Source organism: Arachis hypogaea, chromosome 3, assembly GCF_003086295.3.
Source record: "Arachis hypogaea cultivar Tifrunner chromosome 3, arahy.Tifrunner.gnm2.J5K5, whole genome shotgun sequence".
Lineage (NCBI taxonomy): Eukaryota > Viridiplantae > Streptophyta > Magnoliopsida > Fabales > Fabaceae > Arachis > Arachis hypogaea.
In genome coordinates this window covers 2,996,545-3,135,978 of record NC_092038.1, presented here as the reverse complement: position 1 = coordinate 3,135,978, position 139,434 = coordinate 2,996,545, and the positions used below count along the sequence as shown (strand labels likewise).

General features: G+C 31.3%; 18 protein-coding genes and 2 long non-coding RNA genes across 26 annotated transcripts; 10 read left to right on the top strand and 10 right to left on the bottom strand.

The window, feature by feature from the left end:
* Positions 1–7,757: 7,757 nt before the first annotated feature.
* LOC112769038 (ankyrin repeat-containing protein BDA1-like) lies at positions 7,758–9,362 on the top strand. Its single transcript, XM_072224897.1, has 2 exons — positions 7,758–8,497; positions 8,530–9,362. The coding sequence occupies exons 1-2, from the start codon at positions 7,804–7,806 to the stop codon at positions 9,108–9,110; spliced, it is 1,275 nt and encodes a 424-aa protein (XP_072080998.1). The 5' UTR covers positions 7,758–7,803; the 3' UTR covers positions 9,111–9,362.
* A 3,372-nt stretch (positions 9,363–12,734) lies between these two features.
* LOC112788203 (ankyrin repeat-containing protein BDA1-like) lies at positions 12,735–14,619 on the top strand. 2 transcript variants are annotated; one of them, XM_072229242.1, is made up of 3 exons: positions 12,741–13,441; positions 13,611–14,059; positions 14,159–14,619. In XM_072229242.1, exons 1-3 carry the CDS (start codon positions 12,806–12,808, stop codon positions 14,394–14,396), a joined length of 1,323 nt encoding a protein of 440 aa, XP_072085343.1. In that variant the 5' UTR covers positions 12,741–12,805; the 3' UTR covers positions 14,397–14,619. The 2 variants fall into 2 exon arrangements, with proteins under 2 accessions (XP_025686206.1, XP_072085343.1); XM_025830421.3 differs by having other exon boundaries at positions 12,735–13,441; positions 13,611–14,619.
* Positions 14,620–19,158: 4,539 nt separating this feature from the next.
* Positions 19,159–20,063, bottom strand: LOC112788187 (uncharacterized). Its single transcript, XM_025830420.3, has one exon. It carries the CDS (start codon positions 19,821–19,823, stop codon positions 19,470–19,472), a length of 354 nt encoding a protein of 117 aa, XP_025686205.1. The 5' UTR covers positions 19,824–20,063; the 3' UTR covers positions 19,159–19,469.
* Positions 20,064–24,268: 4,205 nt separating this feature from the next.
* Positions 24,269–24,871, bottom strand: LOC140181352 (secreted RxLR effector protein 161-like). Its single transcript, XM_072224895.1, has 2 exons — positions 24,811–24,871; positions 24,269–24,693 (listed from the first exon to the last, which is right to left on the bottom strand). The coding sequence occupies exons 1-2, from the start codon at positions 24,869–24,871 to the stop codon at positions 24,269–24,271; spliced, it is 486 nt and encodes a 161-aa protein (XP_072080996.1).
* A 15,363-nt stretch (positions 24,872–40,234) lies between these two features.
* Positions 40,235–42,445, top strand: LOC112788171 (uncharacterized). Its single transcript, XM_025830419.3, has 4 exons — positions 40,235–40,634; positions 40,734–40,959; positions 41,211–41,338; positions 41,985–42,445. Exons 1-4 carry the CDS (start codon positions 40,584–40,586, stop codon positions 41,994–41,996), a joined length of 417 nt encoding a protein of 138 aa, XP_025686204.1. The 5' UTR covers positions 40,235–40,583; the 3' UTR covers positions 41,997–42,445.
* Positions 42,446–43,197: 752 nt separating this feature from the next.
* LOC112788160 (uncharacterized) lies at positions 43,198–44,204 on the bottom strand. Its single transcript, XR_003195541.3, has 2 exons — positions 44,002–44,204; positions 43,198–43,844 (listed from the first exon to the last, which is right to left on the bottom strand). It is a non-coding gene; the product is annotated as an uncharacterized lncRNA (long non-coding RNA).
* A 4,665-nt stretch (positions 44,205–48,869) lies between these two features.
* On the top strand, positions 48,870–51,733 carry LOC112788144 (ATP-dependent zinc metalloprotease FTSH 8, mitochondrial). Its single transcript, XM_025830418.3, has 5 exons — positions 48,870–49,460; positions 49,537–49,759; positions 49,941–50,015; positions 50,239–50,369; positions 51,181–51,733. Exons 1-5 carry the CDS (start codon positions 49,410–49,412, stop codon positions 51,556–51,558), a joined length of 858 nt encoding a protein of 285 aa, XP_025686203.1. The 5' UTR covers positions 48,870–49,409; the 3' UTR covers positions 51,559–51,733.
* A 1,180-nt stretch (positions 51,734–52,913) lies between these two features.
* On the top strand, positions 52,914–58,050 carry LOC112788098 (ATP-dependent zinc metalloprotease FTSH 3, mitochondrial). Of its 2 annotated transcripts, none has more exons than XM_025830415.2 (8): positions 52,914–53,575; positions 53,677–53,902; positions 54,091–54,162; positions 54,384–54,523; positions 55,271–55,744; positions 55,923–56,690; positions 56,996–57,223; positions 57,455–58,050. In XM_025830415.2, the coding sequence occupies exons 1-8, from the start codon at positions 53,525–53,527 to the stop codon at positions 57,935–57,937; spliced, it is 2,442 nt and encodes an 813-aa protein (XP_025686200.1). In that variant the 5' UTR covers positions 52,914–53,524; the 3' UTR covers positions 57,938–58,050. The 2 variants fall into 2 exon arrangements, with proteins under 2 accessions (XP_025686200.1, XP_025686198.1); XM_025830413.3 differs by having other exon boundaries at positions 53,073–53,575; positions 54,088–54,162.
* Positions 58,051–59,139: 1,089 nt separating this feature from the next.
* On the top strand, positions 59,140–64,179 carry LOC112769288 (uncharacterized protein C24B11.05). The gene is made up of 8 exons (XM_025813758.3): positions 59,140–59,336; positions 59,423–59,488; positions 59,573–59,673; positions 59,758–59,795; positions 59,914–60,004; positions 60,861–61,187; positions 61,746–61,811; positions 63,843–64,179. Exons 1-8 carry the CDS (start codon positions 59,267–59,269, stop codon positions 63,939–63,941), a joined length of 858 nt encoding a protein of 285 aa, XP_025669543.1. The 5' UTR covers positions 59,140–59,266; the 3' UTR covers positions 63,942–64,179.
* Positions 64,180–66,656: 2,477 nt separating this feature from the next.
* LOC112788066 (uncharacterized protein C24B11.05) lies at positions 66,657–69,028 on the top strand. Its single transcript, XM_025830411.3, has 9 exons — positions 66,657–66,814; positions 67,231–67,319; positions 67,424–67,489; positions 67,588–67,685; positions 67,794–67,831; positions 67,934–68,021; positions 68,115–68,414; positions 68,506–68,571; positions 68,777–69,028. The coding sequence occupies exons 2-9, from the start codon at positions 67,259–67,261 to the stop codon at positions 68,924–68,926; spliced, it is 867 nt and encodes a 288-aa protein (XP_025686196.1). The 5' UTR covers positions 66,657–66,814; positions 67,231–67,258; the 3' UTR covers positions 68,927–69,028.
* A 7-nt stretch (positions 69,029–69,035) lies between these two features.
* LOC112788082 (uncharacterized) lies at positions 69,036–72,042 on the bottom strand. The gene is made up of 9 exons (XM_025830412.3): positions 71,710–72,042; positions 71,410–71,538; positions 70,926–70,950; positions 70,787–70,816; positions 70,563–70,684; positions 70,246–70,376; positions 69,916–70,145; positions 69,505–69,728; positions 69,036–69,419 (listed from the first exon to the last, which is right to left on the bottom strand). The coding sequence occupies exons 1-9, from the start codon at positions 71,725–71,727 to the stop codon at positions 69,315–69,317; spliced, it is 1,014 nt and encodes a 337-aa protein (XP_025686197.2). The 5' UTR covers positions 71,728–72,042; the 3' UTR covers positions 69,036–69,314.
* Positions 72,043–72,845: 803 nt separating this feature from the next.
* Positions 72,846–74,654, top strand: LOC112788050 (uncharacterized). 2 transcript variants are annotated; one of them, XR_003195441.3, is made up of 3 exons: positions 72,846–73,156; positions 73,739–73,854; positions 74,366–74,654. It is a non-coding gene; the product is annotated as an uncharacterized lncRNA (long non-coding RNA). The 2 variants fall into 2 exon arrangements; XR_011879454.1 differs by lacking the exon at positions 74,366–74,654 and having other exon boundaries at positions 72,898–73,156; positions 73,695–74,204.
* Positions 74,655–76,637: 1,983 nt separating this feature from the next.
* On the bottom strand, positions 76,638–79,312 carry LOC112788034 (scarecrow-like protein 30). The gene is made up of 2 exons (XM_025830410.3): positions 79,136–79,312; positions 76,638–79,016 (listed from the first exon to the last, which is right to left on the bottom strand). Exon 2 carries the CDS (start codon positions 78,993–78,995, stop codon positions 76,914–76,916), a length of 2,082 nt encoding a protein of 693 aa, XP_025686195.1. The 5' UTR covers positions 78,996–79,016; positions 79,136–79,312; the 3' UTR covers positions 76,638–76,913.
* Positions 79,313–89,166: 9,854 nt separating this feature from the next.
* LOC112788013 (scarecrow-like protein 34) lies at positions 89,167–92,587 on the bottom strand. Of its 2 annotated transcripts, XR_003195398.3 has the most exons (3): positions 92,269–92,587; positions 89,749–92,135; positions 89,167–89,423 (listed from the first exon to the last, which is right to left on the bottom strand). XR_003195398.3 is itself a non-coding variant. In XM_025830409.3 (2 exons), exon 2 carries the CDS (start codon positions 92,057–92,059, stop codon positions 89,804–89,806), a length of 2,256 nt encoding a protein of 751 aa, XP_025686194.1. In that variant the 5' UTR covers positions 92,060–92,135; positions 92,269–92,528; the 3' UTR covers positions 89,433–89,803. The 2 variants fall into 2 exon arrangements, 1 of the variants encoding a protein (XP_025686194.1); XM_025830409.3 differs by lacking the exon at positions 89,167–89,423 and having other exon boundaries at positions 89,433–92,135; positions 92,269–92,528.
* A 1,226-nt stretch (positions 92,588–93,813) lies between these two features.
* Positions 93,814–97,184, bottom strand: LOC112787997 (scarecrow-like protein 14). The gene is made up of 2 exons (XM_025830407.3): positions 96,881–97,184; positions 93,814–96,407 (listed from the first exon to the last, which is right to left on the bottom strand). The coding sequence occupies exon 2, from the start codon at positions 96,400–96,402 to the stop codon at positions 94,066–94,068; it is 2,337 nt and encodes a 778-aa protein (XP_025686192.1). The 5' UTR covers positions 96,403–96,407; positions 96,881–97,184; the 3' UTR covers positions 93,814–94,065.
* Positions 97,185–98,653: 1,469 nt separating this feature from the next.
* LOC112787971 (telomere repeat-binding protein 5) lies at positions 98,654–103,368 on the bottom strand. The gene is made up of 10 exons (XM_025830405.2): positions 103,184–103,368; positions 102,159–102,283; positions 101,232–102,072; positions 100,957–101,121; positions 100,758–100,811; positions 100,579–100,658; positions 100,278–100,492; positions 99,820–100,146; positions 99,526–99,589; positions 98,654–99,079 (listed from the first exon to the last, which is right to left on the bottom strand). Exons 2-10 carry the CDS (start codon positions 102,237–102,239, stop codon positions 98,876–98,878), a joined length of 2,031 nt encoding a protein of 676 aa, XP_025686190.1. The 5' UTR covers positions 102,240–102,283; positions 103,184–103,368; the 3' UTR covers positions 98,654–98,875.
* Positions 103,369–107,236: 3,868 nt separating this feature from the next.
* On the bottom strand, positions 107,237–111,232 carry LOC112787881 (oxysterol-binding protein-related protein 3C). Its single transcript, XM_025830400.3, has 10 exons — positions 110,660–111,232; positions 110,000–110,093; positions 109,712–109,828; positions 109,555–109,627; positions 109,192–109,310; positions 108,868–108,989; positions 108,600–108,776; positions 108,219–108,363; positions 107,873–108,051; positions 107,237–107,665 (listed from the first exon to the last, which is right to left on the bottom strand). The coding sequence occupies exons 1-10, from the start codon at positions 110,755–110,757 to the stop codon at positions 107,419–107,421; spliced, it is 1,371 nt and encodes a 456-aa protein (XP_025686185.1). The 5' UTR covers positions 110,758–111,232; the 3' UTR covers positions 107,237–107,418.
* Positions 111,233–111,442: 210 nt separating this feature from the next.
* LOC112787955 (uncharacterized) lies at positions 111,443–113,850 on the top strand. Its single transcript, XM_025830404.2, has 4 exons — positions 111,443–111,691; positions 112,019–112,122; positions 113,230–113,359; positions 113,481–113,850. The coding sequence occupies exons 1-4, from the start codon at positions 111,581–111,583 to the stop codon at positions 113,517–113,519; spliced, it is 384 nt and encodes a 127-aa protein (XP_025686189.1). The 5' UTR covers positions 111,443–111,580; the 3' UTR covers positions 113,520–113,850.
* A 902-nt stretch (positions 113,851–114,752) lies between these two features.
* Positions 114,753–117,401, bottom strand: LOC112787913 (uncharacterized). 3 transcript variants are annotated; one of them, XR_003195334.3, is made up of 7 exons: positions 117,039–117,384; positions 116,795–116,857; positions 116,627–116,713; positions 116,044–116,275; positions 115,723–115,796; positions 115,518–115,635; positions 114,753–115,401 (listed from the first exon to the last, which is right to left on the bottom strand). XR_003195334.3 is itself a non-coding variant. In XM_025830403.3 (7 exons), exons 1-7 carry the CDS (start codon positions 117,258–117,260, stop codon positions 115,321–115,323), a joined length of 831 nt encoding a protein of 276 aa, XP_025686188.1. In that variant the 5' UTR covers positions 117,261–117,401; the 3' UTR covers positions 114,878–115,320. The 3 variants fall into 3 exon arrangements, 2 of the variants coding, with proteins under 2 accessions (XP_025686188.1, XP_025686187.1); XM_025830403.3 differs by having other exon boundaries at positions 114,878–115,401; positions 115,518–115,616; positions 117,066–117,401; XM_025830402.3 differs by having other exon boundaries at positions 114,878–115,401; positions 115,518–115,616; positions 117,039–117,375.
* A 1,038-nt stretch (positions 117,402–118,439) lies between these two features.
* On the top strand, positions 118,440–121,864 carry LOC112787897 (RHOMBOID-like protein 1). The gene is made up of 6 exons (XM_025830401.2): positions 118,440–118,903; positions 119,416–119,579; positions 119,939–120,102; positions 120,243–120,502; positions 120,952–121,078; positions 121,330–121,864. Exons 1-6 carry the CDS (start codon positions 118,590–118,592, stop codon positions 121,450–121,452), a joined length of 1,152 nt encoding a protein of 383 aa, XP_025686186.1. The 5' UTR covers positions 118,440–118,589; the 3' UTR covers positions 121,453–121,864.
* Positions 121,865–139,434: the final 17,570 nt, after the last annotated feature.

The window sequence follows — 139,434 nt, the reverse complement described above, 5'->3', positions numbered from 1 at the left end:
TCCTTGGTGAACCTGAAAACCAGTTTAAGTTTTTGGGATAATGTGTAGTACTCGAATAGTTATTCTAGATAGTATGAAGATGTTTATTTTATAACTTATATAGCCTATTGTAAACATTGTACAAATAAGTCATTATCTCTCTAGTGGGACTCATAACTAAAATCAACTAAACTGATCTTATAAAATATAATAAAAATCAGTTAAAAAAAAGTATCTAAAAAAATTAACTTTAATCAAAAAATTAATTTGTTCACTTAATATTTATTTTATTTATATGCGACTTTAAGTCCGTTGAGCCCATCGGTCTTTCTTTATGTATATGTTATTGTCCTTTTGTTACTATATGTTTTGTTGGCTTATAGTCTATATCGGAATATGTAAACAAAACTGTTTTTAAATTTTAAATCATAAGTCTTCTTTATCGGAATATGTAAACAAATATTTGTAGATGAAAAAGTATAGGTAAATAATAAAAATATTAAATAATATAAATAATAGAGATATTGGATATTTATTTTATTAGGTGTCTAAAAAATGATTTAGATGATTAATTTAAAAGTGTAGTATGTTTTTATTTGATTGGTGGTTGTTCAAGAAAATCATTCTTTATCTAACTTTTTCCAACTTTTTAAAATACTAGTGTTAAACCCGTGCGATGCACGGGCTTATATTTAAATTTGATAAATTAAATTAAAAATAATATTTTATAATCATATATTTTTTAAATTTAGTATAACACTATCATCATCGTTATATAATAAACGTGTTAAATATGTTATTTTATCTTTATTCAAAGTAAAATATGAATAGAAGAGTTCGAAGTTTATAATATTCTTGAACCATAAGGAGGGAGATAAAAAAAAGAACATATATAACTATAATAATAGCATGTTAATTTTACCCTAAATTTTATATCAAAAAGCTAATAAAAATTTATCAACAACCTAATATCTTACTAACTTCATTAGAAAATCATTGGATGTTGTGCTCCTTGTTACACATTTCATTTCAAATTTGAAAAAAGAGTTATAGATAAATTAGTTATATCTATAGTAAAGATTTGTATAAAAGTGTAAATCATAACATGCTATTAAAATGAAAATAATATTATTCTTACCTAAATATTATTAAAAACCTCTTTGAACACGACATTTGTTGTTGATGACTTTGGATTGCCGTCTTCGTTTAGAATTAAAACCCTGAGACCACTGCGACTCTTAACTCTTGACAAAGCAACATAAAGTTGTCCATAGATGAACATTGATTTTGGCAAATAAAGCCGTACATGTGATAATGATTGATCCTGACTCATGTTAATGGTCATTGTAAAGCATACTGTTAATGAAAATTGTCTCCGTTTGAACTTAAATGGCAATCTTGAATCTGAAGGGATCAAGTTCATTCTTGGAATGTACACTTTATCTCCAATATTTCTACCGCTCACTACCGTCGCTCCAATTACGTTGCTGCCAAGTTTGTTAACTATTAATCTTGTCCCGTTACATAAACCTGAAGTCTGGTCTATGTTTCGCAGTAGCATTACAGCGACTCCTGGCTTCAAAGTCAACTTGTGATTGAGTAGTCCCGAACATTTGATGTCATTTAGAAACTCTGATGTGAACCACTCTTGTTTTACATCTTCATTCTCATCAGCTTGACATGTTGTGTCAGAGCTCAAATACTCCTTTTCCATCCCTGAAAAGATTGTCAAGACAAAATCGTTTACCTTCTCGACACTCTTAAGTGTGGGTGCAAGAATTGCTCTACTCTGAAAATATATGTAATCTGACATGTTTTGCAACAAATTTGGATATGCAAAGTCTACCAAATGAGAGAGAGGATCATCAGTAGTTGTAATCAATAGATCATCTGAAATTTTAACTTCTGATTCATCACCAACAACAGAGATAATATTTCCATTTCCAACATCAAGTATCTAATTAGCAAATATCTTCATTTCACCTTCATCTTGATCCAAAGAAGACATTAGAAGCCTCATATTCGTATGCAGTTTCAGAACCTTACAAAATGACCAAAACTGGGATGAGTTAATAGCGGATGCTAATATATCGTGTCTACTTCCTTTCGGAATCACCGGAAGTATCTGTCTGAAATCACTTCCTAGAACAACAATCTTACCACCAAATGGTTTATGTGTCTTATGTTGATCGGTAATTGACATAAGATTCCTGAGCGTCCGATCAAGTGCTTCAAAACGGCAGTTGTACCTTTCCTCGCATACAACATATTGAGAACTCAAAATTGGATCCTGTTTTGGACTTCTCTGATCTCTCCTCATACCATATCATGGCGTCGCAATGCCGACAAAAAATTCTGGGTCATCAATATCTATCACATCTAATAATCACCAAGATAATAAATTGTTTTAGTTATATCTGCAACAAATAATTTATATAAAAATATACCTTTCTTTCACCATGTTAAGTATAAAAATAATATTTATAAAAGATTACCAAAGAATGCAATTTATAGATTAAAAAGATGTGATCATATAATACAATTTCATTGTGCCAACCTCAAGATTTAAGTTTTACAATAAATCAATGTTCAAATACAAAAATTATAATATATAACCATATCTTAGTTTGAATTTTAAAACTTGAACACTAAACGATAATTTTTTGTTTATAAAAAGCATAACAATAGTAAATAATAAAGTGCTGATATTGCTACCTCTTAAATTACCTGTATTCTCAGCAACATCGAATATGGCTGGGTATTAAATTTGCACAGAATCATCTAAAATAGTCGTATTTTCAATAATATTCTCAACTTCTTGAAAACTTTTTGAAAGATTTGTAGTCAATTCCTTCAAAAATGTTTCTCTTTGTATCAGGTGTCTTTTTTTCAACTATGCACACTTCTTCTAATTCTTTTTTTAGTATCTAAATTTGAATTAAATGTACTTGCTCCTGTAATCATTAGAGATAATACATCAAGTATTTTATATTATAAAAAAAGAAAAATGAATATATGTTAAATGTTTGAATCAGCTGAATTATGAATATATATTATGAAGGTAGTATTAAAGATAAAAAAAGTAAAATTTTAGCTTTGTGATAATTACAATCTATCATGTTTATCTTACCATGTCTCTTTTGAAGTAGCATAGTCTTCCTGTAACCCAACACCACATTGATCAAGGTCTCCAATTACTAATCTACACTCTGTAGATAAAAAAAATAATGTTCCAATATTAGTGATATTAGTAATTCGGATATCACACATGAAGCATATGATAGTTCATGTCATCAGACAAGTCAACAACATCTTCAACAAACATCAAATAATATCTACCAGTTACTATGTTAATATGTTTTTATTATTTAAAGACCAAACATTTAACTTTTTAATTGGTCTATTAAAAATAATCATTGGTATATGCTAAATAATTATTATAATTGAATAAATAGTAGGAAAATCAAAATATATAAAGTGCATGTACATTCCCATAAGCAAGTTCTAAAAAAAATCATCCAAAAATAAATCTGTATTAATGCTATTTGTAATGTTCGACAACACCGATTGAAAATGCACACCATTAGAACTATCACTCGAATTTCCTGTAATTTTTCATAAACAAATTTAGTAACATACTACGAAGACAATGTAAATTAATAATTTATTACTTGTCAATAGCTAAATAATATATAGAAAATATTGTATTTTATGGGCTTTCATTCGGCCAAAATACTCATGACATGTTAGTTATTTTGTATACCCAATAAAAACTAAATATATAGAACTGACATACTTAAAAATACCAAATAAAAAATATATTATTCTAACCTAAAAACAAAAATGATAAAATAATTAATTTATTTTTTTATATGAAATCTACCTTGAATTGTGCTTTGCTTTGTATTTTCTTTGTCTTTTAATATCAATCTTCTCTTCAATATAATCTTACTTCTCTTTGGACTTCTTGTATCTTTCAATATATACCTAAAAATATCAAATAAATAATTTTTTTAACTAATTAAAAATATATATACATTATACATAATACATTTTTATTATCAAATTTTTTATATTATTAAAAAAAATAAAGCAGTACACATATGACAGCGTCTGTTTTTGGTATACATGTCCATCAAAATATAGACACAGAAATACATGTATGTTGTTTGTTTACTAAGACAAAAATATGAAAGACATAGTCGTACACAAACACCCATTAAAAACATGTATTTTGTGTCTCTCTAAAATGCGAAAACACTAATTTTTAACTTGAGACACTAATTTTTTTACAATTTTTTCTCATCTCTAACTTACCAAATAGAATATGAAATTAATGCCTTCTTATGTCTATGTAAAATTGCACAGATTTTATTTTCGATGGCTGCTTTAATTTCTTTTTTATTCTCGTTTATTTAGTTACGTAAACATATTTTACAAAAAATAATATATATTTTTTTATAAAAGTATCTTTTTTCAAATAAATATAACTTTAATCTCACGATCAATAAATTCAACTTATAGTTAAAGAGATTGAAAATGAACAACTTATAAGTAAAAGGAGAGAAAAAGATAAAAGTACCTCTATTGTTATAATCTAAAAAATAACAATGTAAACGAAGTAAATAGAAAAAAATTATAAATGTGACAAATAAAAAAAAATTAAATTTAAAAATCAAAACGGCTAAGAAGCCACTTAATTAGGAATTAGTATTAGAGTTTTAAATTTCAAATTTTTAAATAGAATTTTTTAATTAGCTAGTGTAAATTTAAATTTTTTAAATAAACTTTTTTTAATTAAACGTTTGTTATTCATTAAGAATATAGGAATTTGTTAATTTAAAAATAATTTTTATTAGTTTCGTCATAAATAGTATCAATCCTATTATTTATCGATAAAAATAAATAAAATTAAATACAATCTAAAAATTAATAACCTTATAAATTACGTAAATTTAGAAAAAATACTTAAAAAGAGAAAAAAAGATGAAAGTATTTCTACTGTGGAGAGACAATCTAGAAAGATAATAATAACAATTTATAAATGTGGCAAGTAAAACAATTTATAGCTAGTATAAATTTTAAATTTTTAAATAAAATTTTCTAATCAAACGTCCGTTGTCCATTAGGAATATAGAAATTTGTTAATTTAAAAATAATTTTTTTAGTTTCATCATAAACAATATTAACTTTATTATACTTTTTCTAAAATTTAAACGATATTACATTTTTTTAAATAGTATAAATAATTTCACATCTTAATAAGACTGATAATTCTATTTATTTTATTATAATCCTTTGTAATTAGTATAGTAACTTATAAATTATATAAATTTTTAAAAAATATTCTCAAACCCAATTGCTTACGTAAAAATTCAAAAAAAAAAGTATATTTGAATTTAAATTTAAAATTATAAACATAATATTTTAATTAAAAATTATAATTAGATTTTTTTTAAATAAGTACACATTAAAAATTAATAACTAACTTAATTGTATCAACAATAATTCAAAGAAAAAATTTATAACTTTATGACATTAAATATTAAATTAAAAATTATCAGAATATCAACGGGGTGAGAATCAAATTAAAAATAAAATCACAAAGTAATAACCAAATAACTTCAATTTATATTTAAAAAAATTCTAAATTCCAAACATAAAAATCGAAAAGAACCAAAAGAAAAATAATAACTCAAGAAAAGACAATGTTTCCACCAAAACAAACATATGTTTGGCATTATTCTATTAGATAGACTCTAAAAGAGATTCCAAAACATGTGCATCCAAAATCTCAAGTTTCTTTCTCAATCTTGATCTTCTTGCAAGTTGAGGTATCTCCTTCCACCTTCGAATCTTTCGACTCCGAGGATAGTCACTTAGTTGGTGTAATAGCACTTTCCAACAATTCAGATTCATCATTGGCCGCAACTTCAATGGAGAATTCAAGCAACAAATTCTGTACAAAAAACCACGTTAAATTAAAGACTTAGTACCTTTTACTTTCTCCTCTTCAATGATTGAGGATGTCTTTGAAATTAGAAACAAAACACCGGTGTAGTCAACATCCTAAAATTATAATTAATTATTATTTATAAATTAGATACTACTAATGACCAAGAAAGCAAAAAATAAATTAATTTTTAATAGACGTACACTTATATATACTCACAATTTGAATAGGGTGAGCCTCTTTGAATTTATTTATGAGATCCACATTATTAGTCATCTTCTTAACTGTATAAGAAGGTGAAAAATATGAAATATCATATATTTGAACTTCAATGATGAAGAGAAAGATCTTATCAATTAGGTTGAGTAAAAGTGTAGGTGTATCTGATAGATCTCCTTTCTACAGGATATTACATAATATATTAATAATAAATAATATAAAAAGTACCAATAAAAATATTTTCACTAATGCTTTTAGAAATAAATATTGGTTAGATCTTACCAATAGGAGTGGATCAAGTATCTCTACACAGCTCTCTTCCAAAACTTGTTTTGCCTCATTGTCAAAGACTACATAACATGCACAGTCAGAATCATCAATGACACCAAGCTTTATTCGATACCTGCTTAAAAAAGAAAATAACATAAGAAAAAGTTAAATATAGACTTATTTAATATCTAATCCAATGTACATAGACTTTAATTTAAATAAATAAATAAATAACCTTGGAGTCATGGATAAAAGGATATTAGTAGAAAACCCGCGTCTTCATCGAGTCAAACCATCTCAATTGAGTATGGCAATGGAGAATTTCCGTAACTTGATAGTGTCCATAACCATATCACTCGTATACGTACACACAAATTGTCGATTGTAAGATTGATGTTAGCAATTTTGTGAATATCAGCTATTGGAATAAGTAGGGAGATTTTGGATATATGTAAAGAAAGGGATTGATGTACTTTAAATTGTGGTACTTTACATCTCTCATAACTTATCCTTTTATAGTTGCATCATAACTAAATTTTTTAAAATTTGGTTGACTTTAATTTAAAATTTAAAAAACAACAAACTAAGTTAAACAACCCAAATTTAAAATTTAAAAATTACAACTTAAATAAATAATAATTTAAAAATTCTAAACTAACGTAAATATTTATTTATTGTAATATTAGTATGTAACAACCGAAGAATAATTAACGTAAATTTTTTTAAAACTCTAAATTTCTTTAAAAGAATTTATGTAGCTACAATTTAAAAAAAATCAACAAAATTTTAAAAAATTATGCTAAAAAGAATTAACAGATTTTTAAAAAATAGTGTTAAAATAAAAAAAAGAACAATCTAAATAAAATTTAAAAAATAACAACTTAAATAAAATAATTTAAAATTTAAAAAATAACAACATAAGTAAAATAATCCAAACAAATAAAACAATTTAAAATTTTAAAAATAACAACCTAAGTAAAACAACCCAAACTTAAAATTTGAAAATAACAACCTGAGCAAATAATAATTTATAATTTATAAATATAAATCTAAAAATTTCTAGTAACGACACGTAAACAAATAAACTCCCAGACTTAACGTATGAGCGCCACGTCAGCAAATGAGCTCCCCATTTGTATTCCTATAAAGATAAAGATATAAAGATAAAGATTTTTAAAGATAAAAAAACAACTCCAAACTTCAAAATAAAAGAAGATAAGCTTAATTAGTACATAATTGACGGATCCAGCGTCGGTATATTAAATGTTTAAACTTGCGTTGGTAATTTGGTATATTAAGTAGTAGCGATGAAGATCATTTGGTGCGGCATCAACTTTTTAGGCTTGATTAGTAGCAAAAAAGCTTATTAGCATACAGAAAGCATGGCAAATAATGTAAGCCCGTTGGAGGAAGCTGCTCTTTCGGGAGATATAGACCGTCTCTACGCTCTAATTCAGGGGGATCCAGATATCTTGAATGATGCTGATGCGAAACCATTTGTTAGCACACCTTTGCATATTGCTGCATCCGTGGATCTCAGGACGAATCCTGAGATCATGGTGTTGATGCCCTCATTTGCTTTGAAGCTCAACCAGCAAGGGTTCAGCCCCGTCCACCTTGCTATCCAAAATGGGCATAGCAAACTGGCTCGTCGCCTTGTAGACATGAACAAAGAGCTTGCCAGAGTGAAAGGAAGGGAGGGCACCACCCCTCTTCATCTTGTAAGTCAAATAGGAGATTGTGAGCTCTTAACTTTCTTTCTGTCAGCTTGTCCAGATTCCATTGAAGATGTGAACGCCAGAGATGAGACTGCTCTTCACGTTGCAGTGAGATATCAGCAGTTTGATGCTCTCAGGGTGCTAGTTGGGTGGTTCAATGGAAATACCCGCAAGGGTGCTGAAAGCCTAGAAAGATCCATCTTAAACTGGAGAGATGTGGCTGGCAACACCATTTTGCACCTTTCTGTTATTAATCACGACTTACAGGTATATATATACGCTGCCTCGCTCATGTCCATACATGTTTATCTCTTCAATATATATGCTACACACATGCATACAGGCTCTTTGATTTGCTGCTACAAAATCTTGAAATGATAGATTTAAATGTGAAGAATTCGGAGAAGAAGACAGCACTAGACGAAGCCACTGGTGGTAGTGAAGATATGAAGAGCAAATTATTAAAGGCTGGAGCAAGACTTGGCCCATCACTTGAAGATGATCCCACTCAGACACCTGCATATCGACTACTAACCAAGATGAGGCGTATCAGAGGGAACATATCAGACAACCAACGAGATGCTTATTTGGTAGTGGCTGCTCTGATTCTAACCGCAGTCTATCAATCGGTCCTGAGTCCACCTGGTGGACTTTATCAGGCCGACGCCAGTAATCTGAATGCTACTTCATCACTCAATTCTGCTGCTGGGAAATCGGTCTTGTCCACCGTTAACTGCAACTTCTTACGTTGGCATCAGCTATTTCTATTCTTTGGTAATTATAAGCCCCCCACGGCTGGTCAAATGACGCTTCTAATTGTCTTCCTCTACTCTGGAGTTATCATTTCATTCCTGTTTAATGGTAGCCGTTTCGATGCATACTTTGCCACAACACTATCAACAGTAATCCAGAACATGATGCGCCTGCCTAAAAGGTTTACGAGGAGAAACAATAATGCAAGTAACATATAGTTATGTCGAATACATCTTGCACATAACGTGCATTTCTATTTAATATTCTAGTTTTGAGCTGGCAACTACTTAAGTTCAGAGTTGGTTCTGGTGGTGGTTTTCATTCAACAACTCCTGTATCAGTTAGTAAGGTTATTTACGCCTACCGTGCATCTAAGTTACACTATCACTTCATTCTACTCATCAGTTTTTCATAGTGTCGTCCATTTGCTGTATTTGTCTTGTAATGTTATGAATAAGGAGATTTTATGATGATCAAGTCAGATAAATGTTCCTATATTATCACTCTCAAAGAATAAATTTCTTATTAAAGCCCCCTGGAATTAAGAATCTGATAATGTGAATCAAGAACTAACTTAACATCAAATAATTGAATTTAGACAAGTTGACGGCACTACTAATTACAGGTATGGAGAAGAAACTACTGAAGGTCGGAGCAAATCACGGTTCATCTATTGAAGTTAGACCACCGACCCTCGCAGATGAGCTAAGATCATGTAAACACGGCAACGCTTATTTATTGCTTACCATCAGCATCTTCGTTTACTTTGACCTTGCATGTTTATTGGTTGTTATGTCTCAATTCAGGCTTTATTTTCATGCTTTTGTTCTATCTCGTTTAATATAACTGTTTGTAATGCAATAAATAATATAGATATGATAAAGTATGAGGAGCTAATGGAATATTTATACAATGTGTATAATGGAGGTTTATGGAATATTAGAGATATAATCATTAGTGTTACTTTTTTCCATCACTTGAAGTTTTTGGGATGAGTGGTATCATGACATGGTATTACTCAATAGTCCATTGGACACATTGTACAAATTGTACAATGTGTCCCTAGCGGACGATACATATATACTAATTGCTAGTCCTTTAATTAGCTATCACTATTAATTAGGGTAATTCGTGATGATTAACATCTTCTAAGGTTCTGCAATAAACAATTTGTTCAGACACGCATACACCCCCTTTCCTTAGCGACGACCTCAAGGGTGCTGCATGCTTGCAGTACTCCATCGTTAATGGCAAGGATGAGGCAGGAAACACCATTCTCCACCGCGAAGCTTATTTAGTAGTTGCAGCTCTGATTCTAACCGCAATCTATCAGTCGGCGCTTAGCCCCCCGGGTGGCCTGAAATCAGGGATAAGAATTCTACAACTAGTACTGAAGCAGGGGAATCAGTCTTGTCAAGCATTGATTTCTTTGCCTTTGCATTCCTTAACAAGACTGCCCTTTTATTGACCATTCTTACAATTCTTATTCTAATACCCACTGGCTGGGTTGGTTTTCAACTCATCGGTCCGACTTTTTTCATCGCCTTTCAGCTATCTCTTTTCTATGCATTTGATATCGCCCGACCCTGGAACACAACTTGTGGATAAGATTATTTCTTACCTTTTCATCCTTGTTTTCATCTGGGTGGTCATTGAGGTGCTCAATAACTCTCTGGCATGGAAAATTCTCAAGAAACAGATTTATGCCGCCTTAAGGTTGAACCTACTCAAACTCAAGTTCAAGAGTTGTTGATATTATGCATACCTGGCCTATCATCATGATAAATATTGTTATTCTTAATTGGTGCGGTCTGTGGTGACTGTGTGAGTTGCATGACTATGGTGGCTAATTTGCAACATACAATCCAGAAACTGACCAAAGGTTTGACCCATCTGATCACGGTAAACGCACTAATGAACGTGGGGGTAAAAGTATTGGATCAGCAAACCATAGTAATTAACAGTTGCAGCCTTCAGGAGTGAATGATGGGAGAGAAATTTGTGAAGTTAGGAAAACCAAAGACAGAACCCTTCGATAAAATTGGTGGAAAATTTTGAGAAATTCCCAAACCCAAAAGTAGCAAGTGTCGAGCACTCATGCTAGGAACACCTCGTCTCCGACTGTACTTGTTGCCTTAGTATCGGAAGGCGGTCGCCTGCAGTTACAGGCGGATACTTGTTGACCCAGGTCGTTTCGAAGAGAAGCAGGGGAGGTCACCGCCACCGTTGAAGGTGTGAGTTCCTCAGCGGAGCAGTGGAGCTCTCCCTCGGCGCTGACGGTGGCGAATACTATGCCCTTTCAATTACCGTATCTCCTTTCAGCCTAATGTTGGTATGGGAAAGTATAGGGAGCTAATGACCTAAATATAGAATATACACAATGGAAGTTTAAAAAGTATTAGAGATATGACCATTAGTGTTACATTGTTCTGTTAGATTATATTTTTGGGATGAGTGGATTCATGACATGGTAATAGTATTAAAGTTCTAGATCCGAAAGGTTAAGGATTTGATCCTTGGTAAACTTTAAAATTAACTTAACTTATCACTTTCGTATACTTAGAGTAAAGGATGATTTTTTATTTTTAATTTTTTTTATATTTTCTTTTAATTCTACTTATAAAATAAATAATAAGAGATTATATTTTATTCTTTAAGATAAAATTTAAAATTTAAAAGATCTAAATTCTACGTTCTCATAATTTCTACTAAAGAATTTAATGTGAACAATTATAATTTCAGTGACTTACCTTCAATTTGGTGATGTATTTTGTGATCCGATCAGAAATCTATATATAGATTAAGTTGGGTAAATGACTGTATGAGGTTTGTTTTTTCTGCTATTAATTAATAATATTGGAGAAGTAATAAAAAAATTAGTTTAAACCATTTAACTTTTTTATTTAATTTTTATTAAAATAATTATAAAATTTAAAATATAATAAATATATAATTACAAATATTATATGTATAAAATTATAAATATATTATATATTATAAATATTGCGAGTTCAAAACTCAGAACTCAAATCAGTGTTTATATAAAATTTTAAGTTCCTTGATCTCATTATTTTTTTTGAATAATATTACGCATTTAAATTTTTTTTATTAATTAAATCTAACTAAATTAATTTAACTTAACTAAACTTAGTTCATTAAAGACCAAAATGTGAAGCATTACTTTTCTTTTTTGTATGCATATGTGTTATTGTCCCTTTGTTACTGTATATTCTGATTACTTCGTATTTCTCTAGTTGTTTTTAAATTTTAACACGTGATAAGTTATTCACTTATTCTATTAGAATAAATTTTTAAAGTGGTCTCTCATATTTATTAATTTAGTTTTTTAAATTTAAAATTTATTATACTAATTTTTTAAATTTAGTTCAAAACACTATATTAGTTTCTAAATTCTTTTTAATAGTCAACAAATAAAATATTGAGCTGACTCTAATTTACCACATTGAACACAAGGCTAAACAACATTATTTTATGTTAAGGCATTTAAACAAGATAAAAACAAAAAAATAAAAAAAAAGTTCATATGATATATAACTATGTTATATCAGAGTTAGCTCAACATTTTGTTCTCGATTTAACATTAAAAAATGTCTAGAAACCAATATTGATACCTTAATATCGGAAATTAGTATATTAAATTTTTAATCTGAAAAATAAAAGTCGCGGATCTCATAGAACATTATAGAAATTTAGTCAAGTGGAATATTAAATATTTATATTTATATTTATAGGTTAGGTACTAGCTTGCTTAGTACGTAATTGACGGATCCAGCGTTGGTATATTAAATGTTTAAACTTGCGTACACAGTAGTGACCACCAAGATCATTTGGTGCCCCATCACCATTTTAGGCTTGATTACTATCAGAAGCACCTTAATAACATAGAGAAAGCATGTCAAATAATGTAAGCCCGTTGGAGGAAGCTGCTCTATCGGGAGATACAGACCGTCTCTATGCTCTAATTGAGGAGGATCCTGATATGTTGAATGCCGTGGATGCGAAACCATTTGTTAACACACCTTTGCATATTGCTGCATCTGTGGATCTGAGGACGAATCCTGATGAGGAGCTCAAGTATCTCTACTTTGCTACTGAGATCATGATGTTGAAGCCTTCATTTGCTTTGAAGCTCAACCCGCAAGGGTTCAGCCCCATCCACCTTGCTGTAAAAAATGGGCATAGCAAACAGGCTCGTCGCCTTGTAGACATGAAGAAAGAGCTTGTGAGAGTGAAAGGAAGGGAAGGCAATACTCCTCTTCATTTTGCAAGTCAACTAGGAGAGTGTGACCTCTTAGCTTACTTTCTGTCAGCTTGTCCAGATTCCATTCTAGATGTGAACACAAGAGATGAGACTGCGCTTCACATTGCAGTGAGAAATCAACAGTTTGACGCCCTCGGGGTGCTGATTGGGTGGCTCAAGGGGAATACCCGCAAGGGTGCTGCAAGCCTGGAAAGATCCATCTTGAACCGGAGAGATGTGGCAGGCAACACCATTTTGCACCTTTCTGTTATCAATCATGACATACAGGTATATACGTTGGCTCGCTCATGTATGATTATTGAAGAGTATTTTAGTCAAATGAACTAAAATATATATGGAGAGGAGAGTCTACATCTTAGAAATAGAAAGAAATTGAGTGACATTTAGATCATTTTCTCTTGATTTTAATTTGTTGGATACACATGCACGCATGCAGGCTCTTAATTTGCTGATAAATAATCCGTACATGATATGTTTAAATGCAAAGAATTTGGAGAAGAAGACAGTATTAGACGAAGCTGCTGGTAATGCAGATATGGTGAGCAAATTATCAAAGTCTGGTGCAAGACCTGGATCATCACTTGAAGATGATCCCAACTGGGGACCTGCATATCGACTAATATCCAACAGCAGACATGAAAATTGGTATGCAACTCTAACCAGCATAAGACGTATCAGATGGAACATATCAGACAACCAACGCGATGCTTATTTGGTAGCGGCTGCTCTATTTCTAACCGCAATTTATCAATCGGCGCTGAGTCCCCCTGGTGGACTTTATCAGGCCGACGGCAGTAATCTGAACGCTACTTCATCACTCAATTCTGCTGCTGGGAAATCGGTCTTGTCGACCGATAAATTTGCTTTCCTTACAGTCATTAACATGTTAGCCCTTGCCTTCGCAATTATGTCATTTCTTTTTATAATACCAACGGGCATGATCGGCGCCTTGCTGATTGCTCCAACTTTTTACTTTGGCATCAGCTATGTCTATTCTGTGGAACTTATAACTCCCCCACGTGAAACAACCCGGCACCTGAGTGCTGGTCAAGTGACGCTTCTATTTGTCATCATCGTCTCTGGACTTCTCATTACAGCGGGGATGACTAATCTCCGTGTCCGTGCAGTAGCAGGCCTTTCTCCATTCACAGCAATCAACAAATACATCTTGCGCCCGATCCTTCAAATGTTTAGGAGGAGTAACAATGCAAGTAACATATAGTGACACTAGTTATTACTGCTCAAACAGGGAAATGGTTGTCAATTCCAATCAAGAGGAAGGTAATCAAGCTGCTATGAAAGAATTAAAAATACCAGATCTGATGCAACAAGTAGAATGCTTCATGTTAATCAACAAATATGTATCAGATCATTAAAAGGAATTTTCAAAAGATTTCTACATCCAAAATTTCAAAATCAATATTAGTTGATTATTGACTGGTTTTTATTGTTTTCTCGTATTTATACTTTCAGTATGGTTTGTTATATTTGAGAATAAATTTAAAAAATATAACAGGGTAGAGGCGGCTAAAATTTTTTATTATGGATGAAAAGTGTGTCCAATTCAATTCTATTAGCTTTGTATGTGTTTTTGTTTTGTTATAGGAATTAGTAATTAGATTTATTGATTATTTTGCAAAGGAATTTTTAAAGAAAAATTCTTACTTGAACTAACATGTAAATTATCCTTTATAATATATCATTTTATAATTGAATATTATTTTAACTATAATTAGACTATTTTATAATTAAAAAATTATTTAAAAGGGATAAATATATAATTTGATAAAATATTAAAAATTGAATTCTTTTTTTTTTTCAAATCAATCCGCCAGAAAATGTACCTTAACACTTTCTAATGGCTATCGCTTCTCCCTATTCCTTATTCGTCATCACTCACCCCAATTCTCCACCAAAAAGAAAGCCCAAAACTACTGCTTCCCACAAGTATGTTAGTTAGTTAAATTTTGTAATTGAAATTCTCAGATATCTTAACTCCAAATAAACTATAAATTCATTAATTTTCTGCACCATTTTCGACACTCCTTACACTGCATCCGCACAATGCTAGTGCAAGAATTGGAGCGAGATGTCCTTGTCCAAAATGTTCTAAAGCAAAAGGATGCTGTCCATGCCTCTTTCCAAAGATAAAGGTAGCATGGCATTGAGGCATGTAAGTGTCTCTTCTGTAAGGTCGTTTATTAAGGGGGTGGACAATGAAAATATCTTGCAAATGATGTTGCGAAACCCAATCCTCTCAAGCCAGAGTCACATCTTTATTTTAGAAAATTATTTAATTATAAAATAGTCCTATTTTAGTTAAGATGTTAACTCTTATTAAATTAAATTAATTCAAGTTAAACGTATATTCAATTAAAATGTGGCATGTCCATAGAGAATAATTTACATATTATTTAAAAAAAGATCGGATAAAATTTACCATTTTTAAATTTTTGTTAATATTTGTTTGTTGTGATTTTTTTTTTCTTTAAAATTCACACATTTACTTAGACGTTTTTCAACAAATTAAAAAGTTTAATTTTTACATTTTAAATTAATTTATATTTAAAAATAATATTCTTACAATTCATGATCATAAAATAATTTGTGGGTAGGTGCTATGTATATGCATCATAATATTATACAATTATTTGACTAGTATTATTTGGCTGGTATCATTTAGGAAGACTTTTTCATAAACTAAATGTAGCCAACTTATAAACTAAAATTATATAATGATACATTTAAAACATTAATTATATATTTTAACAGAGGAGGGAACTTACATTTACAGTCAACATCTGCTAACTTGTTTATTACTAATTAGTTTCTCTTACTGTATTGTTCTAATAAGAAAAGCAAAATGTATTATAGTAGCTACGCAGAAGCTTAACGTACATAGAAAGTGAATAATCTCACACTATTAGATGAAATCTCACACCATTAAAAATATCATTAATGACTATTTAATGATTACAAATCACAAAAATTGCTGGCCTTAACACTCCTCTACATAGTAATATATTTGCAAGTAATAAGCATGGCAAATATAAGTAGGTCATTGGAGGAAGCTGCTGTAGACGGTATCTACGCAGTAATTAAGATGGATCCATATTCCATACATTTTGGAGCATGTTGAGGCCATACCATTTATTCACACTCATTTGCACATAGCCGCATCTTCCGTGAGCCTCAAGAATCATCCCCATCTACACTTGAAATATCTCCATTTTATCACCGTGATCGTGAGATCGAAACCTTCATTACCCCTCTGCATTTTGTAAGCCAAACCGGTGATTCCAAGCAGTTCGACGCTTTTCAAGTATTCATTGGCTGGCTCATAAGGCATGTTAGAATGGATGCTTGGACCTTTCAACAATCCATCTTAAACTCCAAGGATGAGGAAGGCAACACCATTCTACACCTTTCAGCTCTCAGTAATAACATCCAGGATAATCAAACTTAAAATATACGAATAATCAAATTTATTTACAAATATTATAAATAATGCACCGACGATAATTAGCGTATATAATTTGGATTGGAGCCAGTTATGTATGTTTAACAAGGTGCATATGTTACGGTGCTTTGTCCTTTGGCATGTCCATTAATGCCATATACAAAAAAAGGAATTTCTGCACCTCTAAATCGGGGGTAACTTCAGCATCGTTTCATATAATTATATGGTTATTATTTTATTTCCCCATTTTCATAAAGCATCTATCTTCTTCTTGCTAGATTGGAAAAATGCTAATAAAGAATAAAGTCTACAAACAAATCTAACAATATTATTAGTTGATTTCTGGAAGGAAAGGCTCTTGATTCATTGGCAAAAATTGAAATGTTACATACTTTGAATGCCAAGAACTCGGAGGGCTTAACAGCATTGGACAAAGCTGGTAGTAGAGAGATTGAGAGAAAATTATTGATAGCTGGAGCGAAACGTGGAACTACACATCAAATTATTGCATTCATAATCATGGCTCTTGTAATGAATTATGGCCTTGTGGTCCTTCAACTTCAGATCATCCAAGTTTTATATATACGAGGATTATAAGTCCATGCATAAAATAAACTATTTTACATAAAAAATAATGGTTAAAATATGAACACCTAATATGTTAAGCAGTATAGTCCCTTGTTATTAGATGTATTTGGCAACTAGTAGTATATAGTAACACAAATTGGGAGTGGGTGGTTTGATGGGCCATGATACATAGTTGAGGATGGTGGGGGCAAAGAGGGACTCTCTCGATCTGTTCTGGCTGAGGGCCACTCTAGGGGGCCGGGCCCTTAATCATCCTCCCTGACCGCAGCCAGTCTTATCGATTTCCCCATTCTCTTCGGTGAGTGGTGGAACGTCAAGCTCTTCAGACATGCGCTGGCCCTAATGTCTCTCATGCCTGCTCTGTTAACGGACTTCCCGGGCCCCCTCTCAAACTCTCCAGGTTTTTAAACTCCGGTTATTACCAATAAATTATTTAGATCTAAATAATCTCCTTCAAACAAATGCAAACAAACTCGTTCCTATAATGGAGTCGTATATAATAATTAGATCCACGTTTTACACTGACATTCACATCATATCAACAGTACACTACAGAAGAAAGAAGCTTCCACTTTTAAAGCCTAATCTTCCATTGCCAATTTCAGCAACATGTTCCGCACTTTCAATTCCCCAGAGTACCCTTGTAACAATAAATCAGAAAATGGATTTGTGCATTACCGTTAATCACACACAACTTACATGACTTCCTAACTGCCTAACAGAATTTCCCACCAATTCTAACCGCTCAAGCAACTAGGAAAGGAAATAAATTGCCTTATGTTTGAAATTAATTAAATAAATAAGGTGTGTATTATTTCTGAGCGTGCCGTATAGTTTGATCTGTTCTTTCTGTCTAGCTAGTGTCTATATATATATACAACCAACATGAAGCACGCTTGTGTTGGTTAATTGGTACCACACACGGGGAAACACTGTTGATGTTGACGGTTACATTATTGTTCATTTCATTTTCACAAGTTCTGTTCTTGACTGGTCTCATGTTAACAGAGAAAAATCACATTTTATAATTCATAAGAGTGTTTGTTTGGTTTGTAACTTTGTATTTTCAAATTCAGGTATTCAAAATGCAAAGACTAATGCGTGTAACCACTGTACAGCATTTTACACACACACATGCAGAGATAGATATATTTAATTCAAATATTTGTCACTTCATGATATGGAATACCCCACATCAAGCAACTTAAAATAATAGTGTACCTTATACCTACCTACCTAATACGTAAAATGCATTACATTATTGTTAGCTGTTTTTTTAATTGCTGGATTAATCTTGTAAAACAAAGCCTGATTAATGGTTCAAATACCCACTATTAATGATTCAAAAAGATTCTAACTTTACATGGTGCACCTTGCTCCTCGGCATCTGTCTAATTCCGAAAAGGTTAGCAAATTTTCCATGTTGGATGTGTCATTTGCTGGATTCAAAATTGATGAAAAAGTTTTTTTTTAAAAAAAAAACAAAAAAAGAGGAAGCAAAAGTCAGGGTAAATTGTATATTGCAACATTTAGACCAAAAAACAATGGTCTCTACTATATTTTATGGGAAAAACGATGAAGGAATGTGGCTTACATTTTCAATGCAGATCCAAATTCTATTATTATAATAATATCCTGTGAATATGATCTACCAAAAAGTAAATCTTTTCTTCTAACCAAGAAAAAGTAGCACACTAAGCAAAAGGGGGGATATGAATATGACAGAAGCAGAGTCATCACTCATCAGTAACCGGATTTAGCACATGAAAGCAACTTGAGGATCTAGAACCGTAAGAGAATAATAATCTTAATATAGCAGTTCTTGCTTCATAAGATTCTCAAACAAACTAAACTGGTGTAAGAGCTGCAGGGTGAAGATTCAAGAGAGTATAATGTAGGTGACATATATCTATCTATACATTTTCATAAAGCAATGTGCAAAGCTTATAACTCATCTTAATTATGTAATTTTTCTAAACTAAATTATAAACCAATGTATAATATATTTTCATTACACGATATCTGTTACCTAAAAATTTGATACATTCATAATATATGATATCTGAATGTTTCAAATTTTGAAAGTGACAAAATAGTCAAAATCATCAAAATGGGATTCTAGTAGTTGAGATAGTTAAAAAAAGAAACTTGTCCAAATTGCAAACTCAACCCATAAAATCTGAACAAGGGATCTCTGTGGAAAATAGACTTAGCTTCTTCTTCTTCTTCTTCTTCTTGTTTCTTTCTTCAAGAATCACCATGCTTGTGCCAGCAAACTAACATGGCCACACACCTTCTCATGATGTAAAATCTTGCCTTTTGTTCCTTAGCTATCTTGGTGCATTTCCTTCCAATAGAAGGGTTGTTACTGTTACTGTTACTATTATTCTTCTGCGAGAAGCTCCTATGGAGATTATTAAGATTGTTACTATTGCACTTTGATGTGGAGGAACTTCTCCTCAATAGAGGGGAGTTTGAAGAAGAAGATCCTCTTGTTGAGCAACTCCTTGAGAACAATGACTTGTTGGTGTTGCTGCTGTTGTTGCTGCTGCTTGAACCAGTTTCCTTCTTTGATGATGATAGCTTCCACTTCTCATCCATTGAGAAATTATACAAAGAAATTAAAGTTTAGAATCTACAGAACTAGCTAGCAATATGATACACCCTTATTAGTGTGTAGTGTGAAGAGGGGAAAAAGGTTGTGAATGAATCTAGTAAGAGAAAAAAAAGAAAGGTTGTTGTAGTGTAGGACTGTGCAGTAGTGTATAAATATAATAAGGGTCGATCATAGAAAAATTATTAGTAAAATTCGATGCCACATTGTTCTAATTAGTTTTATAACGATATGCATAACAGGTATGCAATACTTACTCATCATTCACATATATATAATATTCTGTTTATATTTACATGGCATAAGCTGTGTCACACAGTGTACACTACACTACAAACATTTTTAAGCATTTTTTTCTTCTAATTAGCTCTTTTTTATTCCAAGTTTTGACTGATTAATTAAGGAGTAGTAGAATTTTGAAGTTAAAAATTTGAGACACTATTCATATGTATTTATGTATAAATATATATGAGTTAATTTTAATGGCCGATTTTAATATATACATAGTATTTTTTAATAACTAATTATGATCTAAACGACTAGAATTCAATGTTTATTGGCTTCATAAGAAATAATTTTAACATAAGATGAATAAAAGATAAAAATATTTATGCAAAAATTGACACGAATTCAAAAAAAATCTTATGTGACAAAACGTGTTCAAAATATGATCATTTATATTTTTCTTTCTATGATTTAAACTTTTAAGAGAAATAACTTCATAAGGTAAAACGCAGGTCCAGTCGAATTCACATAAAGTTGATATCTGAGAGTTATTAGATGAAAATTTAGTCAAATTAGTCAAATAATCTAACGCTCTTAGATATCAACTTCACCTGAAGTCGACTGCACTGAGTTTTTACTTTATGAAGTTATTTGACTGCACGTGAAGTTGATACCTAAGAGCTGTTAGATTATTTGACTGATTTGACTAAATTTTCATCTTATGAATCTCAAATATCAACTTAGTCGCCACTTCATAAACATTGTTGCAGCGTATAAATTCTTTTTTTTTTTTGCATAATTATGAAATATATTGCATTGTAACTAATAATTGTAAGATTGAATTACTGAGTAGTAAGAGTTGAAAGTGTGTATTATTGAATGGGAAGCTCAGCCTCGAAAGGTTTGATTCTTTATGGAGACAGAGTCTCCCTTGTACGCTTCTAAAATGGGCAATCACTTATTAAAATTGTCCACTGTTGTATGTAGACCACATCGTTAGCTGGTTTTCATGTGGACGGTTCTGTGCCTTGTGCCCCCTTTCCAGCATCCCAAGTTACTAAGACACCTTCTAAATATTAATCTTCATTAATTAAAACAATATTTTTCACACTATAATAGCTACTATTACTACTTATGATTAGTTCGCCTAAGATGCCCTCTCTTCTTGCTTCACCAAATCAATTAAATGTGCACATGCATGTGGGGATTAACCAACCTTGTCACTAAGCTAACCTAACTCTAAGATCCTTGTTGAGAGTCAAAAAGTTGTCTTTGAATAATTACAAGTCCTCATCATCATAGTGAGTAATGTAAGATACCATATAGTCCTCATGATTCTTATTATTATTTTATTCCTGTGAACGTGACTCTTGTTTGTCAATTGTCACCCATGGAAATTATTTTTTTTATTTTTTAAATTTGCTCTTGATAGGAATAATTTACACCAAGGTATGGTGTGATGCATAAGAAGACAATATGTTCCTTAAATCATCTTTTTGAATATCTCTTGCTCTCTCCTTTTTTTCAAAAGGTGAGGAATAATAAGAAAGGATATCATTTTATACTATAATTGATTTCTTAGAATTTTTTATTACCTATATATAGGTATTTTATAAGATATGTTAAATTAATATATATTTTTTAAATTGAAAGATATTGTTTATGCGTTTTACATTATTAAATAAGATTTAAGAATAAAAATATCAACTTATTCATGCACGAATCAAAAAATAAATTTAAATAATACATGTGTTAAAAAAAATAGCTCATGAGTCATGATCATCACTTAATCTTATATATGAACTAATTATTAATTAACACCTGAGGAACATAATTCGGTGCTAAAGGATCTTTTTCACCCTTGATATATATGATGTTGATGTAGTTTTCAAATTTTTCTAATGATTAATGAAAAATATGGCATATCAGAAAAGAAACTAGCTACAAGTCGATCCTGCCAAATTTGGTGACAATCACAAACCACTGTTAAGCATATTCATGTAATTTAAATAATGGCCGTAATATTTATTTGTATTCGTTATCTAATATTCTGGATTCACAGGCACATGGCAACTACGTAGCTAGACTGCTAGAGCAGTGGTTATGATCAGATTTCAAAATTTTGAATTAGGATACAAAACCTTAGAGTTAGCTAAACTTAACATGTGAATAAATTGATTTGTATTTTTCTTATGAATGATATAACATCTTAATTATTTTAATATCGAATTCTGATAATTAATACTAGCTTATTATATATATATATATAGTATATTTTTCGTGCATTATTATTGTTGCAACACTTTTTTTTTTTAATTACGACGAAGGTTAATGCCTTCCAAAAAAAAAGGAACGAAGCACAATGCTTATTGAATTTTAAATTTTAAATTATAAATTATAAATTATAAATTCTAATTTTTAAACCAAGAATATGAATCTTAAAATCCTAAATTTTAAATATAAATTTAAAATTTAAATTATTGATATAAAATATAATAAATAAAGAGTTAAAATTTATTTAATTGGTAAGAAGTGCATCTCTTCTTACTTAATATAAATAAAAATGATGAACTCATAATTATTCACATATAATTTCGTTAGATAACCAATTAAGGTATCAGTCAATTTGATGAATAACTTTTTAAAATTATTAAAAAAATAAATTTTTAAATTTTTTAAAATAGGATTTTTTTAAAAGAAAAAATTCTCATTTAAGAAAATAGGCAAACGTCACTTGTATGTTATGGAGAAAACATTAAATTTAAAACTAAATAAGAAAATAAATAAATTCTATGTTAAATTATGGTTTGAGAGGAGGTATAAAGTTCAATTACAAAAAATCTTATACAAGAAAAACAGAAACCAGTTATAATGTCTTTTGTTTCTAAATCTACATAGAAAGTATTACAACACAGAAAAATATCTTCTCTTTTTCTCAAAATTGGTCTGAATGCTGTCTGAAGTTGTAAATATTTTCATAGATGAAAGACTCTCATTGTATCTTCATCCAATATCTGCGAAAAACATATCCAAAACACCTATAAAGAAGACCAATATACCATAAAAAGGGAGAGAAACACCACAAAGAGATTATTTGATCTAGATCTGGATCCGAAATATAGATCTCTAAAAAAAAGTAAAAAAATAGTGAGATCAGTAAAAACAACAAACTAAGGAAAGGAAAAAGAGGAGAATGATGGGTAAAAGAAGGAAAGAAAGAAAAAGGCGATGGCGAATCACAATGTCAACGATCCGATTTCATTGCAGGATACATTGCATGGAGATCGGCGCATCACACCAAAGAGGTTTCGATGCAAAGGGGACTGGCGTCGTGATGCGATATCAGTTACGGTCTATGAGGCGACGACGTGTGACAGTTGCTAAAGCTTCAGGAAACATACGTAAGGAGATGGCATTCGTGTTGCAGAAGCGGCTACACGAGAATGGTACGGGGAGGATGTTTTGCTTTAGGCTTATATGACGCGTTTTTTATATCCTAATAATATGTTTTCAAAATCCTAATTTCTGAAAAGTTGTTCAAGTGGATTTATAGTGGAATTGGTTCCTATACTTTCTCTAATACTAATAAAGAATAATTACACAATGTATATGATGATGATGATGATGATGATGATGATGATGATGATGATGATGATGATGATGATGATGATGATGATGATGATGATGATGATGATGATGTATGAATTTGAAAATATATTTTTGTCATGAAACACTTGAAAAGAAGATTTTTTAATATTATTCTTGAATTGTTTCACTTAGAGAGTGATTATATACAGAATATAAAGATTATTTACAATCTAATAAAGGAAAGAAAATAACAGGTAATAAAAGCTATTCAAAATAAATCTGTACCAAATCTCTCCTAATATAAACAAATCTGTACTAATTATAGAATAATTACAACACTCCCCCTCAAGCTGGTAAATGTATGTCTATCATTCCCAGCTTGCAAGTAAGGTCTTTTAAGTGCTCTGTGGGAAGTTTCTTAGTGAACATATCTGCCAATTGGAGTTTTGAAGGGATGCACTTGGTGGCTATAAGACCATTATCCAATTTCTCCTTAATGAAATGTCGGTCTATTTCTACATGCTTTTTTCGATCATGTTGAACTGGATTGTGTGCAATACTAATGGCAAACTTATTATCACAAACCAGTTCCATAGGAGCTTCATACTTTACTTTGAGGTCATCGAGTATGATCTTCATCCATAATAATTCGCAAATCCCTTGCGGCCATGGCTCTAAATTTCGCCTCTGTACTTGATCTTGCAACTACATTTTGCTTCTTGCTCCTCCATGTCACCAAGTTTTCACCCAAGAACATGCAATATCCTGAGGTGGATCTCCTATCAATAATTGATCCAGCACAGTCAGCATCAGTATATATTTTCATGGATAAAATTCTTTCCTTTTTGAATAGCAATCCTTTTTCTGGAGAGGCTTTCAAGTACTGAATAATCTTGTTTACAGCCTGCAAATGTCTCTCTCTTGGATCATGCATGAATTGACTAACCACACTAACTGCATAGGCTATGTCAGGCTTGGTGTGTGATAAGTAGATGAGTTTTTTCACGAGCCTCTGGTACTGTGTCTTCTCCACCTTTGGGCTTTCTTCATTATTTCCAATTCTATAATTTTACTCTATGGACACTCCAGTAATCTTACAATCCAACTAACCAATCTCTTTGAGGAGATCTAGGATATATTTTCTTTGAAAAATAAAGATACCTTGTCTAGAGTAAGCAATCTCTATCCCAAGGAAGTACTTTAGCTTGCCAAGATCCTTCATCTCAAATTGAGTGGCTAATTTTTCTTTCAAAGTTTGTTTTTCTAACTAATCATCACCTGCAATAATCATATCATCTATATAGACCAAGAGTAGAATGAGTTTGTCTTCATGTGAATGTTTTATAAATAGAGTATGATCATCTTTGCTTTGTCGATACCCTAAAGATATCATAGCTTGAGTAAATTTTCTAAACTAGGCACGAGGTGCCTGTTTAAGACCATACAAAGGCTTTTTTAGTCTGCACACCTTATTTCCTTTACTAGTGATACTATATCCTGGTGGAATCTCTATGTACACTTCTTCTTCCAGACTTCCATGCAAGAAGGCATTTTTAACATCAAATTGATGCATCTCCCAACCAAAGTGTGCTGCTAAAGAGAGGATAATCTTGACGGTATTCATTTTTGCCACCGGAATAAATGTCTCCTCGTAATCGATCCCATAGGTTTGGGTATATCCTTTTGCAACCAACCTTACTTTATACCTGTCCAGTGTGCCATTAGATTGATATTTAAATGTGTATATCCACCTACAATCCACTACTTTTTTGTCTGTTGATCTCTCTACAATCTCCCAAGTCTCATTCCTTTCTAATGCACCCATTTCTTCATTCATAGCTCGAACCCAGTTCTCATCTTTTAAGACTTCTTGTACTGATGTAGGGATTCTGACAGAATCAATAGCTGAAAGAAAATTCTGGTGCTGTATAGAAATATTTTTAGTTGACGCAAATTTGAAAATAGCATATTTGGCACAGGATCTTTTTTCTTTTCTGAAGGCAATAGGTAAATCATCTAGGTTAGTTGCACATGTGGTATTTAAGGTGTCAAGAGTCTCAAGAGTATGAGGTCTTACCTCGAGTTCAGACGAATGAAGTTGCTGTTTGACCAGGACGGGTTCTCACTGCCTTTGCTGATATTATTTTTCAAAAAATCTGTCCTCATTATTCTTTTCTAATAGTGATGCTGATTCAGGATCTTTGTTATCCTCTAGAGAAGTGAAATTCTGCAACAAGTGAAAAGGTGACAACTCAAGAAACTCAGCTTCTGGAATACTCTCCCCCTGAAGCTGAGAACTAGGAAAGAAGGACTTGGACCCGTGAAATGTGACATCTTTGGAGATACAGAATCTACGACTTTGAGGATGATAGCATTTGTATCCCTTTTTGTTAGAAGCATAACCTACAAAGGCACATTTGATTGCTCGAAGATTCAACTTACCCCGATGAGAACTATGAATATGAACAAAAACAGGACAGTCAAAGATATGACTTTGAAGACTACTCATAATAGGGGTAGATGGGTAAATTTTGGTCAGAAATTAACAAGGCTAACACCGTCTAGGACCTGAGATGGTAATCTATTAATCAAATAAATGGCCGTTAGGACAGCTCCTCCCCCCTTCCCCCGGTAAGACTTAGGAACAGACGTTTGGAAGAGTAATGCTTGAGTAACCTCAAGAAGATGACAATTTTTCTTTTCTGTCACCCTATTCTGTTGAAGGGTGTCTACACAGGTCAATTCATGAATAATTCCATTTTCTTAAGGAACTTGAAAAAATTTTGGTTCACATATTCTCTGCTATTATCAGAACGTAATCGCTTAATCAAGCTTCCAAATTGTGTTCGAATCAGTTGGTAAAAATTTTTAAACAAGTGAAAAACTTCAGATTTATCTTTCATGAGAAAGATCCAGGTAACTCGAGTACAATCATCAATAAAAGAAACAAACCACTTTGCACTAGAAATATTGCTAATAGCTGAAGGTCCCCACACATCAGAATGAACAAGATCAAAAGGTTTAGAACTTTTATTATTACTGGGAGAAAAAGTAGCCCAATGATGTTTAGCTAATTGACAAACATCACATTGAAAAGACTCGACAGACACTTTTGTAAATAAAAAAGGAAACAAAAACTTTAGGGTACTAAATGGAGGATGACCAAGACATTTATGCTGAAGCCATATCTGAGAATTTGTCCAGAATGGTATGTTTGTCTAATAATTTGAATTAAGTGCCTTTTGTGTGGTACTCTTTTCATGCGGTAAGTAGTATAACCCGTCATGCTTTTTAGCAATTCCAATCATCCTTCACGTGGCAAGATCCTGAAATGCACAATGAGTATGAAAAAAAGTTGCTGCACAATTTAAATCTTTGGTAACCTTATGAATAAAAAAGAAGTTAGTAAATAATTTTGGAACATGAAGCACATTTTTTAAATGAATAGAAGGTTGAAGGTGAATGTTACCATATCCAATATTAGGAATATGGAAACCGTTAGCAATAGTGATTTGTTTGTGACCAGATGAATTAGTATAAGATGAAAAAGAAAGAGAATGAGGTGTCATATCATCTGTAGCACCAAAGTCTACAATCCAGGTACTCTCAGTGCTAGGAGCATTAAAGGATAAGAAACTAGAACTCTTACCAGTCATGGTTAAAGCACAAGGGCTAGATGTCTTACTAAGTGAGTTCATATGACTATGTAAATGGTCTAATTCTTCTTTGCTAAGGGTTGAGGCCTCCTTTGCAGCTTGTGAGATAGTTGGGTCTTCCACACTTTCAGAGTCAGACAATGTGTGATTAGCACATTTTTGTATGGCACCTTTGAATCCTCCAATACGTTTGAAGACTTTCTTCTTTCCATGAAGTCTAAAACATGTGTCCTTAGTATGACCCATTTTTCTACAATAATTGCACCATCGATCATCATGGTGAGCCTTTGAGGGAGGCTTTCCATACGAAAGGGATGGACCTTTACTGGTAGCTAGAGCTGAACCATCAACAGAATTTTCTCCTTCCAACATAACTAACCTCCAAGTTTATTCCCCTCGTACGATATGAAAAACTTTTGAGAGAGAAGGAATTTTTTATTTACCCAAAATTTAAACCCAAATTGGATCAAATTCAGAGTGCAAGCCAGACAGAAATTTAAATATACGTATCCTTTTAATAAATTGTGTCAATGTAGTAGAATTAGGTGTGAATTGCATAGTCAAATTTTGATACTGATCTAACTCAATTCACAAACGATTCAGCGTCCCATAGTAGTCTGTTACGGAAAGACTCCCTTGTTTGGTATTAAAGATCTTGTTTTCTATTTCATAACATGCTGTAGTATCCTTCTTCATTGAGTATGCCTAACTTAGATTATTCCAAATCTCCTTAGCAGTGGGGAAGAACATATAATTACGGCTGATTTATGGTGTCATAGAGTGCCATAACCAGGTCATGATAAGAGCATCCTCATCATCCCAGGCTTTATATTTGGGGTCTGTCGTGGCTGGAGGGTTCCCTTCTAGATGATTTAATTTCTTTCGCCCCTTGAGAGTAGTGCGAACCAGTTGAGACCATTGGAGGTAGTTGCGCCCATCAAAACGATACGACCCTTGTAACACCGGTAGATCATTGGGGCTGACGAGAGGCACAGTCTTATCATCCGTCATTAGTAAGAATCGGCAGCAAAAGGAAGATAGAAGAAGAAAAAGGAAAGCCAATAATCATGTCTGGACTTGCGTCGCAATCAAAAAGATCACGTGCGGAGTGTCTGATGGCAACGAAATCTTCTGGGTTTTGTAGATCGACAAATCCCGCTTATGATTGTGCGGCAATGGCAGGGCACCGAAATATGTATAGTTGCAGCAATGAAGGCTACCTGGAAAAATGCTGAAAAAATGCAGAAGTAGAGCCTCAGAATCGGGAGCTCTGATAACAACTTGAAATAAAAAATTTTAAATATTATTCCTGAATTGTTTTACTTAGAGAGTGATTACATACAAAATATAAAGATTATTTACAACATAATTAAATAAAGAAAATAACAGGTAATAAAAGCTATTCAAAACAAATTTGCACTAAATATGTCCTAATACAAACAAATTTGTACTAATTATAGAATAATTACAACAGAAACTATACATCCCAAAAATTTAAATTGATAAAAAGAGACAATATGAATAGTTATATTTTTTTGGGTTTATTTAATCTTTGCATAGATCTTCTTTTTTATTTTTATTTATCTTATATATTTTTTTTAAACTTACTAAAAATCGAATTATTGATCTTTCAGACATAAAATTCTAATATCATATTATAAAATCATTCATCCAAAACAAGACGTAATATTAATAATTATATCTCAAATAATTTTATACTTATTTGTTGTATTAAAATCTTTTTAGAAATTGCTGCGCTCAATGCAGCAATTGCAGCATGGAGTTTAGTTAATTGATTAACATATCATACTGTAGTTGTTAACTATATATATTAAACCAACAGAAAGAAGAAATTAAATAATGGAAAAAGTTATAATAAATGCAGGAGGAATCTAATAATGATTTGGAAACAAACTTTTTGTTGTTGGAATTATTTGACTGGTCAAAAAATTTTCCAATGCATGCAAGTATTGCTATGATTGTAAGCAAAACTAATGAAAAAAAAATAGATGCGCCATATTCGTCCCTTTTTCTCTTTGGTTGGTCATATAGAGGGTCATTCACGACACACAAAAAAAAAACGAATTTATAATTTTATATCATGATGTTCTTTTATAGTACTCTCTCCCCACATTCGGTGGGAAATAGTAATATTTCGAGGTCTCTAGAAAGCTCATATACTGTTAATTATTATTATTATTATTATTATTATTATTATTATTTAGGAGTGAATATATATTAAAATTAAAAGCTGAGATATGCATAAAAGAAAAATGGTTTAAAGATGACAAGGATGATCAATATAATGTCGTATCACGTGGAGTTTTGGATTTTTAGGCCGGAATTGAATTTTATTTTATGGTGAGTTCTTTATCTCCTCGATTCTTTGGTATTATTGGATTGCTAATTAATGATTAAAAATACACAGTGGTTAAGAAAAATAAAATGATAAAGTTTAGACGATACATGCATGATGATTGTCAAGCAAAGTAAAAACCTTTGCAGTAGTTTACACTTTTTTGGGCAAAAAATAATTGAACTTGTTCAGTAAAAGGATCCCTCCTAACACAAGGGGACATACATGATACATGCTTTAGGATCCACAAAATAGTTACAAAAATACCAATATATGGAAGAACGCAATGTATAATCAAACTCAAATCATAACAATGAAATGCTATATTCTCTTTTATTTTCACTAATAATTAGTATGCGTTGATATTGGCCATCATTTTGTCAAGAGCTAATATAAACATAGAATATTTAAAGAGTAGAGTGACAATTAGTTATTGAGGATTTTGATTTTAGATTAATTAATCTAAAAAAAAATATCAATTAGGTCTTTTGTAATAACAAATAATATATATATATATATATATATATATATATATATATATATATTCTGTCAATGAATAGTATGAAACGAAATAAAGTTATCCATATATTTTATCATTTTTACTAATGTGTGTTCTGTTGCTATTTATCAGTAAATATATATATATATATATATATATATATATATATATATATATATATATATATATATTCTGTCAATGAATAGTATGAAACGAAATAAAGTTATCCATATATTTTATCATTTTTACTAATGTGTGTTCTGTTGCTATTTATCAGTAAATATATATATATATATATATATATATATATATATATATATATATTCTGTCAATGAATAGTATGAAACGAAATAAAGTTATCCATATATTTTATCATTTTTACTAATGTGTGTTCTGTTGCTATTTATCAGTAAATATATATATATATATATATATATATATATATATATATATATATATATATATATATTCTGTGAATGAATAGTATGAAACGAAATAAAGTTATCCATATATTTTATCATTTTTACTAATATGTGTTTTGTTGCTATTTATCAGTAAATATATAGAAACAATGTAATTTTAGATAATAATGTATTTATTATTTTTTTAAGATATCATATCATTTTTATTAGCTGTTCTTTATTTATAACAAATTCTATCAAAATAAATAAATTTTCGCTTCAAAAATTATTATTTGCATGACGATTTTTCATAAATAAATAAATTATAATAAATAACAATATATATAAATATTACTGTTAAATTTTATGTAATAAATTAATAAAAAATATTATATATCTAGTATTTATTATTATAAAAAATTAAATTAATACTTTTTTTAAATTAATTAATTTAAAATCAAAATTTATAAAAATTTAATTGTCACACTTTATTCATGAGCTTTATTATAGCAAGTGAATTATAGTGTATGATTTTTGTTACTATTTAACTACTAGGATAGGATTTTGCAATTTGGTGGTGGGCTGGCCATGTCGGCTGGAAAATGAATATGAGGATCGAGGAGTGCCACATGCACACATGTGACCTGCAACTCCATCGTCATTCCTCAGCTCCAACAGTTGCACCTCCAATTTAAATTATTAACAAGTATACGGAGTAATTTATAACACAAATTTGGACAAACAATTTTATTATTAAATTCTTTAAAAAAAATTAAAATATAAAAATTTATATTAAAAATAATTTATAAATAATTTTTTATTTTTTATTTTTGATTTTTTATAAATACTTTAAATAATCTTTTAGAAAATTATAATTTATTTTTAAAAATTATATCAAAATTAATACTGTAATTTTTTAAAAATTAAAAAATAAAAATTACTTAAAAACTTATCTAAATTGGTATTGAGTAGTTAATATTAGGTAATTTTTTATAAAATTATTCTTTTAAATTTTTGGGAAAATTTAAAATTTAGAATTACAATTTTGTATTTCGAATTTAAAATTTAGATTTATAATTTAAAATTAAAAAGAATTCGTTGATATTGATAAAAAAATTAATTCCTTAACTGAATTTAATTATTAATTAATTAACTGTCATTTCCATTAGTTAATCAATAGTAGCTAAAGCTACCTCTTTAATTAACACACCACCGCTCTTTCTCTTTTTTTTTTTACAAAGATAGAAGATTTGAACTCGACCTTTTAAATGAGTATAGAAAAACTATATCATTTGAATTATAACTAATTGAAAATATATATATATATATATATATATATATATATATATATATATATATATATATATATATATATATATATATATATATATATATATATACTCAATATTTAAGAGTAGTTTATTGCAACTTATTAGCAGGTATGCATGACTATGCAATATTTTAGATGCATGGGGGGAGACAGATTCTGTTTTCTGTATGAACGACGTTTTTTTGAGTTTAGATGATGTTCTTTGACTGGTGACCAATGGCAGCAGTTATAGCAACGCATGACAACCACCCTAATCTTCAGCCGAAAATATAGAACACAAATTAAAGCTAAGAAAGAAAATGTATGAGAGGGACAAAAAAAAAAAAGAGTAAATTGTAAACATACATGTGCTGCAATATGTGTGTCTTTTATATTATTATATATAAATGAATGTTGCTATATTTAATTAGTATAAAAGAAAAAATTTCAAGTGTACTAGGAATATCATTATTTCAATTATTTTAAATTTTAACCGTTAATTTTAATTAATATATATTATATGTATTTTTTATAATTCAAATCATCTGTTAAAACAATTAGAACACCAATATTTTTGGTATATTTAAAACTCTCCCAAAAAGATATCATAGATATATGTATGTGTTTCAACATTACACATACTAATCAACCATAGAGTCGTCAGAGATAAAATTAAATCGTTCAAAAATTTCTAGTACCAAAATAAAGCACTTGTCCAGTTGTCATTATAAATCTACGAGAATTTTATATATAAGCTAGGATCCTGAGTATGTGTTGATCAAATAGGATTCTATATATATAGATATATGTGTGTGTGTGTTTGGTGACATATATATATGGATGCACAAGAGAAGGCACAACATCAGTCAACATATATATATATATATATATATATATATATATATATATATATATATATATCAAATTAATGTAAATTATTCTGCATCGTATTACTACTTTAATTTATTTTTTGAGGGATAGTATGCTGTTTTTTGGATATATAATTATTTATGTGATTTTTTTATTAATTTAACTTTTAAAAAGAAATAATTTTATAATATGTTATTAGAATTTTTATGACAAAAAATATTAAAATTTGATTTTTATTATTATTCACAAAAAATTATTATAAAACAAATAAAAAAATCTAATAAAAAAAATCTTGTGTTAAAAAGATGTATTTGATACACAAATATTTAAGTTTAAAAAAAATTATGACACCCAATGTATTTATATATTGAATAATAATATTATTTATATATTTAAATTAATATTTTATGTTTAGTCATCTATATATTATGCACTATTATTGATTAGATTTTGATTTCTGACTATTTTTTATTAATTTATTTTTTCTTTTCATCTTTAAAGTTAAATAATGTCATAAATAGACATTGGATTACTTATATATACTATATCGCCTTTAATTTTTATTATTGGTTATGTAATTATTATTATTTATTCATCTCCTTCGACATATGGGAGATAGCAAGAGGAATTGTGCTACATGATTAATTACTAATTTTGTAGACATATGTACACCATAAGAGGAAAAAAAATCTAATTAAGTATATACATTATTCTCATTTCGTGAAATAAGAAGAAAAAGCAAAAATAATATTATTAACTACATGTTAATTAAAAAATTATTGTTGATACTTGGATCCAATTTTTCGTAAAGAATATCTTATTGACTTATTAGAGACTTTAAATTAAAGGAAAAACTTAGTAGAAAAAACTAAAAAAATGTATATTTCTAATGAGAATATTTTAATATAGCAGCGTTATAATTCATTGTTGGCGTTCCTTCTAACCATAAACCAAAGTTTTTGTCGCCAACACTGTGGCAATAGCATGCATTGGCCCGCAATAAGCTAAGTTATATTGAATATAGGATGCGCATGTTTAAACCTCTTCGCCTTTTTTCCCCTAAGAAACATAAAAAATAAAAAAATTAATAAAATGAGTATTTCTAAATTCAAACAGAGTGTTAATTAAATTAAGCGAAAACAAAAAGATAAGAGTCTAATTATTTTTAATAAAGACAGATATAATATTAATTATAAAATTAATAATGATTAAAGTCTCTTATTTTCTCACTTTAAGAATTTCTTTACTTTATAAGATCCTTTTTCTTTTGAGATGAATGCATGTATGTATGTTAAGCCCGCCAAACGCAATTAATCTCACACGTTCGTCATTTCTACCCTTTTCTTAATTTAATTTAAAAACATTTAGCTTGATATATACTTTATTCGTGAGTATCTCATCCGAATCAACGTTAAAGTTGTTTATTTAATTTACTGTAAATAAGATACGAATTTATCTATAAGTAGAGTAGGATACGAATACAAATTTAGAATATACCTTATTTTATCGTATTAACATTTCTAATATATTATATTATATTATATATATATATATAATGAAAAAGTAGGTGTTAAATTTATAATTTTTTTATAAAAATTTAAAATAATCACTAAATTAATTGATAATTATATTATTTATAATTTTATATTAATTTTTTTTAAATTTTATTATTTTAATTTAAATATAATTTTTTTGTTTTTCTGTATTTAGAATCGGATAGAGTGTATTTAGAATCGAATAGAGTTTAGAATTTTATTTTAAGATACGAATAAGATTAAAATCGAAAGATTCTCGACTCACAATTAAAGTACGATAGAATTTTACAAATATTTTCTAACTCGCGAGTAGCCCATTGCCAGCCCTATTTGATCGTATTCATAAAGTAGCAATTAAGAGAAGAGAATTTACATATTGTAGTACAATATACTAGTAGAGGTTAAAAAATAAATAAGAAAAAAAAAGAAACATACATTATTCCCATGCATTTGAGGACACTCTGATCTTATTAGTTAGTTTCCAAGACAAATGCAAACTGTAACGAACATTTTTTTATTTTATGAAGAAATTAAACTAATTAATTAATGATCACAAATTAAACACACGTTTTTTGAGGGCGTGGCAATAGAGAGAATAGCTCCTCCAAGTCACAAGGCTGAAAATATGTTGATGGCCGCCATTGTTTCTTCTTCTTCTTACCAAATGAAAACGGCTTCTTTTTCGGTGGTGGCGGTGGCACTAACGCCGCCGGTATCCGGCATTCCCACCGCTCCGGTGTTGAACAACCATCACTTCCTCTTATCTCTTCATCCATGTACCTAATATTAATTCTTTTAGTTTTTTTGTTACCCTAAATTTTAATTGAAAGATCAGAAACCCTACAAAGGCTCTAATTATATATACAAAGTGGAAAGGGAGTTAATAATGGAGTGATAATAATAAGAAGGAGGTAATCAAATTAAACATACATGCATGCATGAAATTAAATGAAAAGCAAGTAAGCAACAATGGACGAAAGGTGAAAGTGCAAGGTGGCTAGCGAGCAGTGACCAATATTTATATGTATTAAGTCTTAACCAAACTGAATTCAGCCACTGAAATTTATGTCACTTGTTGCCATGCATGCATGCATGCATATACTAATTCTGTGGTTTATGATAGCGACACCTACTCTTTACTTCACTTCTTACGTGGTGAGATCAGCTTAATCTTTTATATATACGTGTCGTGATGCTATAGGTCTCCTTTTTCAGCTAAAAAATAATTTGGTGTAATCCTTTTAAATGAGATTTTTGAGTGAAATAAGATAAAAAATTTTATAGAAACAACTTTTGGTTCATAGAAATGGTCATAGAATTCATAGAGATAATAAAGATAAATTAGATCTAAATTAAAAAAATAGATATTTTTTATGTCGAATTATAAATTAAAAGTAAGTCGAATATTCAATTTAAAAAAAATTTAAGAGATAAAAATTCTCGACATAATTTTAATGTAATTGAACGAATCTCCTTCACTAAACTTAAATATAATTTTTTAATAATTCAAATACTCTTAATTAATCTCATCTTATTTAATCTATTCTAATATTATTTGATTTTTACTTACATTAAATTAACACAACAACTCCTAACAAAATATTAAACAAATTTAATCACTAATTTAACAAAAATACTAATAATAACATACTTTATTTAACAAATTTAACCACAAATTTAACAAAACCTTAACAAAATGTTAAATTTATAAAATAATTTAAAAAAATATAATAATCATACCAACAAACCAATCCGATAATATTAGCAAAAGTTTTTCTTTAATGTGCTGGTGATGGAAGCAACAGTAACGGTGATGACGATGGCGTGAACATCAATTGTGGCAATGCATTGACAGCAGCAGCTGAATCGACGACCACGTGCAGCGACTGTGACAGCTGGTGCTCCAGGTGTAACATCCTAATTAGCCTAAACTTTACCTCACGTCGTAAAGCAAAGGTTAATCAAATGTTACGACAGTTCTAAGCTCATACATATAATATATAGAAGAAATAATATAATCTAGAAGTCCGATAAAGGATATAACTCAAAAACAGGATTTAAAAAGCGCAAAACGTACTAACGAAGCTACTAACTTAAAGTACAAGATATAGATGAAATATAGCAAAAGATAATAAATAATAGTATAATATCATGAAAATCTAGCCACGGCTCGCGGAGTTTAAGCCGGCTAGCTATATACAGATATACAGAACCAGACAGTAAAATCAGCTTCTACAAGTTTTTCTCTCTCAATGTAAGCCTCTACGGCAGAAAAAAAATACAAAAGTGAGAGATATATATAAATAAACAAAACAAATAAAAAAGGCTCCAAGAGTAACAGGATCCTCCTCTTCTGTCACTATCCAAGCAACTCACCGAGGTGGGTTACGACCTGCATCTGAAAAACATAACAGAAATATGGTATGAGAACCGGAGGTACTCGGTATGGTAACAGTGCCCAGTGATGTAGGATATAAGACCTCGAAACGCCAAAGGCAATCCTAAGATTCATATCCATCACAAGATTTCAATCTTAATAAGGCATAACTAAAGTAGTAAAGCATTTATAAAACCTTAACAAAACTTAAAATCTTAGCATATAAAATGGGTAATCTATTTTAAAGGATTTTCTAGACTAACAGTCTCCACTGTCCCACAGCCTTCACCAACCTATTCTCCGTGCGATCCTATTGCCACCGCCTTCCGAGCCTCCTCAATCCCAGTAGAAAGCACAATTATATACAATGCAAGTAAACCACAAGTAGAAGCATATAAGGCAAGTAACTCAAGTAGCAATTAAACATATTATACAAATAGGCATACAATTACAAGTCGGCAAAGCAAACAAACAGGTAGAAGATGCACATGATGAATACCCGTCCTACTGGCTGTGATATCACATTGTCGGTTCAACTGCCAACCCGACACACCTCCATGGAGATGTCGCCCTTCGGAATCATCATTGGGAACCCCCGAGATATGGTGCTCGAAATACCGTCCAAGATTTTGCGCCTACACGCTCTATTGATCCGAAAGGGTGCGAGTGGGATACTCTTGCCTCAGACCTCACATCCCAACGTAAGCGGGATTAACCACCGTCCTTATACCGCTGCCACTACCTCGATAGGCGGGATTAACCACCATCCCTGTCGAGCGCATAGCGTCTCATATTCTCAATATAAAACAGTAGTTCAGTGGTTTTTTAGAAAATATTTTTAATATATGAATGATTCATCATTGCACATTCGAGTCCTCGACTCATCTCAACCACTGTCACATCAACATTTTCATTCCGAGTCCTCGACTCATCTCAACTACTGTCAAATCAACATTCTCATTCCGAACTCATCAGTTCATCAGTTCTCATCTCATATATCAATCATTCTTCATTCTTCACACGTCATCAAACCATCCTCAATACACCCGAAACCTAAGCCTCCATTTTCTAATTTTTCAAAATAACATCAACTAAATCTCAAAGGTTCTTTCCCATGTTCTCATACCCAAAATTATGTCCAAGAGTCTTAAAATGGTGTTATAGAAGCTTACAATCTTGTTGGGAAGGTGAAATAGTTAAAAACAAAGTTTAAATTTAAGAAACAGGGCGTGTGCATACACAGGGGTGTGCGCGCGCACGCCCAGGAAGATTTTAAAAGTGTGCGTACACATAGAGGTGTGCGTATGTACAGGTACCAAAATTTGCAAGGTCTGTTCGCTCGCACAAGGTGTGCTAGCGCCCTCAACACACTGCCCTTTCCAACTTGTGCGTGCGCACAGGTTATAAACGTTCATTGGGTATGTGTGCGCACAAGCTGTGCTAGCGCTCTAAACAGATTGCCTGCCTCTGCGTGTGCATGCGCACATACCAAAAATCACAAAATTCTGCCAGTTTGCAGAATTTCAGATTTTTACACCAAACTTTGATTGATAATAACTTCCTCTACAAAAATCCAAATTTTACAATCTTTATATTGATTTCAAGAGTTTTCAATAAGATTTAATTTCACACAAATTTCAACCAATTTTAAAAACTGAGATATAAGTTATGATCAGACAAAGTTCACCAAAAATCAACTTTCACCAAAAGTTCACAATTTACAATTTTCCTCATTTTCACAACTCAAACCAACCAAAACCAAATAAAACCATTCCAAACTCTATTTCTCATAAAAAAAACTACCCTTTATAACATATTGCAATATTCTTACTACTTTTTTCTTTACATTTCATCATTCTCAACCTCAACATTAAATGTATCACATTATAATCAATCCTCATTCACATTATAATCAAAAGCCCTAAATTTTTGAAATTTTGGAGAGAAGAACTGAGAAGATTTTGTGGTTACCTTTCCAGTTTCTTGGATGGGTTGTGTAGAGCTCTTCACAAGGAACGCGTAGCTGCAAACGGTGCGGCGATCGGAGCTCCATAGCTCAAGATATGGGCTCAAGAAGATGAGAGTGAATAGTGTTCATGGGGTTTCTTCTTCCCCTTCACTTTCAGCTGTGTATGTATGTGTTTTGAGTGTGTTGTTGCTGAAATAGGTTTACTTAAAGCTCTTATATATTTTGGGCTTGGGCCCAACTTGGGCCCGGTCCAACCCGTTAGCGTTTTTAGCTCGTTTGCTCCAACTTCGGGCCAAACTTTTAAAATTAACACCCAGTTTTCGACTTCTACTATTTTTCTAAGGTTTTTGACTTTTTTCACTTTTTCTTGCGCAGTACCGGGCAGACTTGAACCGGTTTGACTGGCGGTTCGCGGTTTTTTACGGGTTTTCACCGAAAATACATTTTCTGACTCAAAAAGACCTATTGAATCCAAAAATCATATTTAAATCCTCAAATTCTCACTCTAAATTTTCAGAACCTAATTTGGGCAATATTCATTACTTAATTAAACGATTAATTAAGCTCGGTTCTTACACCAGGCGCAATGGCGGCGACGACGACGACGACTTGTCCTTGGGGCGACGACGGTGGGAGCAACACGGTGACGGAGAGAGCGCAGGCGACGAGAGAGAGAGAGAGACGGTAGAGAGAGAAAGAACTCGCACAAGTGAGGGTAAAGGGTTTCGCATTTGAATTTAGCATCAATTTTACCGTCAAATTTCCGTCGGATTAATCCGATGGTACGTCACCTAAACGGCGCGTTTCATTAAACCTTCATATCGTTGGAATTTTCTAACTTTTTGATGCTAAAACCGACGATAACATTGCCACGTGTGACATCTATTTTCGCGCCAATACTTACCATCAGCTTTAACGACGGAAATTATAATCCGACGGTAATCTTTTATAGCGACGAATTTTTTCTCTTTTCTGTCAAAAAACCTGCCGTTAAATCCGATACTATTAGTCCGTGCTAATTTCGATAATACTCAATATTTTTTTGTAGTGTTAGCGAGATACTTTTTGTGTAACTTTAAGAAAAAAAAAAATTTTTCGCCCATTGCGGGAAGAATGAACCTTCTACCTCGCTGTTCAACACTACTACACATTGCCATCTTTAAGAATAATTCTAAAAAGAGTTTCATATCGAAAATTTTTAGCCTTAAATTAATTCCATATCAAAACTAAGTTCTGTTTTTTCTCTCTTTATATATAAAATTGCTTTTGATAAATAGTAAAAATTATACCTAACTTTTTAAGAAAACATATATTATATCAATTTTTATTTAGAAGAATGTTAAGAGACCAATAAATCTTATAATTTGTAATTATTAATTAGTCATTATTAATATTTTTAATGATATAAAATTATATCTAATGATATAAAATTATTATTTTTTTACTAATCAAATACTAACCAAATTTAATAAAAGTGTTCTCTTCTAAACTTTTTCTTTTTTTTATTCTAATAACTAAACACTTCTCTTTCTTAATCTATCATTTAATCGTATTAAGTATTTAGTGAACTAAACTAACTTTAAATACTTAAATAAACAATATAAGATTGGTTCTACTAACCCACCCCATAATTTCCTCCAATTAAACATTCCTCTCCCAACTTCATGCGACATGCATGCAGGCTGCAGCTATATCAGATAGTAATTAGCAAGGCAGTTAGGTAGTTCATGAACAAAGAGAGATAGTATAAGAATTGGGTCAACTGGGCCTCTAATTTTAACCAAAAGGCATATGATATAAGAAATAGCCGAAATGCTGCATCCTGCATCTCTAATTCTCTGTTATAAAACTGCCGATATTAACACACTTCCTCATTCTTTCCCAAATCCTTTGTTTAGATCTATCCAATTCACTCTTCATGCTTAATTCTTCTTCTTCCTCTGTCTGTGTTTTCTTCCAACCATGATTTTTTCACGGATTGGGCGCTCACTCTCGCGCTCTTCACGCGCCAAAGTAAGAAACCTTCTCCCCTTTTTTCCCCTATTTCGATCCGTGTTCCGTTTGCTCCTCAGAATATAGAGTAAAAGTTCCAACTTTGGATTTGGATTGCAGGAATATTTGCGCGGTGATGCGAAATTGGGAACCCTTCTCGGAGCTACGCGAACGAATGTGCATTCACAAGGAACAGAGTTGGGATTAGGGTTTTTCAGGGGATATGTTGCTCATGCTAGAGCTCGTGGAAACGGAATCCTTTCCAGTTTGCCTGATTTTAAGTGTGTTCCGGCGAACCCTAAGATTCATTACCGGTTGTTTTTCAGCGAAGGACCTAAGAAGAAGAGTAAGTTAGGGCTTTTGCTGTGCCATCTGTGTACTGCGTGCGTCTGTATTGCTTTTATTGTGTGAAGTTGATCATCGCAATTTGTGTGATTGGTGCACTAATATCAACTAATAATAGGTTAACAGTTGCTTAACTTTTGTGTAGTTCTTATGGACTGGTAGATGCTCTTTTAATTTTTCTTTATTCTTCTTGGGTTTGGCGTATCGTGCTATAACTTTTGTAATGTGTACATTTGCCCCTTCTAATTTCAGAAGAGCCAGAGACAAATACAGATGATCACGGAAATGATTACTTTTGTCCCTTTAAGCTACTTTTTATCTCTTCTTTGGTGATGGTGCTAATCACGGTTGCATTATGTTATCGTCGTGAAGGGCAACAGGTAAGGATATTACCAGTGCCTGTTGCTTGGTTTGAATTTGTTGGATCAGTGAAATTGGGTTGAGTTGAGAACTTGAGATATACAAATACCTGCTTTTCATTTGATGAAATCAGTGATTTCAAATGCATGAAAAGTTCACCATGTATTGCCCAGATAAGTGATACATTTTGCCTCAATTGTCTTCATCTTTCAATGTATTGGGATACATGGAAATAGCAGAGCTCATAAAAACTGGTGCTATTTTATATCATGCATCACACTACGTTGTTTGCTGAATTCTTTTGATGCTACATCAGTATCTTTTCTGAGACCTGCATTTTTTATATCATTAGGAGCCCTCGCTGATTCCTTGTCTTCTCCTTAGTCCTTATCCTCATTTGCATGCGTGTACCCTTGGAAGTTTTATTTTCAGGGACTCTTGTATTGAAGCTCCATTAATAATTTTAATGTTTGTTGCTAGTTTTGAATTTTGTTTGAGCTGTGAAGTGCTTGCTATAATAAGGATGACTTTGCATGATTTTTAAGATGAGAATACACCACTGTTCCTCTTGGCTATAAGATGGTTTTCCGTGTCTGATTTTGTTAGTTTCTTTGGTTTTGTAATAGGATTTCGTGCTGACATCAGGAATAATTTGACTATGTGCAGATTAACTTTTAGGAGTTTAAATATGAGCTTTTGGAGCCACGTTTAGTAGACCATATTGTTGTGTCAGTAAATAAGTCAGTTGCCAAAATATACGTGAGGAATACTCCACGAAACCAAACAGACAGTGAAGTTGTCAAAGGAACCCTCCCCGCGAAGGGAACTGGTGGGCAATATAAATTTTATTTGAATATTGGAAGTGTGAAATCTTTTGAGGAGAATTTAAAAGCAGCACAAGAAGAACTAGGCCTTGAACCCCATGATTATGTTCCTGTTGCATATTCTTTTGAAGTGGATTGGTGGGAGCAGGAGTTGATGAGGTATGGTCTAACAGCGATTGCTTTGTTTTCGGGATCCTTCCTGTTACTCCTGTATATGACAACGTGATTGTAAAGTGGACTTCGTGTTGGTGTAGACTGACTTAGCAATCCATTAGTCCAGATAATAAAATTTAACTTCCACAAGACAGCAATGTTACTAGCCTTAATCATAAGGGCGAAATCCTAAGAACTCAAGTAACACAAGTAATTGGTGCCTATGCAAGAGAAGTATTTCTCTGGATATATTTCCTATGTACCCTTTTCTAAGATAAAAGGATACTTTTATTGGGTATCTATAAGGATAAGATCGATACTCTAATAAATAATAAGAATAAATTACTAAAACTGACCCCGAAAGATTTAAATAATTACAAATCTGACCACGAAAGAAAGGAAACTAATTTGTAACTCTGAATGATCCATTCCGTTCGGCAAAACTATCTAAATGTCCATTAGGAAACTAATTTGTAACTCTGAATGATCCATTCCGTTCGGCAAAACTATCTAAATGTCCATTAGGGATGGATGACATTAGTGATTTAGCCTTCCTGTCAATGTTACGGAATATACTAACTAAATGTTCATTAGGTTGCGTTTGTTTTTGGAGACAAGACAGGACATGATACTAAGACGGAAACAATATTCGTGTATTGTGTTTGAATATGATGGACAAAACACTAATGTAATATCCTATATTATGTTTGGATAGATATGGATAAAACTCAAATATTATGCGAAATGACTAAAATAGTCAAGTCATTCCAAATTATTTACATCAAGTACAAATTAATTTAATAAAAAATAAGAGTATGTAGGAGTACAAAAAATTACAAGAAAAATTGGTCTACAAACCAATAAGATAAAAATGATATTAAAGTAACAAAATTAAGAATAAATAAAGTAACATAAAGTAGAAAAGTAAATTAAGTCTCCATTAATACAACATGCCATAGAGAAGAGAATGAACTATAAAAAGGAATAAATTAATTATCCAATCAACTAAGAAATTATACCAAAAAAAGAGAGTATCTGAAAAAAAGAATGTAGAAAAAGAAGAATTACAATGTAGAAAAGAAGCTAAAATTAGGAAAAATAAGAAAAGATAATAGTAGAATAATAAAAAATATATATTGATAGGAAAAAGAAAAAATTTTGATAACAAATTTCGTGTCCACCTCTTTAAATCCCGTGTCCATCATTGTCCTTCGTAAAAGGATGAACACAAAAATAAAAATTAGTGTCCTGGAGACAATGTATTCTGTGTCCATGTCTCTGCCTCCAAACACATTCTAAACATTCGTTATCCATGTATCTTTGTATTGTCTCCGAAAACAAACGCTACCTTAAGGATGAATCGACATTGTTCCCAATCTTAAAGATAAAGCGAGAGGGGAAAATGTCTGGGCATAAATTGACGTATACACAGTCGTTGGTAAAAGCAGTCTTTCTGGGTCTGCAAGTTCATGGATGAAGGGCGAAAGCAAAGTTGATGGCAAATGCAACTGTGGTATGGACGTGGTTCTCCTTGAGTTTGGCACAGCTCCTTAATTTAAACAACATTCAATCAGATGTTAAAACCTTATCTAACCCATTCGTCATTTAACCATTACAAGTATTTCGGTGTTATCCAGAGGCTAACATAAGAAAAAATTAATTTTTTTTAACTTCAAAAGAAAACCTAGAACAATTTACGAACTTACTCAAGTATGTGTCGTCGTTTTGGCACCGAGGAGTGAATCTCCTTCCTGTAAGAGACAACCCCTCACGCATTCTGATTGATTCTCCACCATGAGAATGTTAGTATTACCTAACCACTACTCTTTTCAAACTACAACTTCAATTGTGATCAAGTTACAGAGGACTCTGTTAGGGCAAGGATTTCATGAGATAAAGAGCGCAAAATGAAGAGTCACACTCAGAGTCTTTCCAATAAACCACCATTCTCAATAATTTTTCTTTAATTTTAAAATCGAATATCCCCGTCAGATGTGACACGTGTTCAGTGACGTTGATAGATAAGCTAAATCACTATTACAAAACCAAAGAAACTCCTGAAAATGGTATTTCTAGACCTAAACTATTTACTGCTTATGCTGCTCCTGCAATTGATCTTTATAATAATACTCCATCTACTATTAAACAAGCCTTTAGTTGTGATCATTGGAAAAATGTTATGATTGAGGAACCTAATGCTTTATATAAAACAAATACTTGGACTATTACTAATCCAGATCCAAATAAACAATTTATTGGTTGTAGATGGGCCTACGCAATCAAAAGACAACCAGACGATATGGTTCTTAAGTATAAAACAAGGTTGGTTGCTAAAGGCAACCATCAACTTGAAGGTGTGGATTATGACCAGGTTTTTGCACCTGTCATAAAACCGGCAAACCATATGAATCATTTTAACGATTGTTTTATCTTGTAATTAGCCAATTAAGCAATGTAATTAAATTTAATAATGTTTTCCTAAATGGGGATTTAACTAAATTGATCTATATGCAACAACCTCCTGGCTTTCATTGTGGTAATTCTTCTCAGGTTTGCAAGCTCAACAAATCTCTTTATGGCCTCAAACAGCCCCCTCGTGCATGGTTTCTTAAATTGGCATCCACTTTATCTTCATTTGGTTTCAATAATACTCGTTCACATCCCGATGATTTCAAGTGTTAAGTTATCTAGTCAAGGTGCAAAATCCTTTGATAATCCTACTCTTTATAGATCAGTGGTAGGTTCCATTTAATATGCTACTTTAACAAGGCCTGAAATTAGTTACTCAGGTTGTTTGCCTTTTCTGATTCAGATTGGGGGTCTGATATTGATGAACGAAAATCCACCTGTGGTTATTGTGTATACCTTGGTTCCAATTTAAATCTCTTAGTCAAGTAGAAAGCAAAGCTCAGTTAGTAGATCCAGCACTAAAGAAGAGTACAGAGGGATTGCAGCAGCTGATTCTGAATTGATTTGGATTCTTGACTTGTTAAAAGAGCTTCGCATCACACCACATGGCATTCCTACACTTTACTATGATAACATTTCGGCTGTTCTTTTGGCCGCAAACCCCATTTTACACAGTGGCTTCAAGTTGTTCACATAAGTGCCCTTGATCAAGTTGTAGATATATTCACTAAATCAGTTTCTATTGCTCTCTTTGATAAATTCAAAACCAAACTCAAGGTTACTCCAAGATCCACCTTGGTTTGAGGGGGAATAATAGTGACACGGTATAGGGATGTCAATGGGGCGGGGCGGGGGCGGGGGATGCCTCCCTGCTCCCCGTCTCCGCCCTCAGATTTTGTCCCGTCCCCGTCCCAATCCCCGCCGTGGGGAGATAATTGCCCCATCCCCATTTTCCGCGTTCTCTGTGTTCTCCGCGGATCCCCATTCTCCATCTCTTTATGTTGAATATTTATATGAAAATTACAATAAAAAATAAAAAAAATGACAAAATATTATTACAACACATAAATATACATGTCTTATCCAAGATTACAACTTACAAATCAAGAAATATAAAATAAGAAATCATAATCCATAAAACGAAATTTTAAAATACAACTTCCATTCTTAAAAAAAGCCATAAAATAAAGTCTTCAACTTCCAACAAACAACTCCATGTTCTCTGTTAAAATAAAACACAAATATGAATATGTTAACATACATCATAAAAAAGAATATCATATATTTAATATGAATTTGACATAATAAAAAAATAATTACCTAAACTCCTAAATCCCCATATCCATCACATAGTCCCAAGGAATTGGAATTTTCGACCCTGATTTATCTATATTATATCAACCAACAATTTACAAGAGTTAAATTTAACATGAAATTGAACTTTAATATGAAATAAAATTTGAGTTATTAGAACTTTTACCTGAAGAGTGTATCCGGTGCTGAGTGCAAATTAACGCCGCAACAAGTTCACAATCCAATTTATTGCGATGTGGATGTATAACTCGACCACCGGTGCTAAAAGCAGACTCTGAGGTAACAGTAGAAATAGGAATGGCTAAAAAATCTCTTGCAATCTTTTGTAAAGTTGGATATTTCACTCTAATATTTTTTCAGTAGCCCAAAATGTCAAATTTTTCTAAATTTGTTTTATCTACCATAACACTCTCTTCCAAATAGAAATCCAACTTAGTTTTCGTGGCGCAGTCTTCAGATGTATTTTTCACAAATTGCAAGTAGATAGAGTTAAATTTTCTCTTTGAAGATCCTTCATCATGTCCAACATCCAAAGTAGAAGTTGAATTATCATCATTTATTGCTATTCTTTTAACCCTAGCCTTAAGTTGATATTCACATACTAATTCTTCCATCATTTTCTTCACCTTGCTCAGATGATTTTCACTTTGAGATCCATATATTTTAGGAAAAAAAATTTTCAATAACTTCATCTTATACCTAGGGTCTAAGATAGCTCCCACAGCCATGACTTCATTAATTTGATCCCAATACTTTTCAAACTTACTAATCATATTTATTGCTATTCTATGAACTATCTCATTTGAACTACACAACCACTCATTTAATGTCAATCTCATTTCACATACCTTGGGAATGTACAAATTTATCGTTGGATATAAAGTGCTAGAGAATAATTCAGTCACACTATAAAAGACTTCTAATTTATCAACAAGTTCATTTGCCATTTCCCACTCATCATCAGATGGTACAACTTTATACAGAGATTCACGGTGTCTTAAACGCTCAAAAACTTCTCTATATGGCAAAGCAGAAGCAAGCATTAGATAAATTGAATTCCATCTAGTTCTACAATCAAGTGCAAGCTTTCTCCTATAATTAATATTTAATTGCCTACAAGTCTCTACAAATTTTTCTTCCCTCTTCTGTGTTGCAACCCAAAAAGAAACACTATCTCTGATTTTTTCAATAGAACCATATATTGCATTCATGCCATCTTTCACAATCAGATTAACAATGTGAGCACAACAACGCATGTGAAAAAATTCCCCTCTCTTAACAAAGTTAGATGATGAAATCTTATCAAGTAGAAGATGAATCATGGCATAATTTGTACTATAATTATCAACTGTTAAAGTTGATAATTTTCTATCTATGTTCCAATCATACAAGAAATTCACCAAAGTATCACTAAGAACTTCAAGCAGTATGAGGTGCAGGCACATATGCAAACCTAGAATAATGTAAATATAATGACATTAAAAAATCAAATATTTAAAAGATGCTAAAAGCATAAATAATACTTTATAAGTCGACATTGCAAGTTCCAATCATCATCAATAAAGTGAGCTGTAATCGTCATATAGCCTTTGTTTTGACAATCAGCACTCCACATGTCAATAGTTATAGCAATGCGGCTTGAATTTTTTCCCAACATTTTTGCAATGCGCGGCGCTCTATGCCTCTGTGCGAATTGGGATTCTGGGAAGAGAAGAAATTAGGGTTTTCACTTTTCAATATATATATATATATATATATATATATATATATATATAATATATATATATATATATATATATAAATAAAGTGAAATGACTAAAAAACCAAAATAAAAACTAAATTCTTAAGGGTATTTAAGTAATTTAATATATTCGGGGAGTGTGGGGAATACGGGGACGGAGACGGGGATCTCCGTTCGGGTCCCCGCATCTACTTTGGGAGAATTTTGTCCTCCATCCCCGTCTCCGCAGAAAAAATTTCCCGGCATCGGGGCCCCGTTCGGGACGGTCCTCGTGGGGATCCCCGCTGCCTGGGGATTTTTGACACCCCTAACAAGGTAGTAACTTGAATGTCAAAAAGTTTCAAGAATCAAGAATCAAGATTTGACTTGTCAATTCTTGATCTCACTTTGTTATACTTTCTGTTATAAGTCACTGCAGTATGTGTATTCAGTTACGACTGATCCAGAAATAGTATCATGGGGCCAATAACATATATGATATTAAAAAATTATGCAAAAAATTATATAATATAAAATGTATTACAAAAATATACTGATAGAGAATATATTTTAAAGTACAAAAAATATGTATGTACTTTTTATTAACGAAGTGGTCAATTCTTCATTTCATAAAATTTATCGATAATAGAATTTGTGTCAAATTTTTCAGCAATTTTCTTTTCAATATAATTAAAAGACAATTAGAAAGAAATTTATCTTTCATTTTGTTTCTGAGTTATTTTTCACAATATTCATAATTGAAAAAGAATTCTCAGTTATAGTAATTGAAATAGAAAAAATTAATACCAACTGAATCAAAACAAAATCCTCACAAAAAAAATTTTATTTTATAAAATTTAAAAAATTTTATTTAATTAAAAAATATTAATAATAGTATCTTTCATATTTTTTTAATATTGTTATTTATTATATTAAAATATTTAAGTTAAACTAAACTTTTATTTATATTAGATTAAATATTAAATAAATTTTTAAAAAATTAAATTGTACTTAATAATTTATTAGTATTAATTTTTTTTTAAAAGTTGGGGCCGAGGCACTCGTGCCGTAAGTCCGTCCCTGTATACAGTGCATATATATATATATATCAACCTTAGAAGACTGATAAATGTACAATTCATACTAACAAAACTCAGAGATAATACTTTTGTATAGTTTTTTTTTTTCCTTCCTCATACACACTCTTTGTTTATCTAGCTATTCTTTTACTATTGGAATTCTATTTAAAAATTTATTATTAACTAATTAATTACTTTATGCACATAAGATATTTAAATTTTCAATATTTTAATTAAGGAGATGAGTGAGCTAATTACTAAACTAACCTTAATATGATTGGTAACCGGCGTACTGCCTCAAGGAAATGGCCGAAATGCTGCGTCTCTATTACAAAACTGCCTTACCGCGTCGTTCATGTTATCTTCGCCACCAATAATATATTAATAACACACTCATTCTTTCGCTATTCCATTCTTCAGATCTATCCAATTCAACCTTAACGCTTGATTCTTCATTCTTACTGTGATGATTATATTTTATTTTTATTTTTCTAATAAAAATTTAGGATAGAATTATTATATATTTATACTTCAATCAACTTCAACCTGCGACATAAGTATATAGAATCTCTGTTTGCGTCTTCTTCCAACCATGAATTTTTCAAGGATTGGGCGCTCACTCTCGCGCTCTTCACGCGCCAAAGTAAGAAACCTTCTCCCTGTTTTTTTTCCCTCTTTCGATCCGAGTTCTGTTTGCTCCTCAGAATATTGGATTGCAGGATTATTTTCGCGGTGATGCGAAATTGGATACCCTTCTCGGAGCTACGCGAACGAATGTGCATTCAGAAGGAACGGAATTGGGATTAGGGTTTTTCAGGGGATATCTTGCTCATTGTAGAGCTCGTGGAAACGGAATCCTTTCCAGTTTGCCTGATTTTAAGTGTGTTGCGGCGAACCGTAACATTCATTATCGGTTGTTTTTCAGCGAAGGACCTAAGAAGAGTAAGTTAGGGCTTTTGCTGTGCCATTGGTGTACTGTGTTCGTCTGTATTGGTAGTGGAAATGGATCTGATTCTGTTATTGCTTTTATCTGCTGAACTGAGCTGATTGCTTTTGCTTTAGGGATTGTATGGATTCAGTTTTGCAATTTTCTGATTGATGTTTGTTGTTGTTTTCTTGGCAGATTTTGAGGAGTTCTATCCCAAGGAGAAGGAGGAAATTCCAAAGGGGGAGGAGGATAAAAAGCATGAGCCTAAAGGTAAGAAAAAAAGAGAGGAGATTTTGTGTAAAGTTGATCATCGTAAATTGTGTGATTGGTGCACTAATATCAACTAATAATAGGTTAACAGTTGCTTAACTTTTGTGTAGTTCTTGTGGACTTGTAGATACTCTTTTAGTTTTCGTTTATTCTTCTTGGGTTTGGCGTATCCTTTACGTACTATAACTTCTGTAATGTGTACATTTACTCTTTCTAATTTCAGAAGAGTCAGAGACAAACACAGATGATCATGGAAATGTTTACACGATTGAGATGCCCCTTATGGAATTTATCATCTCTTGTTTGGTGATGACGCTATTTGTTAAAGTGTTTTTTCATCGTGAAAAGCAACAGGTAAGCATAGCTTTAAGTGTATTACCCGTGCCTGTTGCGTGGTTTGAATTTGTTGGATCAGTGAAATTGGGTTGAGTTGAGAACTTGAGATATACAAATACCTGCTTTTCATTTGATGAAAGCAGTGATTTCAGATGCATAAAAAGTTCACTATGTATTGCCCAGATAACTGACACATTTTGCCGCTATTGTCTTCATCTTTCAATGTATTGGGATACATGGAAATAGCAGAGCTCATGAAAACTGGTGCTATGTTATATCATGCATCACACTACTTTGTATGCTGAATTCTTTTGATGCTACATCAGTATCTTTTCTGAGACCTGCATCCAATGTATCATTAGGAGCCCTCCATAATTCCTTGTCTTCTCCTTAGTCCTTATCCTCATTTGCATGCGTGTACCATTGGAAGTTTTATTTTCAGGGACTCTTATATGAAGCTCATTTAATTGATTTACCTTTACTGATTTTACTAGGTGAATTTTTCTATGGCTAAAGTTATTCATATTGTAAAAATGGTGTATCTGCTACATGAGCTCTATGCTGCTGTCAGTGACAGCATGCTTGTATTGATGCTCCCTTAATAATTTTAAATACTGTTAATTTCAAGAATTTGGTTGTTGCAAGTCTTACATCTTGCTTGAGCTGTGAACTGCCTGTTATAATAAGGATGACTTTGCATGATTTCTAAGATGAGAATACACCACTGTTCCTCCTGGCTATAAGATGGTTTTGTGTCTGATTTTGTTGGTTTCTTTTGTTTCGTCATATGATCTCGTTCTGACATCAAGAACAATTGGATTATGTGCAGATTAACTTTCAGGAGTTTAAAAATGAGCTTTTGGAGCCAGGTTTAGTAGACCATATTGTTGTGTCAAATAAGTCAGTTGCCAAAATATACGTGAGGAATACTCCTCGTAACCAAACAGGCGGTGAAGATGTCGAAGGAACCCTCCCCGCAAATGGAACTGGTGGGCAATATGAATTTTATTTCAATATTGGAAGTGTGAAATCTTTTGAGAAGAATTTAGAAGCAGCGCAAGAAGCACTAGGCCTTGACCCCCATGATTATGTTCCTGTTACATATTCTTTTGAAGTGGATTGGGATCACGAGTTTATGAGGTATGCTCCAACAATGATTGCTTTGCTTGTGGGATCCCTCTTGTATATGGTGACAAGGAGATTGTAAGGTGGACTTGGTGTTAGTGGCGGCAGTGGTAACAAGGTTGCTCGTTTTGTAGACATATATATACACCATAAGAGAGAGAGAAAAAAAATCTAATTAAGAATATTCTGGTTTTGGGAAATAAGACAAAGCAAGAATAATATTATTAACTACATGTTAATTAAAAATTTATTGTTGATACTTGGATCCAAATTTTCATAAAAAATATCATATTAAAGATTTGAAATTAAAGGAAAAACTTATTAGTAGAAAAAAACTGTAAAACTGTATATTTCTAATGGCAATATTTTAATATAGCAGCGTTATGATTAATTCTTGGCGTGTTTCATTCTAACCATCAACCAAAGTTTTTGTCGCCAACACTCTGGCAATAGCATGCATTGGCCAGCAATAAGCTAAGTTATTGAATAAAAGATGCGCATGTTTAGACCTCTTGCCTTCTTTTCAAGAAAAATAAAAAATTTAATAAAATGAGTATTTCTAAATTCAAACATAGTGTCAATTAAATTATGAGAAAATGAAAATATAAGAATCTAATTGTTCTTGAATTAAAATAATTAAATTCAAACATAGTATTGATTATAAAATTAATAATGATTAAATTCCTTTATTTTCACACTTTTAACATTAAGATCCTTTTTCTTTTAAAATTGATTGATAAAAATCGTTAAATGTATTAATAAATTTAACTAAATTATCATCTTATGACTTTCAGTTATTAATTTTACATAAAATTTATTGCACCTAAATTTTTCTATCATGTATGTTAAGCCCACAAATATTTAAAATTATTACTAATGAGAAGCTTATCATATATTTTTAGAGTACATGTTAGCTAAATCCTAAATATAATTATACTCACATCCAAATCTTTTTATGAATTAAATTCAACTAAGTTAAACAATAAAACTTTGAATAATACTAGTCATAATTGTTTTTTGTTATGTTCGACCAACTTAATTGGATTTGGTTAACAAAAGATTTGGATGTGTAGTATTATTCGGCTAATAGGATCTATATGTATAATAAAAATTTAAATTTTCAATATTTATTTAAACAAATGATGAACTAATCACTCAACTAATTTAAATTAGTTACCTGATCCATTGGTTAAGAGGATGGCTGGTATGGTTTTTTAAGAAGCCCAAGGTTTTCTTTTTTAAATGAAAACATTGGGCCATTAAGTGGGCCTCTAATTTTAACCAAAATTCATATGATACAGTACTGTTGCCTCAAGGAAATGGCCGAAATGCTGCATCTCTATAACAAAAATGAAGAAATAAGAGGCTGCACCTTATTTTGCAAAATCTTTTCAACTAAATTAGTATAAATACAGTAAATCTATAGTTAAATATACTGAATTAGACTAATTGTTTGGATCATCATTATTTTCATCCAAACAAGAAAAAAACTTTGGATCATTACTTTCGGATCATGTGATTGGCTAACCATCCTAACAAAAAATATCAACAGGTAGGGTGAATTATTGACCTGATTACCCAGGCCAACTTTTAGTTATTCATCTCATTTGATTTTTTCTATCAACATAATTCATTTTTGTTTGGATGAAGAACCTGTGGGTCGAGTACCGTGTTTGCCAAGACAATTTATAAAAACTAAGAAAGCAAAAGCAAACGTGCTTCTTTGTTGACCTCTAATGACATTTTATAAACCAAAGGCAACGTCGTTATTTTCCTAACCAAACACTGCGTTAAACCACCGCGTCGTTCATGTTATCTTCGCCACCAATAATAACACACTTCTTCATTCTTTCCCAAATCCTTTCTTCAGATCTATCCAAGTCACTCTTCACGCTTAATTCTTCATTCTTATTGTGATGATTGTATTTTGTTTATTTTTTCGAATAAAATTTTAGGTTAGGATTATTATATATTTATACTTCAATCAACTTCAACCTGCGACATAAGTAGATAGATTCCTCTCTGTGTTTTCTACTTTTCTTCCAACCATGATTTTTTCAAGGATTGGGCGCTCACTCTCGCGCTCTTCACGCGCCAAAGTAAGAAACCTTTTCCTTTTTTTTTTCTCCTCTTTCGATCCGAGTTCCGTTTGCTCCTGAGAATATAGCGTAAAAGTTCCAACTTTGGATTTGGATTGCAGGATTATTTGCGCGGCGATGCGAAATTGGGAACCCTTCTCGGAGCTACGCGAACGAATGTGCATTCGGAAGGAATGGAGTTGGGATTAGGGTTTTTTAGGGGCTATGTTGCTCATGCTAGAGCTCGTGGAAACGGAATCCTTTCCAGTTTGCCTGATTTTAAGTGTGTTGCGGCAAACCCAAAGATTCATTACCGGTTGTTTTCCAGCGAAGGACCTAAGAAGAAGAGTAAGTTAGGATTTTTGCTGTGCCGTTTATGTACTGTCTACTGTGTGCGTCTGTATTGGTAGTGGAAATGGAACTGATTCTGTTGTTGCTTTTATCTGCTGAACTGAGCTGATTGCTTTTGCTTTAGGGATTGTTTGGATTCAGTTTTACAATTTTCTGATTGATGTTTGTTGTTGTTTTCTTAGCAGATTATGAGAACTTCTATCCCAAGGAGAAGAAGGAAATTCCAAAGGGGGAGGATAAAAAGCATGAGTCTAAAGGTAAGAAAAAAAGAGAGGACATTTCGTGTGAAGTTATTATGGCAAATTGTGTGATTGGTGCACTAAGATCAACTAATGATAGGTTAACAGTTGCTTAACTTTTGTGTAGATCTTGTGGACTTGTAGATACTCTTTTAATTTTCCTTTATTCTTCTTGGATTTGGTGCATCTTTTACGTGCTATAACTTTGTGATGTGTACATTTGCACCTTCTAATTTCAGAAGAGTCAGAGACAAACACAGATGATCATGGAAGTTTTCAAGAGACTTTCATGAAGCAAGTTCAAAATTTTATCACTCCTTTATTGGTGATGGGGCTATTTCTTGGATCATTTAATTTTGGTCCTCGTGAACAGCAACAGGTAAGCATAGCTTCAAGCATATTAGGAGTGCCTGTTGTGTGGTTTGAATTTGTTGTATCATTGAAGTTGGGTTGAGTTGAGAAATTGAGATATACGAATACCTGCTTTTCATTTGATGAAACCAATGATTTCAAATGCATGAAAAGTTAACTTTGTGTGATCAGATAACTGACACATTTTGCTGCTATTGGCTTCATTTTTTGATGGATTAGGATACATGGAAATCGCGGAGATCACAAAAACTAGTTTTGTGCTATATCATGTATTATACTACTTTGTTTGCTGAATTCTTTTGATGCTACGCCAGTATCGAGCCCTGCATCCAATATTTCATTAGGATCCCTCCATGATTGCTTGTCTTCTCCTTAGTCCTTTTCTTATTTGCATGTGTGCACTGTTGGGATTTTTTTTTTCAGGGACTCCTATATGAAAGCTTATTTCATTGATATACCTTTCCTGATTTTACTTGGTGGATTTTTCTTTGGCTAAAGTTATTCATATTGAAGCTCCATTAATAATTTTGCATTCTGTTAATTTCAAGAATTTGGTTGTTGCAAGTCTTAAATCTAGCTTGAGCTGTGCACTGTTTGCGCTACTTTTTATAAGGGTGACTTTGCATGATTTCTATGAGAATATACCACTATTCTTCCTGGCTATAAGATGGTTTATTGTGTCTGCTTTTGTTAGTTTCTTTTATTTCATTATTATGATTCGTGTTGACATCAAGCACAATTTGACTACATGCAGATTAGCTTTCAGGAGTTTAAAAATAAGCTTTTGGAGCCAGGATTAGTAGACCATATTGTTGTGTCAAATAAGTCGGTTGCCAAAATATACGTGAGGAATACTCCTCGTAACCAAACGGAGAGTGAAGTTATCCAAGGAACCCTCCCCGCAAAGGGAACTGGTGGGCAATATAAATATTATTTCAATATTGGAAGTGTGGAATCTTTTGAGGAGAAGTTAGAAGAAGCGCAAGAAGCACTAGGCATTGACCCCCATGATTATGTTCCTGTTACATATTCTTCTGAAATGGTTTGGTACCAGGAATTGATGAGGTTTGCTCCGACACTGTTGCTTTTGGGATCCCTCTTCTATATGGGAAGGAGAATGCAAGGTGGACTTGGTGTTGGCGGCGGTGGCGGTAATAAGGGTGCTCGTGGAATATTTAACATAGGGAAAGCCCATGTTACTAAAGTAGACAAGAATGCGAAAAATAAGGTTAATTGCTTTATTCTTCATCTTTTATAAGATGGCCATTTTTCTGAATCATTGTTTAACAGCATGTTTCCAGTTGCTCTCATTGCCTTGCAATTTTGGTTATTTATTCAAGGGAGATGTAGGTGGTGCAAAACACAGTGCAGATACAAATTTCTTATTTCTACTCATATATTTACAGGTTTTCTTTAAAGATGTTGCTGGTTGTGATGAGGCAAAGCAAGAAATTATGGAGTTTGTCCACTTCCTTAAGAACCCAAAGAAATATGAAGAACTAGGGGCAAAAATCCCCAAGGGTGCTCTCCTGGTTGGTCCTCCTGGCACAGGAAAAACCCTTTTAGCAAAAGCAACAGCAGGGGAATCTGGTGTTCCATTTCTTTCGATATCTGGTTCAGATTTTATGGAGATGTTTGTTGGTGTTGGACCATCTAGGGTAAGAAACTTGTTTCAGGAAGCAAGGCAGTGTGCCCCTAGTATTATATTTATTGACGAGATTGATGCAATTGGTCGAGCAAGGGGACGTGGAGGTTTCTCTGGTGCAAATGATGAACGTGAAAGTACATTAAATCAGTTACTGGTGGAGATGGATGGTTTTGGAACCACTGCTGGGGTGGTTGTACTTGCTGGAACAAATAGACCTGATATCTTGGACAAAGCTCTACTTAGGCCAGGGAGATTTGACCGCCAGATAAGCATTGATAAGCCCGATATTAAGGGTCGTGACCAGATATTTCAGATCTACTTGAAAAAGATCAAACTTGACCACGAGCCTTCATTTTATTCACAAAGGCTTGCAGCCCTTACACCAGGATTTGCGGGAGCAGACATTGCTAATGTTTGCAATGAAGCTGCGCTGATTGCTGCAAGGGGTGAGGAAACACAAGTGACAATGCAACATTTTGAAGCAGCTATTGATAGGATCATTGGTGGTTTGGAGAAGAAGAACAGGGTAAGTTCTTTTTTAGATTTAGCTAAATGGATTTTTAGCGTAAAATACTACAATTGTCAGTGTTTTCCTTTCATCAAAGGTTATGGTGGCTAAGAAATAAGAAGGGATGGATAGGTTGTGTGGGTTTGGTTGTGGAAAATAGCATTCTATTCCAAGTTATATGTATTGTTCAATTAAATATGTAATCATATCTTATTGCTATAATAGATTGAAAATGTTGGACTGTTTAGAATCTGGAACTCTTGACTGCCTTTTTTCAACTTATTATTAGAGTTTCTCTAATAATATCTATGGTTTTCAACCAGGTGATAAGCAAGCTGGAAAGACGTACTGTAGCTTACCATGAATCAGGTCATGCCGTTGCAGGCTGGTTCTTGGAACATGCCGAACCTTTGTTGAAAGTTACTATAGTTCCTCGTGGCACAGCAGCTCTTGGGTTTGCACAGTATGTTCCAAATGAGAACCTTCTGATGACAAAGGAGCAGCTTTTTGATATGACTTGTATGACACTAGGTGGTCGAGCTGCTGAGCAGGTAATTTTCTCTCCATTTATATGTACTTGTCTTTTCCCATCACCTTTTTGTTTCTTCCCCTTGTTATTCTTTGTTGTAGTTAATGTTTGATCTGCTATTAAGAGAAGTAATGATGCTCATTGCTTAATTGCTGATTTTTCAATCTCAAGTCTTTATTACCGCCATATGTCATGGTTTACCAAACTCCAACCTTCAATGACAATAATCATTTAATTTTCTGCGGTGATGTAGATTCTCGTAGGAAGAATCTCAACTGGTGCGCAGAATGACTTGGAAAAAGTGACCAAGATGACATATGCCCAAGTAGCAATCTATGGTTTTAGCGACAAAGTTGGCCTCCTCTCTTTCCCTCCAAGAGAGGATTCGTTTGAGATGAGTAAACCATACAGCAGCAAGACAGCTGCGATCATTGATAACGAAGTCCGGGAATGGGTGACCAAAGCTTATGAACGGACGGTAGAGCTCATCGAAGAACACAAGGAGCATGTTGCTGAGATTGCAGAGTTGCTTCTTGAAAAGGAAGTACTTCACCAGGAAGACCTTGTTCGAGTTCTCGGAGAGAGGCCATTCAAGCCTGCTGAACTCACCAATTATGATAGGTTCAAGCAAGGTTTTCAAGAGGTAGAGGAGAAGGTTGTAGAGAGAAGCACAGTAGAGAACCCTGAGGATAGTGGTGGTTCTTCACCCTTAGAGCCCCAGGTTGTTCCCACATAGTTGAACTAGTTTCTGTCTGTTATTTGTACATGAGTTTGTTGTTTTTCCATTTCCTGGTATGATAAGGACATGACCTTTTATGATAACTGCAACAAGGAAAAATAATTCGTCCCCGATTTTTCTTTAATGGTATATACTGACTTAATAAAACTTAATTTCCACAATCCACAGAAATGTTGAGCCATTTAACTCCATGACAGTACGAGTTGAATAACACTCTTGCTAGTGTTAATCATAATGGAGAAATCCTAAGAACTCAAGTAACTAACATAAGTAATTGGAGCCAATGCAAGAGAGGTGTTTCTCTGCATTATTCACCATCTAACATTCTAGTTTTCTATGTACCCTTTTCTAAGAGAAGATAACTACAGTATTGAGATTAATGTAAACATTTTTAACGGTACAATACTACAATGTTAAAAAGAGCAGTGCAATATCATAGAAAAAATTGGAGGAATTTAATAATGTTACAGCTTGATCCAAACCAATAAATTCACTAACAGAAGAGAATATAAACCATAAATTTCACTAACATTTTATGTTTTACAAACTCTTATTTTGTTCACCTTTGCACAGCTATGATATTGCAGTCGCATACAAGTAAGCGATATCAAAAGATATATTACATAAAACTATTAAATGATATTCGAAAAGTTATGTTAGCTGGCAAAAATACTTCTGAAAAATGTGTATTTAATCTGATTTTTTGTGAAAATGTTTAGATAATTATTTGGAAGGTACATACAAAAAAGTGAAAAACTGAAGGAAAATTTAATTACTAAACCACATTTTTCTTTCTTTCTTTTTTTTAAATTCGATTATAAAAAAATATAAAAACTGTAAAATCACTAAATTTTAAGAATAAAAATATCTTTTTTTTAATCATATTTGTAAAAAGCTGTATTAAAATTCTATTTTTAAAAACTTTTTTCATAATATATATTTTATATATGATAACTTTTGTCAAATTTTTAAATTCTTCTAAACCTGATTTATCGTTAATATTTTTTTGAAATTATTTTTATCAATTACTAGTAGTGTACTCTTATGCACTTATGGTAAACATAAAATCTGGAAAAGTATATATCATATTTAGTATTAATTGCGTCAAACAATGTATTTATTATGGTTTGACTGAAAAAGTTGTCTCGTTCTTATGCTGTAATTTCTCTAATTCATTTTTCATTCCGTCAAAAGTTTGTTAGAGACTCAACACACAAAAGTGAGGAGAATCTTCTACTTCAATTTTCCACAAGGTTTTTTCTTTTTACGTTTAGTTTTGTTTACTTTAATTTGTATACAAAGTAGGCCAACTTAATTCAGGTGCCAATGGAAGAAAATAATGGACATGATCTGTTCCATGAAGCTTCAAAGGCTAAGTACGATTGTCTTTTGTTTGGTAAGGCCTTAAATTCATCACAATTCACACCAATAATGCTTGCATTTCTTTCCAATTTATATGTTAATTTTGCCATGATTTTTCAGATCTTGATGACACCCTTTATCCTTTTAGTTCTGGTATGACAGTCCAGATCGGAGAAAAAGTTATAGGTAATGAACTTATTACATATTGAAGATTTATTTAATAATATGAACTTATGCTTTTAATTAAATGTTGAATGAATTTCACAACAGAGTATGTGGTACAAAAGATTGGTATAGAAGATGTGTCTAAGGTCCGTGAATTGTGCCTTGCGTTATATAAGACTTATGGAACAGTATTGGCTGGTTTCAAGGTATAGTCCAGAATTATTGCATTTTATCTGTCTAAAGTCTAAACCATTAACGAACTAATTTCTTTTTTCTTTTCTCTTTGATAGGCATTTGGACATGATTTTGACAATGAAGAGTTTAATAGGTGATTATTGATTTGATTTTCCAATTTATATATTTCACTATTTGGCAAATTCTATCGTTAATCATCATCAAGTTGAAAGTTGAAACTAATGTGAATATGTTATTTTGTGTTTGAACAGTTTTGTACATGAGGCATTGCCATATGATGATGTACTGAAACCAGACCCTATTCTAAAGGACATTTTACAAAACCTGCCTCTCAGAAAGATTGTAAGTTTCTCTATTATTTTATTTGGACCACAAAGCTTGGACAAATTAATTTTAAAATGGAACCCAAGATGAAATACGTGAATATGGAATTTTTGTTTTCTATGGAGAGTCTAAGCATGTTTCTCCCAAGATGCTAGATACTTGAATCCAAGTATCAACTCAATATGTAAAAGCATATATCTCCCAATTTACAAAAAGTTAATTCATGAGAATGAATCATCTCATTTTTTTTAATTTTTTGTTAAATATTATTTTTTAGTTTCTTTTTTAGTGGAATTATAAAAAAATATGTGAGAAAAGATATTAAATAATAAAAAATTACAATTGAAAAAAAATATTAAAAAAATCTATTCTGTAGAATCTATCATTTCAGTTTACAAAAAATATGTTTTCAGAGACTGCAAACTCTTTTTTTCTAGGAAAAAACTTTTTTCACAAATTACCAAAAACTTAAAATAAACCTTCTTATTGGGAGAAGCCTATCACTATATATTTCTGCATTTCACTCACAGATCCCATTTGAAGGCATTACACCAAAACCATACCCATATACGAAATTTCAGCCACAAAACTTCTCCATTTGTTTTTTAATAGTTTAATAATTCTCTTAATTTTTATAGTTTTACCAAATTTTTAATTATGATCCTATATTTTTTCTAATTACAAAATTATATTAATTTTAATGTTTTTTATGTGAAAAGGACCTAATTACAAAATTAAAAGCAATGTAGAGATTGAATTAAAAAGAAAAAAAATGTATAAAGATCTAATTGAAAATTTAGTGAAATTATAGAAACCAATAGCGTAATTAAACCATTTTTAATTTATTTATCCTTTTTTAATTTTTTGCTTTTAGATTTTTACGAACGCAGATAATGCTCATGCCGTCAGAGTGCTTAAAAGGCTTGGACTAGAGGACTGCTTTGAGAGAATCATAGACTTTGATACTTTGAATTCCTCCAATAATAACATAATGGATCCTGCTCATGATTACCAACATGGCATTGATGGTGAATCAAAGCCAGTTAGTGCAAGAATATGTGAGATTTATGAGTATATGAAAAACCCTCCTGATTCTTCTTATATAGACACGGTGCTTCCTAGGACCCCGGTTGTCTGCAAGCCCTTTGAATATGCATTTCAAAAGCTTTTCAAGATTGCTAATATTGACCCTCAAAGAACAGTAAGCACTCTAATCCAGTAAATTTAATTAACTTTTTGCTATGTCAGTGTCAGTTGCTGTTTTATTTTGGGAGTATATACAATACATGCATGTTATTGATGAATATCAAATTATCATAGTAGGGTGGTTTAATTATTTACATAAAAATGTTTTCAGGTAAAAAGTTATTTAAGATGTGAGTTACGTATTATTAAAATATTATTAGAATGATTAGTAATTGGAAGTTAAGTTAATAATGACTAGTAGTTAGTAGATAAATATTTATAAAATTAGTTGATAATATTTCTATAAATAGGATCATTCTTATATTATGTAACAATAATTTTACAATAATATTATCTTCTACCCCTGTCTTTTACATGTGATCTTATTGGTTCATATAATTTAGTGAACTATATTAAATTCTCTAACAATTTTTACCAATTATGTCAATTTAATCACACTATTATTATTATTATTATTATTATTATTATTATTATTATTATTATTATTATTAATTGTGATAGATGAGATTGGTGATTTACATGTTTTTTTTTTTTGATAATTTGGTATTTGCAGCTGTTCTTTGATGATAGTATCCGCAACTTACTGATGGCCAAAAGCTTTGGCATTCACACTGTCGCAGTAAGTACAATTTCATTAATTATTTGCTACTTAGGATATATATTTGGCGTATGAATGAATTTTATTTATAATTAAACTTAATTACACAATAAATTAATTCATATAATCTTTCATTCTGTTCGATTTCACAAATGGGACAAAATTCGTCGGGACAACTTGTATAATTTGTCAAAAAAATGGTGGGCCAATCTAAAAATTTTAAAACATTATAATTAAAAAATTCGTCTAACTTGCATTGTTTAATTCGTTGGTTTTGGTAGGATGGATTTTTTCGACGCACCTGTTTTTTTTTATAATTGAAAATGTTATAAATTATAATTTAGATTATGTTTTATATTTAATTGATTAAAAATTTAAAATATTAATTATATATTTTAAACTATTTATTTTATTTTTTATAATATTAATTTTATTATTTTATTTTAAAATTTTTGTTATTGATTATGTTTATTACATATTTAAAATTATAAAAATTTTAATATTTGTGAATTTAAAAAATATATTTTTTTATACTTTTAAAAATTATAAATTTATTAAAATAATCGTTAAATTATATATATTATCTAATAGGTGAAAATTCAGTGCAGTCGACTTCACGTGAAGTTGATAACTGAGAGCCGTTAGATAAAACTTTGGTCAAATAAGTCAAATCATCTAATGACTCTCGACATAAAGTTGACTACACTTAAGTTTTCACTTATTTAATATTTAATAGTTTATTACCAAAAAATAAAAAATTGACCAACTTAGCCGGTCAACTTACCATTAGATGAAAAAAAAAAATTCTGAATCGTTTCACCAGGTAGGACAGGGTGGCCAGACCGCCATTCCCGTTTGCCACGTTTGCCCCCAACCAACATTGCCTTAATTATAAATCTATTAAATAAGCCATTAGTGTAGCTAGCAAACTACCTAGTTTCCTTTTTCTTCCTCCAAATCTATATATGTCCATTGACATTTAATGTTATTTATGATCATGTTCAAAAGAGAGAAAAGGTTACTTTTTTTCTGCTAAATTTCAAGTGCTCTTTTTAGTGTATTAGGGCAGTAAATAAGCATATATCTTGTGAAAAAGTCACACTCAATCATCCGCTCAAAAAAATAAGAAAATAATTTTACTACTCCTTAGAATACTAGTGCAATTCACACGCAACATATTTTTATTATTTTTCTTAAAATACCTCCTTTTACTCTTCAATTCTACTTTATACTCCATATTGTTTGCTCTTGTGTGTTTCTATCATTCTTTCTATTTATCTCTATACTTCTTTCATTCTTTTCTCTTATGTTAAAATACATAAATATATAATAATTAATTTTTTTATACACTTAACATTTTTGTTTTGATTTAGGAGTAATCTAGGTAGAAAATTAAAATGTTAATAGATAAGAAGTAACATTATGCACTCCATGAAGAATATAATTCATAATGATTAAAATTAATTAAAAATGAAATGCTGATAGTATGTAGTGTGACTGTGTGAGATTGTGAATTTAATGTAAAATAGTTCAAATTCAAATTACGAAATATCACATGGATGCATTATTATAATTACAATAAATAACTATCTTTAACAATTTAATTTTTTCTTTAATATTTTACTAATTTTTAATATAAAATAAATAATAAAATGTGGACTATTTCAGTTTTTAGTGCATGCTAATCCACTAATAATAAATATTATATTGTAATAACATTTAATGAGATCATCAGTGCATCGATCAAAAATATAAAAACAAAAATAGACTTTTCAGTACGTATTAATATATAGTAAAACAAAATTGAAGAGAAAGAAAATTAATATACTTGATAAAATACAATAACGTGAATTACATTTCTAATTAATTACTGCAGATGGAAGGTAAAATTTCACATGCAATTATCGTATGAAATTGATAATTAAAAATCGTTAAATAATAATTTAATCAAATTGTTAAATCATCTAATAATTTTTAACTATTAATTTTATACGAAGACAATTGCATTTAAGTATATATCCGAATTAAATTATATCTACATGAATCATGCAGGTGGGTACTTGTATTGAAACTGCAGGAGTAGATCATTCATTGAAGAGCATCCATGATATCAGGAACGCATTTCCAGAGCTCTGGGAACAACGCCCATGAAAACTTTTCTTTGGAATTATTTACATGCAAATTAAACGTAATATCTCATCAAATTTGATAAGGAAGTGCATCCGAATGCCTACATGCACTTGTGTGGGACAATTATGCCCCATTTAAATTTAGGAAAATAAATAATCACTATGTATGATTATCTTCATATTTAAAAAAATTAATTTATGTGTGAACAAATTTATGTTATTAAAAATTAACACATCTATAAAAACTATTGTATTATATACGTTTAATCTATTTAGATTTAGAAAAAAAAATGCTCAAATAAAAATAAACAACTAATAATAATAATAATAATATGTAAGTTAATAATTATATTTATTTAATATTTCACAAATATATTATATTCTTAGTATCAACTTTTGTCTAGATATAATGTTTGTTTGGGTGTCATTATTTTATTAAAAAATATTTTTTTAATGAAATTTTTTTTTATTTTTTAACGTATTTAACAAATTTTTAATAATAAAAATAAAAATATTAAAAAAATAAAAAATAAAAAATCTTTTTTTTTGAGAAGCTGTAATAGCTTAATAGCTTATGAAGTTTATCAAGGAGTGGATTATATTTTAATATATAAAAGTTGAGTGTACCAAACAAAACTATGCTGAATCATAGTTAATTACATATACTTGAGACGTCATTGGTGACCACAAAAACGAGTGTGTATATATATAATTTGAAATCATTTCATCTCATGCTTTGAAATTTAGGGTCTAATTAATAGTTTAAGATTATAATTATTAATAGAAAATTTAAAATTTTATTATTTTTTATAAAAGTAATTTTAATTAATAATTTGAATATTTGTTTTTAGAAGACATATTAACTAATAAACTCTAAAAAATATTTTTAAAAAATTAATTTAAAGATGTGTAATATTACTTTCGATAAAAAGACTATTATTCTTTTATGTTGTCCTGCATTCGTGTATATATCTTTAGTGAGAATTGATTCAACATTGCACTAATGATACAATAATTCAAGTGATAATTGGAACTTGATTCTCTTAATAATAAATTCCATATAATGTTGACACAAACAGTGCCAGTGCGCGTCACACAGATAATAAATGAAAATAAATAAAATTAAGAAACCTATGTTTACATTGGGCTGCTTCAGTTTCTTTTTTAAAAAATATATATATCAGTATAAAATTATTTGAGCAGAAGAAGAAGACACGGTCGTTGGTTGTTGTAACTGTTATATGAGAGACTTGAAGATGAAGAAATAACTTGTCAAGATGTAAGAACCACCACGTGGTACAAGTCAGAAAGAGAAAGCTCAACCAAATTGTAGGGAAGAAAAAAAAAATGCATGCATGATTAAATGATAATTACTCACGTAGATATATTTTTATACATTTAAGAGGTCGCAAGTTCGAGTCTTCTTATCTTCCATAAAAAAATTAGAAGTTATTAAATAATTTAATATATATAACTAAATCATTTAATATAATGTATATTGATATTTAAAATATCCTTTTTCTACATAGAAATATTTTCGTTTGAATAATCATTTTGATATATCTAAAGAAATAGAGTTAAACAAGGGTGGAATGATATTACAACAATAATTTTTTTAAGAAGATTTTTTTATCGGATGTTAAATATTTTTAGGTGACTACTTTAAATTTTTCTTTAATATATAAAATAACTTAATATGTTTAACTAAAGTATTATTTAATAATTTTTATTTATTATTTTCACATAGAAACAATTTGATATATTATGAGTATCTATCATATTTTTATATTTATTTTTGTAATCTATTCTCATATTGTTCATTAGTATAAGGTTAAATGCATGTAGTTCATTAGCATTTTTCTATCTATATATTAAAAATCACCACCATATATTTAAATATATATTATTTAATTTATTTTTAATATATATTTTATATTTTAATATTTATTTTATGCTAATAGTTAATTTTTAATATACACTTAAAATTCCTATTTCTAATATATAAACAAATATTTAAGACACTTGTCTGTCTATTTTCATGATATATATATATATATATATATATATATATATATATATATATATATATATAAATAAAAGAAAGACAACCCAATATTGAATTATTTATTTTTTGAGACATAGTTCAAAATAATATTATTTTTGTGAAAAAGATTAGTATATCCCAAAAGTGAATAATTAATAATTAATTTTTTTAGTTTAATTTTAATATATTAATAATATAAAATATTTTATACAATCATTTAAGTATTTTTTTTAAATTATCATTTACACAGTTTATGTAAAAAAAATTATTTTTACTAACACAACAATATACGATTAGATATATGTATAAAATTTATTTTGCGATCACAGTGCATAAAATTATATTTTTAAAGAAAACTACGAAATTTTTTTGTTATAATAGATACTAGTAAATCAATAGATATTTATTAAAATAAATATAAAAATAAAAAATAAATTAGTTGTGATAATATGAGGTTTATAACTTAAATAAGATATTTAAGTTTAAATTTTTAAAATAATAAAATAGTATTTTTTATAAATTATATATAACATAGTATTTTAGCAAAAAAGTTGGACACGAATTCATACTAAGTCCGAATTAAATATTTAATTCTTAATTTTATTTTTAATTAGATTTTGACATTCAACAAGCTATTCCAAACGTCGTCGTTCTAGAAGAGTTAAGAGTGACCAACAATCGCTTTCTACGAACGCGATTCTCCAAGAATCTGTCATATTTTCAACGGCGCACTGTTCAGTGTTTCTTCTTTCTATTTAAAGTTTCAACCTTCCCCTTCTCACTTCAATTCTCCATTCTCACTTCTCTCTCATTTTTCTACCCTGCGGAAATCAAATTCATCATTTTTCCCTGTAAGTTTTCCATTATTGGATCTGCATTTCTTCCACACCCCACTTACTCTACTTTGTAAAAACAGAAACTTGTTCCCGTTTTAACTGTTACTTTTTTCGGATAGTGACTTCGGCTTTTGGGTATATGTTAATTTTCCCTCTTCTGTAATGGGTTTCGGCTTATGCTTAATAGAGTTCTTTTTGGATTGAGATCGTCTTAAGTGGGAATTAATTAGTAACTACCCACGTTAGATTATCCAAATCCTTGTTTCTGTGCAAAGCTTATAGTTATCAATTGTTTATTTGTTTATGAAGTTGTTAGTTTTTGATATGGGAATTCATATAGGTACTCCAAGTTGCTATTTATTTATTTTTTTAATTCTGAAGGTTTGTATTGTTAAAATGCTCTTATTTATTTATATTTATTTTACAATTAGGCATATCAAACTGAACTCTTAAGTCAAAATGGAAAATGGACATCAGTTCCAGGAGGTTTCAAAGGCAAAATATGACTGTCTTTTATTTGGTAAGCCTTTTAAGGATCACTGCTGAATTTTCCTTTTGTTTTCTTACTTGCATAATTCATGATGCTGTCTTATATATAACTTGCTTTGGTTTGATGATTTGCAGATCTTGATGACACCCTTTATCCTTACAGTTCTGGGCTGTCGGCTCAGACAGCAAAGAACATTGAAGGTACCGGGTTGTTTGACATATTTGGTTTTGTTTTTGTGTGTGTGTAAAAAATGACCTGTTTTTGAATCTGAAAGTGTTATTATGCTTGCATTGCTCAGAGTATATGCTACAAAAGCTTGGTATGGAGCCTGCTAAACTCCCTGAAGTGAACCAATCATTATATAAGATTTATGGGACAACAATGGCCGGTCTGAGGGTATGATTTAATCAACCTTATATTTGAACTATTTAATTAAATATACTTTTACAGTTGTTGATTAATGAACAAGTCATTTCCCTTTTGTCTACTATTATATCCTTCCAGGCAATTGGCTATGACTTTGACTATGATGACTTTCATAGGTAACACACACATTTGTTTGTCCATTTTATTGTTCTTCACATTCATTTTAATGAAGTTGAATTATTTTAAATAGGTATCTAAAACAATTTTGTGTTGTTCAGATTTGTTCATGGGAGATTGCCATATCACTTGCTGAAAACAGATCCAGTTCTAAGGGGTATTTTGCAAAGCCTCCCTATTAGGAAAGTGGTAAGGTCCTCTCTATTTTTCAATATACTATTGTGAATGTAATATCTGATTAGATAATGATGATGAAGTTTTCTTTGTTTTACCCCTTTTCAGATTTTTACAAATGCAGACCATAGTCATGCAGTTCGGGCACTCCAAAGGCTTGGACTTGAGGATTGCTTTGAAAGAATCATAAGCTTTGATACTCTGAATCCCTCCAACAAGATCAATACACTTGATGTTAAAAATGGCAGCGAATACAAACCAGTTTCCACTGGAATTTTCGATTTCTACGAGTATGTGCGCCACCCAGGCCCTGACGTGATACTTCCAAAGACTCCAGTTGTTTGTAAACCCTTTGAAGATGCATTTGAGAAGGTTTTTGAGATAGCAAATATTGACCCTAAGAGAACAGTAAGATTACCGATTCTTCCCTTACCAGTGTAGCCTTTCTAAATGGCATGCTTCTTATACAACTCTCCTTTGTAACATTTTCTCTTTTCAGTTGTTCTTTGATGATAGTACCCGCAATTTACTGACAGCCAAACGCGTAGGCCTCCACACAGTTGTGGTAAAGACTCCTATCCCAACTACTTTACTGATTAATGAACTAAATTGGTCGTAAAATCGGATGGAATTGCATTTTCACATTTTATTGTCGTTAGTTTTACATGTTGATCAGTGGAATGGACCAGAGTGTTGTTTTAATTGACATTCAATATTTAGTGCACTGAATTAGCATCTAATGGTTCATTTGAAATGCCGCATGAATGCAGGTTGGTACTTCCGTTCGAACTACAGGAATTGATCATGCTTTGGAAAGCATCCATAATATCAGGGAGGCATTTCCAGAACTCTGGGAAGCCAGCGAAAAGCATGAAATCGTCAAATATAAGGTTGCAATTGAGACATCAGTGAAAGCTTAGTCTAGAATACAAGTTTAGTGCCTTGTTTTGTGTAGGCGCCTGTCTCATCAATGTAATTGTTATTTGAATTTTTATTAAATATGAATATTTTGTTCAGTACTAGAGAGCTTTCTATCATTGCAATTTTAAAGCACATGTTTGCATGTTATTGCCAATAATCCAAACTGTAGTTTATTATAACTGAGAATTTCAGATTTCTTAATAACGAATGAATATTGTAAAGGGAATATCAGAGAATCCTTGTCAAGAAAGGAATGAATATATTTCTTGTTAGGTTTCAGCAAAAATAATAAAATAAATAACCATTATACTAATACCAATAATGTTGCTGTTACACGGTAAATTAAAATTAAACTCAAGACATAGACAAAAAGACCTAATAAAAGAATCAACTCCTTAGTGAATACTTTTTTCCTGTGAAAGCTTGGAACTTTGGTTCTTGTGGCTTTTGGGTTATTTCTGCCTTGTCTTGATTAGTGGATTTCTGAGAGGCCTTAACACGGAAAAAGAAATGGTGAATATTAACAAGATTTACAAACTCACAAGATTTATTATACACAGATAGGACTCACACTCACCTTGTGTGGTCTTAACCCAAAGAGAAGCTTCCCAGAAGTTGTAGTATTCGATGAAGACTTGGAATCAGAACTCTTGTGTTTATTGTCACCTTGCTGTTTTGCCATACAAGAGGAAGAAGAAACTTGTTTATCTGATGGTGTGGATGGCTTACCATCTAAACGCCTTGCAGAACCAGAGAATGGTGCAAACTCTCCAATCTTTATTAGAATGTCAGTGTCATCAGCTGAAAGTGCACAACATAGACTAAACTCAAAAGCTGTCTTGAAATTTTACACTAGACCAAACCGTTCATGTAAAAAGAAAAAACAAAAGTAAACCCATTTTGTTTACACATTATTTGATTGAATAACAATGTAAAACTCTTTTACGCTCGCATGACATAGAAAATAAATCAAAGAAATATTCACAACCTTCTTGCTGTTGTTTCTTGTCAGATGAAGTAGATGGCAACTGTTTCTTAACTTCTTCTTTATAATCAAGAGGTGGAGCAAAATCAACTTCACAGTCTGTTTCAACGAGGCTGATAGCATGAGATGGCTTGGTTTCAATCACATCGATGTAGTACTCTTTGTTGTTGTATGGAATCATTATTGTGTCACCAGTTGTTACACATGAGAAGCTCCTCAGATTAATCTCCAGCCTGAATATAATAGAAAAGAAAGAAAAATATCATTGAACTATTGTTATGTGAAGCATGTAAAAATTGTTTAAGATTCAATTAAATCTGGTATTCCATATACATTGCTTTTATATTTGAGAGATCCATGAAATCCTTTGTGTGAGGCTGCAACTTGAGGTATGTTCCTTTTACAAGTGTGGTGCTTTTCAGAAGCACAAGATCTCCATCTTCCAGCTGCATGTTTTTCATCATCTGATAACAACAAATGTAACAAAAAACAGCACAAATTGTAAATGAAAAAGAGTTCAATTTCAATGTAATGTCAACATAATAAGAGAAACTATTTGTATTTATAATACAATGTTTGATTAGATGTTTACAGATAATGGCATAAAGAAAGAGATTAATATGAACAAATAACAAAAGACAATCACATACCCAACTCGGTACACAAATTTTTCCCTCTTCAGCAGTGAATTCTAGGACTCCACAGTGAGAAAATTTTCCGTTAGAAAGATGTCTCATTTCAAATAACATAGGGTATTCCACTCCAGCATACACTGTAATGTTTACAAATTATATGAATAAGCTTATTAATCTAGCTCAGAGGTGAAAAAAGATTGAATCAAATTACTGAAAGCACACATATATATTTCACTCACAAATATTAAGTGCTGAAGGGGGCATGATAACTGGTGGCAAAAAGAATACACATTAGCATTTACAGGCATAAAAAAAAAGTATCAAATCTCATAACTACTTCATATCAATTAGCAAAACGTAACATGTTAGTATACATACTCTTATTGCCCGATTCCAAATTTGACTGCAAAAGAAAACAAAAAGGCCATAATCAGTTTAAGATTCGTAGTAAATAAATACACAAATAGAATGCATAACAATGTTGTGATGCAATTGATTCATACAAAGTGCATACTATGGCTATTAAAAGTAACCCAACGTTTTTTAATTTAAAAAAAATAAAAGGTTTAATTAGGTCTTTCAATTAGTTGAAATTAGGTCTTCCTTATTGTAAAAAGAAATTAGAATTAACTGAATATTTTTTTGTAAATTAAAGATATTTATAATTAAAAACCTAATTATATCTTTGATTGCATATATTTTAGAAGAAAAAATATGTTAATTTTAACGTTTTTAATATGAAAAGGGCTTAATTACAAAATTAAAAGCAATGTAAAAATTCAATTAAAAAAATCTAATTAAAAATTTAGTAAAATTATAAGACTAACATGGTGACAGTGAAGACTCAGTCTTTATATAATACCTTTTCAGTGGAAGAAACAGGGTAACAGTGGTAATAATTTTTAAAAGCATAATCCTCCTCCTCCTCGCCGCCCTCCTCATCATGATTCACGTAGACTTCTTCATCTTCTTCGCTGATGTAGTAATCACCCTGCAAAACCATTTAAAAAATAAATAAACAAAAACCGTGATTAATTACCACGCACGAAACGATCAAAACACCAACTAATACAAGTTCTATTAAAGCTTTTATTTTTAGTTACAAATTCAAACAAGGCTAAGGATTCTGAAATAGCTCATAAGTCATAACTCGTTAACGTACCATGCCAAATTGGTCCATTGGTATTTGGTAATGCACGATAATCAATATGAAACTGTGTGAACCCAAAGAAATCCTACTGAAAACAATTAAAGAGTCGGGATTGGATTCCTTGCCTACTTAACTTCCGGGGAAATGGATTCACCGGGTTTAGTAATGGAAGCCTAGAACAGAGGCGGGGAAAACTATTAACACAACACTATTCTTAATCGAAATATATATTAGTAAAATTCAAAGAGCAGATAAAGAGTGCGTTTTTGATTGATTGAATTATGAAAGTAAAACCAAATATATATAGAGTATTATCTATAAAAGATAAAAATAAAAATGAGATAAAAAAAATAATATAAAGATAAGATAAAATAAAGAATAAAATTGTAATTCTGTTAGGTTAAATTTGTAAACTGTAAAATTTTTTTATTATTGTCATGAATTAAGGTAGAAAATGGTTATATATATATATATATATATATATCACCTTTTAACAATCTTTTAAATTTTATGTTGATTCGTTTACATTTAAGATTAAATTTTTGAAAAGGATCTACTAAATATACTTTCTTAATTTACTTGAACAAACAAATCAGTCAATCACATTTAAAAACAAATCCAATTCAAATCACAAAAGATAAATTGAATTAAAAAAATAAATTCAAATTGATACAATACAAATCACAACCTTTTGAATAAAATTAGATTATATTAGATTAAAAAAATCAAACCAATTTCATTTAAATCTTAACAAATTACATTAATTTTATTTTTTAAATCAATTCAAATCGTATTACAAATATAATCTTAGGAAAACATATATAAATAAACAATCAATTTATTTAAAGAAAATCCTATAAATGGTGGTTCAATATTTTTTAAATATTTTTTTATCGCATTTTAATTGTAACGGCTTTTGACTATGTTCTAACCATGGTTCTGAAAACCGAACCGGACCGGCCGGTTCAATCGGAAAAACCGAAAACCGGTCACCTAACCGGTCCGGATAAGGTCAGAAACCGGCTAGCAAAAAATCGGTAAAAAACCGGTCGAACCGGCAGTTAATCGGTGAACCGGGAGAACCGTTCGGTTTTTTTACGGTTTATTGGTTTGAATACTAAACTTCAAAACGGCGTCGTTTTGAAGAAGAAAAAAAAAAAAAAAGAAAAGGGCTATCACTCTATCAGCATCAGGTTTCCTTCACGAACCCTAAATCCCTAATTGCCACCAGCCACCACCCTCAGTCAGTATCTCAGTTTCTCTCACCCTCTCACCCTCGCACAGGCCACAGCCCCTCATCGCCGTCACACCTCTCCTCCATCGCCGTCGCGGAGCTCCGATCCTCCATCGCAGTCGCCCAGCTCGCCACCTCCACCGTCGCACCTCTCCTCCATCGCCGTCGCCCAGCTCCCCACCTCCACCGTCGTCGCCGAGCTCTCCACCTCCACCGTCGTCGCCGGTAATACTCTGCCTTCCACCTCGGTTCATGTATGCGGGCATGTTTCTGTTCATGGTTCTGTTCTTGTTCCTGTTCCTCTGTATCACAGAAAACATGTTGCTCTCTGTTCATGTTCCTTTCTGTTCATGACTTCATGTTTATCTTTGATGTTTCTGTTCCTATATCTGTTTAATTTTGATGCTTCAATTTTTTGCTGCTTAAATTGGGCTAAAGTTGAATTTGAACATGTTTCTGCTTCCTATATCTGTTCCTATATCTGTTTAAACATGTTTCTGCCTTCATCAGTGAATTTGTTTTTTATTGCTTCATGATTTTTGTTTGCTGCTTCTGATTTTTGTTTGCTGCTTCATGAATTTGATTTTCTTTGAATGTTTTTGATTTATTTGCTGAGGTTATTTGTTCATCAGTGAATTGGGTTATTTGATGCTATAAATATCATATAAATGCTAATTCTGTATGATTCACAATTATATTATAATTATTGATAATTTTAGGATTAATGAGTTGTACACTTGTGCTCTCGAATTTATTGAAATAGGTTGAACATACAAAATGAATGAGGGGTTCTGTAATGAGTTGCAGGTATTGGTGGCTCTTCAAGCGGCGCTGACCGTTATTGGTAACTTCACAATGTGCATTGCTGCTTACAGGATATACAAATCGTCCAGCGAAGGCTCCAAGAATTTTTGAATGAAAAAGTATGTGTATATATACTTTGAATGGATGTCCTACTCTTCTCTTGTGTTGATTCTGATTGCTAAACTATATCTTCCATGAACATGCTGATCATTTACCAAAATATGTTGTTAGACAACTATAGAATAGTCCCATAGGCAAAGGCATAGGTTTCACATGATTACTTGAACTCTTTTCATTACATTGAAAAATAAAGCTTTTCAAAGCTACAAGTTTGTTCAGTTTAAGAATCAAAACACAGTACCTTATTACTTGTGAAAGTATTTTAGTAAAGATTTTGCCAAGGTATTAGTTAAGAATTGTAAATAGAAAATACTCAATAATAATCATTACATTTGAAAATTTCAACATATATTTTACATCTCTAAGATCAGCTTTGTGTGTGTTTAGATAAACTACAACTTACTAGGGTAGTGGCTGGGGTAAGCTTTTGTAGAACTCATTCGAAATAAACTTTATTGGAGAAATGTAAAGCATGTGTTATATATTGAAGCAAATGGCATTTGCGTGCAGCCTTCCACGAGATCAAGTAAGCAGAGAAGTCCCCTCCAAAATGGTTTGAAGATGTGGTCCATTTCTTTCATAATTCACATGTCATTTTTCTTTTCAAGTAAAGAAAAGCCATCCCATCTTGTCTACCCTCTAAAAAGTCCATGCCACCCCATAAAGATAATGAAAGCATTCATAATGGCTCATTAGTCACAAGTCAAAGTGTGAAATCATCCACATGGACCTAAATTTTGATGTTTGAAGTTGTTTGTAAACTTCTAATATTAAGTAATGGATAATTTATTATGTGAAATTTTAAATTTTATTAAGTTAGAAATTATTGAATTTATATATTTAAAATTATTTTTAGGTTTTTTTTAATAATTTTATTTTATTTAATAAATCGGTTGAACCCCGGTCGAATCCGGGTCGAACCAGTAAACCATTGAACCAGTGACCTCACCGGTTTATTGACCGGTCCGGTTCTCGCAACCTTGGTTCTAACTTTTAAGTTCTAACAATCACACTACACTCGCATGCTATATTTAAGTCTTGCTCTCGACGAGACTTGAATTCATATATGTGATTTATTGTTACTTGAAATGCTCCTATATCAAAAATTAATCCCTACAGAGCTTGTTTACATGTTATTAAGTTGTTAAAAAAATAAAAAATATATTTTTTATTTTTTAATATATTTAACAAAATTTTAGTAGTAAAAATAAAAATACTAAAAAAATTTTAAAAAAATATTTTAAAAAGTTACAATTTATTTTTTTATTTTTTTCACTTAAAAAAATTATTTGTAACATAAATAAAAAAATATTTTTATATTATTATATTCAAACATAATTGTTAGATAAAAAATATATTTTTATATAAAAAATATATTTTTATATAAAATATTTAAATATAAAATATTTAAATATAAAATTATTTTTATTTTTTAAAAGATTTTTTAAAATAAGATTACTTACAAAAAATATCTTTTTGTAAAAGCTTATCAAAACAAGTCTTAAATTAATCATTATGTATTTATATATAAATAATATATTATTAAACTCATTTTCAAAATATATATTATGTTCTAACATATATTTAATATAAATAATTAATGTAGTGATTATTTTTTGTGTCCATGATTGATTATTTATATATTAGTCACTTATTATAAAAAGACAATCATGGTCAAATAATTGTATGTGGGCTCTTTCATAAAACAAAAAGGAGATAAGCTCATGACCCGGGAAAAAAAAAAAAGAGATAGGCTGGATTGGAAGATGCGCCTGCAGCTGAGACCCAGCACAGTTGGCATACCTGTCCGCCTCATATAACGCTGCACCCGGGTTCAAATCCCAGCTGAGGCTGGTTGTTGGTTTAAGAACCCATGATACCCATGGTAGTGTGTGTGAGTGTGTTGTGTGTGTGTGTGAAACATGGGTGTAATGCCTAGTATAGTTCCTTAAAAAAAAAAAAAAAAAGATGCGCCTTAAAATTTGTAATTCCTTCATAAATCCATAGTAGAACGTTGAATTATTGAATAGTATAGTTAGAGTTTAAATCGAAGTGGCAATACAAAAAGATAATAGATAGATGTTTATAGACTATAGTTGTGGATTGGCATAAAGATATAAAGCATGGGCATGATAAGTACAGATCCACCACTTCTATAGCATATGAAAGTGAAAAGAAGAAATGATTTAAAGATAGTTGTGTGTCAGGGATCCACACTCCACAATATAAAATGTGTGGTGATTTTATAGATTGGTTTTATGAGTCAGCAACACATGTCTGTGTTGCAAGTTGGTTGAACAAGATCAAAGTGGGCGCAATCTAACAGTATGATATATGTACGGACGATTTGTATTATTCACGGGACCAACTGTAGGTTAAATCTGTGGCAAGTTATGACATTCACCAAGTTACAATTATGGAGGAAGTTGCTAATATCTTATTACATGAAGTAGGAGACATCTTAATAAGAGAAGTGGCAAATGCTTTTCCAATAGTTGAAGTAGGAAAACCATAGGAGTAGTGCCTCCAAAATTGTGTGACTTGGCTTCCAACAAAAAAGGTAAGAAAAACATAAAGGGCCAAACTTATGTTTTGATGTCATGCTACATGCCTACAGCCCAAGTTTGTAAGGATTGTACTTGGAATCCATAGTTGAAATTATTCTACTCATTCAACATTTCTTAATATGACAAAGTTCCAGCAATGTAGTAATGAAAAAGGACCAAAAATGTTAGCGATCTTCTTGGGAAATTGAGTTATCATAACATAAAAAGTGCACATATTAACAGAAATAAGTGCTATTTTCATTCTATTTTGCGTCTATTCATATTAATAAAAAAAGAGTACACCGTAATGGAGACATCGGATAATCTTTTATCTAATATGTGATTTCAGATTAATCTTCTAATTTTGGCTACATGCAGATGCATGTTACACCAAGCTAAACTAAGGTACTAGGAACCAAATTTAGCACCAATAATCTAAAACAGAAACTCAAACGGAGAAAAAGGAAAGAAAGAATAATAAAGATTACATTGGAATGTTTCCACATGATTGGTTAAGCAGGAACCCAAGGAGAGAGCGCATGGAGAATTCTCCCTTTCCATCCTTGCAAGACCCATTTTCCATCTTCATCCACTACAAAATCTTTGTGATATTCCTTCTTCACCATTCCTTTGACTCTATTTAACAGTTCTGGTGCAATTGCAAGTTGCTTGAACCCTGCTCTTCTGTTCCTAACTTGCCACTGCTTATAGGTCTCTGGCCTTTCTACTCTTTCAGCCCCTTCACATGCTATGACATTGATGGCATCCCTTCCAAACAACCCCTGCTCAAACATCAGCCTATGTGGATTGTCGCGTGGCACAGTGGCCTCAAACATGTCAAACAATGCCGAGAAGTGGAAGAGCGCCTCCCTGAATCGAGTCAAGAAAAATGGGGCATTGTAAGTGCCATTGACCACACCATGAATAAAGATGTTTGGATTTATCCTCCTGATCAACCTTAACACGGCATCCCTTGGACAGTTCGCGGTCACAGTCTCATCAGACAGGTTCTTCAATCTGTATAGACAGTTAACCACAGTCACTTCATTCCTGTCGATATTGAGATCTTCGAGTTGTATGGTTTCCCACTTCTGTGCAAGGCAATTGTACTCAAATGGGACCCCAAACCTCTTGCAATAGTTTTTCAAGCGTCGCCCGGTCTCCTCAACCCTTTCTGCAGGCCTGAATCCAGGCTGAGGAAGATCAATTCCAGTGATCCGAAGCCTAGGAGGCCCTCCAGGTCTTTCTGAAAGGCGCTGGATGAGGCAAGGCCACTGGAAACCATAGAAAATCCCAAAGTCAATAATGTGAAGACTGCTTTCATTCTGTGCTAGCTTCAGAATAGTCCTATTAGCCAAGAAATTTGACATCCTTTGAAATGGGATGGCTGTGATGTAAACTTTGTATGCCTTTAACATATCTGCAGCAGATGCTGACTGAAGGAGGATATACTTGGGTGTCCCGGCAGCTAATCTCGACTCAAGGCCATCGGCGAAGTACTTAGCCAAACGCTGCAACCCATCGCCAGAAGCCGGAGAGTTCTGCCTTATCTGCTTGAGTATCTCATTCGCACTCCTCTGATCATAGCTTGCCACAGCTTGTGCACATTGAGTTAGGAGACTCCATAAATCAACTGTTGTACTTATGGTGCCCCCTTTGTTGGTAGCTCCACCCTTGTTCGCACCTTTCTTCGAACGGCTTGCCTTCACATTAGATCCACCCGAGTCGGATTCGCGGTCGCCACAAAAAATGGCAGGACTCTTGCCATCCTGACAAAGCAGCACTGCATCAAACATCTCCAATGGCTCCGACTCATCGGCATACACAGCTGAGAGCTTGTTTCCTCTCTCCCCTTCTTGTGTGCCATCATCTACATGATGGCTCCTCTTTTCCCTTGATCTACCACTACCTCCTCCAGTAATCGATGGCAGCATATCTGGAATTATGTTGTGCAAGGTTCCATTTTGAAAATAGACAGAACCATGCGAATCCCTAATTTGAGAATTACCTAACCCTAAAACCTCATAGGAGTTCTTCATTTCTGGGGACTCAATCAGAGAGTTTTGAAGGAATTTGGACTCAAAATCACCCCATCCATTGAACCAATCAGACTCACATGAATTTTCACTAGTGTTGTAGCTGCTACTATTGCTCTCAGAGCTAGTTGTTCTACCAAAATTACTATCATCAGGATCATGGCAATCATCCCCAAAACCACCATAGATCTTTGACGGCGACGAAGGGTAGCTGCGGCCGATGGCGTCGTAGAACCCCTTCTCGGCAGCCTGGAGCTTCAAACAATCATGCAACATACAGGGCTTTTGCTGCAAATCATCTTCCTCATCCAACAGAATCTCACTTATGTATCTGAGAATAGGGTTTGAGTGCTTAGTACTCTCTGCGTGTGATTCTCCATTATTTGTGCCATCAGGATCATCACTAGTAGGAGATTCTGCATGATTTGAAGATGAATCTTCAAACTTGAACACATTTCCAGGGTTCTGATGATTATTACTATTGGAGAACACCGACATAGGACCATTCTCATATACGAAACCAGCATAATTCTCCGTACGAGAATCTGCAGAGATCATGATTGCTTCTAAACACAAGAACTGAATCCCAAAGATAGAGCATGAACAAGAAAGGGTAATTAATTAGGAAAAATTTTAATCGTATGAAGATGAATAGAGAAGAAACAAAAAGACTATATATGATTGATTGTGTTGTGTACCTGGGAAAAATTAGAGACAGAATCGAACTGAAAGAGTGAGAGAGTAACAGGGGATTAGCAATGAGTTTAGTTGGCGAATGGTTAATGGGGTTATAAACCGTTATGTGATTTTACTATTATAACCTTCATTTGTGTCTACTGAACCACTGAACCTTCCAGGAAGGGATTGGATTGGAGACAAGATGAACCAGTCACTCTCCATATATATTTTTTTAATAATAAATAAATATTATATATTTTTAATTCACGTGTTTATCTTTAAAAAAATAAAGGACACATACAAAGACTTAAATACATTTGTTATTAAAAATTAATTTGGAGAAGTATAGGGATTAGCAGATTTGTTAAAATTTGGCTAGTATTTAGCGAGTAAAACAAAAATGAGTGATTTTTTACTATTAAATAAAATTTTACACTATTAAATATATTATTGATGACTAATTAATGACTACAACTCACAAAATCTGCTGTCTCATATCACTCCTCAATTAATTTTACATCTGATAAACAAAAAGTAGTTGTTAGTGATGAAGACACAAAAAATATGCTAAAATGACTATAATTTTTTTTATACTCACTTATAAAAAAAAAAAAGACAACGGAGATATTAAGTGAAATTTTAAAAAAATTTAAAAGGATAATATCTATACTGAAATTTTTTATTGAAACACTGAACACATTCTTATATAAATATATTTTATAAGTTTAATAAAAAAATTTCATTCTTTTCTAAGTTTATGTGTATAATAACGAAACTTCTAATTAAATAAATTGATAAAGGTCTCATAAACCTTCTTAATTAAAAAACTAACTAATAAAAAATTTCATATTATATTTAGAACTGAATGGTCTTAATCACTTAAACCAATAAAAAGTTACAGCTTGGGGAAGAAGGCAAAAATGTCTCACATTTATAGAGAGAAGTTATTTATTTAGACTCTATAGCTATATCTAACACATTTATAGTGTTAATTGGCGGGCTAATTAACAGTGAGTGTAATCAATGTAAGGTAGCAGGATAATTTAGCAGTTGTTATATTATTGGTCCCCAATATAATCCATGAATTATTAGTGAGTCAAGGATGGCTGGGTAGTAGTCAAAAGCACACGGATGCAGCAGAGTCATGAAAGCAAAATAAAGCGGTGCCTCCTTGACCCTCAAGTCTTTGACCATATCATAGACTATATTACTAATAAATTTTCTTCAATGTCGAATCAAATGTGAATACATTTCCATGCAGGAATCACTATTTTGCATCATATATGGGGAAATATTAAATATATACCATATTGTCCCATAATTCCACACACACCACCATATTATGTTTGAGTAATTGACTTGGCAATGCAAGTTGCCATGATGAACAACATCATATCATACTAGAAAAAGGAAATAAGGTAATATTTATTATTCAACTTTTTCAATGTTCTATATTCAAATATTGTTTTTAATAATTTAATTTTAATATATTGATATTATATAATATTTTATATAATTATTTAATTATATTTATTTTTTAAATAATTATTTATTTAATCAATATAAAAATAATTATTTTTAATAATATGATATTACATAATTAAATATATATATAACCGTTTTATATTATACAGTAATTTTAAATTAAATTTTATTCTCAATTATTATAAACCATGTTAGATTGATTGAAACTTGAAAGTGATTAATTAAATTAAATTGAATCACATTAGATTAGTATTCAACCAAAAGTGGATAGAAAAGATTTATTTGTTGTTTAAATGGACAGAAAAGATAATTATTTTTATAAAAATATTATTTGTATATTAAAATTAGTTATTAAAAATCTATTTTTAATATATATTTATATTTCGACGTATATTTTATATTAATGACTAATTTTAGTGTACAGATATCATAATCCTTCTTTGTATGGATGTGTTACTTTAAAGTTTATATAAACTCTTTTGATGATTAAAAAATTCTTGTGCTCTCTAACTCCAACTTTTAAGCTTTAAAATAAAATTTATTAGTGTGTAGGGTGTAGATTCATCCAGATACAATGCATCCCCCTAATCGAAGTTTATATATTGCAGTGACTTGCTTATAGTATTTTATGACTGAAGATAATTTAATTATTACTACCTTGTTTACGACAATAATCTAATTAAATAGTCAAAAATCTAATTGAACTATTATTTAACTAATTTATAAATTATCTACTCCATGATGATACTCCAAAAGCAAATGAATGATCGTATGGATGGGAGATCGATCTGATGCTTAAGATGAGAAGAATCAATTAAGAAATAGGGAAGAATATCTGCATGAGATTTGGTCAATCTTGTTATTAGTCTCATTCACCTAACCTTACAGCAAGCTTTTGTCATTCTTCTTCTTGTTTTTATTATTCTTTTATTTTTAATTAATTGATAATTATAAAAATGAAGAGTAGAAGAGAATAATATATATATATATATATATGGTAAGTTACCCTTTTATATGTCATATTTTAATTGGGTGTTCATTTTAACTTGAGTTACTTTAATCTCATGAGAGTTAATAATATCTTGAAAGACGGTGACGACCTGACCGAAGAAGAAAATGGAACACCCAATAAAACGGTGATACTTATGAAGCACAACGACAATGACAAAGGAGTGGGGAGGAGTAAATGTAATTAGAGAGAGTTGGAGTATCTTGTCTGGAAGAATGATTTGGGAAGAAAAAACAAGACACCCAATGAGACGGTGATGCTTGGGAGGCGTAACAACGACGATGAAGGAATACAATGAGGAGGAATAAACGTAATCAGAGAAAGTTGGAGTACTTTTTCTAGAAGAATGATTTGGGAAGAGAAAATAAGACACCGAATGAGACGGTAATATGCGTAATGACGACGATGAAGGAGTGAGGAGGATTAAAGAGAGAGTTGGAATACCTTTTCTAAAACAATGATTTGGGAAGAGAAAATGAAACACCAATAAGACGGTGATGCTTGGGAGAAAATAGTAGAGAAAGTAACTCAGGTTAAAATAAACACCCAATTAAAATATGACACATGAGAGAGGGTAACTTACATGTTACTTTAGAGAGAGTAGGATAGCATTTACCTATCTATATATATATATATATATATATATATATATAAACATCCTCATTAAATTAAGTTGCTTTCTGTCGCGCCCTTAAATTAAACTATGCAAAATAATTAAAAATTCTAATTTATTCTACTAATTATTTCCCAATTTTTTAAATAAAAAAATTGATTTTAATTTATTTATATTTTTAAAAAATAAGATATATTTTTAGCCATACCAACTCCTTAAATATTAATTAAGATAATGAATTAACAGTGATATTAGTATATTACATGATTAAATTATTGTACTAATTAATAAATTTAATTAAGTCAGTCCAATAACTTAAAAATTGATAACAAAAATTTTTTATAAAAAAATAAATTGATCAAATTTAGTTACAAAAATAATTTATTCATTAAACATTATTCATGAACTTAAACTCAATCATTATTCTAAACTATATTTCATTAGGAATTTAGATTTTTTAAATTTTGAATTTTCATTTTCAAGAATAAAGTGTGATATCTCATCTTTAAATTATTTCTCTCAGTCTTTCTTATATTTTTTCTTACACATTGTTTGAATTGAAGAAATTTGAAGAAAAAAAAATGGAAAGAGAGAAAATGAATGGAAAAATAATTTTTTTGTTGTTTAGATGAGAAGAGAAAATAGAAAAAAAATAGTAAAAATGAAGAGAAATGTAGCAATATGAATAAAATTACACATTTACTCCTTATCATTAATAAATTATAATTTATATATAATATAGATAAGGATATTAATGTAATTTTATACTATTATGATTTTCTTTTCTCTCACTTTTCTTTTCATCTAAATAAAAAAATTGTTTTCTCTATTTTCTTTCATCTATTTTCTCTTAATCCAAATAACAAACAAATAACTTTATTTTTTTCTATTTTTTTCTCTCATTTTTTTCTTTTTTTTTTTTTTTTATATCCAAACAAAGTCTTAGTCCTACTTATAAAATAAATAATAAAAAATCATATTTTACTTTTTAAAATAAAATTTAAAATTTAAAAAATTCAAATCTTTTTATTAGACACAGCCTCAAATCACGTTCACTGAGAGCCTAATTATGAATGTTAATTTTGAGCAGTCGACACAGGATGGAGATGGACCCTTTCATGGTTGGACTTTTGATGCATAAAATAGTGTAACCCTTGTATAATTAAATTTTAACTAATGTCCCATATTGGACCTTACATAGCTTTATGTCGTTTCATTCATGGTTATCATCATTTCATAAATATGTAACGAGGAAATCAAAAGTGATGTGGAAAGCAAAAGACTTGTAGGTCGATGTTAATCGGCGCCTCTTCTATTTTTAATTTATTAGGGTTCCACCTTTGCTACTATATATATATTCTGTCATGTTTATTCGTCTCCGATCCATTACCAGATTTCTCATTTTTAAATTATCATCTCTTTTATTTTTATCGTTTTAATGGATTAAGTGGTATTATTTTTTATTTCAAAAGATATTAATTAAATTTTACCTATAATTTTCTTTATTATTAAATAGAAAAATAGTTTCTTTTTCTTTTAATTGCTTATATTTTCAATAGAAATTTAATAATTATATTAATAATTATGCACAAATAAAAACAGATATTATGAGAACGAGGAAATAATTAATAATTAATGCTAATATCTTTCAGTAATGAATAATGATCACCTAAGGGTTTTTAATTTTTTTTATTTAGATAAGTACGTGATGACAAGGGTGCATTAGTCCACGACATGACGATGTTGCAAAAGAATGGGCCATCGTGTTTATTGATTAATAAATTATTATTTTAGTTCTTAATTTTTTAGTCAAATTTTAATTTGATCTTTAATATATTAAATATTTTATCTCAATTTCAAAATATTTTAAACAAATTTAATAGTATCTTATAATTAAATTTGACATAAAAATTAACATATTTAATAGTTAATATAATGTTTGATTTTAATACATAAGTAAAATTAATCCATTAATTATCACTAATATAACTAACGTAAGTTGACATAGATGAATAAGGATTTGTGTCTCTTAACCATGTCTAATGGATTCGATACTTGGATTCGATACTCACTTAAGAATGAGAATGGAATTTATTTGGTTGGGAGAGTCGCCCACTTTATGCATCTGCAATATCCGAGGGATTAGTCATTAAGCTTTAATTAATCGAGTCAAATTTAACAATAAGATAATATTAAATCCGTTTAAATTTTTTAAATTAAAATAAAACATTTAAAATTTTAAATACCAAATTAAAATTTAGTCTGAACAATATATATCAAAATGAGGGCAGCTATACATACAAGTCTTTTTGGTGTACAAGTTCATATAGGTTAGTCCAAACCCAACAAAAACAATTCTCAATTTAGATTACGTGTAAACACGCGCTTCCCTAACTCTTGAATAGCGCAAACGGTTCTTCTCCCTCAATTCAAACCACAACGCTCAAAATTCAAACAATGATTAAAATCTCTCAAAATCGTCGCGAGAAGTGAAGAAAGTTGCGAAGCTGAATTCGAAAAGAATTACAAGAAAATGAAATAAGAAGATGAAGAAGAAGAAGCAGCCGTAGAAGATGAGGGGAAGAAAGGGAAAGAGTTTTAAATTATGCAAAACTTATCAGCATGCATACACCGAAAATTTTTAAACAATACACTTAAATATCTTCGTGTTACACCGAAATTTGCTGCAAATATAGACAAATATTTCCTCTAATGTTGCATTTTTTTTCTTCTTTTCCTTATTTCTTTATCTCTTTTCGTTGAATGAATGTAAGTTCATCATCTTTCAAGTAATTTTGTAGCATTATGTGTTTCTTCTTCTTTTTTGTTTGATTTTTTGTTTTTATTCTTATTAAGAGAGTAAAACACGAAGAAACTTGAGAAAGTAAAACAAAAAGAAAAAGATGAATAAGATAAAAAAGAAGAAGAAGATGGTATTGATGATGAAAAAAGAAGAAGAATAAGTATCGGAAGATGAGGAGGAGGAAGAGAAAGAGTTTTAAATTATACAGAACTTATCAGTACAAAAATACCGAAAATTCTTAAACAATACACTTAAATATCTTCGTGTTACATACACCGAAATTTGCTGCAAATACAGAAAAATGTCTCCTCTTCTAATGCTGCATTTTTTTTCTTCTTCTTCTTTTTCTTATTTCTTTCTTTCTTTTAGTTGAATGAATGTAAGTTCATCGTCTTCAAAGTAATTTTGTAGCATTATGTGTTTCTTCTTCTTTTTTTGTTTGATTTTTTGTTTTTATTCTTGTTAAGAGAGTAAAACAAGAAGAAACTTGAGAAGGTAAAACAAAAAGGAAAAGATGAATAAGAAAATAAGAAGAAGAAGATGGTCTTGATGATGAAAAAAAAAGAAGAAGAAACAACAGAATATGAGAAGGAGAGAGAAGAAGAGTTTGAATTATGCAGAACTTATCAGCACACATATACCAAAAATTCTTAAACAATACACTTAAATATCTTCATGTTACATCGAAATTTACTGCAAATATAGAATAATATTTTTTTTAATGCAGAACTCTTACATTACATTCAATTCAAACCATAAACGATGAACAACAATTTTCACAAACAAAAAAACATTATTCACCTATAGAATCATAAACTACGAACGAAAACATTAACTACTAGAATCGAACCACACATCAACCACTTGATTGAATTCAAAATAATAATCAACTTCGTTCTGGTTCAATTGATGATTTGAACTTAAATTATTCACTATCTTCAACAACGAAATAACTATTCAAATTAAAACTGATTTTAGAGCTTGATTTCAAAAATGTAGAGAACGAACGAAGAAAAATGCAAAAAATGCAAATAGGATAAATGATAATGTTTGCTCTAGTTGTTAAAATAAAAATAAAAAATTGTTATCTCAAAATTATTTTTTAAATAAAAAAGCCAATAATATATTATGAGTTTAATATAATAAAATATTTTACATAATCATTTAACTATATCTGGCTTTTTAATAATCATATATACAATTATAATATAAAAATAATTTTTTATTACATATTATTACATAATTAAAATGTAACAATTTAATTATTTATATTGATAATGTATTAAAATTAAATACTATATTTATTTTTTAAATTCTTTAAAGCATCTCCAATAATGCTAGTTCTAATTTCAGTTTTATTTTGTATTTTATGAAAACATTTGTAGGACTATATATCATAAATGATCATTTGAAATAAAAAATGTAATTTGCTCCTCTAATGTTTAATCTTAGTTCATTTAAAATTGTATATTATTTTTAATTATTTTATTAACATAATTATACAAGTGACAAAATTTTATTGATTTGATTCTCCATCAAGGTGATACCGATTTCATTTCACAAATCAACTGCAATGCAGATTTCAATTCTAAATCAATTTACTTCTTGAAAAAGTATCAATTTTTTTTTAAATTAAGTTTTCAACTAAGTCATCATGTACTTCTTCTTCTTCTTATGTGCACTTCTTTCTTCTTTTTTTTCTTCTGTGCACTTCTTTCTTCTTCTTTCTTGAACATCATTGTCATTATCTCTGCCGCTACCGTCGTCACTTCCACCGGCTTGTCTTTTAATTTATTCTCTTTCTTTTTCTTCTCTCTCCATCCTCTTTTATATCCTCGTCGTATTGATTTTCTTCTCCTAGATGTGTTTGTTTATAAGAACAGACATTGAGACAGGAACACAGAGACAAAAAATCATGTTTGACAGATGAGATATGGACAGAGATATTGTGTTCAAATAGACTGAATTAGTGTATTTTGTGTCCATCTTGACAGGAAGGATATAGAGACACTAACAAGGAACACAACTTATTTTTCATTTATTTTTTTATTATTTTTGTTAATTTTTCATAATTATATTTTTTCTCAAATTTTTTGAATGAAAAAATGAGAATAAATTGGATTTTCATAATTTGTTATAGTTTATCACCAAACAAAATATAAGAACACAAAATTTTGTGTCTCTGTCATTTGTGTCTTGCTCTCAGTGTCTTGTTTTATTTTGCAGCTCTATATATGTTCAGAAAATTAGAGCACAAAAATTTCGGCACACAACCAGGGGCGGAGTTACATGAAGAGAAAGGGGGGTAACAGCCCCACTAATTTTGATTTTTTCCATGTAAATTATATGTAAATTTTAATTTAGTCTCTCTTAAAATTTTATTTTAATCTTATTTTATTGTGTAAATATTTTTTGCCATCCTCTAATATTTTATCTAACTCTGCCCTTGCACACAACATAAAAATTTTGGTGCCCAACACAATTTTTTTAAAAAAATTACATGCATAAAATATTGACACCCAACCAACAAAATATACACCACATAAATTATAAGGACTATATACTCAGAACATTGACTCAGTCAATTAAAAAAATACATTTGCAGTAAAAAATTATGTGTTATGTGCAAATATTTATGTGATATGTACAAAAATTTTTGTAATATATCGATAAATTTGTATTATGTAAAATTTTTTTGTGCTATATCAACAAATTTTATGTGCTTTCTAATAAAAGTTTATGTGTTGCACACATTCAAAAAAGAAGTAATAACATATGTACGTATTTTTTTATTGAATTTATGCTAATTTAATTGGATTAGTTTACAAAAATACTTGCAAATATAACATTATTGGTAAAATAACAGGGTTATTAGAGTAAGGTAGGTAGGTAGGTTTTTTTTTTTTTTGTGACTAGATTGGTAGGTTGTTTAAATATAGAGTTAGTGTTAATCATCATATATATTTTGAAATAATTAAATCATTTATAAATTTAAAGTATTATTATTATTATTAGTTAGTCTCTGATATAGGATAATAATATGAATACGGAGTATGATATGATATAGATACGAAGACATACAAATTTTAAATTTTTATAAGGTATGAAGACACAACATATATATAAAATATAAAAAATATTTTTTAGATAAATTATAATAATATTTGTATATTTTATTGATACTAAAATATAAATTAATTTTTTAATTATTTTAAATATTTTTTAATTATATAAAATATTTAAAATAATTTTGTTTTAATAAATAATAATATATATTATTTTTAAATTTATTTTCATATTCATGTTAAGAATAAGGTTGGACATACTGACACGTATTTAGATGTGTCCAAATGTATCCCAAAAATAATTTTTTATTTTTTTATTTAGACACAGTTAGATACAAAAGACACATATTATATGAGTGTTGATTAGTATCATGTCCGAAATTTGTTCGACACGCGAATACAGTCTATACTTCATCGGCTAGCTCTTACAACATATGGCATGGACGTGCTAACTCATCATGCCGTTAGTGACTCACTGACCGAAAACAAAATTTAGTATATTCATAATTTACAATCATAATAGATACACATTAAAATTAACTATTAAAATTAGTTATTAGTATAAAAATACATGTTGAATTATAAAATTTACATTAAAAACGAGTTAAATAATACATAATATATGGTGATTGATTTTAATGTACAAATAATACTTTTGCTTAATTTAATATACAGTAATATTAAATGTTCACTAAAATCAACTATATATTTATACATAAATGTATGATAACTGATTTTGGTATACTAATAACATTCTTGTTTAACCATCCCTAAATACAAAAGTGATAATGTTCTAGGTTATATCACTTATGTTAGCACTTAAATAAGCAAGCATGCTATCTTAGACAACACTCAATCCATTAGTAGCTCTTCAGAGGAAGATATCAAGATTGTTCATCAGCATGTGATTAAGGTTCACAAACTCCGTTTTCGGTTGTATCTAATTTAAAGTTTCAGACAAGTTGCTGCATTTAAAACTGACTTTCAAAACACGGAACCAACAAACAAGAACCAATCACATGCTGTCAATTCAGTGGATAATTTGTCTTCCAGAAAATGCTAAGTACCTAATAAAATGGTCAGAGAGAAAATATCTCAGAATGTTCTCATTGCAAATATTTTAGCTCTAACATGCTTAAAGGGCTTTCTGACTCTGCTATACCCTCCTCAAATATCATTACAGAGCTTCATTACATTATATTGATGAGTCTCAATTCTACAAAGGAAGTGCAGCCATTAATTATACAGAGTAGCTTTTTGTGCAAAGCTTGGATGAATAATAGTCACAATACCTCAAGGTTAAGCTAATAGACCAAACCAGGATTACCAGAACCTGTAACAATTTTAAGAGCAAAATAAGCTTCATCATTACAACATAAAAGCTGGAATAACTAAACTAGATAAAGTGCCTAGCAGGACTATAACTCAAAGGATGAAATCTTGCTGCATTCTTTGACAAAAATCATGATAGTTGTTGAATAAAACACAGCAAAATCCCCTTATTAATCCAGGAGTTAATCATCAAATCGCATCAATATCACTCTGGCAACCAAATTCTATCAAAGTTTATAGCGCTCTAGTATTTTTCTAACCAACCTTGAAAACAACCTACAAAAATGGATGGAGTAAAATCTTAGGACTGATTCTTGGAATCATACCTTAAAAAGTCTAGGATGAGTTCCGAAACAAGACCAAGAGGACAGTGGCAACTCACTATGCAGGCACCCAACAAGTGGAAGCGTATAAGACGCGGCCCTTCCAACCTTGAAGCATCCAGTTGCCATCCTCATCGAAGACAAAGTCTTTGTGGTACCATTCCTTTAACTTGGCTGAAAATTTGGCCATTAGCTCCTCATTCAAGGGAAGCTGCTTGAAACCAGCCCTTGTATTCCTAGCCTGCCATTGCTTGTATGTCTCAGGCCTATCAATCCTTTCAAAACCTTCGCACGCCACAACATTCAAAACCTCCCGGCCTATAATCTCTCTCTCAATCTTCATTCTCTTCTCATTGTCACGGGGGATGACAGCGTCACACATGTCATAAATTGCAGAAAAATGGAACAGTGCCTCCCTGAAACGTGTGGCAAAGAAAGGTGCATTATAAGATCCATTAACAATGGCCTGAACAAAAATATCCGGATTTATCTTCTTGATCAACTGCAACACTGCATCTCTAGGACTGTTCACTTCAATTGTTTCATCCATCAAATTCTCAAACCTCTTATGACAGTTCACAGCAAGAAATTCATTGCTCTCAATTTTAAAGTCTTCAACCTGGATGGTTTCCCAGTTCCTTGATGCTATGGCATTATACTCAAAGGGAACCTTGAAACGCTCGCAGTAGTTAGCAAGACGACGACCAGTCTCGTGAAGTCTTTCTGCAGGACGGAAACCAGGTTGGGGAAACTCTATTCCTGTGATCTTCAGCTTCTTGAGGGGTCCAGTTTCTCTGTCTGAGAGGAACTTAATCAGAATTGGCCACTGGAAACCATATAAGATACCAAAATCAATGATGTGAAGTGTTTCTGCATTTTGAGCTGCTTTCATTATCATCTTGTTTGCAAAGAAATTTGCAAACTTCGAAAAAGGGCAGGCACTCATGAACACCTTGTAAGCTTTCAAAAACTCAGCAGCACTTAGCCTCTTGGTGCTGACATAGGTGTAGAATCCTTGTGTTCCAGTGCCATCACCATGCAAGCGTGCTTCAAGGCCATTGGCGAAGTAATGAGCCGTTCTTTGCGTTGCATCCCCAGAGGGAGTCGAATGCTGCCTAATTTGCTTGAGAAGCTCAGTGGCAGTCCTGTTGTCACAAGCAGATACAGCTTGTGCACACAGAACCAAAAGGGTCCTCAAATCAATGGTTTCTTTCTTCTTCCCTTGTCTCTTAGGACGACCCTTCCCTCCATTAGAGGTTGAGGGATTAGAAGCTTTCTCTACTTCATTGTTTACTGGAAAGCACATTGGGGCACCAATACTAAGCAATACTTTATCAAACATTTCAGATAATTCACTCTCATCAACTACACTGCTAGTTGCCGAATGCTTGTTACTCCTCCCTTCTTCTGTATCATCACTCCATTCTTCACGTTCATGATTCTTTCTGCCCTTTAACCCAACGGCTTTATCTCCCTTTAGTTCGTCTATAGGCACCGCGACAGCCGGTGTGGTCTCAAAACCAGTCACAAGCTGAGGTCCCGGAGGAAGAAACTTGCTAGCTTCCTCTAAGCCTCTCCTGAACTGGGAGACAGAATCTGAGTCGCTGAAAATATTTTGAGCCAACAACTTGGTAAAAGAAGTATCCACATCATACACACCAAAATTAGTAACATAGGAAGCATTCGAGTCATGTTGAGAAATGGCATGGGAGTTAAACTGAAAAGCATGATCACCAGAGGTAAAGGTATCAGGAGAAACAGAAGGCTTCAGAAACTCGCTAGAGTTCTCATCAACAGGGTTGTTATTGTTTTGATTGTCGTTGTTGTTGCCACTGTTGCTGCCGCTGCTGCTGCTGCTGGTTGTTCCACCTTGATGATGAACATCAAGAGGGTGTTCATTGGGGGAGAGTGGCAAGTTGATGTTGTCTATGAGAACATCGTTAAGAGCATCATAGAAGGATTGCTCAGTGGCATTCAAGCTGAAAGGGTCATAGAATGGCCTTTGTTCAACACCCTCTTCCATGAGAACTTGTGTTATAAACTTTGCTGTTTCTGAGAAATCAGCGTCCTCAACAGAAGGATCCACCGCGGTGGAGGCAACAGGAGCAGCTGCAGCTTCTTCCACATAGCTTGTGTACTGAGGAAATTCATCAAAAAGTTGGTCTGCAACATGCTGGTAAAGAGGATCAAGGTGTTGGTTGGCATCATAATAAAACTGATTTTGATCATCAGAGAATATTATGGTGCCATCTTCACCAATTTGGAAGCTGTTCATGAAATCATCACTGCCGCCTATAGGATAATTTGGATCCATCGATTGGTAGCTATGTTGGTTGAGATTTGAGAAACAACAATCAAAATCACCAACACCCACACCCTAATAGCTTATTCTGGTCAAGAAACAATAATCAAATGAATTTATAGACTATATATGAATGAAGCCATGAAAATATTACATAAGATTCTTTCTTGATTCATTATATCATAATAATAAAATTGTATAAAAGCAAGTAAGTTACTGACCACTAATTAAGGGAAGTTGCAAAGACAGAAAATTTGTAGGAATCCCTGGCTTAAGGTAAAAGGGTAGGTTGGGTGAGATGATGTTATATATAAAGGTACATAGCAGCCAGCTATTTTGACTAATTAAGAGCATATCTTAACTATTATCAACATATATAATATTATATAGGTTGGACCAATCAAAAGAAGAAACATAGGATGGAGAACATTAACTATTAACTATTAACAGCAGGAACCTTCGGAGAAGTTGAGTGGTATATATTGTGTTCAAAAGTGGAGAGGCACTTATTAAGGTGCATTGTATGAGTTGGGTGATATTATGTCACTTCAGTTAGTAGCATCTTCAAATGTTTGACTAATGACTATCAACTCATCAACAGATGAAAATAAACATTATCACATTACATTTCTTTTAATTAATTACAAAAGAGCAAACAAACAATTCTATTTTTTTAAAAAAAAGAGGATTTTAGTCAATTCTAATAAAATCTCAATTTTTTTTTTACTAATATGTTGGTCTCCAATATTTCTTGTCCATGTTTCTATTTTCAATCAACATACACGGACACTATTTTTTCATTATAAAAATAGGCACAATTTTTTTTCAAACAAAAATCCAATAGACGGATCACTAGATATTGTTCCATTTTTTCAAGTTTATCCTTCCTAATATATATATATATATATATATATATATATATATATATATATATATATATATATATAAAATCCAAAAATTCCTCAAAGATGGAAGGGAACAAATATAGACATGTATATGAATTTTCTCCAAAATGTTTAGGGACCAAAAAAAACTTTCTAGAAACAAACATTGAATAAGTAGGATATAGACAACTTGATTCAACGCCATAAAGCGTCATGTGAGGGTGGGGGAACAAGATGGGTTACTTGGTTGCCAAGCTGAGACTTTCTTCATCCATCACGTGTTGTTCTAGGGACTAAGCCAAGTCTCTATCATTCATACTTCTTTGAATTTTCTATTTCTAATTTTCTATGTTTTCACTTAAATGCCTATAACAGAAGACTAATAATTTTCAAAGGTACTTGCTTGCTGTTTAATTGTGAGTTTATTATTAATGGTTGAATATATTGTTATTATTATTTTACTATTTGTTTTGACAAATAAGTTGTGTTAGTAAAGAAACCATCTTGACTCCTGTTTAGATTTATTTGAAGTTAGTAAACTTAATTACTGTTACTCTTTCTTTATCTGTCTAGCTCTTATTTGTTAATTAATTATTTGCTCCCTAAGAATAATAATAAAGACCACGATTAAAATTGGCCTAGAATCACGTGTGTTGTACCTCTATTATCATAGGACAGAGCCTTAAGTCACACCAAATCAGAAAATCATTAATCTTATTTCAGCTAAGACATCCCATCCTAGTTCCTACAATCAGAGCCAACCATAATAATTCATCATGTTACTGAGCAATCCTGTTCAGAATGATTTCTACATTTTCAGGAAGCTGTAAATCCAACAATTCAGAATGCTTTCTACATTAATATCTTGTTAGCTCAGAAAAATTCACAACGAATATGCATATTTATAAGTCATTCGGGTAGCATTAATATTAATTGTATTATACTTATACACAGCCAAGTGCAAGGTATTCTTATTACTGAAACTATGCTACACCATTTGACAATGTCTCCTACAACCATGGAAACTTTATGATATCTCCATGTTAGATTTTACCAGAATCCTAAAATGACTGACTCCTACAAACTCTTCAAGTACTACTCCTAACTATGGACAACATTGTCAAATGTTCACACCTATGCTGGTATCCAACAAGAGGAAGCATAAATGATTCGGCCCTTCCAACCTTGAAGCATGTAGTTGCCATCCACATCAAGCATGAAATCACCATGGTACACATCTTTCAGTTTACATCTTAGTTTGTGAATGAGGTGGTCATCCAAGGGGAGTTGCCTAAACCCTGCCCTTGTATTCCGAACCTGCCATTGCTTGTATGTTTCGGGTCGCTCAACCCTCTCAGAACCCTCACAAGCTATAATATTCACTACCTCCCTGCCAAAGAACTCCTCCTCAAACATCAACCTCATTGGATCTTCGCGATCAACATTGGTGTCAAGCACATCAAACAATGTAGAGTAATGAAAAAGAGCCTCCCGGAACCGTGTCACAAAGAATGGGGCATTGTAGTTCCCATTGACAGTAGCGTGTATAAATATATTAGGATTGGCCTTCCTAATTAATTTCAAGACAGCATCCCTGGGACTATTCAACACAACAGTCTCATCAAGTAGATTCTTAAACCGAACCATACAATTCACTGCAAGAAGTTCATTTTCTTTTATCTTCAGGTCCTCAATTTTGATGGTTTCCCATTTCTGTGCAATAGCATTGAACTCAAAAGGAACATTAAAGCGTTCACAATACTTAGCTAGGCGACGCCCTGTCTCCTGGACTCTCTCTGCTGGCCTGAAACCTGGTTGTGGAAGCTCGATCCCTGTTATGCGCAGCTTGGGAGGACCACCAGGTCTCTTTGATAGACGAAAAATAAGGGCAGGCCACTGGAAGCCGTAACGGATACCAAAATCAATAATATGAAGAGTTTCCACTTCCTTGGGCTTGGGTAGGTTCAGAATTGTATGGTTAGCAAAAATGATAGCAAGCTTCTTGAATGGGCAGGCTGATATAAACATTTGATATGCTTTCACCATATCTGCAGCAGATTTTCTTTTGGAGGTCAGAGAAGTGTATAGCTGGGTGCCAGAGCCGGCCAAGCGTGCTTCAAGGGCATTTGCAAAACAATGTGCCAGCCTCTGAGACCCATCACCTAGACGTGAAGAGTGCTGTCTAATCTGCTTCAATAACTCATTAGCAGTTGAATGATCATCAGATGAAACAGCTTGTGCGCACAGAACCAATAGGGTCCTCAGATCAACAACTCCCTTCTTATTACCTTGTTTCTTAACACGATTCTTTCCACTGCTAAACTTGTTTGTTTCTTCCTTTTGCTGCACATTCTTGTCTTGCCCATTAGGTTTGTCTTCGTCACAAATGCATCTGGGAGGTGCCTCTTTTCCACACCCTGTGCCGAGCAGTATTTTATCAAACAATTCTGATAGCTCACTGTCTTCCCTGTAAATCGCAGACTGTTTGTTGCTCCTCCCATCTTGTAATTCCACTTGATCTTCCCGCTCGTGATTCTTTCTCCCTTTTGACTCACCAGAAAAATACTCCCTTTCATCTCTCTCCTCCTTAATGTCCACATGCTGAGGAGCCTTTTGAAAAGAAGGGTTAAAGGTGCTATTCTCCAAGTCAATAACCAGCGGATTCCCCTTAGGAAGAAACTTACTGGCTTCCTCCATTCCCCTCTTAAACTGCAGCATGGACTCACTTTTGCTCAGAAATGATGAATCGAAAAATCCAGCACCTGAACTCCCCAACAATCCACCACCATTGTTGGCTGTAGTAAAGCTATTTCTATTGTTCGTGGAAGACTGTGTGCCGGGGTTCGAACTCGCCTGAAAAACAAAGTCAGCAGGAAAGGAAGTTTGTAGTATAGAAGGCTTATACTCTGAAGGGTCAAAGTTGCTCCAATGTGACTCAACCAAGTTGCTAGTACTAATGGTGCTGAGGCCGCTACTATAACTACTGAAGTTACTAGAGAGGCTATCATCAGGGCTTTCAACATTGTGGTAGTTTTGAGCTTGATGCTGTATGGAAGAAGAAAGAGGATGAGGAGGAAGATGAGGGTATGTCCCACCAATGGCATCATACAATGATTTCTCAGCAGCTTGTAAAGCCAATGAATCATGGAACATACAAGGCTTCTCCTCCATGTCCTCTTCCATAAGCATCTGGTTTATGTATCGTAGTACGGTTGCAGAGAAATCGGTGTCATCCAAGGGAGAATCTTCATCTGCAGTAGTAATGGTGGAAATAGAAGAAGTAGGATTTTGAGAATTGTTTTGATCAGGTGGAAGAAGAAAAGGGTCATTCATGAATCCAAAGTTCATGGTTTCCAACCCATTTACAGGATCAGGGCACTGTTCCTCTACATTGGGGATAGTGGGAACTTGGTTGAATCTAAATCCATTGAGGAAACTGGAGTTGAAATTAGGATCCATTTTCAAAGGCATGAAATCTGAAAGAAAATTCACCTCTTCCATCAATATTATTAATCAAAAGTGTAGTTATATGTCACCATAAAAACCACCACCACTACAACAACAACTACTAAACATTGCATGGCTACATGAACCAAACAAAACAAGGCCATAGTATCCTGTCCTAAATCAAAATTAAATTTAAATAATTAACATTTAATCCCCTTTCAGGTTTAAATATCTACCTTCCCACAATAATATAAGATGTTAATATATACTATATTCCATGGAAAATCAAATGTAGCTAGGGCAGAAGCAGAATGCCATGAAAAAGACAAGGATTTATGGATGTGCAGATAATTAAAACACAGCTCACATCAAAACCTTACATGCATGTATTAAAACTAGCTGAAGAAGGAAACTTTAGAACCCTAGGAGCTAGAGCCGCGTGATTCATGCGTACAAAAAATGAAATTGAGGAAAAAATAGACAAATTGTTGAGTAAGCAAACCTGATTATCACAACAAGTAAGGAGCTTGAGATTAACAACATGCAGCACAGCAGCAGCAGAAGAGGGTAGTTCCTTTTTTTTTCAATTTTTTTTAAAATAATAAATAAAATAATTGGGTATAGTTAGCCGAATATGAAAGAAAGAGATAGAGAATATAGAAGAGAGAAGGAGGTAGAGAAATGGTTAAGAAAATGAAACGAGGGAATTGTGAAACGGTGGCAACAACAAGTCACACTATGGTCAGAGACAGAGAATCTTAAAAACTATAAATTCTCATCTTCATCACGTTTGTTGTCACTCACTCGCTTTACTGCAACCGCTTATGTGGATAAATTATTGTGAATTTTTTTTACCGTATTTCCATTTTCCACAAATAAAAATACTAAAAATCATTATTAAAATTAATTATTTTTAATATATATTTTAAATCAATAATTAATTTTAATATATATTTAACATTAGTTGTTTGACAAAAAATAATATTTTATAATTTTAAGTTTTATTTAAAAATTTATAACTAATTAATAAATTATTTTATTGAATTTGAACATTAACAATTACTTAAATAGATAAATGAGACTAATTATTATGTGGAAAAAAATTATACTTTGTGATTTATTATTTATTTTTAAATTTAAGTTATTTAATATTTTAATAAAAGAAATTGACATGAATAACTCATTATAAAATCATCTAATTCATCGGTGGCCTAATATTTCATAAATTATGCAAATACAATACAATATGCATGCATCATGCCATAGTTGATCCTTAGCCACACATTCTCTCAAGTCCCAACCATTTTGGTTAGACATGAAGTCAGCTAAATGAGGCATTTTTTTGTTAGTTCCCTCAAAAAAGGAATGCTTGCTAGAATTTTCTGACAATTAAAATAAAATAACGTGATCAGTAAGATAAGGGTTGGCAATTCTGCCTGGAATAATTTCTGATTTGTATTGAAATGGAATGACAACTCACACAAAATATGTCTTGATATAGAGATAATAATTAAGACATTATATATTTTACATTAAATAATTTAATTAAAATATATTAAATTAATAAATAATTTTTTTAATGAAAAAGTGCGACTAACATAAGAAAATATAAAACAGCCATCACTTTCCTTCTTTTCCTTTTTTTTTTTCCTTTTAAGGTTAAGAATATAAGGTTCAATATAAAACAGGCATCACATGTCAAATCTTGAAAGAATGTCTAATAACCACTAAATATTGATGGGGTTCATACTTCATTGTATTAGGGAGTGTGACTTTGATCCTCTGTGGTAATGTCCTCTGCATGTGTCTACAGACAGACATAAACAATTCTAAAATTCGATTAGACCATATTTTAAAATAGAGCGATCCAACAACAATAATGAATTAATGATTGATTTGGATCAGGCCACTAAGATTCGAATCTTGATGGAATTTTATTATGCCAGTGTTCTCCATTTAATGAATGATGATTGTTATTGTATCTAAAGGTGTTTCTCTAACTTATTAAAAAAAATAAAAATTAATATTTAATTTTAAAAATATAAAAATAAATAATTATGAATATTTAAAATTTATTATAAAAAATAAATTAAACAAAAAATAGATACCAAATTATAAACATCATAAAATTCACCTTAATTAATTCATACATTGAAATTTTAAGATAAGCTCTCTCTTATTTTCAACGAGTCAATGGCACATGAAATATTTTCAACGACACATGAAATGAAACTACCACTGTCCAAAATAATAATAATAATAATACACCACGTACTTATCTAATTAGTAATTACATTTCCAGATAGATTTCAATGTCAAGTGGTAAAAAACACACTCACATAACAAGCAACTTAAATATATTTACAGTAACATTGACATCATAAGAATTGTGTTAACCAGCTATCTATTGCATCATTAACTTACATAATAAACTTTGAACAAGGATATATTATAATTACAAAACTAAATGACAGCTCAATGAAATTTAGACAGAAACCTATGCAGTTATCCCATGTACATAGCCAGGTCCTATTGGCAACCCTTGATCTAAGAGGTTAGTTTTGTGATGTTGCTTAGTTTGGTGCTGGGACCAATATGCTTGTGCTTTTAGGACCCTGTCCAAAAGATCTTGGGGAACAGGCTCTCCCCTTCTTTGCCGAGGGGATATTCCTGCCGTGTGCACCAGTGTTTTCCACTTATCCTGCTCAATCCCAGAAATGCACTCACAATATAAAAGACTTTATATTGACATCCAACAAGGTATTGCTGCTGTGGTTCTTTTTAGATATCGGGTTTGGAAGTTTGCCATTTTTTATGTTCTTGACCACCTAATTAAATGTCCGTTTTTTATTCCGACAATTCATAGAAATTAAACTCTTGTTTGCTTATTTATTTATTTCTGACCCATCACTATATTAAATTATTATCACAGATAATCAAGTATTTATAGAACAAATTCAATTTATTGAAGATAAGTCATACCAAAAGTATCCTGTCTATCATCCTAGAATTCAACTATCTAACCCTTGACAAAGAAGTTCAAACTTCAAAGATGAAGAAGCAAGAAATAAACCTTTTCGAATCAACACAACATAAAAAAGCTAGTGTAGTTGCCGTGCAGAAGAAGTCACAAACAGTTTTTTTTACCTTTAAATCCACATATGTCCGATGGTCCACGTTACCGAAAGCATGACATTTAACATCGCGCCACCTGATTGTAACAAAAAGTATACAAATATATAAGGGATTGTCAGAGGAAATATCTAAACATATACTCATTTAAAAGAAAGAAGCCAGAAAATTCCGTGCACTTTTATTTCATTATTGCAAACAAATAGAATAGGTATTAGGAACTAATTATTTTCTGTTGGTCTTAATTAGTTACTTATCAATGTATATGTGAAGACCCCATTATAATAATTTAACAAACTTAAATCTTACCTTCCAGTTCCCAATTTCTCAACTGATTGAATCAGTGCCTCCACTTCATCAACTGAAAAAGGCCGACGAATTCGCCGCTGCAAAATCTCAGATGGCTTTGACTTCTGGACCACAGGTATCATAACTTTTTCATCCTTACTCATTTCAGGAAAAGAAATCAGTGGTTTAGAATCTACGGTACTCTTCTCCTTAGCTTTGTTGATTAGAGAAGGTGCTGAATCATGCTCACTTTCAACATGGTTACCTAAACTGGTTACTTGATGATCAATTAACATGTCAGAAATACCTCGAGTCCTCTGATGAGTTACAGCTGGATTGGAAGGATACCTGAATTATCATATTTAAAATTTTAGATGTGAAATTCAACAATAAAATTTTGTAGAACAAAACTATGTATAATAATTACAGAAAACCATGCTAATGATGCTAGAAAATATACTTTGTTAGTTATGGATTACCTTATTAGAGAATGCGATGTTGAAGCATGTAGAGGTGGTAGCCTTTGTGAAACATTAGGCTCCAAGGTGAAACCCAAAGCATCCAACTGGTTATCATGGGATATTCCAGCTTGAAGTAGAGTTTTACTGTCATCTCTAACTTTCTTTCCTTGAAGAACGACACCAACATGTAATCCACCTCCAAGCACAGTAGTTACTGCATCCATAACTGTCCGCTGCAGCAGAATAAAGTTGTGTGGAAAAAAAATCAGAATGACTTATGTTATGACAAAGCATGTAAATGAAATTTATGATATTACACCTTCAAGGATCCTACGGTAGCAGTTTCTGGAATCTCAATAAAAAGCTCTGGGACTGTAAATGACTTGATCCTAATATTCACTGGTTGAAAGAAAAAAATCTACATGTAAGAACCCCTTTGTAGTCTTATACAAAATCAAATCAGAATGCATAAAGAATCATGTAAGAATCTTCTCATACCAGGATCACCTCTTCTACATCCTAGTGGGGATTCCAAGACTGGTATTCCACAGTCTGCGCAAAAGATTTTGGAATCTATTTAGAAAATATAATCCCAACGTACTTCATTGCTGATAAAAAACAAAAAGCAGTTTGAATAGCAGGAAGACATTTAGATTAAAAGCTTCATGCATCCTTGGAGAGGAATCTTGATTCCTACCACTCTCAGGTGAATAATAAATGTCAGCACTTCTGATAAATCCACTGGAATTTGAAACAGAGCTACAATGAAACTGCTTCCGCTTTTTGAAAGGAATATTCATCTGAGATCTTTGGCGTTTATAGTAGTTCTTCTTACTAGAGTAAGTTGGCTTCAAAGTTTCATCTAAAATTAACATGTTTCCAGTTGAAAAACCAGATTAGTAAACATACAAAGAAGCATGAAAGTTAAAGAAAGAAGAGCTCAGTAATTTCATACCATAAATAATGACTCACCACTGCTAGCAAGTGTATCATTCTTCAACTCCTGAGCAATTTTGCTGTATTTACAACTCAATAATTTCCTTAGTCTTCTACCATGTATACCAGTCACTGGCATAAAGGACTTCGTTTTTGTACAAGGGTGAGTGGACCCAGAAAAGTTTTCGTCATCATCTCTTCTAACTGCTGACACATTGTCACAGCCTTTGGGCAATGAGCTATAGGAAAATATGTCAACATACTTAGACAACTTGGCTTTGCTACCTAAACTGATCCGTGTAGGAGGCTTTTCAGTTGGTGGATCCTCAAAACCACACATCTTAGTCCCAAGATCAATTGAAACCTTCTCAAGCTTATGCAGCTTATCCTTTAGTTTATTAGTTTTACTTTCACCATCTAATTTACAACAATTAACCACTGGATGACCAGAAGAACCTAATATGTCTTTGCTAGTAAAATTTTTCATTTTGTTAGGGCATTTGGCATCCACTAATTTCTCAGAAACTAGCCTTTCTGAGCTACAGGAACTTATTATTACAGAAGCATTGCCTAAATGGACATCAATTTCGTGATTTTGGAGTTCATTCAATGGGCAATTTTGTTTGTTTGTTTGTGAAGAAAAGTGAGGGAAGTGGTTGTTGTCAAAACTTTGTTTGTAAAAAAGCTCATCTTTGAGAGGTTTGTCTGAATCTTGGCACCCTTCAACAAATCCATGCTGATCCTTATCTGTTGATGCATCACTAGGCATGGTTGGATTCCCTTTATCTTGGAAAAAGAATTTACCTGCTAGGGTGGCCAATAAATCAATGGCACACATCTGATCATCTTGGACTCTTCTTTGAAATTTGGTTCTCCTCTAGAAAATATTTTGAAATATAATTATATGGATGGTTTTAATAAATTAAAAGAGAGTATCCCAAATGAGAAGCAGAATATATTTACTCTAGTTGTTCGGGTAGCTCGTGGAACAGCTGGTGCTTCGTAGCCATTAAATCCATAGTCTAACCTCTTCTGCAGCACCATATTTCAGGAACCATGCCAAAATGGATTGATCAAACGCAAGAAACCTGTAATCCAGAAAATATTGATATCATCAAATAAATGCACAATCTTCATATTACTTGACCTCTTTGGCTCTTCATCACACCTCAATATGAAAGCTTAACAGTATACACTCTAAGTCACAAGTAAATGCTCAGATGTGTTACAGTGTACCAGTTACAAACACTAAATTAAAATAAATAAATAAAAGGTAGGAAGATATCAATATTTACAAACAAAATCGACATCATTTTTCCATTAGCAAGTAATTAAATTCAGCCAAACACCATTTCAAAAAGAATCACTCATAGCTGAAACTTTTAATGCAAGGAAACTCCAATCTAATAATATTCTCAATCCTCTATTTCAAATGAAGCCAACTGATAAACTTTCACTGGAAGCTGGATCCAATTCCCTTGACGTAAAGGCGAACAAAAAATATATACATAATACATGTCCATAATCACTCGTTCAAATGTGATAATCACGCGCACAGCACAGAGGATATGGCATAAAAACATATTTAAATGAAATACAAAGTAACTCAAGATTCAACTGTTAAATTCAGCTCAAACTATAAATAAAACAAATACAGCAACTCAGCAAGAGTTTCTGAAAACAATTATGGTGATAAATTATCAACGAACAAGAAAGACAAGTTCACTAGCACAGAAGCAACCGGAATTCAGAGTACAATATAGATCACAGATGATACACGATAGATCTCATTGAATAACCAATTCCACTCATCAAATCCAAACAGCTTAAGGCTTAAGCCATTACATTAAGTTCCAGAAAAGAGAGAAAAGATAAAATCATGGAAGCATGAAAACCCTCACTCAGACAACGTGATACACGAGTTGAAAAGCACCGAAAACTTAGCGTAAAGAACAAAGAAGTTGATGAAACGGAACACGTGGTCTCACCTCTTGTTACAGTTTGCTGCTCAGAAAAGCGAAATTCCGGCAAATGTGAGAACGGAGAAGCCAAAGCTAAAAAACATCCACTTTCTCTGTAAATTTTCCAGGAAAATTTGTTTGTTTGTTTTTTTTTAAAGAAGAATTCAGGAATCAGAAAAACCAAAAACCCTGTCAAAAACCATGGTACACGGAACCTTTACTTAAACCCTCCAAGGTTTTATACCAGTGACCCATGCAACCGGCTCAGTCGGTCATTTTGATCCAGTACACTCATCAAAACATTCAATTATTTTGATGGTTAAAAAAACAGAAATTAGGTAGCGTTTGTTTGTAGAGACATGACAGAACAGGACACTGAGATAAAGATAATAGGATAGAGACATTAAAAATTATGTTTTGTGTATCGTGTTTGGATACGATGGATAGGACACTAATGTAATGTCCAGTATTATGTTTGGATACACATGTACAAGACTAAAATATTATATAAAATGACTAAAATAGTCATGTGATTCTAAATTTTTTAATATAAACTAATTTAATAAATAGTGAGAGTACGTAGGAGTACAGACAGTGGGAACTTGAAAAAAATATTTGAAGCAGTCAAAAATTTTAATAAAAAATTATATAATAATATTTATATTAAAATAAAATTTATAAATATAATTATTTTTTTTAAATTTATTATTAATATGTAAGAATACATATGGTTAATATTAACAAAAAAAATCTGAATTTGATTAATAAAAAATTTCATTTAGGTTAATAAGCCAATTAATTTTAAATACAAAATCAATTTTAAAAAAGAATCCATTTTTAAATGGAAAAAAATTAATTTTTGCACATAAAAATCTATTTTTATTTAGAAAATTAATTTTTTTTATCTAAAATTTTATTTTTCTTTTCAAAAAATTAATTTTTTTTAAATTATATAAAATCAATTACAATTTATAAATTATTTTTTAGCATTTTAAAATATCAATTTTACCTTTATAATATTTATCTTTTAAAAGTCTCCAGACTAATTATTTTTGTTATTATTTTTATTACAAATCAAATAATATAATATAAGGTTAAAATGATGTTGAAGTAAGAATGATAAGAAAAAAGAAATTATCCAGTCCAATAAAAATTTTTATAAAAATGAGAGAGTACCTGACAAAAAAAGAAAAAGAAAAAGAACGTAGAGATAGAAAAAGAGCATGGAGTAAAAAAAAAGTACTTTCTGAGAATAACGCAAAATAGGAAAAATAAGAAGGGGTAACAGTGGAATAATAAAAAATAGCACCATAGACAAAAAAGAAAAAAAATTCATAAAAACAGTCCGTGTCCCTCTTCCAAATTCCGTATCCATCATTGTCCTGGACACAAAAGTATAAAAAATTGTCCCGGAGACAATATGTTCAGTGTCCATGACTTTGCTTCCAAACACTTTTTAAGAATGTGCTGTCCATGTCTTCGTGTCCTGTCTCCGAAAACAAACGCTACCTTAATGTCTATAATGTATCAGGTATCAATAGGTGTCAACATGTATTTACTTTTTGTAAATTGTAAAAATGGGTAAGTCTATACATGTATTTTACCTAATTGGCCATGGTATAAAAAATCAATTCCAAATTCATATAAATTTTTTTACCCATTTTTACAAAATCATGTAAAATAATTTGGAGGAATGATATAGACAAATATATGTATGTGATTAATTTTTCTGATATTTTATGTTTTTTACATAGATTAATGAAGCTGAAAATACAAAATGTTTGGATTAGAAAAGAGATAGAAGCATGGTCCTGGATGCAGTGTGGAGAGGGGACCAATGTGAGAGAGAGTGAAAGCATAATAAGCATAAACATGCAAAGCAATCACATTCAATCTCAAACCGTGTAACTATTTTAATTTAATCCAATAATGTGTGGTGAGGTGAGTGCTAACCGCAGGTGTACCTGTTGCTCACTTTTAAATCGTCATCCATTATATTATCGTCATGTTTTCTCCAAATAAATATATATTGTCGTTTTTTTTCAAAAGATAGAAAAACTCGAATCTGCAACTTGTAAGTGAGTATGAAAAGATTATGTCATTTGAAATATAACTCGTTGGTAAATATATATTGTCTTTATCATTATATATTTTTGCAACTTCTATTTTAATGTGGAGAATTTAGTAATTTACACATGGAACATACTATTGAGCTATATATATAACGAACCACATGAACATGTGATGATGAATATTGAATAGTAATAAGCCAAGTCCTTTTTGTGACATCTTTGTAGGCATCGTTGCCTAGCTATCTACAACGAACTATGACAAGATCTAAGTTGCCTACTATTTGTTATATAAATTTCATGTTAAGTGAGAAATAATAATCAAGTTTAACCAAATAAAGCTTTTCTAGTTTTGTGGATATGCAAGCTGGCCCATGAAATGAGAGAGATTGCAGATTTGGCCATTTCGTAGTTATAATTGCAAGCCGAAAAGGAATCCGAATCCATTTCTAACCCTAGAAATAAAGCTGGAAAAGCTTTACATTTTTGTCTCTGTCTGATGATGATATATTATGTTATTAAGCTAGTCACAGATCTGAGATTCAAAGAATTTATATTTATATACCATACATAAGGAACATACATAACAGACAACACCAACTTATCTTGATCGTATTACAATTGAACAGATCTAACTCAATTCAAAAAACAATTTAAGGGATATCATACAAATTTGTGATCTAAAACGTACTCGTTGAATTAGTCACATAATTTGGAAGACAGATTTCTGTATTATATTTGGTATAAAATATACAAGATTGAATTATGTCTTAATATTCTATTCGTTTAAGATAAATATGTATATAAAATAAGAATATTTATTAAAATATTTATAGTTATTGAAGCAAATATTCTTAAAGTTTCAATCTCTGTGCTTAGAAATTTTAGTCCTTTGTATCTTCACTTTTTGAAAGTACTGAAAGGATTGAAATTTTATGTCTCGAAACTAAAATTTTAGTTCCAAACTTCTAGTTTTTGGCACAAAATACAATCCTAAGTCTTAGTTCTCCAATCTTAATTTTAATCTCTGTAAGTAAACACTACCTAAAGTATGTGATCCATGATGATTAAATTGTTTGCATCCCGAATAGAGAAATGGTAAAGGTGAAAACTAGTTACCAATTGGAATCATCATTGAGCATTATGAATAACTTGTTGAAAAAGTAACCTTTTGAATCCCTAAGTGGATGTCTCTTTTGCTTATCTCATCAAAAGAATTTAAAGTGCTTTAACTGATTAAGATATTATTAATTGACTATCTCATTTAAATAATTCTCTTGAAAACAGCTCCGCTGATTTATAATTAGGGTAAAGTACTAAATTGGTCCATACGTTTGGGTGTAATCCTGTTTTGGTCCTTAATGTTTAGAGTGTTCTATTTGAATAAAAAAAAGTTTCATTTAACTTTAATGTAATCCCACCGTAAGGTCAAAGTTAAATAATTAACGGAATGTTTTACATGACAGCAGTACAAGAACAAATGAACAATGTCGGAGAACAAGTACAAGCTCTAGAGGCACAAAATCAACTGTGGATACATCAATACATTTATTTATTATTTTTCTTAAATCTAAATAAAATATTTTCTATAGAATTAAGAAGAATGATAAATAAAGATATTGATACATCCACGATTGATTTTATGCCTTTGGAGTTTGTACTTGTTCTCCAGATTATCGATCTTGTTCTTGTACTGCTGTTATGTAGCACGTTTCGTTAATTATTTAACTTTGACCTCACGGTAAAACTATATTGAAACTAAATGAAACTTTTTTGGATTCAAATAGAACACTTTAAACTTTAAGGACCAAAACAGGATTCTGCACAAGCGTAGGGACCAATTTAATACTTTATCCTTTATAATTATATTGATTCAAAATGAGAATCCTTCAATATCTTGCATGTTTTAGTTTTAATGATAGGAATAGGCCACGAGTGAAAAATATGCTCACAAATTAGGCTAAGAGTATATACAAGTAATCACAAATAAGGCTCCATTTAAAACACTATATCACAATTAAAACTCTATATCTCAATTAAAATATTAAGTTCAGTTAAGGCAGAACAGAACTTAAGATACAATGTACACAAGCCAACAAGAAAACCAAAATACTCATGATTTCTTCCATGTATGAAGAGGAAGTTACAACAACTTTGGTAGCATCCAAGAACCAAAAGCGTTTTGGAACTTGTTCACTCTGTGGACAAGTTACCATATTGCCATGGATTGAATTCAGTTGATTTAACATCAACATTATCAATGCTGCCAGAGTTATCGATAGAAGCCCGGTGTTCGGAATATTTACCATTATACTGGTAGATTTCCAATTCTCCCCATGGAGTTGTTGTCACCTCTTCAGTTAGATCAAACCATCTTGGTGTGAAGTTATGCCCGTTTGCTTCCCGGGCTCTCTTTTCAGCTCGCTGCCTCTCCTCCAAGCTGGAAATGAACAAAAGCAACATAAATAAAAGAATGGAATTTGCATCTACCTCAGCTCAATAATTTCAATATCTCAACAATGAGCATAGAAGAAAACATAGATCATATTGAACTCTTAAATTAATAATTGTATTGCTTTTGGAATACTTTGCAATGTGTTTGGACATAACGGTGACAGAAAAAGCAAGAAAATAGAGGGTGAGAAACCTGGTTTTCTCTGTTCCAGCTTTCGACAGATCACCCAACTCAAGTGCATATCTATCTGGGCGTAAACGAGAGTCTGATGCCAGCAACTTTTTGGGGGCAGTGTCAAAGCTGTTTATTTTGTGGGCAAAATGTGTGTACTGGAATTTATCATTTGGTGGAACATCAGCAACATGCCAAACCTGCATTAATTAGAGAGGAAATGGCAATGACAATAGTGAAGTATCAGCCTTCTTCATAGCAGCATTGTTATATTTTTAGTACCAGAAACAAGGCCATAAGGATATGTGCATCTCCTCAACAGATATGCATAAATAAGTCATGGTTTATCACGGAAAAGAAAAACCACCTCTTTCATTTCCGTGTTTGGTAGAGGCTCTCCTTCTGGGTCACAAGGTTGGCAACTCAGTGATTCATTCCATTTCCCAGTCATTAATATTTTAGGCTCCTCAGAAGAATTGTAAATATATCCATCAACTTCATAGCGACCAGCACTGCAGCAGATCAGGAAACAGGTAGAGCTAAATCAGGTACATAACGACAGTTGTATGTGCTGACAATAGTAGCTACTTACACAGATGAAAGAAGAAATATAGAAGTCATAAATAGATGAAGGAGGAAACAAACTTTACTCAATTATCTTCAAATGATCATATGCATAAATTGTAAGTTAATGGTAGTGAGGGATATGATTAATTTTTCAAACAGAAGCGAGGGATATGTTACAGACCCAAACCAACCACAGGGTTGAAAGTACAGTACAGCTTTGTCTCCTGTTGTTAAATTTGTCATTATCATTTCCCCGGGTGAATCAACCCAAGTCCGGCCAAATATCAAGTTGTTAACTTTTGTAGGTGGAGGCACCAAATCTAAGACAACACCATCTCTCTTGAGGGTCACTCGTGTTCTGCGAACAATAATCCACAAAACTAATTCCTTCTTAAACAACAAATGACAACATAACAAGGTACCAACAAATTAAATTTCATGATGATTACCTTCCAACAGGATAAACATCAACAGAATTTCCCAAAAACTTTGTTTTTAACTTTGAAGTCACATCATATGCAAAATGGTCATTCTCAGCATGCCCAGCACTCATTGGGGGATGATGACTCACCTGAAATTTAAATTAAAGAACTTAATATACCAAAATAGAAAAAGAGACATTAAGAATATCCTTAATATTCATTCATTTTGACATCAAACAGGAGTGGTTAAACTTCTTGCAAATGCTGTCATACAAAACATATTTGAGAGAGAGTGATGTACAACAATCTGAATTAGAGAGCTCCCATGAGAATCCCATACTGGATGGATACCTGTTCTGCAAGAAATGTAATTCCACCATGGTTAACCAATTCATAAGTCTCTCCAAGGATTGGATTGAAAGGCTTCCATGTTCGCTGGTACGCAAAGTACACAGATATAGCCCATGATGCTGAGATGATTACATGTATCACAAGAGTGACGTGTAATTAGAGATAGGATCAAAGTTATTCTAATACAAGAAGAAGAACTAATAGAATTGGAAGTCAGTCATGCAAATAATTGAGAACAAGTAGTTTGAAATTTTGAATGCTTCAAATGTCTCTTCTATGCCACTGATTCCTTTCTAATAATATATCTCTATGTTCGAAAAGGGGTACATGAAAAAGAGGAATAGAAGGGGAATAAGAACTTACATGCATATACCAACCGCATGTATGGATCCTCTGATTCATCAGCCCGATCCAACAAGTAGGAGTACTCCATCAACTAGGTTGTGCGATATAAAAACTCAATCAATTGGCATTACAAAATACATAAATAATAACAACCAACATCTCCTAGTTATCAGACCTCTGCCATTTTCTGAAGCATAGTCATTGGCTCAAAGATAATAACTGGTAGTGTCACCATTGATGTTACATCTGCGCCAATATATTTCTGCATCATCTTCCAATAACTATCTCTATCCTATAAATTCACAAGCCAAAGAGAGGGAACATGAATAATAATGTTCAGACAACAAGCACACAAACAATTTACCTTAGGTAAAGGGTAACTGCCAAAAGGATTTTAAACGCCTGAACAAGGGGTTAGAAAATAACTTAAATATCTTTCTAAAAAGAAAAAGGAAATAAACACCTCCTGCTTCCATCTTCCCCTCTGAGCTTCTTCCTCTGCATCTTCTTTACCTCCCTCTGGATTTATGACTTCTACACCTTCATATCCCAAAAGTCTAGAACCAAAGGTAAATCATATAAATAGGCTTAGGAGTTAGGAAATTGACACACATATAGGATTATATCACAGATGGAACTTCATGGCTTTATTAGTCAGATGGAACTTCATCTGACTTCTCTTTGACTATTTATACTACATAATTCATAATCCATCATAATGATGCACAAAAATTCTTCAAAGCAGCATACAGTAGTTTATCTGGTATGGAGCTAAGAGCTACAAAGCACAGAGAGTGAATTCAGCCAAGTTTCTTTCACCTAGCCGTTTTAATCATGTAAGAACCATGTGGCAAAGTAAGTCAAAACAAATAAAATCTCATGCTTTTAGTTGAAAAAGCGAATTCTTTATCCTATTAGAACACTTATGTGCTACTAACTACTAACTAGATGAAGCATTGCAGCAATACTAATACGGGAACCTAAATAGTTCAAATCACATGAACAATCCTAGCATATGCGTATGCAGAAATCTGGTAAGCATAAGAGAATTAAGCGATGCAATTAAGTGAGTAAAGTCTATAGCTTTGAGGAGTATTGAAGGAATGAGTGATGATGGAAGTACCCATTGACGGATCGGTGCATAGCGTTGCTGAAAACGGAGAAGCTAGAAGATACGGAGGCAAAAAAGCCCTTGCTTTCGTTCTTCTTCGGGCTACCCATTTCTCACTAAAACCCTAACCCTAGTAAGGAAAGAAAGATGAATTGGAAGAAATGGGTCCTTCTTCCGAGCTGAAGTGAAATCAAAGTGAAACAGTGGATGGAGATCAGAAACAGAAAGAGTCATATATGGATACTATATATAAATTTAAATTTAATGATCGGGAATTTGGAATTCAAACGAATAGTAAATTTTTTAAAAGTAAAATTGAATTCAATCCTGAACTAGACCATACTTTAGAAATTTAGAAAAATTACCTTTTTACTTCAAAAGATTTAACTTATTCAATGATACTAAAAAGTAAAAGATTTTAAATTTCCTTTTTATCAGTAAAATTTAGTAGAGAAGTTAGTTTTTTTTTATAAATATTTTTAGCAAAATTTAAATTCAAATTTAAATATTATATATACTTGTTATTAGGGTTCATAGATTTAAAAAATAAATAATAAATAATAAACGAATTTATGATAAAGAAATATTTGGTGTCTGTTGTCACTGAGAATACAACGCAGCCAGCAGAAGCAAGTGGGTAGTTTAATGGTTTGGTGCCATTGAATCAGATCAAATTCCAAACTTTTTCAATTTTTAAATTCTTCCACCCTCACTCACGTTCTTTTCTGTTTTTCTTGTATTCCAAAACCCTAACCTTCTCTCACCTTCTTCTCTTTTTGTGCTTCCTTCCATTCCAATTACTAAACCTAATCATTGGCCCTTGGATTCGCAATTTCGGTTCAAAAACCCGAACTTTACACGAATTAGCTGATACGCACTACTCAGTTGCTCCTAATTTTAATTCCAATCGGTGAAAATTGTTAATTTCTCACTATGAAGGAAGGTAAATCCGCTAAGCTGAATCATCAACAGCAGCACCAGAATGGTCACCTTTCACCTTCTAAATTCGCTAAATTGTTTGATCCTGAAGCTTCATGGGACAAGGTTTGTACTTAAATTCTTTCATTGACGATCTTTTGTATTTGTTGGTTTTGCTTTCTTTCCCCCCTTTCAGCTTGTGTAGATCCATTCCTAGTCCCAGTTTAGATTTTTCCATGTAATTGGCTTAAAATAAAGGACTAATTTTGTATATAGTAAAGTGAAATAATTTACCTACTGAAAAATTGGTCTAAACAAGGATAATATGTTCACACATTATTTAACAATTAATAGAGTCCTTGGTTAACAACCACATTGAATCTTCTTTTATCATACTCTTTTATGTAGTTGAGTTGATCTCATCATGTTAACAGCATGTTTTGTTTTCTGTAGGATCAATTGGGAGACGTGTTGCACTGGATTAGACAAGTCATTGGCCTTGTATGTGGATTAATTTGGGGTGCCATACCTTTGGTTGGAGGAATATGGTTTATCCTGTAAGTTTTTTCCTCCCTCCATTTGTGTGTCCATCTTGTATTTACCATTGAATTTGTATATTCAGTTGCGAAATTGTATAAGTGAATTCATGAATTGTGATTGCTCTGTGCCTGCCAATGCATAAATCTTGAAACATCTTATCTGAAAAAAAACATACTACTGATAAAATTTTATTGAGAATGTATGATCATGATTATATAGTTTAGGATTAGGTTCAATCTCCAACATTTACATGTCAAGGAAGTACATACTGGAGAAAAGGAGATATGAGCGGATGAGATCCTACCATTTATTAATTGATTATGGAGAACATTGAAAGTGAATAACCTTGTAGAGTTGAGACTAGTCTAGGGCACAAGAGTTTTGACCTATTAAAACATCAAAAGTTATTGAGATTTGCATAAATTAAGCTCAATGATGGATCATGGATGCTATTCATATTGATATGTGGCTGTTACTCTAAATAAGAAGATGGCCACTTGGGAAATTGCCCATGTTTATTGTTCACAGCAGCAGCAAGATAAAGTCTATAAATAAGGAGGTTGCTGCTTAGGAAATAGTTGCCCTGTTGTTGATGTTATGTCAATACTTTCTTTTCATTTTATTAATTCAATGTACTATTAATTGTAAATTTTCTATTATACTTTTAACATCTAAAAGAATTAAAACATCGTATCTGATTCATGGGACCATTCCTTCCCATCTAGTGTAACAAGGTTTAGTATATGTTAACTCCTAGAAAAAATCTAGTATTCTGTTGAAATAAATTCAATAATGAGGCAAGATACAAAGATCTTCAAGCTTTTGCAGCCGAAATCATCATTGATATTTTATACAATCATGTATAATATATTATATGCTCATGTAGCAGAAGATTTGATGACTTTTTTAAACTTACTTATGTGAAAGTTTACAGGCTTGATTCTGACAATGTTATATGACTGAATTAAATTATCTTTCGTTTCTGTTATTTCTGAGGCTTGATTTATATTATTAAATCTATCATTGCACTTTTATGTGATTTACAGTATGATGTGATCTTCCGATTAACACTATTTACAAAAAAAATATTTTATGTTGATGCTATGTTTTTTATTTTGTTGCAGTTTCTTAGTGTTGTCAACTTCGTTCATATATGGCTATTATGCAATAATATTGAAGGTTGATGAGGAAGAGTTTGGTGGCCATGGAGCCCTCCTCCAAGAGGGGCTTTTTGCATCTACAACCCTTTTCCTGGTAATTTACTATGTCTGTCATTGTTCTGTCAAGAGTAACAAAATTATACCTAACAAAAAGAACAGAGATCTTTTACAGTTCGGTAATATATAATCTGACTTTGCATTTAACATTTGTGCAGCTTTCCTGGACTTTAGTTTACAGTTTGGCACACTTCTGATTGTTTGGGCATTGGAATATTTGCGAATATCTCCAACACGGCTAAGAGATTTTACTTGATTACATGACTGCCGGTAGTTGCACACAAAAATGAGGAACATCTTTTGTATCGCAGTTATTTGCTTTACTTGAGTGTAGAATGTTACTGATTTTTGCAGATTATGAACATTAGCTTCTGCTTTCCATGGTGAATAGCTGTTTCTTCTATTAATTTATAATGACACCTCTTGTTGCAGCGAATTTTGGATTGCAGAACACAAAACTGTGTTTGTTGAACTGTGAAATAAGTTACTTACCACGAAATTCTGAAGGACCATTTATCCTTGGTGTAACATTAGCATTAGTGTAGAGGTTTTTTTTTTTAATCCAAGTTTTCCAGTTTTTCAATTTTGGAAAGGAATGAAGATATAAGTTCAAAATAATAACAGTAATGTTTAATCCTAGCAAGCCATGTACTTATTCCTCTGAGATAAGTTTGTATGACATAGATCATCTCATCATTAAGGTGTAAAATCTTGCTATGGCCTGGCATAACCCTTTTTTAAGGTTAAAAAATGACTTAATAAGTACTATAGGCTAATTGGTTGCACTTAGCCTAAATGAACTCTCACTAAAACGTTCATTTTGTTTGTAAAACAAATTTCATAGATTACTCTTGTTCCAATTTGAGGGGTTTATTACTTTCTATTTTCATGAACCATTTTTACACATAAAGGTAAAACTCAAATGTAGTCAACTTAATGTGAAGTTGATAACTGAAAGTCGTTAGATGATTTGACTAATTTGACTAAATTTTCATCTAACGACTCTCAGCTATTAACTTCACGTGAAGTCAACTGCACCTGAATTTTTACCTTACATCGTGATCAATTATAATGACCAATTTGATCAGAAATTTTGGTGGTTGCAAACTGATTAGGTATTGTAAATTTTAAAATTGTTGGAGAACACTTCGTCTTTTGGATAAATAACGAAATAATTAGATACTAGAAAGGATATTTATTCTCTGTTTTATCTATTTTCTGTTTTGCTTTAGGGCGTACTCGAAATAAAATCAGGTAGATGGATACAAATGATAAGAATTATAAATTTACAGAACCAATAAAAATTATAACCAGCAATTGGCAGCCAGAATCACAAATAAACCCATGATTTTAACAAATAAAGTAGGCATCTAACCCAGCCTCATGAAATTTCATATTAGATCACAAGAGTTCGTACGAAACAAAGAAAATAGAGATCAACCTGTATAAATAGGACTTCAGTTCCTGACTTCCTGCTGTAAATTATTGTCATCAGAATTCAATATTCCTCTAATTCTCTGATATCATAATATCCAGAAGAAAAAGAAAAGAAAAGGAAATTCAATTTTGAAATCTTGCATATAACACTAACACTCAACCAAAACAAAGAAATTAGTTGTCCATCCACTAACATGTCAGCTTCCTTGTCAAAAAAGTAAAAGATGATATTTCAGGCAAAACTTGTTCTAGCCTAAAACTAAATATAGGAAACAAATTGGTTGTAATCTCATCCTTTCTATACACAATCATTGATAAAAAATGATAGCCTGGTGCACAAACATCCCGCGTTAACGCAAGGTCCCGGTAAGGACTACACCCAATGGGTGTAATGTATAGAACCTAACCTGATAATTACATCAATGGCCGTTTCCACAGCTTGAACCCGGTGACCTTGAGGTTATATGGAGACAACTCGATCGTTGCTCCAAGACTCCCCTTCACAATCATTGATCAAAGAAACTCAAAAATGGTGGAAAAAAAGATCATGAGTTGCTTCTGCTATCGAAATCTTCCTCTTGCTGAGACAAGGTAAATCCGCCCATAAACCCATTTTCTGCCTAATCTTGAGACTGATGATGGCTGCAAAAGGATGACGTCAAGTTAAGTGCAGCATCATATTTTGGAGGGTGCAGTCTAGTTTTATGAATTGCATTTTGGAGGAGTGAAAAACAATCTAAACATTGCTAGTTTACTACCTCTACTTTTGTGCGGAATTCTAAGATACTTCCACACACATGACAATTTGCTCTATGTGGTGAGTCGATATTCCTGTCCATTCTCACAAATGCAAATACCTGAAGGAAAATGAATTAACTCAGTGTGGATGAGTTTGGTGAGTGCCTCTAGCCGGATAGAATTTAGAAACATAATAAATTAAGAAAATTTCACATAAGGAATTACCTCTTCTCCACAATTTGGACATGCACCTTTCAATGCCACCAAATCATTCACCCACAGGCCCTGAAGCACCTTAACTGTGAGAAAGGGTGGTTAGAACTTAGTAATATACAAATACATACAGTGACAACACAACATCTGAATGAATATTTTTCTGTGTTTAAAATAATAATAAGAATAAGAATAATTTAAAAAGATCAAAGGAATTAGATCAATTGAACTAAACAGAAGAGCTTGTTATTTTACACAATTTTCAGCATGCAAATTTGAAGATTAAGACTTTAAATGAAGAACAGAAAATAGAAATTAACAAAATCATTTCACCTGAAGCCGAAACAATTGGGTATCCAATTACAAAACATAGCACGATGAATATGCTATTCACCATGGTCAGTTCTAGACCAGATGGTTGGCTATCAAGTGATAATCCCGAACCGAATGCATTCTGATAAGTCATGCCAACAGTGTATAATGTTGGCCCAAGGCATACTAAACTGCCGAATGCAAGGAACATGGTCCATGTGCTTGCCAATGCAAAAACCATAGACAGATCTTCCTGCCCTACAACCACACGTATCAATATTCTAGTGAAGAAAAGCCAAGAAAAAAAAGGCAGATAGAGGCCAAGGCTATCAAACTCTCAAGCTGACTCGTAAGCTTTTAAGAGTATACAAGTTGAGTTCTCTTATTCATGTTTACATAAGCTCTACAAGCTTAGCCGAACTATTGGGGAAAACGCTTGTGAACATTCTAACTACACAAATATCTTGATATACCACTAATTATGTATCAACTAAAAGCAGTCAATAGAAACACATCCCATCACACACAACCCGAACTTTCTCAGAGACACAATGAGCCAAAAAGTGGAAATCACCAACTCTATATGGGGGTGGGGGGAAATTACCTCTGCATCAGCATATGCTGATTGCCTCCTGATGCTGCATCGAGGATACTTGATAACCGATTTTGAACGGTACCATCTCAGCTTTAACTGTTTCCAACATTGATTTCAGTTAAGGATGTTCATATTCTATACAAAAAGAACTTCGTAATTAGTAGTTTAGGAAGCTACCTCCACTCTATCAAACATGTCATCAACTATCAAAGGTTCGCCACTATAATAAGCATCCCGTGCCTATTGAGAAAAGTAGAAGAGTGCATGTCAAAATTGTTTACTTATCACCTATAAATATTGAACCTGCTCCCTTCCATCTAGGGTTGGAAATAGCACAATAATAATTAAAAGAGAAAACAGATCAATAGATGTTAAAAAACGAAACTTTCAAACAAAAAACTGAATTTTAGACAACACGCACTAGGAAATAGAAGAGGATTAGTGTTACTTGAGAATAGAGAGCTTCGAGGGTTTCTTGGTTGGCGGTTTCGAGAGGACCAACGAAGATGCAGGAAGGAGCGGCGGGGCGATGGTCGGAGGTGGCGGAGACACGGTGGATCTTGGAGGAGATCCTGAGGGAGAAGGCGCGGTGGTAGTTGTAGTTCCATGGTTGAAGGTCTAAGAGCGTGGTTGTACTCGCCATATGCTTTGATTTGATTTGGAGAAATTGATTTTACCACAAAAACATAAAGAGAATATGAATGGCCACCATTTTCCCCTCTTCATTTTGCCGCCTTAATATCTCTCTTTCATGGTTCCTATTTCTTTGGACTCAATTAACTATACCTTAGCTTCTCATGTTACATTATGTTATTATTAATCTATGATTTTATAAATTAAATATATATGTATATAATAAATATGACATATTTTAATTAGGATAAGGTATAATTTTTTTAACCTGAAACTTGTGTGAGAACGAAGAGAATATGTCATTTAAGTAAAAATTTGTTAGCAATTTTTCTATATTCACCTAAGAGATGGTGGATTCGAGTTTCTTTATCTTTGGTAAAAAAGGAAAAAGTATAATTTTTTGTCTTTTAAGTTTACTACAAATTTTAAAAATATCTTTGGATTTTATTTTGTTTTAATTTTATTCTAAAAATTTTTAATTTATATTAAATATATTTATAACGACTAATTTTTTAAAAAATTTAGGACAAATTCAGTAAGAATACCACAAGAATAATCTTTAACACAAGTGAATAAAATATAATTGTCATATATTATTGTTGAATTAGTCATAAATTTTTGAAGATTTAGCTACTAGAAATATATTTAATATTGATCAAAATCTTTTATGATAAATTGAAGCAAAATAAAATTTAAGAATATTTTTAAAATTTTTTAAAAAATTTAAAAAATAATATATTCTATCCTTTTAATTAATAGATTTTGAGTCTAAATATTACAAGTAATATTTTTTTATAAATTATTTATAATAAAAATATATTAAAAGATAAAAGTATAAAACTATATACCAAATTTCTCATATTTTGGTTAGTTAACTTGCACAACACATCTCCAAATATTTGTAAGATTTTCATTCCTTAATTCAATTGTAACAAATCTATTGCACGTCATTTTCTCTTGCAAATACATACTAACTCTTTGGTTGTAATATGAGGTAATTCACATATAGAAGGTATAAAATCTTATTTAAACAACTAATTTAATAATTATACACAAAAAATAATATAAATAGAGCATGGATACTCTTATATTGGTCTAAGAGTTAATGCTTTTTATTTTAATTTTGTATAAAATATAATTTTTATCCTTTTAGTATATATATATATAAATTATTTGTGCACAATTTTATAAGCAAAAAATAGATAATATTAAGAGTATGAATAAATAATATTGAGCTCAGTGACGAGTCACCACAAACCTCGATCCATGATTTTTCACTCAAATCATTTTTATGAGCTCCAAAAGTTTCAATCTTTGGTCATAATTCGTCAAAAGGAGCATGATTGCTGAGGCCCCATCATCTTCCTCCTCTGCCACGGCTCTTAACTTCAAGCCTAGTAACAGCGTTGCTCATGCTCCGGTTGCTCCGCTGGGGGATCATGAAGCTCACCATTTCCAGCCCTTCAAGCGGTGGATCCCGTGGCTGGTTCCGTCGTTCGTGGTGGCCAACGTGGCGTTGTTTATCTTGACAATGTATGTGAATGATTGCCCCAAACATTACGTTGTTGGTGGTTCTTGCTTTGCTCCTTTTCTCGGAAGGTTCTCCTTTCAGCCCCTCAAACAGAACCCTCTTTTTGGTCCTTCTTCATCCACGTGAGTTCTTAGGGGGAAAAAGAATTCATCTTTTATTTTGTTTAGATTGACAATATCTGATCTTCACTATGTTATGATTATAGTTGTAGTTATAGTTAATTACTTAATTTAGTACTACTATTAGGAAAAAGCCCCCAATGTGTCAATTAGATAAATATGTTATTTAAATTTGATAAATGTTTGATATTTTTGGTTAAAAAAGGAGCTGATTTGGTTCCCCCATTTCATAAAAAATTTGGTAGTACTAGGCACTAGCAATACACTTATCATATATTTGTACCCAGAAGTACATGATAGTTAAAAACGGTTAGATGAAATATAACACGCGATCACGTCTTAGTTATCATCTTCATATGAAAATATTGAGTAGCCAAATTGATGGGTGGGATGAAATTTCTTCTTTCAATGTTTCATGATGAATTGCTTACTTGCTTAGTTTATTATATTTGATCTTTGATATTTGATGTTTCTTGGAGTTGTTTCATGTCCTTTTAACAACACTTGTTCCTCAGATTAGAAAAGATGGGTGCCCTCAAAGTGGACAAAGTGGTTCATGGACACCAAGCTTGGCGCCTCTTCTCTTGCATATGGTTACATGGTGGGGTCATCCATTTGCTTGCCAATATGTTGAGCCTAGTTTTCATTGGAATTCGCCTTGAGCAAGAGTTTGGATTCGGTATGAGTCTGGTAGTTAACCTTGCGTATTTTTTCCGTGTGTGAACTTTGCTTGTGAAAGTTATTCTGTTTGACGATTTGTGAACTTAGAAATGTAGAATCATGTATCTATAAGCTTTTATTGATGTATTTTTCTGAATGGTACAGTATGTTAAATTAGCAATTCTTGATTTGAAAATTGAACAAATATTTCTTCTTATGATTAACAATGACAACAAATTTCCATTTTTATGTTGTTTGTTACATAAATTCTCCTTAGCAAACTTAAAAGAGTTGAGTATCTGGAGTGAAATAACTATCTAAACAGTTTTACTTTCACAATTTTGTATTCAAATTTCTACTTTGCGGATCCTTTTGCAGTTCGAATTGGATTGCTGTATGTGATATCCGGGTTTGGAGGGAGTTTACTGTCTGCTCTGTTCATACAGTCGGGAATATCTGTTGGTGCTTCTGGTGCACTATTTGGCTTACTAGGAGGCATGTTATCGGAGCTCTTAACAAATTGGACTATATATGCTAACAAGGTAAAAAAAAGAAAAAGAAATGAACCTGTTAATTATTATGGTGCATTGTTATAAATAATCTAATGTATCTTTGTGCCAAAGGCTGAAAGGCATTTTCATCATTTTTTTCCTTTCCATTTTTCTTGTTTTTTTTGCTGCAGTTTGCTGCTATGGTGACTCTTCTTGTTATCATTGTAATCAATTTGGCTGTTGGCATCCTTCCGCATGTTGACAATTTTGCTCATATTGGAGGCTTTATCTCAGGTTTTCTTCTTGGATTTGTCTTCCTGATTCGGCCTCATTATAAATGGGTTAGCCAAAGAAATTCTCGACCTGGGTCTGCACGCCCTCCCGCAAACTCTAAGCACAATCCTTATCAGTATGTACTTTGGATTGTGTCTTTCATATTACTTAGCGCCGGGTAAGTTCTCTTTCTTAATGCACCATTTTCTTTCCTTTCCTTTTTCTTATTTTTTTTCTTTTTTTCTATCTTTCTATTTTTCTTTATTGGACATGCAAATATATTTTGTTGCATGTGTCTGAGCTTCCACAGAGCCCAACCCAGCACTTGAGGATGCATTTTTAACTTTTCTATCAGGGGTTTTATCTGTAATGGTATCTGTGAGAGGATACTTATAACCAAGTCGCTAGGCCTTCGCTACTTATTTTTTCTGGAATGGTTTAGGAATAAAGAAGTTTGTTGGAAGAAGGCCCCTATCTGATGTATACTCATGGATTTTTCATGAGCTGATATGCATGGGGTGTTATCTTTAAGTTGATTTGTCTTTGTTTTAGTTTTTGACAAATCCTTTTTCTTCTTTTTCCTAGTTTTTCAACTTCCTAATAATCTGAAAGTTGGATAATTGACAGATTGATTACTGGGCTGGTTTTGCTCCTTAGAGGGGTTAACTTGAATGATCACTGCTCTTGGTGTCATTACTTAAGTTGTGTCCCCACCGCAAAATGGAGCTGCAAACCTCGAGAAGTATATTGTGAAGTGAGTAATGCTTATACTCCTTTTGTGCGTATGCTTTTTTTTTTTTAATATGCATAGCTTCCTAGCATGTCTGCACCAATGATAGATGCAATGAATAATGTGACAGTGTGCAAAGAAAATTGAGTTTAGAACATATCATTAGAGTATATTATAGCCAAACTATTTCAACCATTAAAGGAAACTGCTATACCATTTTATTCTTTTCTCACAGTTGATTTTGAGTACTAACATTCCCTATGGCCATGTTGCAGTCGACACGAATCGGAACCCAACTTAACATGATATGCTTGAGCAACGGGAGAAATCACATGTTTACAGTGCCGAAGAGCAGCTCAGTTCAGGCTCAATTGCTTTGTTCTCAACTTTGTAGTTGATAGTTGGTGCAACACTCATTAAACGAACTTGTGTATATGTTATGATTCATTCTTGCTTGTGCAGAAAAGTGTCTGTATTAGCAATGATGATTGTTAACAATGGATGTTGTCTCCACCATATCACGAATGTATTCTTTGTCCGTGATATTACCATCTCCCAGTTATGAATATGTTCTATTATTCATTTATTGGGAGATGGAATGTGTGGAATTTGTACTTCATGAAAGAAAAATAACACACAAGAAAAGAGGAAATGCTGTCCAAAGGACAAAAATGTATTTCTCTAGATTTAGTCAAGGATCTTAATATGGATCACACATCAATTTTCATCATAATGCTTAGTCACTGCAATGGAAGTTATTAATAAAAGTGAAGGATGCGAAATATACAAGCTTAATTGTTTTTCATTTCATTACTTGCCAATGGTGCCTATTGTTGATTGTTCACATTTAATTCCCTTGGAAAATTCAGTTTTGCCAACAAGGCAGGCCTTCAAATCAGTGGCTGGACATGAATTGGCCCTCAAATTTAAAGCTCCATCAGTGTGATGGAACTTAAGGCATTATAGTGTTACTTATTTAGGCAGATTTAGCAGTTGTGAATTCACTGAAGCATTAGTAGCATCCTAGTACTAAAGCTTGGGGAGAAGTTTGACATTGCAAGAAACATCTAATAGCAGCAAAAAACTCTTGCCATGGCCAACTTGTAGCAGCAGCACCTGGTTCATGCCCTGATTAATGAAATGTAATCATTGTTTCACCAGCTTGCTGAAACACAACAATGTATTCTTGTTAATGATGGAGTTGAAGTTCTTCCTAAAGGAGGATAGTGAGAGTTAGATGTTCATGAGCACTTTCAATTATGCAAGTCTTAAGGTGTTATTCATTCTCATTACACAAATTTTTGCATACATTTAACAGCTACTGGAAGAAAGACAGAAAGTTTTCACCAACACATACTATTTATGCATATTCTGATTCTGATTTGTACCAAATGTTTCTAGTAATAATTGAGTGCATCCACAAGTCTTGGGAATATAAGAGGAACATCAATGCTAGCAAGGTAGATAGATGGTAAATGCTTATCACAACCCTGCCCCCTATTACCTCTCAAACACTCTTTCTTCCTTCAATAGTTCTTTCTATTCCAAGCCAGATTTCATTTCTTTGTCCCCACTTTAGTGTCTCACCAGTCACACCAGAATAGTAATTCAGTTGCTGCGGTTGTTTTTCTGATGGACAAATTAAAGAGTTGTCATCACTGGCAGATGACAAGTCCTAACTCATGCATCTGACACTTGTTGGCACTTTATATGCTCACATTATAGGATTGGAAAATGGGACTACTGGTTTTATGGAGTACTATTATTTTTAAATGGAATTGATTTGAGTGTAATGTACTAGAATGAGACTTGAGGGTAATTTACTCTAAATCTATATTCTCAAATTTCACTCATAGGCTCAGGTATTACACCAAATTTATATTATATCTAAATTTTTAATCATTATTTATATCTTATATATAAAATTGACACAATTTTTAATTGTTTGCGTATAGTATTAGTATGAGATTATAATAGAATAAATTTTAAATTATAATATAAAAAAATTCAAATGTTTCTAAAACACCGGCATTTTAAAAATATTTGAAATTCTTCTTATAGTATATAATAACTTAATATAAATATAAATACAAATAGTAATTTCTGCCTAAAGAATTGGTAAGATTAAAGTACTGTTTTTATCCCCCAACGTTTGGGATAAGTCCTATTTATGTCTGTAATATTTAAATCGTCATATTTGTATCTTTAATATTTGTAAAAGTGATTCAATGTTATCATGCCGTCAATTACACATCATGAGCTTTAGTTGGAATTCTGAAAAAAAATTTCTTGAAATTAGAATACAAATGTTTGGGATAGAATCAATAATCCACTCAAGATAATAGTTGATCAAAAGTTGAAACTAATATCAGCAACACATAATTCACTTTTTCATGAATATAAATGAACCTAAACACAAATACTGGGTACAATATTAAAATCGAACACATTCAAGCGAGACCTAATTGAGAATGAATACATTTAAGTGAAAAAAAATTAAAAAATACAATCTGATTTGTTAGTATAATTGACGTAAGATAACATTGAATCATTTTTATAAACTTTAGGGATACAATAAAACGATTTAAATATTAGAGATACAAATAGAACTTACGTCAAACGTTGAGTAAAAAGATATTTACTCAATTGGTAAAGATGAAAGAGCAGTAAACATGGTCTTGATTAGTGCAATGGACACTAGAAGAGGACAGCTTTTGACTATTTTGATGGACATTTGCTTCAGAAAACTCCTATTTGATGAGTAAAGTTTTGTCTGTTATTTTTTAGACATGCAGAATCCTCGGTCCGTTGACATAGGATATGTAAAGTACATTAAACCAATAATACAGTAAAATGGTCCAAGTAGGCGTGGCTTTTTATAACTACATTCATTTCATGGCATCATCATAAGTTTTCAATATTATGGTTCTTCTTCTACATAAAGGGTAGTAAAGTAGACTGATCCACCATTGGTGTTGATTAGATTTATAATAATATCATTAATTAATATGGCAATTCATTCATGATTATTACAATTGCCACGGCAACAACTCCAATCATTAGCTGATATTTCAAGTTGCAAACTGAATAACTGTATGGTGCATGTACTGTAAGAATTTAAATTCTCTTAATGATATGATTTAATTATTAATTAAGATTATTTAACTAAGGCAACCATTTAATAAAATGTGACTTTACTCATCAATCATGATGTCCTCCCACAATATATACATTATAACAAATTATTGTACGTATATTATTTATGTTCATGTCTGAACAATTTTCACTCTTTGTCCTTCTTCAAAAATGTTTTTCTGAAGTATAAATTAAAAAATGGTAAAGTAAAAATATGAGAGTTCAATGCAATCATCATTTATAATGTGTGAATTTAATTTAATAATTATTAAACTCTTAATTGTTTTTTTTTCACTTTATTAATTTCTTCAGATGAACTTCGTCTATTTTTCTTAATAGGACTGTGAGTGTCTACAATAATTCCAACGGGATGATAATGTATAAAGCGAAGAAAGCATGAATTATTCTGTTAGTTTATCAAGGAATGAATTAGTGTGTACATAGATATGGCTGACAAAGTTGTCCCTCTTTTAAACAAACAAAAATTATTATGTGGAAAAGTATGTAAAGTTGTTTATATATGTTAGAGATATAATCATTTTATCTCTTCCTATCGCGTAAGTTTTTTGAATGAGTGGTTTTATGACATTATATCAGAGTTCTATGTCCAAAAAATCTTGAGCTCGGTCCAAATAAAAGAAGAAAAAAAGACCTATGCACAAATTAAACAAATCCAAAAGAAGCTCTTGTTTGAGGAAGAGTATTAGAGATATAATTATTCATATTGACTCTTTCTATCGGCTTAAGTTTTTTTTTTTTTGCACCAGGGTATCCATTAGGCCGGAAGCCCAATAACTAATCCCTCGGATACTGCAGAGGCACACAAAGTGGGCGACCCTCCCAAGCAAGTAAGCTCCATTCCCATCTTCCAGTGAGTATCGAACCCGGGAGAGATGGTTAAGGGACACAGACTCTCATCCATATTGCACATAGATTATTTTTTTATATAATTTGTTTTTAAATTTTTTCTAATGTTCATCACCTATTTATTTTAGCAGCATTTGTTGTTTTTAACTTATAAGCATATTGTAGTTTTAGTTTAAAAGATTTCTAGCTAACTCGCATACTCTTTCACCTAATTAGATACAATTCATCTCATTCTCAATTCAAAATCTAACTAACTGGAGAATGAGAAAGGGCTCTTTAAATTTTTCAGTCTCATTGGTTTTTAGATACGAGTTATATACATTTCATTCAATAATTAAAAAAAAACGCCGAATTGATATTTTATGCAAACAAAAAAACAAAAGAAGAAGATAGCTGAAATATAAATGGCAATTGGACATGCTATAATAATAATAATAATCTTGAGTAGAACAAACATGAATTTGTGTGCTAGAAACTCAAAAACTGGCTGGTTGAGAATGACATTGAGACTGACATTTGACTCAAATCCAATGAATTTCTTGTTTGATGAGAGGCCATATTATTATTCTCGGGCCATAGCCTGCCCTCAGTTTTCGACTAATTATGACACATTCATGGCCTCATTTCACATGGAGGGAATATCATAGACAGTGATGGGAATTGGAATGGGAATATAATGAATTTAATTCATCAAACTAAACATATATTAATGGGGCCATACCATTTTCTGGAAATCACCATTTTTTTAATATCATCTTTATAATTTAATTTTGATGTACCGTCGGTATAAAGTAATTTTACATCCAATTGCGTAATGCCACAACATTAAAAATAACTATATTTTATATTGATCACGTAAATAATCATTCAAAAAACAGATGTAGTTATATTACTGATGCATCAAAATTAAACTCATCACCTTTATACACAATAATAAACACTTTAAGAATTGAGTGTGAAATAAACTTAAATAGACAAAGTAACAAATCTTATTGTTCCTTCTAACACAAGCAAATTAGATTGTGCATGATCTTCATTCACTATTTTAGCTTTTTAGGGACCTCACTCCTTGTTTAAGCTTCCTTATTATAATTTATATATATGCAAGTTACAACTGCCCCAACTACATTTTTCCCATCATGAAATTGGCATGTCCCATGAGTATGTGAAATGTTTCAACTAACTCATTACATTACCAATTTAGAGAAAAAGTGTCCAAGCCCATTAGTATATATATAATGCATGCATGTGTTTTTCAACAACCAAATATATCAAAATCTAAATTATATAAATGCTTCATATGCTGCAATAATCAAGCATAAATTGGCGGGAAACCATGCACACCATATACCTAATAAACCGTCGTATTAGATAAGAGTTTGGACCCATGTATGTCATTAATAAAACAATGATTCATTAGTTCCTTTTCCACAACCACAAGATTACTTATATATGTATGTGGAGAAATACTTAGTGCTTTTGCTTTTTTGAAACTTCTTAGTAATGATATTGTTTCAGCTCTTCTACCCGGTAAATGAATTTGATTTAACTTGCTATGTGTATGTAAATATTAATCACAAATAGATTAAGTGCTTGTTTGAGCGTTATTATTTTGTTTAAAAATTTTTTTAATAATTTTTTTTATTTTTTAGTGTGTTTGGCAAATTTCTAGTAATAAAAATAAAAGCACTAGAAAAATAAAAAAATATATTTTTTGATAAGTTGTAATTTACATCTTTTTTTAAAAGATATTTTTTTCTTTAAAAAAATATTTTTTATGTAATAAATAAACAAAAAAGTATTTTTATATTGTTATACCCGAACATAATTGATAGATAAAAAAAATTTTTTGCATGAAATATCTAAATATAAAATTACTTTTACTTCTCCATAAGATCTTTTAAAAAAAGATAACTCAAAAAAAAGATCTTTTCTTAAAAATTCATCCAAACAAGTCCTAAAATATGTTAACTTATGTAGCGCTACAAATTAAAATATATTCTCACTTGCTTTTGAAAAAAAAAATTTCGTAGATACTAAAAATGACACAAAATGGTAAAAATATGGCCTGGTATTTTGCATGAATATAGTCTAAAAAATAATTTGCCAAACATATTCTAGTATATTCACCTATCACAATTCTGTCCAACATATTCACGCATATTTAGAACTCGTCGGAACAAATTGACATTTTATAAACTTAAAAAAAATTACGATTTGTCCAAATGTTCTTTAAATTTTTAATTCGCCCCATATTTTAAAAAAACACAAACAAACCCCATCCCTCCCCTCCCTCTTTCTGAAATCATACAAATTTCTCTTATCTATAAAATTTTTGGACTTTTTCGTCTTTTACTTTTTAATTTTAAAACAAAAAATAAAAATAAATATAAAAATAGGTTGTGTAAAGTGAAAGTGAGTGTCAAAATAGAAATGACAATGGTCAATAGACATTTGTAGGTAGGGTGTTTGTAGTGCGGTTTGGATCGGTTTTGAGTAAAAAATTTATCCGATTTAAATATTAATTTTATTTGCGATACAGTTTGGATTAGATGTTTTTAAAAAAATTCGATCCAATCCGATCCAATTTCAAGCGGTTTGGATTTGATTGGATTTGTGGTTTATAAATTAAAAAAAAAATTAAATACATATAACAAGTCTCAACATCAAATTTTAGGGGCAATCTACCTAATTAAATAAATTCTGTAAATTGTTTACCTGAATACACAAAAGAGAAATCTCTTACGTACATGTGCAATTTCAATTTTATGTAAACTGTGGGAGCTAACCACAGTTTCTAGTTTGTATGTAAACCGTTGGAGGCTACAAGGTTTTATTTTTTATTCTTAAATTATATGATCAAATTTTTTTATTTAAATTAAAAAATAAAATAAAGTCCACAAATTAATTTAAAAATTTTAAATTTTTCATTTTTTTATTTTTTGTATATTGTTAGAATTTTTTATTTTTTAATATTAGAAAAAAATTTATTTTTTTAGTTTAAAAAGTAAAAAAATAATAAATTTACAGATTCATTGTCTACTAGATATAGCTGGACTTTATTTTATTTTTTTAATTTAAATAAAAAAATTGATCATATAATTTAAGAATAAAAAATAAAAAATTTTGATTTTAAAAAATTTGATAATATAATTTATACTTTGCATGTAAACTGTGGAAACCTATGGGAGTTTTCGTTCAAGTCCTCCTCTTCATAAACCGTGGGAAGCAACCACGGTTTATACCTTAGCTTTTTCCTTCATAATCCGTGGTAGGTAGCCACTGATTATGCCCAACATTTTCCAACCATAAAACCTTGTAGCCTCCAACGGTTTACCTACAAACTAGAAACCGTGGTTAGCTCCCACGATTTACATAAAATTGAAATTGCACATGTACGTAAGAGATTTCCCTTTTGTGTATTCAGGTAAACAATTCACATAATTTATTTAATTAGGTAGATTGCCCAAATTTTAAATAATCAACAATGACATAACAAGTCTCAATAATATCTTAAAAAACTAACGATAACATGACGATAGAAATAAAATTATATGTTAGTTAAAATAAATAAATAAATAACATTTTGAACATAAAATATTTATTAAATAATAATAATACATGAATAATATAAAAATCTATAAAAAATTGAACATGTTATAAGTATAATTGTAAATATAATAATAAAATAACAATATTATAGCACATTATGCGGTTTGGATTGGATTAGATCGATTATGAAAAGTAGATCCGAAATCCGATCCGATACAGCGGTTTGTAAAAAATATAATCCAATCAAATCCGAATTAGTGTAGTTTTAATCGATTTTCGGTTTAGATTGAATTGGATGAACGGTTTAATTTGGATCGGTTTGAATTTGAACACCCCTGTTCGTAGGGCGATCTTTGTTTCCTATATCTATTTAATAAAATATTTCTCGTTTTTACTTTATTTTTGTCATAGGTCTCCATTTTTTTGTGAAAAGATATCGCAGATATTTATGGATATTAAATTAAAAATTTAACATAATCATAATAAAATTTAATATAATTTAACAAAAATGTATCAAACTAAAATATAATTTTAACATAAATTTAACATAATCAACACACACATAATATTTCTAACATATAAATGAAATAAAATAAAAAAATTCACAAATATTAGGAATGAATTAGGATTACATAATTATCACTACAAAAAAATGTTGAATACCGTCGAATTTACCGACGTATTAACCAAATAAATCCGCCGCTAAATAGATTACATCAAATTTACCGTCATTCTTGGATTGACGAAATAAACGTCACCGAAAATTACTTTCTATTAGATTTATTTTGTCTGAGGCTAATTACCAGCAAATTTTCTGTCGGCCTTTTCAATAGATTTGGTAAGATTGCGTTGAAGGTTACCATCGAATATATCTGACGGTAACTTTGGCACCGTTTCACGTGTTTAGCCGCCATATTAACGTCAGATTTATCCGACAGTAAATCATACTGTAATTTTAATTTTATTTTTAAAATTTTTTGACACAGTTAAGCCACAAATACTATACTTTTATTAACAAAATTGTTAGCATAAATTTAACTTCATCTAAAATCAAGAAATTATTTTATTAAAAAATAAATGGTCTAAATGAAATAAAATGTTACAAATGCATAATACAATGAAATAGACAAACAAAAATGCGTAAAACCCTAAACCCTAAAGATCCTGGTAATCTTCGTCGTCGTCGTCATCGACCTCGTGGTGCCCTTGCCGAGGCGGCGGAGGAGGTGCTACTGTCGATGCCCCACCAGCAGCGTCATCGCTGGAACCAATCGTGCCGCTAGAACCAGCGCGCATCTGCTAGTTGTACTTCTTCATTTGCTGCTGTAATCAATCGAGCTGCTCCAACTTTTTCGTCAAGTCTGAGCTCAAGGCAACACGTGCAAGAATCTTTCGATAACTCTACTCAGACTGCTCCACCTGCTGGTGAAGTTCCTGTGTTAGCTTCTGCACCTCCTGCTTCAAGTCGACGACTTCCTGGGAATCAGCAGGGCTGGTGACAAAGATAGAGGCAGAGGAAGCCTCCAACGCAGAGAAGTGGAGGCTATTGGCAAAAAACGACCCCAACTAGAAGCGGCGATTCTTGTGGGGTTCATAGGTAGTCTCGCGCTAAATCCTAAAGGGATCCACCACTGAGGTCTCGAAGCCGGCTTCGTCGGCCCCACTAGGCAGCTGGATTGTTGGGTCGCGGTCTCCAACCTCTGCGTGTACTCCTCCTGTGTCATACACACGTTAGTTTTGATTAGGATAATAGTTAAATAATTGACTTTAAACCAAATAAAATTAAAACTTATGATTAATTTAAACTCACATAATAGGTCGCAGACCTCTTATAAGCAAATCTCTCATTGTTTGCGTTCAAAATATATGAGTACATTTGAAGGTCTCCGTAAGTGTCACCTCACGATCCAGCGACGTAGATTACAAACTAATATATCAACCAAGCAATAAAATAAACGAATAAATTAAACAATGACAAACATATATAAATATGAACCAAAATACAAGAAATCTTAATTATAATTTCGAAAACATAATTTTAATTTTTTCGATTTTACTGAAAATCTTATGAAAATTTTGATAGAGTCTTCTCTAACATTCGAATTTCTCCACCATTCAAGGGTTCCATCCAAACCAAATATTCATAAGCCCTTTTCAATTGGTTAATTTTTTCAATCATTGTTAAGGTAACATACAAACAACTCAATCATTATTAATACAGTCAAGACTTTTTTTTAACAATTTCAGCAACAGAAATCAGCAAACAACTTAATAATCCAACATTTTTCAGCAATCTCAAAATCTAATCTAACCTATCCTAACCACCTAAATCCACTAAAATAGAAAATTAAACTAACTAATCTCTACCAACTAATTAATTAACTTAATATAACAGAATTTGAAATAACTAGTGTTCAAATAAAAATTATTGAAGAGGGGTGCAAGTGCAAGGATGGCAAAAGCAGAAGCAATAGAAACGTTGCATTGCGGCGACAAAAGAGGTTGACAGAAAGGAGAGATGAGAGAGTTAGAGAGAGTGAGAAGGTGAGAGGAGAGAGAAAGAAAGTGAATTTGAAATGAAGGGAGAGGAGTTTGCGGTTCCAATTAAGGCACGTTTATTGTCAAATTTAATGACGGATATTTTCAACAATAACGTAGTGCGGATCATCAAAACGCAACATTATATTAAATGTCTATACCATCGAATAAATTTGATGCTAAAGTTTGGCACTAATTTATTATAGTTTTTTGCTAAATATTATTAACAAATTTACTGTTGGAAGCCCAATATCCATTTGACATGACAAATTTTTTATCAAATTCATTGCTAAATGCGATGTTAATTGTCACCGTTAAATCTGACCATTTTCAACTTTTTTTTGTAGTGTATATATAATTATATATACGCATTTATGTAAATTATTGTTCGCGGAAGTTTCATGGATCATCATTAGGGGTGGCAACGGGTAGGATATGGTAGGGTTTGAAGCCAATCCTAACCCTACCCGCGGGTTGAGATTTTTATATAAACTCAACCCTATCCTACCCGCGGGTTGAGAATATCCCAACCCTAACCCTACCCGTTCTCAACCCGCGGGTACTTGACCCTACCCGCGGGTTATAAAAAAGATGCAAAATTATTATATAACTTCATGATAATTTAAAATAGAATTGATTTTTATGTAAAAAAAAATATTAAATTATCAATTAATGATATTTTTTTAGCGACTAAGGATCTTTTATATTTAGTGAGAGATCTTTGGTTCAACATCTACTTGAAACATATTTTTATATAAATATATAACATATACGGGTAGGATTGAGGCTCAACCCGCACCCTATCCGACCCGCACAAAAATCCAACTCGCACTCTACCATATTCATTATGGATCGAGTTGACAACCCTATCCAATCGAATGGGATCGAATTGAGCACCTACATATAGCATACATGTTGCCCCCTAATCGTCATGAGGCATTAGTCTCTACTCCGATTTTCTATTCGAGAGGACGGATTTTCACTTTCATAAAATTTTGCAAGTCTCGGTTAATTTTTTTACAGATAATCTCGACTCCACGTTTTTTTTTTCATTCCTCACAACATCTGGTAAACATGCAATGGTAAGAGCCAGGTATTGAAGGACACGTGCAACGTTCTTTCTCTTTTTTCCTTTTATCTTTTTAGTTGTGTTTTTTTTTCTCTCTCACTTTTTACAACACAAGTTTCGACTTTTATAAGTGGTTGCTTGCTCGAGTAGCTTCTGCTGTGAATTACAATTTTAAAAGATAATAAAAATTTTATTTTCATTATTATAAAATGCTTTTATTTTAGTTTTTTATTTTAATCCGAAATATTAAAAAGATTTTAATTTAGTATCTATTTATTAATTTACTTTCTTAAATACCAAAATAAAAAATTAAAATATTTATATAATACGCCGTGTTATATCAATATTTTAGTTTATCACATCTTCATTTAACATATGAACAAATTATCCGTAAAAATTAAAACAAATCTTTAAAATTTTATTCAAAAATTAAAACAACATTCAAACTAAATCCAAAACTTATTTAAACTAAAAAAATAGAAAAAGAAAAAGATAGGTATTGTTGTTGATATGAGGAGCGAGTGAGAATCACACGCTTTAATCTGAGAACATGATCACTGATAAAGTATGGTCCCGCATGCACCAAATCCAACATCCAATCTCAAACAGTAATAAATGGGGGTTACGTGGATGAATATTATTGGACCACGCGTATAATGAATGAATAGTAGTCTTCACTCTTCACTACTCCTCTGTGCCTAGAGGCAGCTATCACTGCGCCAAGCACATGGCATGGCTTTGGATTAGGGCTGCCTTCCAAGGAAGATGTGACAACCATTCCCAACTACATTCTGCCTTGCCTTATAATTATAAATCAACAATTAATTTATATATAATTATTATAATAAGTACGATTAAGTACATGAAGACCATAACCTAACTTTCATATTATTGATAACGTCATTCTCTTTTAATTATATTTTTTATTTTTTATTAAATCATCTATAATTTTAGGAATACAAGCAAAAAATATAAAAAAACACTGATATAATAACTAATAAGAATTGATAATAATTTTAGTATGTAAATATATTTTTTTAAATAATAATTTGGAGTTTTAGAATAGTAAAGCTAGCATGTGGAAAGTTGTTTCATAATGATATTTCCACATGCACGACCAAACCTCCCGATTATGGTTTTGCATTAATTCCAATTTGAATTTGAGCTCGTGCATGCGCGTTGTCACATACTAACAATTATAATACATTGGTTTGGAGTGTGTCTCAAATTGAAAAAGCACATACATTGGACATTGCATATCCCTTTAACATTTATAATCCACCCAAAAAAGAGGTCATTACACTAAATGACATTATTCAATTTAATTAGTGATAATAATGCCACCAATTAATTGCTGTCTCTTTAGACCCATGCGGCCTCTCATTTTGCGTAAGTGCATAGTGCATATGTGGCAACAAGCATGCACATCTTAATACATGGCTACATTTCTTTCTAATTACTGAAAAAGAAAAAGAAAATGTTTCCTCGTTGCGTGACAATATAATGTTCATTAATTAATTAATTGTCCACTAGTATAGCTACTAATACATATCCCATATCGTTTTACACATTTTGTGTAACATTCTATATATCTTCTCCTACCTCTCTTATTTTTGGTGCACTTAGTTTCATAACAACCTTCACTTATCACGCATTCATGTGTATTGGACATACATGAATAATGTTATAAGTTAATTTAACTATTTAAGGGTATATATTATTCTTGACCCCATGTATACTAGTATATATACTACAAAAGTACAAAACAATCACATTGAGTGTATATGATAAACATAATATATATTTCACGTACGAATGAAACCGCGTGACAATATTAAACTTGAGTTGTAATTTTAATTTGTTAGTTTCACTTTAACTTGAGCTTTACTTCGAATCTAAAATTTCCCTCCTTCCTCCATGTGATATGTTTGAACACACTTTGACAAAATGAGAAGGTTCCCAAGAATAAGATGACTCAAATGATGGATAACAACAAAGTGTAGATGACAAACAGCAACCTGGTGTGTCATCCTCAATCATCTTTTGACATTTGTTGCCATCCAATGCAGCTATCTTACTTTCCAAATTTATTATATTCTACTCTTAATTTAGTACACAAACAAACATATTATTAGTCACTATAACTTTCTATATCATACTGTTTTTTAGGGGTGATGATAATTTTACAACTAATTTGCTATACGTTTTATCTATTGTTGAGATCTATAAAGGGGAACAAAGTAAATAAGTGAAAATAGAGTGGAGTTTACAGTTAATAATAGTGATGAAATGGAAACACTATTATTCATTTATTTGTGCTTCACATTTTCAACTCCTTAAAAAAAAAACACCACTATACGACTACCTTTTTAGATGTCCAAATATATATATATTTTTTTCTATTTTTTCTTTCTAGTCTCGTTCTTCGATAGTCAATAATTTTTTAGTCAACATGTAGTTAATCTTATAAAAGGATTGTAAAATATAATAATTTTTAGTCAACATGTTTTCTATCAATTTGTGTTTACGTATAAAGTAGATCGATGCTAGCTATATGATTATGTATAAAATGTTGTGTAGAAATTGATATAATATACAAAATTTGGTATATTGACTAACTATTTAGTCAAAGGATATTAGCCTTCTAAAATTTAGTTAAAAAAACTATGGTTATTGGTACGAAAATATTTTAATATAAATATAATTATTTTATTGGTCTTTATAATTTTATTAAATTTATAATTATATTTTTATATTTTTAATTAAATTTTTATATTATTTTTAATTTTATAATAATTTTTTTGTAAAAAAATATTAAAATTAATAAAATGTTCCTCCTAAAATTTATATAATTATAGATCAAATTAAATTCTTAATTATATGTATTTTCAATTTGTAAAAAAAATAGTTCTATTAGATGTAATATTTTTTACACTAATAAAAATTTAATCACAAAACTAAAATTATTATAGTAATCAATAAAAAAAATTCAAAAACTTAATTATAAATTTAATAAAACTATAAAAATTAATAAAATAATTAAATATTTAATATATATATATATATATAATTAAAATATGAACACACATTATATTAAATAATTTAATTAAATATATTACATCATCTACTAATGCTTAATTGTTATTTTTGTAGAAAGACAACTTCAGGAGTAGTTACCTAAAGAAAATTCTAGAAAAAAAAAAGTGAACATGTACAGCGGCGATGGAATGAATAAAGGAAGAAGGAGATGGGTTGAGGGGGGAGTTGAAAGAAGGAAAGAGACATGCGTGAATATGAATCCGTGTGAAAGGAGGTATAGACTTGAAGCATGAAGACGAAGCTTCATGCTAGTAATTTTCACTAATTTGGTTTGGTGGGTGTGGTTCGAGAGAAAGAGAAGACGGTGATGCATAGTTCTTTCTTCTGTTGACCCCACTTTACAGTTAAAGGCAAATTTGGGACCGTTGTTTAAGGAGCGATGATTTCGGGAACTAAAAAGGGATTACGAAGTACGAACCCCACCCCCTTCACACCATGGCCATTTCCCTCGCTTCTTATTCAACATCAATATAGCAACTTAAATGCATGCCTCATTAGTTTACACTAAGAATACTCATGGATTCTTTAATTAGTAGTTAGTACTAGCTTTCAATTTCATACATAAAATAGATAATAAATCAAAATAAAATCCGTAGTGGGCCCTACCATTATTGCTGCTGCTCTTGCTAGTTGCTACTACACCCGCTCATCACGCCCTTGCAGTGCAGCCACCCTCTAATCCTAGCGTGATTCATTTAACCTTTGACCCTTTCCCATTTTTGTTTTTCTTTTTTAACTTTATTCCAATACTCTCACTTTCTTCTATTTTAAAATCTACTACGCTCTACGGCACTATAGCAACAAATAGGAAGCTACTATTAAGTACTGTCTCCTTGCCTTTTTATCCCAATATTAACCTTTACCTTTACTTTATGATGTCACGTATAATCTTCATGATGCGCAACAGATTCCCAGGGGTGCTTTTGTCCATCCATCTTCAAATTTTTCCTACACTCTACAGATTTGCTTCATCTATTTGTCCTTTTCACATTATCTATTCTGTTCCCATTTTTCTCTGCTTTATTATTATTTTTATTTTTTTTAGTATTTTCCTGTTTTCCAATTGGAGTGAGCCAGCCTTCACAAGATTTTTTTGAAGAAATAATATATTATATTAAAAAAGTGATATACATGAAAAAAAAAAATTAAAGCCATTTGCCAAGTTGGAGGAGTTTTTTCTGAGAGTAATATTATATATATTTTCATTTCTCTGTTCACAAATACTTGCTTATTAAGAGCGTAAGAAGTAATCTCGATAAAATCCAATGGAAATAAGGTTAACCGTGTACATAAGAATACAATTGGGACGTGTTTCACACGCGATCGAAAATAGAGTAGAGATACATAGCGATATTGGTTCCCCAAAAAAATAAAATTGTATATTTTAATAATGTTTAAAATTATACAAAAATGGCATGGCATTTAATAATAATAGTTATAATATAGGAAAATTATCACATGTTCCATCGTACTAGCATGGAACATCATGTTCTTTTGTACTATCCGGTTTCCATTATGTATTTGTCTTATAGTGAAGAACTTAAAGACAATTTTATCCTTTGAAGCAAAACTAAATGACCCATTTGTCAATGGTTGAGTTTTTAAATTCCTGGCTTGGCTAGCAATGGAGCGTGAGCCACTATTTGTTACATTGAGAATTAAATTTTTATGCCATTCTTAAAATACACACCATTAGCAACATATCCTAGCACATTTAGTTTTATATTTATTAACAAATCATTTAGTTTTTTAGTAAAAAATTATAAATATATTCAACAGCTACCTTAGTAAAAATAATATTATATAAAATAAGTAAATAATATATATCAAAATGAAATTTAATTTTCAAATATTAACATTACAATTAAAATATTGAACTCTTTTCGCTAATTTTTCTTCAAAATCAACTCTTTTACTTTTAATTTGTCTTTTGAAAAACTTAAAAATACAATTTTGATAACATTTTTATTTAAATCTTTTAAAATACTTGTTCGACATCTAATTTTCTAAAAACACAAAATTCGAACGAAAAATGTACGTCTAACAGATTTAATAACAAAAAAAATATTTATTTTTTTAGTGGCTTCACTAAATCTAATTTATGGACTTTGAATTGATTTCAATCCATATATTTTTAACTTTAGTTTTACAAAAAAAAAAAGTTAATTCATTGCTTTGGTACTTATATGAAGATTTAAATTTAGCATCTAATGATATTAGATTTTTTTTATTCTATTGTGTCCAAAAAAATATATTTGACTATTTTAATATTAAAAAAGATTATAATTATCAAATTATCGTAACCCAAAATTCATTATTTATACCTTCTCTTTTATAATTTATATATAGATAATAATATTTTTATTCCTAAATCTTGTTACTCTACCATGATTTACTAAGAATTTTATACTATATTTTAATACGTAAATTATGGTAGGGTAATTATTTTACAAAAATACACAAATCACGCTATATCTTATCACTGTTTACTTGTAAATTTAATAGTATTCTTTAATACATAAATAATGACAGAATAGTAAATTTTTAAAATTGTACACAAAATTCACTAAACATAATTTGCTAACACAATTATCGCTAAATATGATTCATGTCCATCATGGATTTCAATAATTTTTTCACCATAACATACTAATAAATTTTATTTTTTTTAATACATAATTAAATTTAAATTACTAAAAATGACATTTTTAAATTTTTTAACGCTGTCGTTCTGTGTATATACATTTGGTCATTTGTTTAATATGGAGTTAACTACTAGTTTAGTCCTCACACAATTAAAGCTGTGTTCACTTCCTTTTTATGTTTCGCTTTCTTACTATTCGTGTGCGATGCGAGTTCTGATTGTTTTGTTTAATTTTTTCTTCAAGGATCTTAGTTAAATTTCTTTTCATATATGCATATGTATGTAATCTTATTTTTAGAGGCCTTAATATCTCACCACCTTTAATTTATGAACTTAAACGTAAAATTATGTGTGTGGTAAGATGTTACACTTTTTATATCATATGATATTGTTTTAACTTTAAAATAATTTATTTTGGTATAAATATGATTTAACATTTATTAAATTTAATTTTAAAAGTAAATTTGTATTAATATATTATGTAAAATTTATAAATTTGTACCTTCTAATTTTATATCTGGTCAATCCAATTTAATTTGATTTATTTTGGATCAATTTAAGGTTGGGTTAAAATAAATTCAGTGAAATATTAGAGATTCAAATCTAATTGAACCATGTCGAGCCCGACGCATGTGTACCACTACTTGGGTTGTAGTATCAATATTAGGATAATTTAAATGTTAGGAGCATAGTTATGAGAATCAAATATTGGTTCAACTAATAGATTACAAGTTGAACCGATTAATCCATTCATAACTAAATAATTATATAAAATTTAATTTAATTTTTTATTTTCATAATGAATATCTTTTTTAGTAATTTTATTTTATATTCAATTAATTATTAATTTTAAATTTTAGTAACTCATCAATTAGTTTATATTTATTATAACACTTCAAGTATTTATAAATTTATATTTATTATACTATTTAAGTATTTATAGAAAAAAATAACAATCATAGAAATAGAAAATATATTATAGTTAATAAAATATTATTTTTAAATTTATAAATATAATTTAATTTTATTTACATAAAACATTTAATAAAAAAATTATGTATAAAAAATAATATATTTTTTTAGTTTAATTGAGCTTGATCAAGTTTGACCGAATCAGTTTAACCGATTTTAAATAAATTTGACTAAATTTTATTATATTTAACTAAGTTTGACTGGATTAATTATTTGACTAGGTCAAATAATAATCCAATTCGAACTAATGACCGGATTTCGGTTCGAATTTGATAACTTTGATTTGGAGTATGTTTGAATTTTATTATAATTTTGGAATAAAAATAATATTTTGTTTTTTTTTAAGCAAAGTTTTTTTTATCAAAGATAAAATTGAGACTTGAACTTGTGACCTCTAGATGAGTATAAAGAAATTATATTCAAACAAAGTTATACGTGATAAATTATGGATTTTTATAGGTGTGTGTGGTAAATGTAAAGAAAGAGCCTTATATTTTTTACAAC

Excerpts from the sequence above, each read along its gene's own strand:
- LOC112788203 (XM_025830421.3), top strand. The coding sequence starts at position 12,806 with ATGTCAAATAATGTAAGCCCGTTGGAGGAAGCTGCTCTATCGGGAGAT. Across the intron at positions 13,442-13,610 it reads TTATCAATCATGACATACAG|GCTCTTAATTTGCTGATAAA; the intron begins GTATATACGTTG and ends GCACGCATGCAG.
- LOC112788187 (XM_025830420.3), bottom strand. The coding sequence starts at position 19,823 with ATGGATGAGAAGTGGAAGCTATCATCATCAAAGAAGGAAACTGGTTCA.
- LOC112769288 (XM_025813758.3), top strand. The coding sequence starts at position 59,267 with ATGGAAGAAAATAATGGACATGATCTGTTCCATGAAGCTTCAAAGGCT. Across the intron at positions 59,674-59,757 it reads CAGTATTGGCTGGTTTCAAG|GCATTTGGACATGATTTTGA; the intron begins GTATAGTCCAGA and ends TCTCTTTGATAG. Across the intron at positions 61,188-61,745 it reads ATATTGACCCTCAAAGAACA|CTGTTCTTTGATGATAGTAT; the intron begins GTAAGCACTCTA and ends TGGTATTTGCAG.
- LOC112788144 (XM_025830418.3), top strand. The coding sequence starts at position 49,410 with ATGAATTTTTCAAGGATTGGGCGCTCACTCTCGCGCTCTTCACGCGCC. Across the intron at positions 49,461-49,536 it reads CGCGCTCTTCACGCGCCAAA|GATTATTTTCGCGGTGATGC; the intron begins GTAAGAAACCTT and ends ATTGGATTGCAG. Across the intron at positions 49,760-49,940 it reads CAGCGAAGGACCTAAGAAGA|ATTTTGAGGAGTTCTATCCC; the intron begins GTAAGTTAGGGC and ends TTTTCTTGGCAG.
- LOC112787897 (XM_025830401.2), top strand. The coding sequence starts at position 118,590 with ATGATTGCTGAGGCCCCATCATCTTCCTCCTCTGCCACGGCTCTTAAC. Across the intron at positions 120,103-120,242 it reads GGACTATATATGCTAACAAG|TTTGCTGCTATGGTGACTCT; the intron begins GTAAAAAAAAGA and ends TTTTTGCTGCAG. Across the intron at positions 121,079-121,329 it reads CTCGAGAAGTATATTGTGAA|TCGACACGAATCGGAACCCA; the intron begins GTGAGTAATGCT and ends GCCATGTTGCAG.
- LOC112788082 (XM_025830412.3), bottom strand. Across the intron at positions 70,817-70,925 it reads TTTGGAATCGGGCAATAAGA|TTATCATGCCCCCTTCAGCA; the intron begins GTATGTATACTA and ends TTTTGCCACCAG. Across the intron at positions 69,729-69,915 it reads CAAGAAACAACAGCAAGAAG|CTGATGACACTGACATTCTA; the intron begins GTTGTGAATATT and ends GTGCACTTTCAG.
- LOC112788098 (XM_025830413.3), top strand. The coding sequence starts at position 53,525 with ATGATTTTTTCAAGGATTGGGCGCTCACTCTCGCGCTCTTCACGCGCC. Across the intron at positions 53,576-53,676 it reads CGCGCTCTTCACGCGCCAAA|GATTATTTGCGCGGCGATGC; the intron begins GTAAGAAACCTT and ends TTTGGATTGCAG. Across the intron at positions 57,224-57,454 it reads GTGGTCGAGCTGCTGAGCAG|ATTCTCGTAGGAAGAATCTC; the intron begins GTAATTTTCTCT and ends GCGGTGATGTAG.
- LOC112788066 (XM_025830411.3), top strand. The coding sequence starts at position 67,259 with ATGGAAAATGGACATCAGTTCCAGGAGGTTTCAAAGGCAAAATATGAC. Across the intron at positions 67,320-67,423 it reads ATATGACTGTCTTTTATTTG|ATCTTGATGACACCCTTTAT; the intron begins GTAAGCCTTTTA and ends GATGATTTGCAG. Across the intron at positions 67,832-67,933 it reads GACTATGATGACTTTCATAG|ATTTGTTCATGGGAGATTGC; the intron begins GTAACACACACA and ends TGTGTTGTTCAG.
- LOC112787881 (XM_025830400.3), bottom strand. The coding sequence starts at position 110,757 with ATGGGTAGCCCGAAGAAGAACGAAAGCAAGGGCTTTTTTGCCTCCGTA. Across the intron at positions 110,094-110,659 it reads ATGCACCGATCCGTCAATGG|ACTTTTGGGATATGAAGGTG; the intron begins GTACTTCCATCA and ends CTTTGGTTCTAG. Across the intron at positions 108,052-108,218 it reads CAAACACGGAAATGAAAGAG|GTTTGGCATGTTGCTGATGT; the intron begins GTGGTTTTTCTT and ends TAATTAATGCAG.
- LOC112788013 (XM_025830409.3), bottom strand. The coding sequence starts at position 92,059 with ATGGATCCAAATTATCCTATAGGCGGCAGTGATGATTTCATGAACAGC.
- LOC112787971 (XM_025830405.2), bottom strand. The coding sequence starts at position 102,239 with ATGGTGCTGCAGAAGAGGTTAGACTATGGATTTAATGGCTACGAAGCA. Across the intron at positions 101,122-101,231 it reads TGATACACTTGCTAGCAGTG|ATGAAACTTTGAAGCCAACT; the intron begins GTGAGTCATTAT and ends TGTTAATTTTAG. Across the intron at positions 100,812-100,956 it reads TTATTATTCACCTGAGAGTG|ACTGTGGAATACCAGTCTTG; the intron begins GTAGGAATCAAG and ends TCTTTTGCGCAG.
- LOC112769038 (XM_072224897.1), top strand. The coding sequence starts at position 7,804 with ATGGCAAATAATGTAAGCCCGTTGGAGGAAGCTGCTCTTTCGGGAGAT. Across the intron at positions 8,498-8,529 it reads TACAGGCTCTTTGATTTGCT|TGAAGAATTCGGAGAAGAAG; the intron begins GCTACAAAATCT and ends TAGATTTAAATG.
- LOC112787955 (XM_025830404.2), top strand. The coding sequence starts at position 111,581 with ATGAAGGAAGGTAAATCCGCTAAGCTGAATCATCAACAGCAGCACCAG. Across the intron at positions 111,692-112,018 it reads CTGAAGCTTCATGGGACAAG|GATCAATTGGGAGACGTGTT; the intron begins GTTTGTACTTAA and ends TGTTTTCTGTAG. Across the intron at positions 113,360-113,480 it reads CATCTACAACCCTTTTCCTG|CTTTCCTGGACTTTAGTTTA; the intron begins GTAATTTACTAT and ends ACATTTGTGCAG.
- LOC140181352 (XM_072224895.1), bottom strand. The coding sequence starts at position 24,871 with ATGAAGGATCTTGGCAAGCTAAAGTACTTCCTTGGGATAGAGATTGCT. Across the intron at positions 24,694-24,810 it reads GATTGCTTACTCTAGACAAG|AAAGCCCAAAGGTGGAGAAG; the intron begins GTATCTTTATTT and ends GAAATAATGAAG.
- LOC112787913 (XM_025830402.3), bottom strand. The coding sequence starts at position 117,260 with ATGGCGAGTACAACCACGCTCTTAGACCTTCAACCATGGAACTACAAC. Across the intron at positions 116,714-116,794 it reads ACATGTTTGATAGAGTGGAG|TTAAAGCTGAGATGGTACCG; the intron begins GTAGCTTCCTAA and ends TGTTGGAAACAG. Across the intron at positions 115,797-116,043 it reads CCCAATTGTTTCGGCTTCAG|TTAAGGTGCTTCAGGGCCTG; the intron begins GTGAAATGATTT and ends CCTTTCTCACAG.
- LOC112788171 (XM_025830419.3), top strand. The coding sequence starts at position 40,584 with ATGATTTTTTCACGGATTGGGCGCTCACTCTCGCGCTCTTCACGCGCC. Across the intron at positions 40,635-40,733 it reads CGCGCTCTTCACGCGCCAAA|GAATATTTGCGCGGTGATGC; the intron begins GTAAGAAACCTT and ends TTTGGATTGCAG. Across the intron at positions 40,960-41,210 it reads CGAAGGACCTAAGAAGAAGA|AAGAGCCAGAGACAAATACA; the intron begins GTAAGTTAGGGC and ends TTCTAATTTCAG.
- LOC112788034 (XM_025830410.3), bottom strand. The coding sequence starts at position 78,995 with ATGATCTCTGCAGATTCTCGTACGGAGAATTATGCTGGTTTCGTATAT.
- LOC112787997 (XM_025830407.3), bottom strand. The coding sequence starts at position 96,402 with ATGCCTTTGAAAATGGATCCTAATTTCAACTCCAGTTTCCTCAATGGA.